This window comes from Brassica napus, chromosome C2 (genome assembly GCF_020379485.1).
Source record: "Brassica napus cultivar Da-Ae chromosome C2, Da-Ae, whole genome shotgun sequence".
In the NCBI taxonomy this organism is placed as follows: domain Eukaryota; kingdom Viridiplantae; phylum Streptophyta; class Magnoliopsida; order Brassicales; family Brassicaceae; genus Brassica; species Brassica napus.
The window spans coordinates 24,263,573-24,407,034 of NC_063445.1; the positions used below are offsets into that span (position 1 = coordinate 24,263,573).

At 35.4% G+C, this 143,462-nt stretch overlaps 12 protein-coding genes, 5 long non-coding RNA genes and 1 other non-coding gene across 28 annotated transcripts; 11 read left to right on the forward strand and 7 right to left on the reverse strand.

Annotated features, from left to right (window-relative positions):
* Positions 1-3,497: 3,497 nt before the first annotated feature.
* LOC125582097 lies at positions 3,498-7,029 on the forward strand. Its single transcript, XM_048748608.1, has 2 exons — positions 3,498-6,747; positions 6,977-7,029. The coding sequence occupies exon 1, from the start codon at positions 3,634-3,636 to the stop codon at positions 4,633-4,635; it is 1,002 nt and encodes a 333-aa protein (XP_048604565.1). The 5' UTR covers positions 3,498-3,633; the 3' UTR covers positions 4,636-6,747; positions 6,977-7,029.
* A 117-nt stretch (positions 7,030-7,146) lies between these two features.
* LOC125582098 lies at positions 7,147-7,549 on the forward strand. The gene is made up of 2 exons (XR_007319956.1): positions 7,147-7,238; positions 7,303-7,549. It is a non-coding gene; the product is annotated as an uncharacterized LOC125582098 (long non-coding RNA).
* A 19,865-nt stretch (positions 7,550-27,414) lies between these two features.
* On the reverse strand, positions 27,415-29,317 carry LOC106381215 (F-box/kelch-repeat protein SKIP6-like). 2 transcript variants are annotated; one of them, XM_048746868.1, is made up of 2 exons: positions 28,070-29,317; positions 27,415-27,795 (listed from the first exon to the last, which is right to left on the reverse strand). In XM_048746868.1, exons 1-2 carry the CDS (start codon positions 29,195-29,197, stop codon positions 27,766-27,768), a joined length of 1,158 nt encoding a protein of 385 aa, XP_048602825.1. In that variant the 5' UTR covers positions 29,198-29,317; the 3' UTR covers positions 27,415-27,765. The 2 variants fall into 2 exon arrangements, with proteins under 2 accessions (XP_048602825.1, XP_022551892.2); XM_022696171.2 differs by having other exon boundaries at positions 28,076-29,316.
* Positions 29,318-30,329: 1,012 nt separating this feature from the next.
* On the forward strand, positions 30,330-32,655 carry LOC106381217 (F-box/kelch-repeat protein At4g39560-like). Its single transcript, XM_048746869.1, has 2 exons — positions 30,330-31,627; positions 32,423-32,655. Exon 1 carries the CDS (start codon positions 30,477-30,479, stop codon positions 31,620-31,622), a length of 1,146 nt encoding a protein of 381 aa, XP_048602826.1. The 5' UTR covers positions 30,330-30,476; the 3' UTR covers positions 31,623-31,627; positions 32,423-32,655.
* A 19,398-nt stretch (positions 32,656-52,053) lies between these two features.
* LOC106378057 lies at positions 52,054-53,488 on the forward strand. The gene is made up of 4 exons (XR_002655847.2): positions 52,054-52,802; positions 52,887-53,007; positions 53,120-53,184; positions 53,273-53,488. It is a non-coding gene; the product is annotated as an uncharacterized LOC106378057 (long non-coding RNA).
* Positions 53,489-54,747: 1,259 nt separating this feature from the next.
* On the reverse strand, positions 54,748-56,211 carry LOC106381218. Of its 4 annotated transcripts, none has more exons than XM_013821105.3 (4): positions 56,094-56,211; positions 55,756-55,824; positions 55,568-55,669; positions 54,748-55,484 (listed from the first exon to the last, which is right to left on the reverse strand). In XM_013821105.3, exons 1-4 carry the CDS (start codon positions 56,104-56,106, stop codon positions 54,991-54,993), a joined length of 678 nt encoding a protein of 225 aa, XP_013676559.1. In that variant the 5' UTR covers positions 56,107-56,211; the 3' UTR covers positions 54,748-54,990. The 4 variants fall into 4 exon arrangements, with proteins under 4 accessions (XP_013676559.1, XP_013676558.1, XP_048602828.1 ...); XM_013821104.3 differs by having other exon boundaries at positions 55,568-55,684; positions 56,094-56,208; XM_048746871.1 differs by having other exon boundaries at positions 56,034-56,125.
* Positions 56,212-61,417: 5,206 nt separating this feature from the next.
* On the forward strand, positions 61,418-62,521 carry LOC106379400 (dentin sialophosphoprotein). The gene is made up of 3 exons (XM_048746872.1): positions 61,418-61,676; positions 61,782-62,201; positions 62,304-62,521. Exons 1-2 carry the CDS (start codon positions 61,475-61,477, stop codon positions 62,195-62,197), a joined length of 618 nt encoding a protein of 205 aa, XP_048602829.1. The 5' UTR covers positions 61,418-61,474; the 3' UTR covers positions 62,198-62,201; positions 62,304-62,521.
* Positions 62,522-62,610: 89 nt separating this feature from the next.
* Positions 62,611-68,957, forward strand: LOC106379535 (non-specific lipid-transfer protein 2). The gene is made up of 7 exons (XM_048746873.1): positions 62,611-66,232; positions 66,606-67,111; positions 67,257-67,504; positions 67,590-68,095; positions 68,191-68,307; positions 68,377-68,440; positions 68,550-68,957. Exon 1 carries the CDS (start codon positions 62,821-62,823, stop codon positions 63,115-63,117), a length of 297 nt encoding a protein of 98 aa, XP_048602830.1. The 5' UTR covers positions 62,611-62,820; the 3' UTR covers positions 63,118-66,232; positions 66,606-67,111; positions 67,257-67,504; positions 67,590-68,095; positions 68,191-68,307; positions 68,377-68,440; positions 68,550-68,957.
* Positions 68,958-72,492: 3,535 nt separating this feature from the next.
* On the reverse strand, positions 72,493-77,774 carry LOC106379408. Its single transcript, XR_001276027.3, has 3 exons — positions 74,179-77,774; positions 74,032-74,087; positions 72,493-73,535 (listed from the first exon to the last, which is right to left on the reverse strand). It is a non-coding gene; the product is annotated as an uncharacterized LOC106379408 (long non-coding RNA).
* A 708-nt stretch (positions 77,775-78,482) lies between these two features.
* Positions 78,483-80,393, forward strand: LOC106379409 (transcription factor BEE 3). 2 transcript variants are annotated; one of them, XM_013819368.3, is made up of 6 exons: positions 78,493-79,267; positions 79,354-79,470; positions 79,582-79,647; positions 79,729-79,797; positions 79,892-79,969; positions 80,104-80,381. In XM_013819368.3, exons 1-6 carry the CDS (start codon positions 78,884-78,886, stop codon positions 80,185-80,187), a joined length of 798 nt encoding a protein of 265 aa, XP_013674822.1. In that variant the 5' UTR covers positions 78,493-78,883; the 3' UTR covers positions 80,188-80,381. The 2 variants fall into 2 exon arrangements, with proteins under 2 accessions (XP_048604146.1, XP_013674822.1); XM_048748189.1 differs by having other exon boundaries at positions 78,483-79,267; positions 79,354-79,647; positions 80,104-80,393.
* Positions 80,394-94,662: 14,269 nt separating this feature from the next.
* On the forward strand, positions 94,663-94,769 carry LOC125582766. The gene has a single exon (XR_007320220.1). It is a non-coding gene; the product is annotated as a small nucleolar RNA R71 (small nucleolar RNA).
* Positions 94,770-98,073: 3,304 nt separating this feature from the next.
* Positions 98,074-100,631, forward strand: LOC106371821. The gene is made up of 2 exons (XR_007319441.1): positions 98,074-100,365; positions 100,412-100,631. It is a non-coding gene; the product is annotated as an uncharacterized LOC106371821 (long non-coding RNA).
* A 1,236-nt stretch (positions 100,632-101,867) lies between these two features.
* Positions 101,868-103,444, reverse strand: LOC125581724. Its single transcript, XR_007319442.1, has 2 exons — positions 102,415-103,444; positions 101,868-102,218 (listed from the first exon to the last, which is right to left on the reverse strand). It is a non-coding gene; the product is annotated as an uncharacterized LOC125581724 (long non-coding RNA).
* A 545-nt stretch (positions 103,445-103,989) lies between these two features.
* On the forward strand, positions 103,990-105,247 carry LOC106381220. Its single transcript, XM_013821106.3, has 2 exons — positions 103,990-104,659; positions 104,962-105,247. The coding sequence occupies exons 1-2, from the start codon at positions 104,210-104,212 to the stop codon at positions 105,136-105,138; spliced, it is 627 nt and encodes a 208-aa protein (XP_013676560.1). The 5' UTR covers positions 103,990-104,209; the 3' UTR covers positions 105,139-105,247.
* Positions 105,248-106,764: 1,517 nt separating this feature from the next.
* LOC106381222 (protein DENND6A) lies at positions 106,765-109,497 on the reverse strand. The gene is made up of 3 exons (XM_013821107.3): positions 107,488-109,497; positions 107,214-107,406; positions 106,765-107,102 (listed from the first exon to the last, which is right to left on the reverse strand). The coding sequence occupies exons 1-3, from the start codon at positions 109,002-109,004 to the stop codon at positions 106,935-106,937; spliced, it is 1,878 nt and encodes a 625-aa protein (XP_013676561.1). The 5' UTR covers positions 109,005-109,497; the 3' UTR covers positions 106,765-106,934.
* A 389-nt stretch (positions 109,498-109,886) lies between these two features.
* LOC106381223 (inorganic pyrophosphatase TTM1) lies at positions 109,887-113,598 on the reverse strand. Of its 6 annotated transcripts, none has more exons than XM_013821108.3 (12): positions 113,433-113,598; positions 112,749-113,113; positions 112,543-112,657; positions 112,115-112,310; positions 111,916-112,029; positions 111,641-111,814; positions 111,315-111,509; positions 111,113-111,235; positions 110,927-111,039; positions 110,681-110,804; positions 110,375-110,596; positions 109,887-110,244 (listed from the first exon to the last, which is right to left on the reverse strand). In XM_013821108.3, the coding sequence occupies exons 2-12, from the start codon at positions 113,083-113,085 to the stop codon at positions 110,026-110,028; spliced, it is 1,932 nt and encodes a 643-aa protein (XP_013676562.1). In that variant the 5' UTR covers positions 113,086-113,113; positions 113,433-113,598; the 3' UTR covers positions 109,887-110,025. The 6 variants fall into 6 exon arrangements, with proteins under 6 accessions (XP_013676562.1, XP_022551894.1, XP_048603612.1 ...); XM_022696173.2 differs by having other exon boundaries at positions 110,681-110,843; XM_048747655.1 differs by having other exon boundaries at positions 113,429-113,596.
* Positions 113,599-119,099: 5,501 nt separating this feature from the next.
* On the forward strand, positions 119,100-120,674 carry LOC106378058. Its single transcript, XM_013818247.1, has 2 exons — positions 119,100-119,990; positions 120,045-120,674. Exons 1-2 carry the CDS (start codon positions 119,100-119,102, stop codon positions 120,672-120,674), a joined length of 1,521 nt encoding a protein of 506 aa, XP_013673701.1.
* Positions 120,675-130,525: 9,851 nt separating this feature from the next.
* LOC106378060 (zinc finger BED domain-containing protein RICESLEEPER 2-like) lies at positions 130,526-131,470 on the reverse strand. Its single transcript, XM_013818249.1, has one exon. The coding sequence runs from the start codon at positions 131,468-131,470 to the stop codon at positions 130,526-130,528; it is 945 nt and encodes a 314-aa protein (XP_013673703.1).
* Between the last annotated feature and the right edge of the window lie 11,992 nt (positions 131,471-143,462).

The window sequence follows — 143,462 nt, forward strand, 5'->3', positions numbered from 1 at the left end:
ACTTCGTCGCAACTGTTTTTGACCCCAACAAAGAGTGCAATCGACATATCAAAGAATCCGGTGCAACACTCAAGGACCATACACATTGACATTCGACATCACTTCATCAAGGAACTAGTCGATGAACAACATGTAGTGATTGAACAAGTTGTCACAGAATTACAACTAGCCGATCTTTTCACTAAACCTTTAGATCTTAACCGTTTTGTTACTCTTCGAAACTCCATTGGGGTTTGTGAGATGTAACAAGTTTGTGTAAGTGTACAGGTGATGACGGAAGGACTGATGTAGAGGCACCCAAAGTTCAAATTTTGTCTTACATCAGAAGCAAGTAGTGGAAAAGAGCTGCCAAATATTCCGTCATGATCTCAAAAAGTACAGGTTTCGCATTGAGATAGCAATCAAGCAACAAGGGGAAGAAGATGTTCTGTGTTTCCCATCATCAAAAGGGGAGCACAAGAAAACTCTTAGAAAATAAATAAAAATGAAAAGACAAGAAAAAGAAAAAAAAGAAAAAAAGTAACAACCCCCAGCTATCTCATGAAGAATAAATGTTGAAAACTGAGTCAGGACATGATAAAGACATATTTGTGTGAAAGATAGACATGAAATAAGGCTGATGATCAGATGATGATCTAGTAAAGCAGAAGGGTGCATCTGTAGTAGAAGCTATGTCAGCCTCTGGATCACTCGATGAACAGTTGTCAACGGGAAAGGTAAAACAAATTTTTTTTTGTACTCAAAAATTGAAAATTAACCTGTGTGACACGTGTTCTCTCGTTGCTTGCATGTTTAATGTACTAAGTGTTCTTTTGTCTTAGTGGTTGTGTCAGCAAAAGTCATTGAGTTAATGTTACCAGTCTATGTCATCGAGTGTCACAGTGGAACAAAGAAGATTCGGTCCGATCAAGTCTTGAGTGGATACTACGTGTAGACATCAGAGAAAAGGGAAGAAAGATCGTGTGAGCCTAAATGGAAGATTTCGAATTTTTGAAATTTGAAAAACTTCCATTTTAGAGAGAATGGGAGATATGGCGAATATCTGGGAGATCATGGGGTGATGTACCAAAAAAGAAATGTTTCCCCTTGATAAACCCTAGACGCCAAGTTATCTCTCTCAGAACTCTCTTTGCTCTCAAAGCTCAAAACCTTCAAAAGAAAGTAAAACTCTCTCTCTCTCTCTCTCTCTCTCTCTCAAGAAATCATGTTGATGACCAAAAGCACCTCTGCCGCCGGTAAAGCTTCAAACCCACCGCTGTTGAGTCTCGTGGTTTACTCTGATGATGAAGAGCAGAAGACTCCGCAGGGAAGTCAAACATTTCAGTCCAGATCGGATGTGTTCGGCACTGCGACTGAAAATCTCAACACTGAATCTGACGCAGCCTCACATCGAGGATGAACAATGATGCGCCTCAGTACATGGATCAGTACATGGAACCATGCCAGGATGGAGATCATGACGATCAGATCATTCCAACCGAGTTTCAAGCAGCCGATCGTTCCAGACAGACCCGCGAGCCGTGTACCCGATCAACCCGCGAGCAGCCAGAAAAGAGATAAGGCTGGAACCACGTCCAGATGACCGAACCGACCGTACCGGAGCTCGTCTTCTCGGACCAACTTGCCAAGCCAAGACTGATGGTCAAGCCAGAATTCACTTTGATCGAGTGGAAACTGAGACAGACCATAGTCTTTCCCTTTTGGTCCGTCTGATCCGAGCCGAGTGTTCTGAGGAACGTACTGATGGATCAGCCGGCCAGCATGATCAGTTCTTGAACTTTAATGACCAAAATTTCTCTAAGGCACGGATTCTTAAACTGTCCAAAAGACTTGGGTCGTGCTGGAACCAAGTTGGCGCATGAGCCTTACCCAACGGACTGTCTTGGTCGCGCCAAGACCGTCCTTTTCCTTACCGTGAAGGAACCACTTGGTTCAGACGAACCTGGACGTTAGCCGAAGAGTCTCCTTGATCAGATCTGAGATCCAAATACATTGTCTTTAATTTTCTGATCCAGATCTGATTTCTAGATCTATCATTAATACATTTTTATGTCTTTTTTTTATTTTAAATATGCAAACACTTCTCATAATAAAAACATTCCATTTTTCTTTTCAACTTTTGAGTTTTTACTCTTTGTTCTTCGACAAGAACTTTTCTTGTTTCCTTGGTGTGGTTAGCTCCAAGCAAACTCTTCTTGTCCGTTGGTCTTGTGAGTCATATCAGGCAACGGTTCAAGATCGCCTCTTTGTTGGACCGGTGCGTCACATCCAGCAACAATCTGGTTCAGGAATATCAAAGGCCAATCCGCAACCTTTGTGAGACCCATCGATCCATTAGATCTCCTTCGGAGTTCATATCTTTTCCAATCCGGTTGAGTGATCCTTTCTAAGGCGTATCAAGGTGGTATTAGAGCCGATCTCTTCCGGTATTGTCTATTTTGTTCATCTTCTCATCTCCCATTTCATAAACATTTCTTCTTCTTCTTTCTATCTTAAATCCGGGGCCCTCATTGCCATTTACTAGACAAAAAAGGGAGATCTACGACTTAAAAAATAATAATTCAAAGAGTTGATTTGTGGATTGGTGGTGGAAGAGAAAACCTGCTGGCTGAGGAGAAACCTAGCCTTTGAGGTGGCCGAATATCTATCTTACAAAAAAAAAAAAAATTCCCTTGTTTGCTTGAAGTTTGTCCCTTGGGATTCCTTGATTAGAACTCTTAGAACCTTGAGTATAAGGCTTTTTGAGTGATCACCAAAAATCTGAGAGAAACACATGTGTGGGTGAGATCAAACACTTGAGAGAGTGAGGATTTTATCTAAAGTTTTGTGTTTAAGAATTTTCAGGAAACCATGAGTAGCGGAGACGAAAGGAGCCGACCCGGAAACTCTGTGGCCGATTTATCTAACTTGCAGATGCGAGCCTTGAATGATTATTTTACTAATCTTATGAACGCAGGTCTTGAGCAGATCCGTCTAAGGCTAGATGAGATCCTGAACAGTCAACAGCCGCGTCCTAGAACCAGAACCAGGAGAGATCGCCCAAGGAGGCCGAACCGGTCTGATGATGAGGTCCGAGAGGAGGACTCTCATGAGGACGACGTCCGATCCACCAATCTACCTAGGAGAGGTCACAGAAACCAGGAACCAGGTGATACCAATCCTTTTGCTAGAAATGGACGTACTGATGATGGCTTAGGAGGATTGAAACTGAAAATCCCACCTTTTGAGGGAAAAAACGATCCTGATGTTTTTCTTGAATGGGAAAGAAAAATTGAACATCTCTTTGATTGTAAAATTTTTTCTGAACTTAAGAAAGTTAGACTAGCTGTTACTGAATTCTCCGGCTATGCTATTAATTGGTATGATCAAGTTGTGACCCACATGAGGAGAACAGGTGAAAGACCGATTGAGACATGGGACGAGCTTTCCGTGCTGATGAGGAGACGTTTTGTTCCTGCCCATTATCACCGAGACCTCCACCAGAAACTCAGACGTTTGGTTCAAGGCACCAAGACCGTGGAAGACTACCACTAGAAGATGGAAACTTTGATGATCAAGGCCGATGTGGACGAGCCCATGGACGCTACTATGGCTAGGTTCTTATTCGGCCTCAACCGAGACATCTAAGACCAAATGGAGCTTCAAGAGTATGGAACCGTGGAGCAGATGTTGCAAAAGGCCATCTTGATCAAACAACAGGTCAAAAGAAAGAGCGACTCAAAGCCGACCTTTACTCTTAAGCCGTCCTTTGCTCCTAAGCCAAGTTATCAAGACAAAGGTAAGTCTTCTTCCACAACAATTACAGCTTTAAAAACTGATGTTCCTGCTCGTGTTGACAAAGGAAAAGCTATTAAGAATCCTAGCCGTGCAAGAGACATCAGATGCTTCAAGTGTCAAGATCTAGGACACTATGCCAACAAATGTCCGAACCAAAGAGTAATGATTCTCATGGAGAATGGAGAGGTTGAGTCCGAGGATGAACAGGGGGACAAGGAGGATCTTGGTCCTATCTTTGATGAGGAAGAGGAGTCCTTCGACTACCCACATCACGGACCATTGCTCGTTGCTAGGAAGGCTTGGAACGATCCCATCTTTGATGAGACGGACGGCCACACGGACGACGATCTTGGCCCGGCCTTTGACACTGATTCTGAGCCAATCTTTGATGAGGAGGACAGCTTTGACCACCCAGCTTATGGACCACTATTGGTCACTAGACGTTCCTTGAGTGTTCAGCCCAAAACCAATGAAAAAGAACAAAGGGAGAATCTCTTTCATTCTCGTTGTTTAATCTCTGAAAAATTTTGTTCTTTGATCATTGATGGTGGGAGTTGTACTAATGTTGCTAGTGATACTCTTGTCAGGAAGCTAGGGCTAGGTACTCGACCTTTTTCTCGTCCTTTCAGGTTGGAATGGCTCAATGAAACCGGTGAGCAGTATGTAAAGGAACAAGTCATGATCCCTCTTACCATTGGACGATATGAGGATGAGGTTGTTTACAACGTTCTTCCTATGGACGCTTGTCACATCCTTCTGGGCCGTCCATGGCAGTTTGATAAGAGAGCCATCCATGATGGCTTCACAAACCGACACTCCTTCGACCATAAAGGAAAGAAGTTCACGCTGGTGCCTTAGTCTCCATTAGAGGTTCACCAAGATCAGGTCCAACTCAAGAAGAACCGCGACCAGGAACCTAAGCCGGACGAGCCTGAGTCATCTCAACGGAACTCCAACTTCTTCATAAAAAAAAGTCAGGTCAAGAGGTCTCTCTACTCTCAAAAGCCATTTCTTTTACTTGTGTATAAAGAATCTCTTATGGCTTCACCTTCTTCTGACCTTGCACCGGAGATTCCGAGTGAGTTTCTAGATGTTTTGCAGGATTTTCTGATGTTTTTCCAGATGAGAATCCTAAGGGATTGCCACCAGTGCGAGGCATAGAACATCAGATTGATTTTGTTCCGGAGCATCTCTACCGAGCCGGCCAGCCTATAGAACCAATCCAGTGGAGACCAAGGAACTTCAGAAGCAGATTGGTGATCTTCTGGAGAAAGGCTACATCCGGGAGAGCCTTAGCCCTTGTTTTGTGCCAGTCCTCCTAGTGCCCAAAAAGGATGGATCTTGGCGCATGTGTGTGGACTGTCGTGCCATCAGCAACATTACGGAAAGTATAGGCATCCCATTCCTAGGCTTGATGACATGCTAGATGAGGTGGATGGTTCGTCAGTATTCTCTAAGATTGATTTAAAAAGTGGCTATCACCAAATTAGAATGAAAGCATGTGATGAGTGGAAAACTGCATTTAAGACGGAACTAGGATTGTATGAGTGGCTTGTCATGCCATTTGGTCTTACTAATTCACCTAGCACTTTTATGCGTTTGATGAATCATATCTTAAGGTCTTTCATTGGTCATTTCGTGGCTGTTTACTTTGATGATATTCTTATCTACAGCAAGAACCTTGATGACCATAAGATGCACTTGAAATCTGTTCTTGATGTTCTACGGAAAGAAAAACGTTTTGCAAATCTTGGAAAATGCTCTTTTGGAACAGATCACGTGGTGTTCTTAGGCTTTGTTTTAGGTGATAATGGACTTAGAGTGGACGAGGAAAAGATCAAAGCCATCCGAGATTGGCCGAGTCCAACGACCGTGGGCGAAGTAAGGAGTTTACATGGTCTGGCCGGCTTCTACAGACGATTCGTCCAGAAGCCCATTGAAGTGATCAAGAAGAACATTGGGTTCCGCTTACTGAAGTGATCAAGAAGAACATTGGGTTCAAGTGGGAACAAGCCCAAAAAGAGGCATTCCAGATTCTAAAAGGAAAGTTAACTCAAGCTCTTTTGCTTACTCTTCCTGATTTCTCTAAAACTTTTGAGATTGAATGTGATGCTTCGAGTGTTGGTATTGGTGCTATTCTGATGCACGATAGGAAACCCATTGCTTATTTCAGTGAGAAACTTGGAGGAGCCACGCTCAACTACCCCACTTATGACCAGGAGTTGTATGCTTTGGTGAGGGCTCTTCAAACATGGCATCATTATCTTTGGCCAAAAGAGTTTATGATCCACACGGATCATCAGTCCTTGAAACATCTTAACCACATGGTTTCATTGTATTTTTCTTTCTCCAATCAAGATTCTGAACCATATATACTCTTTTTGCGTTGTCAATTTGAACTGAAATTGGTATCATATACGTTTAAATATTGTCTGACTGGAATATTTTGAAAACCACGTTAAGCCTTGTTTCTAGATAATTTAATATCCGCGTGTTAGTGTAGTCCAATTTATTAGAATACAATATTGATAGGCTTGGATCACTGAAACTTAAGCTCACATCCTTTTCTTCAGCTTGCGAGGTTTTGAGATGCATCGCTTCGTGTTAAGAGAAGATCTACACATCAGATCCAGACTCTCTGATTCATCATCTGCAATGGCTCTTGGGTTACTTCAGATCCTAGTTATCAAGAAGAAGTAAGTATACATTTCTTAAACTTATAGACTATGAAATGAATGTATTATCCATTCTTAATTCATAAGCTTAGACAGCTGAACCTTTTTTATTGTTTTTTTAATAGTATTCATGATTTTTCTATCATTTTATCCGTGGTGTACATGTACTGCTCATTGGACACCAAACTCCGGAGACATGAGTGTACTTCAATACGAAGAAGTAAAAATGCAGAAACGGTCGGAATCATGTTCCTCTAGCACAAGCGCAGTGACTGGTGAAATGGCTTTACATTGGGTAAATGGCACAGACTTATGTGATTTGTATTTCAGAATCCTGATCCGGTTTATGTTTCTTCACTCCTACAATATTGATCATCTATTTTGGTTTATGTTAAAAAAGGATCATACTTTATGAACATAGGCAATTTGTTGGCATGTGTGATTATATAGTGGTCTTGTGAGAACATAATTGCTAATAATGTTCCTTTCATCGTTGCTTATTGATTCCTTCTGGTCAATTACAGATGCTTCTTGGTCCCAATGGCTGTGTGGATAATAGTACCCTTTCTAAAGGCATGTGTCCTCTCTCTCTCTCATTAAAATTCTATTAAAGCAATTTAGCTGATCTTGGTCAGGGAAATGTATGATCTTTCGATACTGCTTGTGTGAGTGACACCTCATTAAATCTGCTTGCAGATTTTAGTCAGTGTACTAAATCCAAACCAGCGGAACTGTCTTTGTGTAAAAACCTTAAGAATTTTTGTATTTCAGAATCCTGATCAACAGGTTTTTCTTTCTTCCTCTCATCTATTTTGGTTTTATGTTAAAAAAGGATCCACTGCTAAGACAGATCAGTTAATGGGAGTCTGGTTATTAAAGTGCATCCACTACGCTTTCTCTGAGAGATACATGCTAAGGCCAAGAAGGAAAATGGGAGCTCAAGGTTTTGATTTAGTTCCCCATAGTTTCTTGTCTTTTTTATATTTAGTTCTGATATTATAATGATGTTTGTGTAAGATTTGATGAAAATGTTTACATGTTTGTGGTACTGATATAAGTATATTTTGGTTTATTAATGAAATATAAATTGAATATTATTTTTTATGTCAATCTAATTTACAACAAAACATGTTTCTATGAACAGGTTCTAATAACACATAACCAATTACAAATATAGCATTGATACATTACAAAGATAGAACATACGATAACGTTCAAAATAATACCATAAGATTTCACTAACCATAGCAAGTTAAAAACAAAGCTATCATATGCTCTTTATATAATAGCGTTTAAAAAAATGCTATTATATATGAGAGACCTAAGATAGCTGGGGCAGATATAACGGTTTCAATAACGCTAACAAAAGCATATTATAGTTGTTTTCTTATGCTAAGAAAGAATATTTTTCTTGTAGTGTTGTTTGAGCGGATCTGTGCAGGTACTTGAGAGACATCCAAAGCTAAAAGGGGGAGATTGTAGATGCAAAGATCAAATGGACGTTCTGATACAGACGCAAGTACAACAGCGAATGGAACAGAGTCTGCAACAGAGAAGTGTAAGTGCGGATGAGCAAGTCAAGATGAAGATTGCGACTTGAAAATTGGATTGCGGACCAAGGCGAAGTTAATACGAAGACATCTTGGGGAGCAAGATTGAAGAGATTCACCTTGGAGAAGGGAGATCTCACGATGGGAAGTTTCTAAAAGACCTTGCAGAGGTTTTATTAGGGAACTTGTCTTATTTTGGTAGATAGTGAATATTAGGTACATAGGCGTGGATAGCCGACTTGGTTGTATTGTATATATAGTCATACTCGACCTGTGGATTAGGGTAGTCAAGAGAATTGTATTCTTAGCATAAGAGTGGAGTTCGCTAAACTTGTAAGCGAGTGAATAACATTAAGGGCTAAGGGATAGAAGTTCTAGAGATCTTGTATTCGATCTTATGACGTGTGAGGCTAGGGGAGCAAGTCAAGAATGATATTGATATTGTTCGAGTTCTGTTTAAAGAGAAACTTGTAAGTTCGCTTTTAAAATAATACTATCTAGTAATAACACGTATCTTTGTAGAGAGATTATATGGTGTACTACGTCCTTTACTCTCAGAGTTAGTTCTTGCATTTACAATGATGATGACAGTGTTATCGACCGGTGTACTGATGTCTGTGATCATGTCAGTGTGAGCAAGCATCGTGCTCTTCAATACCAGACATTCCGCCATTGTCGATGCTTAGATTAGTTTCTTTAAACTAAAAGGCTTCCCCTCTTTTTCCGGGACAATGGGGTTTCCAACGAAAGGAAAATGTGGAAAATATTTATATGGTGAGATAGTCTGACTGTCTAAGGAAAACGAGTAGAGATGGCACTAATGGCCTTTGGATGGGTTTAAGTTTTAAACATGCGTTAAATAATTATTTCGGTAGACGAGGGCTCGGTCCTTGTCTCTTTACAAAATTAAACAAAACAAGTCAATTACAATGGTATTTTATTTTTTCACTTAGCCGTGTTCAATATGTATTTCGGTCCGGTTTTTGTTAATTTTTTGGTTTTATAACAAAAGCTATAATTATATTTATCTTTTATAACAAACTTTAGTTTATATGACTAGAAATTAAATTTAGTAAAACATAATATTATTTCTTATCTAACTTTTAAATATAATATTTACGTTTTTGTATGAAAATAAAAATAAGAAAATAGTAATATTATAATATTATTAAATAATTATATTTTAACACAACAATTTACCAATAAAAATTATGGTTTATTTAATTTGATGAAAATAAGAAAAATAAAATAACTCTTTCAACTTAAAACAAAATAAAAATGTGTTGAAATCAATGTTTTAGTTATGAATATCATATTAATAAAATAAATAAATTATACATATAAGTATACTAATATATTTTAAATATTTGATTTATTTGGTTTATTTGGTTAGATCGGTTTATATACTGAACCATATGCATATATTGCGGTTTTTAAAATATTACATCCATTCGGTTTATTATGTATTATCAAATCCAAAACGCTTTCTATATTTCAGTTCAGTTTAATTTTATTTGGTTTAGTTTTACCGAATTAAACACCCTACGGATGGACATTTTACCTGATATCCGAAGCCGCATCCGAACCCGATCCGAAAAACCAAAACCGAAATCCGAACCGAAGTAGCAAAATATCCGAACGGATATTGAATTAGGAAAGATTGGATATCCGAACCCGAACGGATAATATCTGAACCTTAATGGATATCCGAAGATAACCGAACATATGTATAATTAACCTTATATTTCTAGCTACATCTCTCATTTTATATAAAATATTTATATTGATAAGTTGATATGATATACATATATTTACGGAGAAAATGATTTGCTACTCACTTAAAATGCATGTCAAACTTTTTATTTCAAGAATTAACAAAAGGTTACATCCAAAATTTTAAAACCCTAACCAAATTAATGTTTTTTTAGTTTCAAAATGTTATGTCAAAATCTATTAACTATTCAATGTATTAAAAATAAAAAATTAGTTAAGTGAAAGTTATATTTTTAAATACAAGAAATTTGAGAAATGAAAAAAATTAATTTTTTTTTTACAAAATCTAAAAATCCGAACCCTATCCGAAATAACCAAATCCGAACTAAAAATATCAGAACCCAACCCGAAGTTCAGAAATATCCGAACGGATTTTACACCTCTATACCTCTATACCCAAAAATCCAATCCGAACCCGAACGAATACCCGAACGCCCACCCCTGAAACACCCTACTTCCCTTGATAATAGAAGAAATGACATTTTACAAACTAAAAAGGTACAAATTCGACCAGGGCTGCACTCGACGTGTTTGAATCACCAAAATATGTATATATATATTTTTCCTTTTGGTACTTACTTTTAAGTATTGCTTCTCTTCTACAACTATTATATTTTTCATAAAAAAGTTATACATATTAAAAACACACATTAAATATGTATCATAAATGCATCATATTTATTAATTTCAATAAATTTAAATCAATAATTACAGAAAATTTAATTAACTTTTTGAAATTTACAATTTATTATTATTATATAGTAAAAAATTTATAAAATACCTAAATTTTATCTTTATGAAACTTTTATTCAAAATTTTATCATTGAAGAATGGAGAGAGCATGAATTAATGTATGATAAAACGTACAAAGTCGATTTTCAATAATCTCTCATTTTGGTGTTATTGACCGACTAGTAACAAATGCATTTTTTGTTTTTGATTGATATTCTCAGCATCCTATAAATTTTATGTGTTTGACATTTTATGTTTGATATATAAACACTAAGTGATTCTGATTTTTGCCATTAGGTGTTATCTGCATTGCACAAAAGATAACGGTGTGTTTTATACTGTTTTACGTTGCCTAGTGGGACGGAATTGACTCGAGTGTCAGTCAGATTTTGGGTATAGGCGTAGAGCCAGGCTAAAAATGATCAATTGTGCCGTTGCAGCTTGCATTGTATGTTTTAAAAGTTAATTAACACGTCGACCTTATCATGTATTAAATCATTTGTTTTATTGAGGCTAACCGTAATTACTGAACGACTGGAGAAATAAGCAAACAGAAAGTTACAGTTTAGTCATTACCCTTTTGAGCAATGATAAAAAACTGCTATATATATTCTCTCTGAAACAAGTGATCATACATATATGCACTGTACTATAAATTTTTAAATGTATGTCAATCAGCATAATATTCTACTCTACACAATTGTAGCCTTCAATCTTTAATAAGTTATCAATTTGGATTTCGCATAAAGAGCCACTATTCAGTGAACTCCTATTCCTCAAGTTACAATTGTTCAAATTAATTAAATTATTTATCCTTCAATGCTTTTACTTTTCTTAATTAATTATCATAATACAAATGGATTATCTGAAATCTTATCGGATGATTGACACGGAAAGAGTTTATGCAGATAGCAATAGTTTGAACTTTGAACACTGAGAGGAAGTTATTTGTCGATGTATTTTAATAGTTTCGAAAATTCAAACTAAATTTAGTGTTAAAATATATTAAAATCATATGTTATTGGTTTAATGATTAATAAATTCTAATTTAAATCAAGTGTTATTCAGTCATATGAATTTACTAATAAATTTGATTTCATAATAGATCTGAATAGATTTTTTTAGTTAAAAATACAAAAATTCAAATCTGAAAAAAAACCTCCGGATTTTTAAATACTAATCTGAAAAAATTTAAAAATTTGTATATTTTACTTAGATTTATAAATACTATACGAAATCTAAATCAATCAAAATATATAAACCAGTAAAAACTCTTCGGATTGACCGGGAAAGATATAAACATAAAAAATAAAAATAAAAAATAAAAGCATTGCTTTTGATAATAAAGAACCAAAACATTTAGAAAGTTACAAATAAATATGGATCGTCGCATATACTGAAGCATTTCATTTACCCCAATTACTTGCACATCGCTCAAGAATCAAAACAATCACCATAAAAGAACAGCATCTGCAAAATTAACTAGCACCGTCCTTTCGAGGGATGCTTGTCAATACAGAAATTTAAAAATCAACACTAAATTCATTCATTACTGTAGATAAATAAATCTAGATAAATTGAAAGATGTAGAGCTCCCTTCAATCCAAAGAAGAGTAAAAGCCATTAAAGGGCAAGTTAAAGCTCCTGAGATATGCAAGCCATATAACCAAATCCTTTTTCTATGTTTAAGGTTAGGGCTTATGGGATCCATAGCTTAGCAGCTTTTCTTTACCCTGCTAAACTCTCGTTTGAACTTGAAGGAGCTCTACTTCTGTATTTTTGTTGTTCTCATGAAAATCATATTGGAAGGCCAAAATCTGACAGAACACAAAGATGCTTGTCAAATCAAGATCCATTTATGATATGCATCAGATCTGAGAAACTATGTAAGCTCAAGATATCTGAACTCATATGATATGTATCAGATCTAAAAAAACTATGTAGGCTCAAGATATCTTAACTCATATGATCTAAGCTAAAGAAAATTTCTATCAGATATAAACATAATCCTATAAGTTTACGCCACAAAATAAAGTGGAAGAGAGTAGAAAACTAACGATTACGATCATAAAACCATATAGCTCTTTAATAACGAGATATATGTGTATATATATAATGATTTTAGGAAAAAAAGAAAACGATATATGTTTAAACAATAGAACCAAGTAAAAATGAAATAAACTTAGATTAAAGAACATGTCAAAAAAAAACTTAGATTAAAGAACTTTTAAGAGGCTATAGGAAGAAAGAGATAAGAACCCTAATTAACTCGAAGCAGCTTTAAAGAGAAGGAGAGAAAGAGAAGACACGTCAAGTTTTCGGGAGGAGTGATTGATTGAGAGTTATTATTATAGTAGTTTAGATTATTCGACTATTCGTTATGGAAGACAATATAAAAATATTGAAGAAAAACGAAAATAGGAAAAATAAACAGGTGGGTGCATCTGAAAAGAAATGGGCAGTGTCTGACATTGTTTAGTGTTAGATTCCCTACGCGTCACATGCGTCCTTGTTGGCTTTTGTGTTTCTTTTTCCCGAGATTTACTACTAGTATTATTTATAATAATAATTGTACTTAATTATTTCTACCAACCAGTCCATTACATCATTAAGGTGGTCTAACTTTAAAATTAGAGTTGGCCTACCAAATTATTCTATACTGAACAATGTGTTTTTGGATTGTGTAAGAGTAATCGAAGGTATATTAACCAACTCTAATGCTCCCAAATAAGAAAACACTAGATATTGAAGTAGTTGGATGTGCGGTCACGATTAAGTCAGATGATGTGGGCACAAAAGCAGGGAATTATTATGAGAATCTATGGCTAGATTTATTACGACGAACTTGTCGTATAAACCTCGCAACAAGTTTGGTCTCTATCATCAATTCATAGTCCTGGGCATTTAAGATCCCAATCGGATTTCGGTTTTGTCCAATCAGATCTCGTTTTTTCGAATTTATCAAAATCAGTTTCATTCGGATTATATGAAAATTCGGTTCGGAACCGGTTCGAGTTCGGATCAGGGTTAGTAAATCTTCAAAGAACCATTACAATCCGATGTACTTTCAGTTTCGGGTCCCAATCACTTCAAAACACTTGATTTATACCTATTTTGTAACCAAAACATAAGTAAAACCAGTTCTTCGGTTTTAAAGTATTTGATTTGTATCTATTTTGTAACCAAAATATAAGTAAAACCGATTCAAAAATATGAAAAAAAAAAACATCAAACGTGATCATTCAAAATCAAACGAAAGATGAACATAGTTATTGATCAAATAAATGAAAGTATAAAACAAAAAACTTAGTTTTCATGAAATGAAAAAAAATTATTCAATTAAGAAAAAATTAAAATCTAAAAATTTAAAGCCTCAACCACCACTTTCATTTAAAACCTTCCAGACAAAACTCCTTATATTCAATTAAGAGTAGTGTGAGCTTCTCATCATAGGCGTTAGATAGAGTAACGGTCTAGGTATGAAACAAGCATTTTTGTGTTTAAGTGGAGCTAATCAGTGTTTAGGGGTTACCAAATTTCGTAGAGGATGCAAGATATCGCGCAAAATTGCAAGAGAGGATAGATCCATTGATGTCCACAGCCTCTACTCGTTTTTGCATATTCTTCTTTAGGAACAGTCGCTCTGATTTGAATGGTTCTCATATCTTTTCTTTATACTCCTTCTAATTTATCAGTGGCGTCTGTCTTTTCTTTTATAATCTTCTCCTTTTTCATCACCTTATTCTGAAGTAAATAAAACTAATTTTTTTTTATTTTATTATTATTAGAAATCAGGATAATACATAGGTGATGGTGACGAAGCAGGAGGTAACAACTGTGATAGCGACATGCCACTGGAGTTCTTGACCTCCCATTCATTCTTGTCTCTTTTCTTTTCTTAGTTAGATCATCGGCGGCGAAGCGGCTGCTCCGTGTGCTTCGACCTATTCTTCAGCAAAAACTTATGTTGCATCATTGAGTAAGAGACTGTGTCGATCCTTTCCTCTCCGGCCCTTTTGTACATATCTGCACATAAGATACTGAATAACAAATGCATGAGGGCGGAACAAAGGCTTTAGGGTTTTAAGGTGGGTACTAGCTAAAGATGAGCTAGCCACTCAGGATCAGCAAGATGGATAAAAAGAATAAGAAGTCCTGAGTGTTGATCACGTTAAACCATATTCTAACACCCATAACAAGAAGAATTGCAGTCAAGATTAAGTTCAAGTTAGATGGAGTTAATTCTTTCCCGAGTAACCTCGACAAGCTGAAAGCTTTTGGAGAACAAGATGATGTAATGTCAGGGTGTTCTGGATCCACATGTGCGTCTGTCGCTTCTGCTAAGGTCACCGAATAAGATGAATTAGAGCACGAGGGTGGTTAATACACATCATAGAATAAGGTCCTGATTCCCACAAAGTTTGGACTGACTCGATCTTAACAAACTGACTCGATAAAGACATCAAAGCGGACTGACTCTAAACATAAAACCAAAAGTAAATGATTAGTAGCAGATAATCGCCTCCCCCAGACTTACTTCTCACCATCCCTGGTGAGAAAATAATTAGAGGAAATACCAAAATAATAAACAAGTGCAGGAAACAGAAACAAATATAGAAAGAGTTCAAACGGATATAACACTGGAGATATAAATAGGAGACTGCCTAGTCAGTATCATCGCTCTCGGACTGGCCCGCGGAACGCATGTTCCTTTTGCGTGGAGTAGCCCATGGAGTCTCTTCGTCACCCTTTGCAGTTCCTGCTAGCTCCTTCCCTCGACGATGACTGCGTGGTGTAGACTGGTCTTGACAGGTTCAGCTGTGCTCGGAGCTCCCATGCATCTTCCAGTGATTGCCTTCAGTATCCTCTTCATGAGAATGTTGTTCTTGCGCTGAGAATCTACCATCAAGCGTCGGTAGGTAGCGGCATCTGCGTTGTCATCAAGGGGACCCAGGTCATATGCATTGTTGCCTCCATCTGTGCAGACAAACTCAACATCATCCATAGTATCGTCACGGTAAGATAACTTTGGTCGGTGCAGAGATACTGAGCATCAGGAACGAAACAGATGTTGGTCACATCACTTAGCGAGGTGATGTTCGGTTGAGGCAGCTTGCAGTAGAGGTTTCTCCCGTCCTGACTGAGGAAGCTGCAGGTGTTCTCGTCGCGGAGAATCTGGCAGTTGATCAGGTAAGGGATATCAATGAACGACGTTGTCTCATTACACTGACAGACGCTGAGATCAAGCTCTAAGTGGCGGAAGAGAGGAGTAAGTGTTGTGGTCACGAAATCCATGGTTCGACCAGAGTCTCACCAAACCGTCCAAATCGGCCATGTAGGAGGTACCAGCGACCGAGGTTCAGTCCAAGGCGTATATCTCTACAAAAAGAAGAACTTTCAACATGAAACCATTTTTATTGGATTTTACACTCAAGAAGGAGTCCATCCCAATTGGAATCGAGCCAAAATATTCACGGAGCAAGAAGTTATGAATTTTACAAATCAGAAGTTTCCCAGCCCGTCCATCTGCGAGTACCCGACTTTAGAAGAAGATTAAAGCTCAGTTAAAGAGCGGCCTGAGGCAAAGCCCATTATAGGAGTCAAGAGGAGTTTATCAGCTTTCCATAAAGTCCAAGATCAGGAGAAATGACCACGGAAATTAGGAGTTATGATCAATTCCCCAGAACTGGCCAAACCGACGTCATCTATGGAAAGTCTCCAACCAATTCAACTTGGTTCGACCCAGAGCTATTTATGGGAACCAGGAGATCATCTTAACCAATCAGGAGGTATTCCAGAAGTATTTTGCTGCACCAGAACCCAGGAGATCAGTTGGTTCAATGGAGAATCACTTAAACCCAACCGGAGCTATTTATGGAAAGATTGGACAATCTTTCGGTTTGATCCATTCCAAGCAATTCCAATCCAACCAGGAGAACCAGACGACGTCCAGGCAAAACCAAGACATCCAGGAGACAATATACACGAGCCAGAAGAGTTCTACAACTTCATCCCATGCACCAGCCCACATAGGAATAAGAAGATCCCCATTATCACCAAACTGCCTTATTTGGAGCTTCAAGCATTAAAACTCCAACAGCTCTTTTTCCTTCAGTCTATGCACGACATCAGCACCTTCCAGACTATTAAGAAGATTCTCAGGAAGCTCACTTACCCCCTCAAACCGTCCAGATACAAGGAGGACACCATCTACATTCATCTGGCCAAGATTCTCATCATTAAGCCTCCAACGGATAGTTTTCAAGGAGCCATCAATTCCTTTGCTTCCAAGTTTATTATTTCGATTTTATTTCTTTCCTTATGTCATTTTATGACTGTTAGAGAGTCCTTGGTCGAGCCTATAAAGCTCTAGTCTTTGTTTCATTGTAAATCACCCATTTTGAAAGTAATAAGAATTATTCAGTTTTTCTAGTTTTCTTAAAACTATTGTTCTAAGTCTTTTGAGTTTGTGTGAAGCAACTCCAAAGCACCTTGACTTATCAAGGCTCCTTTCCATAGAGTCTTGTGGCGTCCTCAACCCCCCCCCCCCCCCCATCCTTCCATTCCAATTCGTTTGCCAAGCTTGAGAGTGATACACATCCAGCAAGCAAAGCACCATCTCAATCCACTTCAATCATCAACTGATTAGGCTGAGAGTGTCACACGAACATCAGCCTAATTCCATGCTATCTATCTTTATTTATCTTGTTTTATCATATTAGAAATCATATCTCATTTGTTTTTACATTTGTTTTCAGGATCATAACTTGCATTCCATCATATCGCCCATCCGATCATATCTTTGGTCGATCCATCAAGCTTCCATCAACCATTTTGCCATCCCTGATTTCCAGCCTGCAACATTTGGTATCAGAGCTCAAGCTCCTGAATCAGGTCACTCTATCCCTGCATCATTCGTATTTGTATGCATTTGTTTTCATTTAAAAAAAAAACAGTTTTTGCATTGTTATTGTTGTTCTTAAGAAAAGAAAACTAAAGAAGAAGAAGTTGTCTAGTTTGATCCACGAAATTCTTTTGAAATACTTGTCTAGTTGTTTGCATTCATTCCCCAGCTCCACTTGCCATATTTAGATTTTGTGCATTCATTTAAAAAAAAAAAAAATCTGCATTTCCATATTTGTTTCTTGCATTGAAAAGTTAAAAAAAAAAGAGCATAGCATTTTATTAATTTCGTGCATACCATATTTGTTTCATAATTTTTTTTTTATTTGCATTAAAAAAAATCATTCAGATTAATTTATATCATTTTGGGTTCAAGTATACATATTTGTTTCCATTTTCGGTTACTTGCATAAGAAAATTCAAAAAAATAAGTGTTAGTTTTCTTTCCATATTTTATTTTCACTTGTGTTAATTGTCATTCCATATTGATTCATTTCGTTTATGCATTGAGAAAACCAAAAGGAAAATTATTTTAGCATAGTTTATTTCATTTCGGTTCATAATTGCAATTTTTCGGTTTAATTTTAATTAGCTTGCATTTTTGGTTCTTATTTTGATTCGACCAGGATTTTCCATACCTTCACTTGATCTTTGAGAGTGTTTTCAGGAAGCCATGGTAGGAAAAACAAACGGCCAAAGTCAGATGGCCAAACAGAACCAACAGTTGACAGCTTTGCAAGAGATCAATGATCGGATTGCTCAGTTGAGGAAAAGAAACAAGGCACGAGTCCAACGTCCACAGCAAGGAGAAAGGAGATTTGGAGACTCACCAGAGGCTGTCTATGTCGAGCCCAAGCCACCAGATCCTTCAAGGATCAATCAACATCCAACTTCTCAAACCCATACTCATCATGTTGCTAATTCTCGGTTTGATCATAAATCTTTTGCTGATAAAATTGAACTCTTTACATTTTCAGGAGGAAGAAGTTACCTATTTTGGGAGAGGAACCTTGATGAATGGTTTCACTACAACAACATTCGGAAAGAAGAGAGACTATCTTATGCCATTGATCAGCTAAGAGGTAATGCCTTTAAATGGTGGGTACAAGAAGAAGAAGATAGATGGTTTTACAAGGAGCCAGCTATCAAAATGTGGAGAGATCTTAAGAAAGTCATGAGGGATGAATTTGCACCAGAACTCACAAGATCTAAGATCCAAAAGATATACCCAAGGAGGTATCTAACTCATGGTTCCAAAGAAAAATCAGACAAACCGATTTTTCAAGAGAAGGCCAAGGTAAGTCCTATACTTGATAAATTTGTTTATAAATCATCTCCCACTGGTATGAGTCACTTGTCTTTGTCCAAGGATGTTAAGACAGGTCCTGAGATTGAGAAAGACACGACCTCCACATCTTTGTTGGAATCAAAAGTTGTCCATGATTTAAGTCTAAGAGACAAAGAGATTTTAAACCCAAAGAAAGAGGAGTCATCAAGCCAATGTAAGTCTTCTAACTCTGAGGATTTAAGATATCAGACATGTTATAGATGTCATAAGAAAGGACACTATGCTGTATTTTGTCCTACTAAACAAGCATTGATAGAAACATCACTAGAAAAGAAAACTGATTTATCTATGAAGAGTGATAGTTTTATTCAATCTGATTTATTAGCTCAAAATTCTTGTATGATGCACTTGTCTTTGTCAAAGGGTGATGTAACAGGAACTAAGGAGCATGAATTCAAAGGAGAGGAGCCACCAGGCGCCACACCTGTGATGGACCAGAAGATGGTTCAAGACACAATGCAGTCCACGTTGCTTAAAGAAGTAAAACCGGTCATAAAAGTATCCCACCAAGGTAAGTTTCAAACACCACCTTTGGATACTAGTACTGACGTGTGTGTTCTTGGTACAGGTAGAACAAATGAAAGCTATAAGCTTATTGTAGTTCCAAAGAAAGAACCAGACCCTAAGCTCAGCCATGAACCCACTTCTAAGTGGAAACCGAAATCTGAACAATCCATTGTTCAAGTTCCAAAACCTATGGTAAGATTCCTTTTAGATAAGCATGTTCTTAATATTTTCATGACAGATATAATGCACTTGCTTTTTGTCCAGAATGTTGAGAATTTTTCAGGTTGCAAAGAAGAAAGCTTCAAAGAAATCCCACCGGATAATCTTTTGTTGCTAGGAGAATCAACTCCAAAGATGATCAGAAACGTGACCACCAAAAATTTGAAGGACCATCCACTCCAGAAGATAAGAAATGACCATGTCCAGAGCAGAAGCGTGATCCATTCCTATTTTCTCAAAGGAGAACCACCTGATACAAATTCGATTCCCAAACCGAAACAGTTCCAAGGTAAGGTTTTAGAATCTCAAAAGAGGATGAAAGCTGACTTGCTCTATCTTGGTGCAGGTTACATAGTTTTGAGGTCGAAACCTTGTCAAGAGGGAGAGGATGTTGTGGTCACGAAATCCATGGTTCGACCAGAGTCTCACCAAACCGTCCAAACCAGCCATGTAGGAGGTACCAGCGACCGAGGTTCAGTCCAAGGTGTATATCTCAACAAAAAGAAGGAATTTCAACATGAAACCAATTTTATTGGATTTTACACTCAAGACGGAGTCCATCCCAATTGGAATCGAGCCAAAATATTCACGGAGCAAGAAGTTATGAATTTTACAAATCAGAAGTTTCCCAGCCCGTCCATCTGCGAGTACCCGATTTTAGAAGAAGATTCAAGCTCAGTTAAGGAGCGGCCTGAAGAAAATCCCATTATAGGAGTCAAGAGGAGTTTATCAGCTTTCCAGAAAGTCCAAGATCAGGAGAAATGGCCACGGAAATTAGGAGTTATGATCAATTCCCCAGAACCGGCCAAACCGACGTCATCTATGGAAAGTCTCCAACCAATTCAACTTGGTTCGACCCAGAGCTATTTATAGGAACCAGGAGATCATCTTAACCAATCAGGAGGTATTCCAGAAGTTCTTTGCTGCACCAGAACCCAGGAGATCAGTTGGTTCAATGGAGAATCACTTAAACCCAACCGGAGCTATTTATGGAAAGATTGGACAATCTTTCGGTTTGATCCATTCCAAGCAATTCCAATCCAACCAGGAGAACCAGACGACGTCCAGACAAAACCAAGACATCCAGGAGACAATATACACGAGCCAGAAGAGTTCTACAACTTCATCCCATGCACCAGCCCACATAGGATAAGAAGATCCCCATTATCACCAAACTGCCTTATTTGGAGTCTCAAGCATTAAAACTCCAACAGCTCTTTTTTCTTCAGTCTATGCACGACATCAGCACCTTCCAGACAATTAAGAAGATTCCCAGGAAGCTCACTTACCCCCTCAAACCGTCCAGATACAAGGAGGACACCATCTACATTCATTTGGCCAAGATTCTCATCATTAAGCCTCCGACGGCTAGTTTTCAAGGAGCCATCAATTCCTTTGCTTCCAGGTTTATTATTTCGATTTTATTTCTTTCCTTATGTCATTTTATGACTGTTAGAGAGTCCTTGGTCGAGCCTATAAAGCTCTAGTCTTTGTTTCATTGTAAATCACCCATTTTGAAAGTAATAAGAATTATTCAGTTTTTCTAGTTTTCTTAAAACTATTGTTCTAAGTCTTTTGAGTTTGTGTGAAGCAACTCCAAAGCACCTTGACTTATCAAGTCTCCTTTCCATAGAGTCTTGTGGTGTCCTCAACCCCCCCCCCCCCCCATCCCCCCCCCCATCCTTCCATTCCAATTCGTTTGCCAAGCTTGAGAGTGATACACATCCAACAAGCAAAGCACCATCTCAATCCACTTCAATCATCAACTGATTAGGCTGAGAGTGTCACACGACCAGCAGCCTAATTCCATCCTATCTATCTTTGTTTATCTTGTTTTATCATATTAGAAATCATATCTCATTTGTTTTTGCATTTGTTTTCAGGATCATAACTTGCATTCCATCGTATCGCCCATCCGATCATATCTTTGGTCGATCCATCAAGCTTCCATCAACCATTTTACCATCCCTGATTTCCAGCCTGCAACAGTAAGCAAACTCCCATAACGGTCTTTCTTCAAAGAACCTTTGACCACTCTGGCTTTCTTGTCCACAAACATCTGAGCAAGCACACAACCAGGACTAGTTGTCATCGGCGCGGTCGGAATCCCAATGTCGGAGGATTTGAGCTCGTCCTCAACACTGGCACATAGCATTTGCAACTCTCCACGTGTCACCTTTGACGTATGGTCCTTTGTGAAGAGCAGATTTCTCATGACCTTAGCAGCAATGCGCAGAACAGGGTTACAAATGTGAGACTGACTGGCTGATCGGGATTTTAAATCCCCTGAAGCGATGAATTTCCAGAATGCTTGCTCTGGAACAAACTTCCTTGGAAAGGACGTCTGAGTGTATTCCTCGGACATCTCATAGACCTCTCTCAGCGCTTCCAAGTAACGGAGTGCTTAATACCGCTCGCAAAGAAAGTGAAGTAGGCATCCTCAAAGATCGGGAAACCGAGCCTTTTGAAAGTGAACTTCGCAGTGGCTAGGACTTGCCTCACCAGATCAGGGTACAACGGGTGAGTTCTGTGACAGAGATCAGCTATTCCCAGCACATGGATAACCGCATGTAAATCCTCATGGAGGCATAGGTTGCTCAAAGCCCCGGCATCGACGAAACGGGTGGGGAAGATGTTGGTTTTGAGCAAAGTGTTGTAGCGGCGTGAGGCTTCCTTATCCCATCTTGTCTCCGAGGACTTTGGGATGTTCGGATTTGTGATGGAGATCTCGGTTCCCTCTTCTCGTGGCCATGGGTAGGTTGGGGGAACAGTGTAATCCTCCCGTTCACCCCGAGCGTATGGTGGCTTGATCCTGGATACTGCCTTGGTTTGCTTGGGAGCCATCTTCGCGGAGCGGCTGCTCCGAAAAATTGGAGACTGTTTCGTTTTTAGTAACTCGGGGTTTTTGATTTTTATCCTGCAAAAAGTAAAAAGAAACACAAAAACGAAATCTAGAATAAATATTTACACTTACCAGTGGGTTGTCTCCCACCAAGCGCTTGGTTTAAGTCACTAGCTTGACTTGGTTTACCTATTAAGCTAAGGGAGGATCGCTTAGAGGAATTTCTTCACCCTATGCGATTGTTGTCTCTGCAAGGTATGGGTTTATGCGTTGGCCATTGACAACAAATTCTTCCACTTTCGTGTTCAGCAACACAACAGCTCCGTTGGGGCGGACCTCTTTAATGGTGAATGGTCCGGACCACCTAGATCGCAGATTTTCAGCGAACAATCGTAGCCTTGAGTTGAACAAGAGCACCTGATCCTTAGGTTGAAAGTTGCGGTTGATGATCCTCTTGTCATGGTAAGCCTTAGTTCACTCCTTGTAGATTTTAGAGCTTTCATAGGCGAGATGCCTAATTTCCTCGAGTTCGTGAATCTGCATGGATCGTCTCTCTGTTGCTGGTTTGATGTCAAAGTTGAGTAGTTTCACAGCCCAAGCACCTTATACTCCAACTCAACCGGTAGGTGACAAGCTTTACCGTACACCAGATTGTAAGGAGTGGTCCCGATTGGTGTTTTCTAAGCTGTTTTGTAAGCCCAGAGAGTGTTGTCTAGCTTGAACGACCAATCCTTGCGACTTGTGTTAACTCTTTTCTGCAGGATGCTCTTGATCTCTCTGTTTGAAACTTCTACTTGCCCACTAGTTTGAGGGTGATATAGCATGGCTACCTTATGTTGCACGCCGTTCTTCTTCAATAGATCTGCAAAGATCTTGTTGATGAAATGACTACCCCCATCGCTGATGACCACGCGTGGTACCCCTAATCTTGGGAAGATTATGGTTTTGAACATCTTAGTGACCACCCTTGCGTCGTTTATGGTACTGGCAATCGCTTCCACCCACTTAGAAACATAGTCAACTGCTACCAAAATGTACTCACTCTTGAAGGATGGTGGGAATGGTCCCATGAAGTCGATTCCCCAACAATCGAATACTTCAACCTCCAAGATGAAATTCTGAGGCATCTCATTCCGTTTACTGATATTCCCTTGTCGCTGGCATGAGTCGCATCTAGAGATGCAGGAATGGGCGTCTTGGAACATTGTTGGCCACCAAAAACCGGCTTGAAGGATCTTAGACACGGTTTTAAAGGTCGCAAAGTGCGCTGCATAAGAGGAACCATGACAGTGATAGAGGATTCCTGTAATCTCAGATTCAGTTACACATCGTCGGAATACTCCGTCCTTGCAGCTACAGTACAGATAGGGTTCATCCCAATAGTAATGTCTTGCTCCTCTCAGAAATTTCCGTTTATCATTGCCAGTGAATTTGACAGGTTCTTTCTAAGCAGTTAGATTGTTGGCGATCTTAGCAAACCATGAAAGATTGGGATGTTGCTTTTTGATCGTACAGACAAGGTGTTCCAGAACGCTGGAGCAAACTGGACGGAGCGGTTGTTCTGTGACGCTTCCATGACTGATCGAGTAGACATGCTCGACTGGAAGGGTGTCATCAAGGGTTGTATTTTCATCTATTTTCATTTTGGAGAGGTGATCTTCAACGCCATTCTCAATGCCCTTTTTATCTTTGATTTCTAGGTCAAATTCCTTGAGTAATAAGATCCATCGGAGTAGCCTTGGTTTCGCATCCTTCTTCGTCAGCAAATACCTCAATGCTGCATGATCTGTGTGCACTATCACCTTAGATCCCACTAAGTAGGATCTGAACTTTTCAAAGGCATAGACAATTGCTAGAAGTTCCTTTTCTGTAGTTGCATAGCGACACTGAGCTTCATCTAATGTCCTGCTCGCATAATAGATCACGTGAAGCTTCTTGTCTTTTCGTTGTCCTAGCACAGCTCCAACTGCGAAGTCGTTTGCGTCTGTCATGATCTCGAATGGGAGCTCCCAGTCTGGTGGTTGCACGATGGGTGCACTGATTAGAGCTCCTTTGATCGTGTGGAAGGCTGTCAAACAATCGCTGTCGAACTCAAATCTTGTCTCCCTGCAGAGCAGGCGAGTGAATGGTCTTGCGATTTTGGAAAAGTCCTTGATGAATCTTCTGTAAAAGCCAGCATGTCCTAGGAAACTCCTGATTCCTTTGACAAAGTTTGGAGGTTGTAAGCTCATCAGCACTTCTTATTATTATAAAAAATTACGATAATTATAACATCTTTTATTTTTTATTTTATATATCATATAAAATAAACATTTTAAAAAGTAAATTGTATCTAATTTTTTAAAGTATTTGTAATAAACAAAACGGATAAGAAATCCGTAAATATCTATATATTTTTTGGATATCTGTAAATTTCCAAAATAAAGTAAATAAAAAAATCAATATTCATAATATACGAAACAAATTATAAATACCAAAAATTATGTTAGTATTTGCTATGTGTCCGCCCCTACTTAGGCTTCGAATGGTAAGCAGATCAAACCCAAAACGCAGATCAAACAGAACAAATGCAGATCAAGCAGATCATGCAGAACAAATGCAGATCTAACTGATTAAGCTAGTTTATCAAATTAGCGTGTTTAACCAAATGTTAAAAATAATTTTGCAAATTAAATATCTAAAAAATACAAATTCTTATCTATTATTATTTTTTATTAATTTAATAAATACAAAAAAAAGTTTAAACATTATATAAAAAGTAAAAAAAATTACAACAAAAAAACGGTAAAAAATATCACTCTAATAAATATATTAAAACTTAAAAATTATATAAAATTCATTAAAATGACAAAGAGTATTACTTGTCCCTTTAATTAATTTTATAGTCCAAATTAAAATCCAATTAAGATCCAAAGACGTTAATTAGGGCTGGACATAAAATCATTTTCCTGAATTTTGAACCCAACCTGAACCAAAAAACTGACTCATACCAAGTTCAAAATGTAAAAAAATACCTGGATGTGTTTTGTAGGGTGTTATAAAAAATATCCAAAGCAAAAGTGTTATTAAACAGAACTCCAACGGGTGAAAAATATCTGAAAAATCGATCTGAATGTCCAAATTTATATAGAATATAAATATTTAAAAAATAAATACACTTAAAATATTAAATTTCCTATTTATTTTGCTATGATATATATCAATAAATATTTAAAATTTAAATAAGTATCTTAAATACTTCATTTTATGTAAGTAACTATATATTTTTTATGTTTTTCTTTTAAATTTTAGATTTTATTTTGGGTATATCTGAACCGATTTATTATAATCTGAATCCTAAATTTTTTTTTCATATCATTTTCCTCAACCATAAAAATAATATTATTTTATTTATGTTAAATATTATCAATTATAAAAAATAAACTATAACATATATGTTTCCTTAACTAAACATTATATAATTCTTTAGTATAAGCATATGTTCTGAGATTATATAAAAAATAATATGCGTGACTATTTATTATTAAAAATTATATAAAATTGTAAATATGTAATCTACATATACATAATTTTCTATTAAAATATTTATAGAATATATAAAATATGATTATAAAATTCGTTTAAAATAAACTACTAATAAAATGAAAAGATGGAACAATATATTAAATGTACTTTTGAAATGAAATATTATGTGATTTAAAAGTGAAAGAAATAAATTAAATGAATATATTTATTGGTAGGAAGAAAAGAAAAACAAAAACAAAAACAAAACAAAAGACAAATGATTCTCGTTGGTCTTCGGCATATTTTTGGTGTCTTTCCTTTCTCTCATGCAGATCAATGATCATTAAATCAATGACCAAATTTATTTTGCATGCAGATTTTATGATTTTCTTTTGTTCTGCATTTGAAAAATTGAATTGAAGAAAAAATTGCAGTTCAATCTGCATTGATAATGGTCAGCATATGTACTGTGATACATTTGTAGCGTTAGAGCAACTTTATTGAGAGTTTCTTACTCCTAGGTTCTTAAAATACATGTATGTGTATGTATATATTATATAGGCGTATGTAATTGTGGGGTTCTAAGCTTTACGGGAAGCCCAACCGAAAATTTCTTAAATAAAAAATTTTCGGTTAGATTTTCCGTAAAGCTTAAAACCCCGTAATTACATACACCTATATAATATATGCATATACATACATGAATTTTAAGAACAGCAGCAATAAACCTCCAATAAAATTGTTTGCGGAGGGGAAGATGAAACAACTCATCTCAACTACAAGCTACTCTACAACTCTCAACTGGTTAAACAGTTGTCACCATAACCATTTCGATGGTCAACAGCTTCATCACGCTCTTGCTCCACGTGGCTACATCTCAGCCATTAGTCTCTTTGACTCTCATATACGATTCTCACTTTTTCATAGTAAAATTTTCTTTTGAAAATTGAGTTGTAAGAAAAAAGAAGTACGGCAACTTGAATTTCAATCTTTTTGTGTGCTGTTAATTTTTTTTTTTTTGAATAAAAGTGTGCTGTTAGTTTCAATTTACATAGTATATCATTCATTTGTTCAGAAAGTTTTGTTAATTATTGTATATATGGCTATGTTTATGTTTATGTTTTTATTGTATATGTTTTTCGTATTAAAAATTTGCAGGGTGTTCTCCAAAAAAATAAAATAAATTGCAGGGTACAACCAGGGGAAGGCGCACGGTGTAATGTACGGGGGCGCGTATCCCCAACTAATTTTGAAATTTTTTTTTGTGCCCCCCATTAAATCTGATTCTACATCCGCCACTGGGTACAACGATGTCTCAACTGCATGGAAAATGAATATTATTGATTACCTCTGTATCTTCCTTCCTTAGGGTTATGACTGCTCTATTACAAATGTATCTTCATCTTTGTGATTCCAAAAGCTTAAAGTTGTAGCATTTGTAGCTAGTTAGTTTCACTGGTTGTGCTTTTCTTCTGGGTACCTTTGTCTGACTACATATTTGACGATACCGGTTAGCTTTTGACAAAAATATTGAAGTGCATGGAAATAAAGAATTTAACATTTTGTTAACTTTTGACCGTGTGGTTGAGAAGCAGTTACAAGTCACTAATTAATGTAAAACATATTTGTAAAGGGGACAGAATAATCATACATCTTAACATGTCTTATCTACAAATAATGCTTTTGAAACCAAATTAATGGATTGAACAACAATACCAACACTTCCATGGAGAAGGCTTTATGCTGAATATTTGAATAGAAAGTGATGAACATATGAGATTCCAAAAAGATCCAGATAACTGGAAGAAGATACTTATGGAAGAAGATACTCCATAAGCTTCTCACATCCATAATCAACAATCCGTCCGAGTTGTTCAAAGTCAACCACGAGCCTTCCCGTTTCCAAGTGTAAGCTCCAAAGAGTGTGTATCCAATTTAGTTGAATAAATAGAGGCATTCATCATTCTATAATACCACCCAGAAACAAAGTTGTAAGCATAGACTATAACAATTACACATGTATATCAATAGTATCTTGCAATCTATGTTATCTTTGAATCTAAAACACTTCGACAAACGGGACGAGCACAAGAGATATATGTATCTTGGTTCTGACTCAAATTGCAAATTAAAAATGCAGACGAAGATGCTTAAAACAACATAAGATGTCAACAAATATTAGTTTTGAACCAAGGAGGTGAGAACATCATCAGGCAAAGACACTAGCAGCAAACAAGACCTTAACTCTATTTGATTCTGAGAGAGGGTAGTCGAGTTTGTAGACAGAACCGGACCACTCGATCTTCCCCCGAATCTCTAGTCCCTGGCTTGCCTCGATTTGCGTTAGGGAAATCTCCGCAGACCAAAGCTCCAAACTCTCAGTAGCACCAGCGTTCCAGAAGATGACAATGTTGGACGCATAGTTTGTGGAGAGTTTGGTGATATCGTATTCAACCAACTGTTGTTGTTGCAGCTCTTCCAAACCCTTGACTTCCTTCCAATCGAACTCTTCTGGCAAACACCAAAGTATCGTCCCGCGGGCACCACGGGAAAATAAGAATCCTCCGATCAAACACCAGTCGTCTCTGTCTCCTGGTTTAGAATCTGTTTTTCCGCATGACACAAACATAGGAGGAAGTTTGCTTGGGGAGAAGGAGAAGATTTGACGATCCTCATCCACCACGTAAACCTTCTTCTTGCCTATCACCACGCTTTGTTTGATATTCTTTGGCCGAGTCGTAGTAGGCACACACAAAAAATCCCAAGTATAGGTGCGGGGATTGTAGACCTCTGCCCAGTTTGAGGAATCAACGTCATCCCCGCACCCTCCAAACACGTATAGCTTGCCGTCGATAACGTTTGCTGAGGCGAAAGCACGAGCCATCTTCATGGGCGGGATTTTGTACCACGCATGCTCGAAACAATCGAACATGGTGACATTCGATATGGGTTTGCCGTTTACGAGTCCACCGATGATAAATATACCCCAATCCACCACCATAAAAGAGGAACCTGATTCTGTACACCAAAGCGGGAGGAGCGGTTTCAGCTGACGTTGAACCGGGTGGAGGATGAACCACCGTGGGACGGAGTCTGGAAATATGTGCAAGCACACGTAGTAAGATGGCTCGATGCGCTTCATCCGCCATCTCAAGTCCCATAGAAAAGGGGAGGTTGCGAGAGACCGGTGTGCCTTGGAGGTCATAGCTAAGGCCGCCAGGTCGAATCTCGATACATGAACCAGACAGTTCGTAACCACATCAACTGGCAACGACGTTAACCCACACACCTTCGTCTTGTTCTCCTTTCTCAATCCTAATTGAGAACATCCCTGAATCGTCCCAGATCTTCTTTTCATTGATTTCATCGATCTTTTTCTTTTTGCGACAATTGAGAGAAGAAAGAGACCAGAAACTGTCTTATATAAAACTACTACCCATCAAAGAAAAAATAAATAAAAAGGAAAAATAAAAAGGAAACTGGAAAATGGTAACAAGACATCCCAACAAGAACACACTTTGGTTCAAAAGATATGATGGTGGCCCAAATTTGTGCAACCGAAGGTGGACTTAACGGAACCAAAGCCCAGTCAAGAAACCCTAAGGCGCAGATCGGTAAAAAACCGTTTAATTATGGAATAGTGGACAAAGTAATTAAACTGGGAAAAAAATTAAATAAATTATGGATTTTTTTTTTAAATTTAAAGAATAGCATAATACATATTAACTTGATTAAAATATTTTATATAGTATTTTTTATTATAAAAATAAATATTAATAATGAAATGAATTATTACAAAATATAAAAATAACTAAAATTTAAAAATATTTTAATTCTTATCTATAATAAATTAAAATTATCTCTGTCTCTTCCTACGTCCACGTCACCAATATGCATACGGATTTTTCACCACGTATCACTTTAAGAATCAAATAAAATAATAATAATTCTGATCTCATAATAGAATGTTCGTCTACTTTTAACCAATGTTCTTCTGTAGCTTTTTTCTGTATTGCAAAACTCCAACTCCAATGTAGTGTCTTCCATTCGACAACGACTTCTACTCAAATGAAACAATTTTTAAGTTCTACCTGGTAACTTTGCAGAATGTCTTTTTAAATGCGATTTCGCAAATATTTTGTCAATCAACAAAAGTAGTAGAATGAAACAAAATGCAATCAAACTAGGTTCGGAAACTTTGTCGAGAGTGTGTCGAGAAAGCCTCCGTGAAGAAAGATGATTTTAGACGATTATTTCGAGATAACCGTTTTGTACCCTAACAATAATATTTTTTAATTTTTAAATAAATATCAATAAACTTTTTAATGGTAAATAGTTATGTTGTAAAGAAAATCAATATAATATCTATTATGCTATTTTCTGCAAGTCAAACTTTTTTTCACATTGATAGTTTACCAATGGGTGCCTTAGTGTTTATTGACTGGGCACCGTCATATCATCCGAACCAAAGTGTGTTGTTGTTGGGATGTCTTGTTAAAAATTTCCAGTGTTTTTTTCTTTTTTCCTTTTTTTTCTTTTATTTCCTTATTCTTTGAGGGTAATAATCCCTTTTATATAAGACAGTTTCTGGTCTCTTGGTCTCCGTTCTTCTCTCAATTGTCGCAAAAAAAGAAAAAAAGAAATCCATGAAATCAATGAAAGGAAGATCTAGGGCGATTCGGGGATGTTCTCAATTGGGATTGAGGAAGGGGAAGGAGACGAAGGTGTGTGGGTTAACGTCGTTGCCAGATGAGGTGGTTTTGAACTGCCTGGCTTATGTATCGAGATTGGACCTGGCGGCCTTTGGTATGACCTCCAAGGCACACCGGTCTCTGGCAACCTCTCCTTGGCTCTGGGACTGTAGATGTCAGATGGATTGCATCGAGCCATCTTACTACGTGTGCTTGCACATATTTGCTGAACCCATCCCACGGTGGTTCATCCTCCACCCGGTTCAACGTCGGCTGAAACCGATCGACTCGTACGCGTATCAGTCTCCAGAATCAGGATCCTCTTTCGTGGTGTTGGCTTGGGGTATATATATCATCGGTGGACTCGTGAACGGCAAACCCACATCGGAAGTCGCGTTGTTCGATTGTTTCGAGCATAGGTGGTACCGCATCCCGCCCATGAAGATGGCTCGTACTTCCGCCTCAGCAAGCAGGATAGACAACAAGATATACGTGTTTGGAGGGTGCGGGGATGACGTTGATTCCTCAAACTGGGCAGAGGTATACGATATCGACACCTTAACTTGGGATTTCTTGTGTGTGCCTACTACTACTCGGCCGAAGAATATCAAACAAAGCGTGGTGATAGGCAAGAAGGAGGTTTACGCAGTGGATGAGGATGGTCAAAGCTTCTCCTTCTCCCCAAGCAAACTGTTTGTGTCATGCGGAAAAACAGATTCTAAGCCAGGAGATAGACACGACTGGTGTTTTATCGGACGATTCTTATTTTCCCGTGGTCCCCGCGGGACAATACTGTGGTGTTTGCCAGACGAGCTGGATTGGAAGGAAGTCAAGGGTTTGGAAGAGCTGCAACAACAACAGTTGGTTGAATACGGTATCAGCAAACTGTCCAAAAAGGCGTCCTACATTGTCATCTTCTGGAACGCCCAGCCTCAAGGTGCTGATAGTTTGGAGCTTTGGTCTGCGGAGATTTCCCTCAGGAAAGTCGGACCAGATATTCGGGGAAAGATTGAGTGGTCTGGTTCTGTCTACAAACTCGACTACCCTCTCACAGACTCAAATAGAGTTAAGGTTGTGTATGCTGGTACTGCCTTTACCTGATGATGTTATTAGGGCATCTCCAAAACCTACTCCAAACTCTAAAATCATCTCCAAACCCACTCCAAAACCCACTCCAAAATAGACTAATAGATATGATTACTCCAAATATGGAGTAAACCAACTCTTGAATTTTTTTATTTATAAAATGGTTTTCCATATTTAAATATTTTCGTTTTTAATAAAATATTATTATAAATAAATATATAAATATAATTTTACTATATATATTATAAAAATTACTGTTAATATTTCTTAATTATATAAATATCCATCTAATGAACTATTTTATGCAACAAAATATATATAATATAAAACATAAAAGAACATACATATAAAAAATAAAAGATAAGCACCATACAAAAGATATATGATATAAAACATAAAAGATCATACATATGAAAATGGACTATTTTGCAAATAGTATAAATGAAAGATGATATTACTAATTTTTTATTAACATAAAACATAATATATTAAAAATATTATATTTTGGAGTAGGAAATGGAGTAGGAAATGGAGTAATACATTAGAGCATCTCCAACCCCAATTTACTGCAAAATGGAGTGGGAAATGGAGGGATGAACAAACAAAAAACAAATCATTTCCCACTTATGGAGTGGGGTTGGAGATGCTCCATAGAATAATTTGTTTTTTGTTTGTTCATCCCTCCATTTTCCACTCCATTTTGCAGTAAATTATAGAGTGGGGTTGGAGATGCTCTAAGAGCAAAACTCAACTCCATTTTGGAGTTCTTCTATTTTGGAATAGAAAATATAGTAATACATTGGAAATGCACTTACTTCTTACTCCTTGTTTCAGACTATATATTTATTGATATCATCTCTGACTCATTGACGGGGATCTAAGTTGTTTTTTTTTTCTTTTAATTTATATATTTTGCAACTGAGTCAGAAGCAAGATACATATCTATTCTGCTCGTCCCGTTTGTTTGTCGAAGTGTTTTAGATTCAAAGATAACATAGATTGCAAGATATTACTGATATTTTCATTGACATGCGTGATTGTAAAAGTCTATGTTACAACTTTGTTTCCGGGTGGTATTACCCCTGTTCGTTTTAAAGACGCAGCTAGTGGTGGCCGCGGCCAACAATTACCCTACGAAAGAAGAAAATTCAGAGTTTTAAGGACGTTAGCAGTCGCAAGCTGATAATCTGGAGGAAGGAAACCGGAGTTGATGCTGTCGCTGATATTTTCGGCGTTCTCCTAACTGACTTTTATTTGCCGCAGCGTCTAAATAAACGAAACGGATTTGTCTGTGTTGTGCTCGCCCTAACTGTAGCGATAATTCAGAGCCGCATCCGCTTGCCGCCGCGTTTGGTAAAACGAACAGGAGTATTATAGAATGATGAATGCCTCTATTTTTTATTCAACCAAATTAGGATGCACACACTTTATGAGACAACTAAAATCTTCAGTTTGTGCTTTCTAATGTAACTGAGACACACCGAAGAGGTAATAATAACACTGAGAGGAGGAAAACTGTTGTCAACAGTTACAGTGACTATGATGGTGATGGGACAGAGGAGGCTTCAGGTCCAGTAACAGCCACCTCGCAGACAGTAAGAGATCAAGATAAATGAGAGAAACATCGGAGAAGGAAAAGACCAAGAATCAGATCAGGAGCTGTTAATAGACAAGAGGAAAAACAACCAGAAGAAGCTGAACAGAGAAATATATTACATGATATGAATCATGTTGATGCCCCCATATGGTAGAACATAAGATTAACGGTCCTCATCACCATGGGGAAGTTGTTTTGGAACAAAACATCGTCTTAGGACCAGAGCAGAACGTTATGGAAATGTTGGTTCCTGAGTTTGATAATAACTATAATTATCTTCAACCTGTCAATGGACAAGCTATGCTGCCTGTAGAACTAGAAATGCTTTACGGACCAAACCCTAACCAGGAGTTGCAATTTGGGTCAGGTTACAACTTCTATAACCCCTTTGCAGTGTTCGTGAATAATCAGGAACAAGATCTTATCCATATAGAAGTGAACTCACCTCACAACAACGAGTTTGAACCCCATGGTTTAATGGAAATGAAGAAAAAGATTTGTCTCCTCAGTTTCAGAGTGACAGTAACATTCTGTCTCCATTTATCAATGACTTGGCGTTTGATAGTAGCAGATTTTACAAAAGACAAAGCTTCACCTTCTTACCCAAGCAAAAACAAACAGACTTTTATAAATTTAGTGTTTTACAAAAGAATATATGGCTTTGAAAAAACTCTACTATTTAATTTATCATTCGCATTTTTGTAGAAGAAAGAATACGGGCTTAGCTGGGGAAAAGATCTGTTCTTTTTGTAAACTTATCAAACTGATATTAAAAAAATTATTCATTATCCTTTTTATTTACCATCATACTATGTGATTCTCCCGTGCTCATACACGGATATAAATATTATAATAATTGATTAATATTTTATTTTTAATTTAAATGGTTTTATAATTATTATGTATAATTTATATTAATTATATTATGTTGTTTTAATTAGATATATAGTTTTGTATATGTAACATCTAGTCGATTTAAACTAAAGTGATTACTATAAATATTTTATTATATAAAGCTTAGTTCTTCAAAGTTATTAATTAATATGACGATGACACATGACAATTAAAAATTTAAGATGATGACATGTGTTAAATTCTATCATAATTAATAATATAAATATAATAAAATAATAACACAGCAGAATTATTTAATGGTAATTTTTCTATTTTTTTAAATACTAAACAAAGATAATAATAGCAAAATATTATTTGATGGTTTTTAGTACACAATAATTTCCCTTTTCTAATTTTTTTTTTCCTTTTTACAATTCCTAAACAAACAATATGTATAATAATTTACTTAATACTAATTTTCGTTTTGTAAAATCGCTTATTAAAATACTAAATAAAGAAAATAGCAAAAGATTATTTAAGAGTATTTTTTAGTTGACAATAATTTCATTTTTCTAATTTTTTTTACAATTCCTAAAAAAAATATGTATAATAATTTATTTAATATTAATTTCGTTTTCTAAAACAAAAAAAAATATAATTGTGAAAATTTGTTTGATAGTAATTATCCGTTTATAAAATCTTCTACAAAAGAAAATTGTTAAAGAGTGTTTAATTGTAGTTTATTTTTTTCTTCAAATCTAAAAAAAGGTAAAATAATTATTTTAAATATTTTCATATAATAATAGACTCAATTATTTAAATAGTAAATTTTATGTTTAAGAAATCATAATCGAAAAAGGATTACAATATTTTTTTTGTAACTGAAAGGATTACAATTATTCACATTTATATATAAGATTAAACTCTCCTATATTTTGTCACCAAACATAATTGCTTAATATATCATAATTAATAATATAAGTATAATAAGATAATAACACAAGAATTATTTAATAGTAATTTTCCTTTTCTTTAAAATCCTAAACAAAGAGAATAGCAAAAGATTATTTGATAGTTTTTAGTTGACAATAATTTACTTTTTCTAATTTTTTTTTTCCTTTTTACAATTCTTAAACAAAAAAATATGTATAATAATTTACTTAATACTAATTTTCTTTTTCTAAAATCATAAAGAAAATATAATTGTAAAAATTTGTTTGATAGTAATTATCCTTTTATAAAATCTTCCACAAAATAAAATTGTTAAAGACTGTTTAATTGTAGTTTTCTTTTTTCTTCAAATCTAAACATAAAATGTAAAACAAGTATTTCAAATATTTTCATATAATAATAAACTTTCCTATTTAAATAGTAAATTTTATGTTTAAGAAATCATAATCCAAAAAGGATTACAATTATTCACATCTATATATAAGATTAAACTCTCCTATATTTTGTCACCAAACATAATTGATTAAAATCAGAAACTCTCTCATACAAGAAAAGCATTAGGTGCGTTTTTTTCTATAACTTTATAATTATCATAAAATATGATGTTGTTGTGCGTAAGTTATCGGCACAATTATGTGTGTTAGTTCCTATAGACGATATAAAATTCGTTATTCTGTCATAATAAGTCAATGTCAACATCAATTTATTATGTTACGTCAACAACAATAGATCGATGCAGCATAAACGGTTTATTATGGTTATGCAAGTTAGATAATAATTTTAAAATCAACAACAATTGTTATGATTTTGATTGTCATCAGGGTTTAGTCAAAAGGTTAACTAGACACTTCTTACAATAAGACTATGTTTGAAAAAAATATATTTACTATTTTCTAACTGAAATTGTTATTTAATTTGCTATCATGCATTATCAAGAAAACAATGAATTCAGAAGGTTATTTAACACTAAATCAGTTAAAAATATTAAAAGGTAAGAAATTTGAAAAAAGAATAATGAACTTATAGGAAGGAATATCTCATACTTAATAAAGGTAATTTTTAAAAAAAATCTTTTATAACTTTTTATTCAAATTGATTTTTTATTAAAATTGATTTTTTTATTATATAGGAAAATACAATCAAGGTTGTGTGCATCATTCTCTTCTTGAAAAGCTTGGAGATGAACTATGTGAATGAATTATTATCGACATCTTCTATTTATAATGTACAAGATTGCAGTAAGAACTATAAAGTCTCCGATCATAAATTTCAGATAAGAATGATTGAGAGAACAACAATTGCATATGTGTGAATTAACCATTACCCCAAATAATCGATTTCAACTACATAGATTTTGCTCAACTTAAAGATACAAGAAACTATTAATTAGATGATAATGTTCATGCATTTATATACATATATAAAAAAAAATTTGTTACAGATGTGTAATTGGTATATCAATAATATGAAAAAGCTGATGTTCATAGTTAGACTACAACCGTCCTCCGAAGAATTACTCTAACTTAATTGTTAAGGAGGTATTTTTCTATAAATAACTGTAGCACTTTTCTCTATGAATTATTAGTCCTATTCAATTAAGCAATTTCAGTTTTTTTTTCTTTCTTTTCTATAAAAACTCTATTCTATATAGTGAAATTGAAATACAAGCAACATTATGAGCTGGACAAGTAGAACTATTTGAAGATATATATCGCGGTGTGAAATGTGATAATATTGTTATTATCATGAAAGTTTTTTATCAAGAGATATCAAGGTGTAATTTTTTTTATCAGCATCTTCTGAACTAAATTCTAATAAACAAAAAATTTGATGTTTATTTTATTAGTTAACTCTTTAGTTGAAGACAATTTAATATACTAATTTTTATTATTTCTATTAGTTTCAGCTATGATGATGGTTGTTTGGTTAATCTTGGCCATATGATTGAAAATCCTTAAATGAATAATGAAGTTTATGAAGCTCGATATTAGTTAACATATATATATTTATGTTAACTTATATGAGTTAACTATATTTAGTTAATATAATTTTTTTTAAAAAAAATTAAGTATTTATTTATATATTTATTAGAATCCTAAATTCCATATTCCTAAAACCTACCCCACCCCTCAATTCTAAGCCCTTAGTCTAGATTAATTAACATTAGGATTATAAGTGTGTTTTTTTTTTCTTTTTAAAAGTGAGAATAAAAGTCGTATTAAGAATGTTGTATTTTTGATAATTTCCCGTATAATATTGTCACTAGCTAGATTGACCTTATCTAGCTTTCAATTTTTTTCATTTTAATTTTTACTTTGGTTGAGTTTGATTTAAATTTTTAGGTATGAATGTTTTCTCTAATCTTAAATACAAAGTTGATAACAATTTACCTATGCACCATGATTATAAATACAAATACTAATTGGAATTTATGTGTGTAAATGAGTTTGTAATTATAAAATAAATATCTCACAGCTTATGCAAAAAAAAAAAAAACTCAATCTATAATTAAATGATTTATTATTTTTATGTTTTTACTAAAACATCAAACAAAACCCGTTGCAACGCACATGCCTTATCTAGTATATTATAAACCATCATACTTTAATTATTCATTATACTTTTTTATTACCATCATACTAGTAGATTACTAATTAAGTTAAAGATCAAGTTGATCAGTAAACAAAACATGTTCTCAGAGGTCGTCTGCTTGATCGCAGGCAGGAAACAAACTCAGAGGCAAGGTCTACGGGGCCTGAAGAAGGTGAGCTCCAGATGTCATGAGCCTATCAATGAGCTTCCTTTGGAGATAGGGGAATCTACGGAGGCATCTAAAGAGGGTAAGGAGATTGAAAAGATAGAGAACGGTTTAGATTTGATGAACGAGGTCCTAGGAGAGGAGGATGATTTACTAGGAGAGAATGAGTTACTAGATGAGAATGAGATGGACATTGACGAGCAGGAAGCTTGAGCCATTTTGGATGATATTACTGAAGACGTTGCAAACGCTGAGGCTGAAAATGAAGACGTTGGGGAAGATTTCCAAGAGCTAACTGATGGAGAGTTGGAGAAGGAGGCAGGAGACAAGGAAGATGCAGGGGAACAGGTTGCTGTGGATGAGTCTGAGACACAGATTGGACGTGAGGAGGAGGGGAAAAATGATGGGAAGAGGAAGCAGGAGAAGAAAAGGGGGCAAAGAAGCAGTTATTCAAACAGGGAATTGCAGCAGGTGGTACCAAGAAAAGACTGGTTCAGTCACTCCTGTCTCCCCGCAAGAGAGGTGTGGCCAAGAATGCGTCCCGTCAAGGTGGAGAGGAAGTGAAGCAGGTGGAGGAGAGGGGCCCTTCAAACCCCAAACCAAGCAATGCCACACCTTAATGTTTTATGGATCAAGTTCAAGAGGAGAAGAGAATCTGGTGGTGTTTGTTTACTTATGGTTTTTTAATAAGCTCTATGAGCAGTGTTAGTTGTTTTTCTATGGGTTTTTATTTTGCTTTGGTTCAATCTCTTTATTTGTATGAGTCTCGATCTGCGTTTGTGTGGGTCGCTGTAATAAAAGGTTCTTTCATTACATGGTTTGCCTCCTTGTGGTTTGATGAGTTCTCAAGAAGGATAGAACGGCATCACGTGTTGACGTCGGGACAAACACAAGATCATCTATGGTTTATTGAGGATAATGGTTTATTTAAGAAATTATCTCAGGTTAGAAGGCAAGGCTGGTTTTTTTTGGTCGTCAGATTGGTGTTAATGGTTTCTTTAGACCAGATAAAAGAATATTTTTGGTTTGATCAACTAATACTGGTTGAGAGAAGAGGGTGAGGACCATATTCAATGAAATAGATATGAAACAATGTTTACAGGACACTGTTTTTGGTTCGGTGATATCGTTTCATGATAATCATACAAGGAATATGGTTCCAACACTTTGTGTCTTAGAACAGATTAATTTAACGGACGTGGGAAAACGTTATGCGTACGTCTCATTACAACATCAAAGTGTACATAAGGCATTTGTGGCTAGCGTTAGAGGTTTGTCCAAGGATATGGGAATCTCATATATCTTAATTTTAAGATGTAGTCACTTTGCTTTGGCGTGTAGCAGCGGGTTTGATTTGGGGTTTTTGGATTCAGTTTTCTCCTCGGAGTGAAAACCAGTACAGAGAGTTTTCTATTTATTCAGGGTCTCATTATACCCGCGAAAATCGCTTGTCTGAGCAAACTCAAAGTTATTTTTTACGAGGATCTTAAGTTGGAATTGTAGAGGTATGGACATTCATTGGACGATCAGTTATCTCAGAGAAATTTGGCATAAGCATAGGCCAAATTTTTTGTTTTTATCGGAAACAAAACAATAATTTAATTTTGTGCAAGGATTTCAAGCGCATTTCGGATTTGATAATTTGGTGACAGTGGACCCAATTGGCACAAGTGGAGGTCTAGCTTTATATTTTAACAATGATTATCAGGTTAAGGTTCTATATTCAAATAACCACATGATTGATATTGAGGCGATGATCTTGGGGAAACACGTTTTTCTAACTTTTGTTTATGGAGATCCGGTTCCAAAATTGCGAGAACAAGTATGGGAGAGACTAACAAGATATGGACTAGATCGGTCGGAACCGTGGTTCGTTATTGGGGATCTCAATGAGATTATTGGTAATCATGAGAAAGAAGGTGGCTCATTAAGACCTGCAGGATCTTTTGTGCCTTTTAATAACATGATCCGAAATTGTGGTCTTTTGGAATTCCCAGCCAAAGGGAATCAAATGTCATGCCGAGGGAAAAGACAAAACGGAGTAATTCGATGCCGACTAGACCGAGCATTAGCAAATGAAGACTGGCATACTTTATTCCCATGCTCCTTTACGGAATATTTAGGAATGGTAGGATCGGACCACATACCAGTAGTGGCTTTCCTTAAGGATAAAATGCCTAAGCGACGGGGTCAATTCCGTTTTGATTAACGATGGATTGGCCAAGATGGTTTATTGGAGTCCATTGATAGGGGTTGGAAAGATCCAGGAGAGAGAGGAACGAGAGACTTCATTGCAAAAGTTAGTAATTGTCGACATGAGATTTCTAGGTGGAGAAAGAATAACACCTTATGGAAAAGACAAAATTAGTGAACTTCAGCAAGCTTTAGAAGAAGTCCAATCGGATAACAATAGAACCCATGAGGAAATAGTGGAAGTATCCAGGAAGCTGCAAGAAGCTTACGAAGATGAAGAGGACTATTGGCAGCAGAAGAGCAGAAATTTATGGCACATAGGAGGGGATTGTAATACTAAATTCTATCATGCCTTGACGAAACAACGGCGTACTCGCAATAGGATTGTAGGTCTACACGATGAAGGGGGAAATTGGATTACTGAATATAAAGGTATTGAGAAGGTAGCAGTTGACTATTTCGATGATTTATTCTGTACTACTTCACCCACAGAATTTGAAGGTTTTTTGGAGGAGATTACACCATGCATAACACAGCATATGAATCAGAGGCTTATTAGACCAACAACAGAGGAGGAAATCTATCAAGCTTTATTTATGATGCATCCGGAGAAAGCTCCTGGACCGGATGGAATGACATCACTTTTCTACCAGCATTCGTGGCCTATCATCAAACATGATTTGCTGGATTTGGTAAATATTTTTTTAACTACTGGGACGTTGGATCCACGGTTAAATGTTACAAATATATGTTTGATTCCAAATACGGAGAGACCTAAAAGAATTACGGAGCTGAGACCGATAAGTCTTTGCAATGTAGGTTACAAAATTATATCTAAGGTTTTATGTCAAAGGTTGAAGACTTGTCTTCCAATCTTGATTTCGGAGACTCAGTCGGCTTTCGTGGCAGAGAGATTAATATCAGATTATATTCTTATCGCTCAGAAAATGTTTCATGGTTTAAAGACTAACAAGTCATGTCAGAATAAATTCATGGCTATAAAAACATATATGAGCAAGGCTTATGATAGAGTGGAATAGAGTTTTATTCAAGCTTTACTCCTTAAGATGGGATTTGACCCTATGTGGACCCAACTAATTATGAAATGCATATCTTCGGTTCAAAACCGGGTTCTTTTGAATGGTCACCCGCGAGGGCACATTACTCCACAGAATGGATTGGGCTAGGGGGATCCTCTTTCTCCATATTTATTTATCATGTGCACGGAAGCTTTAATAAAAAATATTAAAAAGGCTGAAAGGGAAAAACAACTCACAGGAATGAAGGTTGCAAGGCCTTGCCCGGCGGTATCTCACATGTTATTTGCGGATGATAATCTACTATTTTGTAAGGCCCAAAAGGAGGAATGCCAGACCATACTCAGAATTCTGAAAGAGTATGAGGCGGTGTCGGGGCAACTGATAAAGTTCTAGAAATCTTCGATCCAATTTGGGCATAGGATTGAGGAAACTAATCGACAAGAGCTCAGAGATATTTTAGGGATCCAAAATATAGGAGGTATGGGAACATATTTGGGGTTACCAGAGAGCTTGGGTGGCTCGAAAACACAAGTTTAATTTTTCGGTTTGTTCAGGATCGTTTGAGTAACAGAGTAAATGGATGGACTTTCAAATTCTTTACGAAAGGAGGCAAGGAGGTGATCATCAAGACAGTGGTCACAGCTCTACCTAATCATGTTATGTCATGCTACCGTCTCCCTAAGACAGTAACAAAGAAACTAACAAGTTCGACGGCACAATTCTTGTGGAGCTCGGGAGGAAACACAAGAGGGCTTCATTGGAAATCATGGGATAAGGTATGTCATTCTAAAGAAGAGGGAGGATTGGGTTTCAAGGATCTCACAGATTTTAACACAGCCATGTTGGGAAAACAATTGTGGCGTCTGACTGAGAAGCCTCATACTTTATTTTCACGAGTGTTCAAAGGTCGGTATTTCCGGAATGAATCACCTCTGGAACCGATCCGTTCGTATTCGCCGTCTTATGGATGGCACAGTATCGTATCTTCTAGATCTCTGGTTAGCAAAGGACTAATCAGAAGGGTGGGATCAGGACCATCTATCTCAGTATGGAACGATCTTTGGCTCCCAACCACACGCCCGAGACCAGCAAACAACAATCAACTTACTAGTAACCTTAACCCGGACCTTACTGTGGATTATTTTATCGATCTTACTTCACGGACGTGGAATACTCAAGCAATCCGATCCATGGTTTACACACAAGATGCGAAGATTATAGAGAGTATACCATTGAGTCAGACTCATATGGTTGACAGAGATGGATGGCATTTCACTAATAATGGCAGGTATACAATGAAATCTGGTTACCAGGTAGAGCGGGTTTACCCGGATGGTGAGGAATCACTACCGTTATATGGTCCAAATGTCACACCTCTAAAGGCTTTTTCCTGGAAAATCAGATGTCCACCGAAGATAAAACACCTTTTGTGGCAGATAGTTTCGGGTTGTATTTCGGTAATGAAAAATTTGAGGACTAGAGGGATACAAGAGGATACACAATGTGCAAGATGTGGAGCGGCCGAAGAATCAATAAATCATGTATTTTTTGAATGTCCACCGGCAGTCCAAGTGTGGGCTCTATAAAGGATTCCCTCAAATCCAGAAAACTTTCATACTCAGTCGCTCTACACAAACATGGATTATTTGTACTGGAGGGTAGTTCCGCAGATGGAAGACCACCATTTTGCTTGGATTCTATGGTATATTTGGAAGACCAGGAATCACAAGGTTTTTAGCAACATAGATATTGATCCAAGAGATTCTTTAAAATTGGCAGAAACTAAATCGTTGATTTGGAGAGAAGCCCAAGCATCGATAACTGAGAGGTTTATACAAACTAGGGAGGTGGAGTTTCAAGTCTTACCTAATATACCAGGGAGATGGTGTTTCACGAATGGGTCATGGAAGGAGAATGATATTCTTTCCAGACAAGGATGGTATAGTACTCTTGAAGGTTTTGCAGGATTAATGGGAGCAAGAAACACAAGGGCAAGTTTAACACCACTTCACTCGGAAGTCGAAGCCCTTATATGGGCAATGGAATGCATGAAGAACTTAAGGCAGTATCAGGTTACGTTTGCAACGGATTGTTATCAATTGGTGAAGATGGTTTCGGAACCAGAAGAATGGTCGGCATTTGCAAGTTATTTGGAAGACATCAAGATACTGAAGGGAAGTTTCAATCACTCAGAGCTCATTCATATACCCCGGACGCTTAATATAAGGGCGGACAGTCTTGCACGGAGTGCTAGGCAGCAATCGTCGTTTGTTGTTCATATGGATGTCGAGTTACCGGTGTGATTTGCAGAGTCTTAGTTGAGTCTGTGTATGCTGTTGACAAAAAAAAAAGATCAAGTTGATCGGTATCTGTGTAATTTAAAGTAAACAAAATTCACTTATAAAGTTATAACTAGATGTTTTGTTCATATATGCATGTATAATTCTTTTATGATAATTATTAATAATTGTACTATATAATTTAAATATATTTTTTTTAAAATCAAACATTAAATTTATATTGTATTATATAATTATTAATAATTGTACTATGAGGATCTAGACATTGAAACGCCATCCCCAACACTCTTGCTAGTGCTAAGGTGTTAGCTGGATATCAGTCTATCTTCTGGTCCAATACATATCGTATCTCCACTTGTAAACTTCTTGATCAGCTGATAATATTAGTCACAGCCGCAAAAAAAAAAAAATCAATAAGCTTAGATGATAAATATAAATATATTGAACTTACCCATCTTAAGGTGATGCATTTTTTTTTTCTGTGAAACTTAAGGGGAAGCCGGCCCTTGAAAAGCTCGATTGGTAGTACACAGGAGTAGAAGTCACTTTTCCTTGTTAGGTTGATAGGTACTTAAATATTATGGGTCTAGGTAATCCGCGGTTCCTTTGACTTGTTTGAGACGTGGCTCCAGATCCTGTATTTGGACTAATATGACAAAACCAAAAGAAGAATTATGTACAGTTAAACTTTCCAATACTATAAATAAACATTTTTGTAAATCAAATTTAATGCAGTTCTTATGTTAATTTTCTTAAAATTTAATATGGATATCCAATTGATTTCCTTTTTGATGATTTTTATTTATAAGTTTACTTTAATTTAAATTGGTTTATATTATTCTTTTCAAAGATTTAGAAGTTTTGACTTTTTAAATTTTGTAAGTTTCGACATTTTTATAAACAGAAAATTACGAAGGTGATTTGTCATATTCTGATTAGTCGTTTAACATTCTATGTGAACGTGTTCAATGGCTTATAGCCTCAACTTTTATATAGTATAGACTAGATTTTATACTCGCACTACGCGAAAGTCTGTTTTAATAATTTAGTTTAATTTTATAATAATTTTTAAATAAGTTATTTAATTGATTTATATAATTTTCTTATCTGTTATTTATATTTTTTTATAACTATACTCTCTTATTAGCTATTTAGTTATTTGTATTTTTAAATGTAATAATTATGTTTATAAACATATTCATAATTTTTGAAAAAAATATAATTAGTATTTTTTTAAAATATTATATAAATGGTCTGATGCATGTAAACTGTTCATACATTATAATATTTTATCATACATTTTACATATATTTTATTTGAATAATATATACGATTGAACTATCTACATAATATTTAATTTAGTTTTGTAGACAGAAAAACTTTACAATTAATGTGTGATTGTTAAATATATGTGATCGTATAATATTTAGATTTAAAATTTAATCACATTAAATATTTTGATGAATTTTAATTAATATTAAATAGCATTTGTAAATTAATATAAAAAGTAAAGTAAGTATAATGAATTTAACTAATGTTACAGGACATTTTATTTATTGAATTAATAATATTGAGAATCTAAAGTATTAGATTTATCTATTACTTAATCTAATTAATTATTTGTATTGTAGTTAAGCTTGTATGATCGTATAATGTATTACAATATATTATAAATTACTTTTTTGGTATAATATTTAAATATATATACTTTTTTGGATTTTACATTGAAGATTTTTAAGATCCTTTGAAAACTACATACTTTTGATAAAAAAAATTCTAGTTGCTAAATGCTGACGATAAGATAGCAAAAATCTTAGATAGCGTATTCATTGTAATCTTGAGATTTTTTTCTTTCTAAATGTTCAAGATTTTTATTTTTTTAGTTTATTGATTATAATACTTAGACAGTATATTTATATTGATAAATTCATATTGATTGTTCATTCTATCATTCTTTTATGTTATTTTTCATGTCAATTTATTGTTTGTCTTTGTTATAAATTTTATTTAAACTCTTAACTAACTTATTTGATATGTTTTCATAGGATCTTTATTTTTCATCCATCTTATAAACATTGTTCTCTAAATATTTTCTTCCGCCTAACTCAACAGAGAGCATTTTGTTAGAATTATTTTACTTAAAATTGTATATGTTATATGAGGTAAATCAGACTAATGATTATAAGAATTCATCATATAGTTTTCTTTAAGAACAATAATTTTTTAAATGTTGTAAATCACACCATGTTAAATTAATTTCAGTATAGCTTATTTGGTTAGTTTCTATGAAAATTTTGACTGTAATTGACTAAAATAATATTTGTCAAAACATAAGGTAATAGTGTTAATTAACATTAAAAAATTTAATGGATAAATAAATTTGTTAATTTCTTTTGATTGATTAAAAATAATTTAAAAGTCATAAATAATTTGGGGCTTGGGTTCTGACTTTGTTCTTTTACTTAACATCTTTCAGAGATAGCGAGTGTAAATTTTCAATCTTGTGTTTATATTGAAATAATTCAATAGTATATCCGGTTTTTTTGGTGTGATACATTTTTTGTTTATCGGATTTTGTCTTCGTCTTGTATGATTTACTTTACATCACGGATGTTTTTTCGTTTTCGCTCACTTTTATTCTTCATTCACTCTAAACTCTATATTTCTTAATGTGTTCCTTGTTCATGAGGATTATGCGATTCTTTGATTTGGATATTATTAAAGAAAATAAGTTTGATATTGATTTCTAATTTATTTTGTAAATACACTTTTTGAAATTTTATTTTGAAGAGTTTATTTTATTTTGTGTCCTTGCAAGTTAAAAATCATGTATTCTTTATATTTTACTTTATTTTAGTTACTTTTTGTTAAATTTCCAAATATTTAATATATATATATATATATATATATGAGTGAATTCCATTTTAATGGTTTATTTATTAGTCTGCCTTATTTGATGTTGAATTCTACTTTGTATTGAAATAATCAGTTTTGGAAATTTAAACATTTTTAAATTGGTAAACTTTAATTATGATTTTGCATATTTTGATTGGTTGTTTATAATCTTATGTGTATACTTTTAATGACTTATTACCACAACTTTTATACAGTAAATAAAATGATGATTTAGCATATTTTGGTGTTTTAAAATAATATGCAAATATTCTCAATGACTTATACCCTCAACTTCTATATTGTATATGATATTTAGGAATATATTAAATAGCATATAGCCTAAAATTTGAAAATCGTGAGTTAAATTTATTTACTTATAATTGTTTAAAAGCCTTGTATGTTTTTAAAGTAATTCTTATTTTGTATTTTATTTTAACTTTTAAATTTCAAAAATATTATATATATATATATATTAAGTGAATTTAATTATAATGTTTTTCTTTTGTTAACTTAATTTGTTTGATATTGGTTTCTATTTTATTTTTAAAAGAAAATTGTTTTTGAAATATTAATATTTTTGAAAATTAAAATTAAAATAATGATTTTTCATAATTTAATTGGTTGTTTTAAATCGTGTATAGACACCTTCTGTACTAGCCACAAAGTTTTTTAATAACATCGCCTAAACTTTTATATAATATAGATTTATGTTAAATTTTGAAATACTTAGTGTATATATATCAGTCACATCCATTTTAATTATCTATTTAGTAGTTTGCCTTTTTGATATTGAATTCTATTTTGTGTTCAAATAATCAATTTTGAAAATTTTAACATTTTAAAAAATAGTAAACTAAAATTCTGGTTTTTATTTTTTGATTGGTTTCTTATAATCATGTGTGTATATTCTCAATGGCTTTTTAGCTTAGTTTTTATAAAGTTAATAAAATGATGATTTAGCATATTTTTGGTGTTTTAAAAATATTATTTGAACATTCTCAATTATTTATACCTTCAACTTATACATAGTATATGTTATTTTTGAATATTTTCATTAGCATATAGTCTAAAATTTGAAAATCATGAGTTGAATTTATTTACTTATAATTTTTTGAAATTCTTGCATTTTCTAAATTAATTATTACTTTGTATTTAGATTTTTATGTTAAAAGTCAAAAAATATATTATCTATTAAGTTAACTTATTTATAATTTATAATGTTCCACTTTTGTTGACTTAACTAATGATATTGGTTTCTGTTTTATTTTGATATAAACAATTTTTGGGCATATTAACATTTTTAAAAATAATAAATGAAAACAAATGATTTGTCATATTACGAATGACCGTTTTAAATATTATGTAGACACCGTCAATGGTTTATAGCATCAAAATCAGTTGTCATGATAACAAATTGAATGACCTTAAATAAGAAAAATTGTGGTCACGATGTTTGATATTAATCTTTTTTAAAGATTATGAAAATTTACATATTCTTACTATACAAATTAGGATGTTTACTATTTTGATTACTGCACTATTATATTTTCTTTCAAAAAGAAAAAAATCATTATTTTGAAATAAATAATATTGAAAATAACACATAATTACATAATTATTTATGTTGAATTTCAAAAATGGTTATAGATATTATGTTAATAAATTTATAAAGTTTTTACTTTTATTAGTTTACATAATTTGATATTGATTTCCTTTTATTTTTAAATAATTTTTTTAGAATATTGACATATTTGTCATGTTTCGATTGGTGGTTTTAAATAATATGTGCACGCTCTTAATGGATTATAACCTCAACTTTTATGTAGTATAAAAAATAAAAAATAATTACATAATTATTTATATTGAATTTCGAAAATTTATTATAGATATTAATTTAATATATTTATAATTTTTTTAATTTTGTTAGTTTACATTATTTGATATTAGTTTATGTTTATTTATAATTAATTTTTTTACAATATTAACATTATTGAAAATATTAAATTAGAAATGTTGATTTGTCAAAATAAGATTGGTGGTTTTAAATCCTACGTGGACGCTCTCAACGGTTTATAGCCTCGACTTTTATAAGTATAAACTAGATTTTATACTCGCGCTACACGCGAGTCTGTATTAATAATTTAATTTAGTTTTATAATAACTTTTAAGCTAACAATTTAATTGATTTATATAATTTTCTTATTTGAAATATGATTTGTTGATTTTAATATTTATGTTTATTTATAATTATACCATGTTATGAGCTATTTAGTTATTTGTATTTATAGGTGCAATAATTATGTTTATAAACATATTCATAGTTTTTGAAAATATTAAATTATATTTTAAAATTTTATGTAGATTACTCAATGCATGTAAACTGTTAATACATTATAATATTTTTATCAAAAATTTAGATATATTTTATTTGAACTATCTGCATAATATCTAATTTTGCTTCATATTCAGAAAAAAAGTTATAAATAATGTGTGATTGTTATATATATATATATATATACACACATAATAGTATAATATTTAGATTTAAAATTTAATCGCTCAAATATTTTGATGAACTTTAAATAATATTAAATAATATTTGTAAGGTAATATAAATTTAAAGTAAATATAATGAATTAAAAAATGTTAAAGTAAAATTTTATTTATTAAATTAATAATATAGAGAACCTGAAGTATAATATTTATCTATTACTTGATCTAATTATTTAGTTGTATTGTAGTGAAACTTGTATGATTGTATAACGCATTACAATATATCATAATTTTCTTTTTTATATGTAAATATTATTTTGGTAGGATAGATAATATATGCTTGTTTCATAATTTCCATGAATAGTTTTAAGATCATTTGAAAACTATTATATAATTTGATAAAAAAATATTTCTAGTTGCTAAATGCTGGCGATAAGATAACGAACGTCTTAGGTAGCATACTCATTGTAATCTTGAGATTTTTTTTTTAAATGTTATCAAGTTTGTAAATTTGTATGTTTTTAGTTTGTTGATGATAAAGTCATATTGATTATTTTTTCAATCATTTTTTCAATCATTCTTTTATGTTATCTATCATGCTAATTTATTGTTGATCGTCCTTATAATTTTATTAAAAATCTTAACTAACTTATTTGACATGCTTTCTTAGACTCTTTATTTTTTATCTAACTTGTAAACATTGTTCTCTAAGTATTTTCTTCAACATAACTCAACAGGAAGCATCTTAAACTTTATATGTTATATGAGGTGAATCAAACTAATGATTATAAGAATTCATCATTTAGTTTGCTTTAATAACAATAATTTTTAAAAATCTTGTAGATCACATCATAAAAACTTTAAAATTAATGTGTGATTGTTATATATATATATATATATGAGATAGTATAATATTTAGATTTAAAATTTAATTATTATAAATATTTTGATGAACTAAAGTTAATATTTAACTGCATTTGTAAGATAATATAGAAAGTAAAGTAAATATAATGAATTTAACAAATGTTATCTAACATTTTATTTATTGAATTAATAATATTGAGAATCTAAAGTATTAAATTTATCTTCTGCTTTATTCAGTTGATTATTTGTATTGTAGTTAAGCTTGTATGATCGTATAATGTATTACAATATATTATAATTTACTTTCTGGTATAATAGTTAATATTTGTTTGTTTTAGAGTTTACATGAAGATTTTTAAGATTCTTTTAAAACTATTACATGCTTTTGATAATTGTTTTTCTTTCTAGTTGCTAAATGCTGATGATTATTACAATATATTATAATTTACTTTTTTTTTTAAATGTTCAAAATTTGTAAATTTGTATGTTTTTAATTTGTTGATTATAGTACTTAGATATTATAGTTATATTGATAAATTCATATTGATTGTTCTTTCTATAATTGTTTATGTTATCTTTCATGCTAATTTATTGTTGGTGTTAGTTATAAATTTTATTTAAAATATTAACTTGACATGATTTCTTAGGCTATTTATTTTTCATCTATCTTATGAACATTGTTCTCTAAATATTTTCTTCGACATAGCTCAATAGAGAGCTTCTCAATAAGAATTCATCATGTAGTTTGGAATTATTCTCTAATATATCTGGTATTGTTTGGTATGATGCATTTTTTGTCTTCGACTTGTATGGTTGCTTTCCATCACGGATGTTTTTCGTTTTCATTCAATGTTATTCTTCATTCATTTCAAACCCTATATTTTTTATGTGTTCCTTGTTAATTCTTTGATTTGAATATTATTAAAGAAAATACATTTGATATTGATTTCTAATTTATTTTGAAAATACACTTTTGAAATTTTATTTTGAATAGTATATTTTATTTTGTGTTCTTGCAAGTTAAAAACCGTGTATTCTTTATATTTTATTTTATTTTAGTTAATTTTTTTGTTAAATTTCCTAATATTTAGTATACATATAATTTATTTCCATTTTTATGATTTATTTATTAGTTTGCCTTATTTGATGTTGAATTCTATTTTGTATTGAAATACTTAGTTTTGGAAATTTTAACATTTTAAAAAATAGTAAACTATAATTATGATTTTTCATATTTTGATTGGTCTTTTATAATCATATGTGTATACTCTTAATGACTTATAGTCTCAACTTTTATATAGTAAATAAATGATATTTCACGTGTTTTTGGTGTTTTAAAAATATTATGTGAACATTTTCAATTATTTATATCTTCAACTTATACATAATACATGTTATATGTGAATATGTTCATTATCATATAGTCTAAAAGTTGAAAATCATGAGTTAAATTTATTTACTTATAAGTTTTTGAAAGTCTTGCATTTTTAAATTAATTATTATTTTGTATTTATATTTTTATGTTAAATTTTGAATAATATTTTATATATTAAGTTAACTTATTTATAATGTTCTACTTTTGTTAACTTAACTAATTTGATATTGGTTTATGTTCTATTTTGAAATGAACAATTTTTGGAAATATTAACATTTTTAAAAATAATAAATGAAAACAAATGATTTATATTTTATTATGAAATAAACGATTTTTGGTAACATTGACATTTTTAGAAATAGTAAACTAAAACGCTGATGTGTCAGAATAAGATTGGTGGTTTTAAATCCTACGTGGACGCTCTCAACGGTTTATAGCCTTAACTTTTATATAGCATAGATTAAGATACTAAAAACTTTATAATTTAGATTGAAAAAAAACTCATTTTATTAATTTGGTACGTAAATTTAAAAATATTCAACGTTTTTACGAAGTTTTGAAAATCATGCATTAAAAAAAGATAGTTCTTCCCTCACGTTTTAGGCATTTCTGGTATCTCAGAGCATGTCTATCGGCAAGTCCTTCACACAAATTCCTAGGACAGAAACAATTAAAATAATAAAAAGGTAAGAAAGAGAAGACAGAGAGGTTATGAATTAGCGAATTCAAGAAGCGATTTCACCACTTACACACATGTGTCATATATCTACCGGTTCTCTTTCATAAAGAAAAATGAAAAGTAACTTTATTAATATAATATTAATATTTTTTTTCTTTTAGAATCTTTAACAGGTTTTTACCGATGGACATGGTCTGAGTTTGCTAGTAGGTACTAGGTACTCTAGCAAATAGCTATGCTCAAAGTCAAAGTAAACAAGATAGAAACCAGACTCCAATGTTAGGATACAGAAGAAGACCGTGCTTGATCATATCTACACCTAGCTAAACAAAAGACTTTGGAATGGCTAAAACAATAGTGAACACAAAAGCAGGCAGACATAACTATTTCAGTACTCCATTAGTCGTTCGTTCTCACAATAGATTGGGTAATTAAGAAAGAAGACGAAGAAGAAGAAGAAAAGCAGCTGAAATAAATATAGACGTCGAGGTCTTAATTTTTAAGTTCTTCCCCCTAAGAAGTTGCCTAAATAATTTGTCTCATTCAAACAGTGATCCCACTTTTTCTATTTTGATATATATTCTGTTAAATTTAGAGGGCTCCACTTCATTACAAAAATCTATTTTCTTAATTTTTTTGTCAACCATTACAAAAATCCCCCATAATCTCATTTTCAATGGCCTACCTTTTGATTTATAACTGTCTTTTTATTTTATTTTTTACGGAATAAAATGGAAAACAAGTGTCTATATATATATAAACGGAATTACTCGATCCATAACAGCCACTCTCCAGTTTAAAAAATATTTTTTTAAACAAATAAAAAATCAATTATGGCGAATCTTTCTTCTGGTTTTCAGACATTCACAATGGATGATCCAATAACTCAACTTGCAGAACTAAACAACACTCTTCATCAGTTCCAGAAAATGTTCGCTCCCCCTTTCTCTTCTTCTCTCGAATCTCTTTTCTTTCATCATCATCAAAACCAACAATATTACCGAATCATGTTCCCGGGAAATCTCTCGACGATAATAGTTTTCATCAAGAGACTTTCCTCCCTTCTAATATTCACGACAACGACGAGTCTTTTTCAAGAAACGATACCAAGAAGAGAAAAGAATTATTGTCGTCCGTGTCTACGTCGGAAAACAGTATCTCTGATCAAACGTTATCTACCGTTTCTGCTCAAGTTTCCACTAATGGAACCAAAAATGTATTTATTGACCTTGAAACCCGATTTTCGATATAGCAACTATACTATCGGTTTCCATTTTTAACTCTTTTTTTTTCTTATCAGAATACAGAGTTATTCAAGGAGGGTAAGGTCGAAAAGTAGAGAAGAAGAGAAAGAGAGAGAAGTTGTTCATGTTAGAGTAAAAAGAGGTCAAACCACTGATAGCCAAAGCTTAGCAGAGCGGGTAAAATTTAATTATCAAATATATACTGATTCATTAATTCTATATATGGTTAATTTTGGATTGTATAATAGATGGAAGTTATGTATGAAAAGTATTTTCATATAAATTTCAGGTTCGACGAGGGAAAATAACAAGAGATTGAAATGCTTGCAAGATATAGTCCCCGGATGTTATAAGGTGGTTATGAGAAACTTAAATCAAACAATTTAAAAAAAAAAAAATTCTTATAGCTTCTTACTGATTGTTTTTGTTTGGTGACAAAAAGGCAATGGGAATGGCTACGATGCTGGACGAAATAATTAATTACGTTCAGTCATTACAAAATCAAGTCGAGGTATAACATCCCTAAGACTTAACTAAGACCATCAAATTACATATTTTCTAATGTAATTACTAATCCATTTTTAATGTGGAATCAGTTTTTATCTATGAAGCTTACGGCAGCAAGTTCGTATTATGAATTTAATACTGTTACACTAGGTTAAGATCCGCGCCTTGCGCGGGATCAACATTATATATATAAATTATTTTATGTACTAAATATTTTTACATATTATGAAATAATAAATATATATTAAATAATCAAAAGTTAATAACTATTAAATATATAATTAAATTGGTGTGAACATATAAATCAATTTTATTAATCCAAAAAATATTTTTTTTTTATATTTGATAGGATATGTAATTAAATTTAAATGATAATAACATAGATAATATATTTTAGTATATTTTTAATATTAATGTCTATTAAATGATGATTTCTACTCATATAGTTTTTTGATTATTTGTATCTTTTATAGGAAAAAAAATTAAATTACTGATAACAAAATTTTTATTGTAGGATTAATAGTTTTACTAATTTATAATTTTTTTAAAAATAAGTTGTCAATGATCGTTCAAAACAAATTTTGAAACTAAAATATTGTATTTTATATGGTTTATAGTTTAATTTAAAACGATATATATATATATATATATATATTAATCTAAATAATTAATTAAATTAGACTTTTTACTTATATAATTTTTGTAATCATTTGCATTTTGTCATAACAAAGATTTTAAACCATGGATCATAAAATTTGAATGTGAGAATTTTAACAGTTTTAGTAATTTATAGCCGTTTGTAAAAATTCAAAATATAACATATACATAAAAATCTAAATTTTTATTATATGGTTATTGTGGTTGTTTAATTTATTTAATAGTATAAAATTAAACAAATATGATAGAAAATACACTATTTTTTTATCAAATCTTTATTATTCAAAGTCATTAATTGCCATATATACTTTGGCTACATTAGACAATTCTGTAAATTTTATTTAAGGAAATAATAAAGTACATTAATGACGAATTTATTGTTAGTTTAATAAAAAACTTATTATATAATTAGATGGACCAACATATTTCTCTAATCATCGTAGTGATGACATGTGGCTACAAAAAAAGTTGTAATGCTTCTCGGATAATATATAGGGGATGCGTTTAGTGGTGTAACAGTTAATCTCGGGTGGAATTGCGGCGGGGACGTACAACGACTTCAAGGAGATGCCAGTGGCGATGGAGTCTCGTGACCTTCTTGATGAAGCAGAGGGTTCGAACTCTGAAGATGTGTTCGGATTTAATCCGACAGAAGTGGCGCCTAGTTTGGAATAGTTTTAAGTTATATCACGAGCTTCTTGTGTTCATAATGTTACAGAATCAAAGAAGCGATTATTAAACAAAGAGTGTTGCTTTTTCATTGTTGTGTTTCTTTATTTCATTTTAAGAACTGTAAATGTTATGAAACATACAGAATAAACTCTTCTAAAACAAAGGTAAAAGACTAAAAGTAATGCAGCTAAGTACAAGGAATATGTGTGGTGTTGCCAAAAAAAAAAAGTCAGATAAAAGTAGTATCAAAATGAAGAACGATTACAGTAGCTGTTAGTTATAAGCAAAAAGAATGTTTTGCAAAGAGTATCATCCTAAAACCGGTCAGTCTTGCTTCTTCTTCTTCTTCTTCTTCTCATCTTCACTCTTCTTGATCAAGGCTATCGCATGTTCCAAGCAAGTATTTTTTGGTAAAACGGTAGGTTCTAGGGGCCAGAGCCAGCGACATAGCCCATTTTGCTCAGCAACTTGGAGCCAATATGAAAAGCAGTGTATTTTCTTTCCTGCATCATCCTTTTGAGCAACTTCAAACGCCCTTTTCCAAAAGGCTCTTGCCCTCACAACTTTTCCAGAAACCGCAGTCACTGCCTCTCCGGCAAGTGCTTTTCCTTTCTTCTCAACTTTTGCAGAAACCGCAGCCACAGGTTCTAATCCCCAAGCAGATCTCTCTTGAGCTCGCCCACTGGTTTCAAATCCATCGTTGATGTCTACTGCCTCGGAGTGCTTCTGCAGATAAGGCGGAATTGGCCTTCCAAACGAGAACAGCTTCTTCTGGGGAAAAGTACCTTTGCGGCTTTTTGAAGTTGGAGACAGAGCATCCATAGATCAAAACGAAAAAATCAAATAATGTACACAAACAAACAGAGGCAAGAGTACTAAGAAGCAAAACCACTTTTTTTACCTTCGTTGTCTGAGATATCACTGTCATCATCAGCAGAAGCAGGTTTCCCTTCACACTTTATACCTTTGTTATCTGAGTCATCAGCACCAGAAGCAGGTTTCCCTTCACAAGCGGCACCTATAATTAATATATAGATAAAGATCAAACAAATAGAGGCAAGAGTACTAAGAAGCATAACGCTTTTTTACCTTTGTTATGAGAGATAACATTGTTATCATTAGCAGAAGCAGCAGCTTTCCCATCCTCACAAGCCGCACCTTTAATTAATATATAGATAAAGGAAGATCAATTCCACGAAATCAAACGATATCACAGAAACACAGAGACGAAGACTATGAAGTATAATCGATTTTTTCCCTTTGTTGGAAAGAATACCGACTAATCTTCGATTTTCGAATCGAAATCCTAATAAAAGCCCTAATTTTTTTGGAAAGAATCTATTAGACCGACTAATCTTTGATTTCACCCTTAATATTCGCCATTAATGTACAGATCCTCCATTTACGGATTCGATTTAGGAGTTTACCAGATTTCGCCATTCTTCCTTCTCTACGGATTTTGATTTTTTTTCTTTCTTTCTTTGAAAACAATGTGAACGTGTGCAATGAGTATCTCTCTCTATCTATTTGAAAACTATGTGAACGTTTGAAAACCATGTGAACGTGTGAAATGAGTAAATCCCATTTAAAAATTGTTTAGCTCCGCAAACCACTTTCTTAGTTTCCTTGGCCAATTTTTTTTCAAAATAAATTATTCTAATAAATTTATTAATTTTAATACATAATTATATATTAGCTATTTAAAGTATAGGAGAATTTTCTCATTTATTCCAAAAAAAATTGATCTCTTTATTTTTATCTTCATTTCACATATATAACTTTTTGTAAAAAAATATGAATTTTAGTAAAACTTAAATCTTAATAAAATAGTTTAGTCGATATTATATATGATTTTACAAAGTAAAATAAGATCAATAAATTTGATTCACAACAAATCTATATTATTAAAAGAGAAGTACCCATTTGAAAATGTTCTTACTTCATTAATTAAACTTCCTATTATTTTGCTTGTCTTTTTCAGTTGCATTTAAGAAATATCTTAAAACGAATAAAACTGCCTAATTTATTACTTGTCTTTTCAGTTACATTAATGAAATATGCTTAAATGAATTTAAAATTCCTATTTTATTGTTTGTCTTTTTCAGTTAACTTAATGAAATATTCTTAAATAAATTTGGACATAATGTCATTTAATCAACAAAAAAAACTCATGAGTTATCCTTACGTGCATAATTTTAATAAAGAAGATTTTAAAAAACGTGCATCATTAAAATGTTACCTAAAACATGCAACACTAATATATAAATGCATCAATAGAACAAGAATTTGACTCACACAATTGTATGGATATTATTTTCAGTTGATTAAATTTAAAAATAATTATTTATTCAAAAAATATTTAAGAATGACTATGTTTTAAAAAGTTATATGGTATTATTTGCTCATAACTCATTTGTCATTTGCTAAAATGTTAGAAAGAAAATTTTAGCATAATATAACTCAGTTATCATTTGCTAAATTTATGGTTTTTATTTATATTTTTTATTATTTAATTATAATATTTTCATTTTATATTTGAAAGATAACTGAATTTTCTTTCAAAAAATATTTTTGAAATTTGTATTTTTTTAAAAAATAATCAATTTAAATTGTTATTATCATTGAATATAATTATTTTTGACATAATTTAAGTTTTCGTTTACATCAAAACTTATTATATTTTAGGATAATTTTAATTTAAAATGTAATTTTCATATTTTTCAAACAAATTCTAAGAATATTTTTTAAATATTTTGTTATAATTTTTTAAAAAATATTGAGTTGCATTTCAAATACAAAGGTAAATATATTAAAAATATTATAATTAAAATATGTAAAATTTAATATAGTTTTAAAGAAATGGTCAAAATAAAAAAAACTAGACACTGATCCGCGCGCCAGTGCGGGTATGAATTTTCGGTTTTTGGTTATTTATTTAACTAAATGATGTATTTGTAATATTTGATGTATTATATTCACCAAGTAAATAATTTTTTTGGCGTCTTAAACCATCTATTTACGACGAATATTCCATATCATAAACAAAATTGAACAAATGCACGTAATTACAGAATTGCAGTAGATATATATAAAAATAGTGGTTATTAATGTAAAATATGAAGAAATGTTATATTATGACTTAGTATGGCATAAAAGATTATAAATTAGTTATACATGTTTAAAAAAAATACAATGATTTTTAAACTTCTAGAAAAAATTTAACATATAAAAAAGGGCGATGAATTGGTCATCAAATTGTAAATAATTTCATAATTTTATTAGTAATAAATTATTTATAGTCTTTGTTTTGCGTCAATATAATTATTAAATATCCATAACATTAATATGTTAAAAGACCATATTATGAAAGCCCATGTTGTAACCGTTTTTTTCCGGGAAGTGTAACAAAAAAAAATTGTCTTTAACTCTTCGCTTTGTTTAAGTTATGTGTCGGTAAAAGATAAAAAAATCTCTCTATTTTTTTCAATGTTCAATCTGAAGCTTGTTATACGAAAATCATACGCAAATATAGACAATTGGTTGAAATCTCTATATCTTTATATTCATACAAATTTTAAATTTATTGTTTCCTCTTCTGCAAGCAAATCAATTACCGAAGTAATAGATCAATTGGTTGGAATCAAATTTATTCTTATAATTAGTATAATTATGGTTACAGTTTCTATATTTAATATGTACATTAAAGATACGACATTGAAGATATTATGTTTTGATTAATAGAAGATATTGGATTTTGAGTTTGTATTTATTGATTTGTTTTTTTATAAAGCTTAGAAAATCAATGGGATGATTGGTTGGTTGATACATCCTATAAAGAAAACGAAAACTATAGGTGGTTTGAATATTGTACATCGATCAATGCATGATGTAAGTTGACTATATAAAACTTGAACATGATCATTTCAAACTAAAATATAGGTAGGTTATATGCATTTGTTATATTGTAGTTAATATATTTTAAATATTACATAAATCAAGTGATTCACGTTTTCGAAAAAATAAAATTCAAGTTCATTATTGGGTTGTACTCGTACGTAATAAGCTACGTTAAATATGATGTATTTTTAGGTTCATTTAATGATATTATGTTTAAATTTGATTAAGAAAAACTCATTAATTTAACTGGAAAAGACAAGCATTAAAATAGGTAGGTTTATTTAATGACATTAAGTTTAAATTTGATTAAGGAAAACTCATTAATTTAACTGGAAAAGACAAACATTAAAATATGTAGTTTAATTTAATTTTCAGTGGCATGGAAGTGTAAATAAATTAGAAAACTTAGGGGTATTTTTTAAAGGGTACTTCTCTTTTAATAATAGAGATTACAAATAAAAAAAAATCATGATTTTTGTTAACTGGGTGGATCATTATTTATATGATATCGCACACGAAAGAAAATTTCTGTTTTTACAATTATTTAATTAACTCTATATACTCATTTTTTATATTTTTTTATATGATATCACACATTCATAAAAAAATAGATAGTTTAAGATGCAAAATAAATATTTATTTAATTAATATAATATGAACGAATATTACAAATACATCATTTAATAAAATAAATAATTAAAAACTGAAAATTCATATCCAGGGTCTAGTCATTATTTATTTAGAAAGAGTATGATGTTTATGTCGCTGAGTATTAACTACAGTATAATAATATACGTTAGAAACGTGTTTCCATACAAAAATATATAGCAGAAGAGCGTACATGAAATGAAAATCATGGTACCAAAACCTGAGTTTTGGTGGGGTTATAATCTCTTAAGAAGACAAAACAAAATATTTAATCTCGAGTACAATTTTTATTCGGATTTCTTGATTCGAAGTAACAAAAATATACAAACAAGATATATATATTTATTTTTCAAAGTATACTTACTAAAAAGTTTAAAATCTACAAAGTCAAGGAATATTCAGCCGTGACACTTATTTTACATATAAATTCTGCTTTGAAAAAAATAAGTTCATGATATACAAAAAAGGTTAAAGAATATTCAGCCGTAAATCAAAATGAATCATTAAAAAAACGGTAATATTATCATCTTTTTTAAAAGAAAAAGAATGGTAATAATTCCATAAAGCGGAAATCCAAGTAATGTACTTAGAGGGAAAGACAAAACAACTCATCTCAACTACAAACTACTTTGCAACTCTCAACTGTTTAAACAGCTGTCACCGTAACCATTTCGAAGGTCAACAGCTTCATCAAGGTCTTCCTTCCACGTGGCTACATCTCAGCCCTTAGTGTCTTTGACTTTCATATACGATTCCCACTTTTTTCATAGTAAATTTTTCTTTTGAAAATTGAGTTGTCAGAAAAAAGTACGGTAACTTGAATTTCAATCTTTTGTGTGCTGTCAGTTGCGGTTGACATAGTATCATTATCATGTATTTATTGTTTTCCTAATGTTCTAATAATTCATCGTACTTTGAATTAGCATACCTCGTTCGTTCGTTCGTTGTACTTGTAATGTTTCTACCGTTATCATGTCTTAATGTTTCTTTTTTGGTGTAGTAGCATGTCTTAATGTTCTGACCAAAATATTAGAAGGCTTCATATGAATAATACGTGGTTTAGAGTAACTAACAGCTTTGTTGAAAAATCTATTCAACTTTTTTTTTTTTTTATCTTTCTTTCATACTTTTGATTTATTTTGATATTTAACTAGGAAAAAACTCAATGAAAAACTACTGATAAATCTATGCATCATTGTCTCTCAGATCAGTGCGATCAAATTATTTAGATACTCAATAAGGTTCTGTCATTCCATTTTCCCACACTTTGCTTTTAGGTATGGCTATGCAAAAAACACGTGTGTTAAACTAGTGATTGGCCAATTTTGTAATGATGTGTATGAATTCATACGATTATGATCCCCTATGTATTAATTAAGAAACATTCGAAAAGATGTAACCTCAATTTTGTAATAATTAAAAAAATCAATTGCTTATGTGTCAATCAATTAGGTAGTTAATTAGTCATACGTGTCAGCCTCACATTGAAATTGAAAAATATATTGGTCCAATTCGATTTTTATATCTCACTAGAAACATTTAATACCAAATATATGATATCATATGATATTAACTAAAGTAAAGTGGCTATTTATTATATATTATTTCCTTAAATAAAATCTACAGAATTACCTAATATGATTATGATATATATAGTAATTAATGATTTTAAATAATGAAAATTTGCTAATAATCTGTATGCTTTCTATCATTTTTGTTTAATTCTTTACTATTAAAATAAATTACACAATTACATTGATCATATATTAAAAATTTAGATTTTTTGTATATGTTGTATTTTGAATTTTTCAAAACAAATATAAATTACTAAAACTGTTAAAAGTCTCACATAAACTTTTGTGATTAATGTTTAAATTTTTTTCTATAATAAGATACAATGATAATAAAATTATATAAATAAATAATTTTATTTTAAAGAATAACGCTTCCTTCTGATCCTAGAAAACGTCCGAAAAAAACTGTTACGGAACTACCGAGCAGGGGTAAAAAATAGGTCTTTCCTGACCGAACTTTTAATTGTGTATGAATCGGGCCTTTTCAGCGAAAGAAAATGTCAAATTTGACTGGATTGGGCCGGAGTGGGCTAGTCCATCAGTTTTGAACCGGTCAATACCCGTCCCCATCCGGTCTGATCAGTTAAGCAATTGGATAAAACGAAGAGAAGACCGGTTTAATACGTAAACCCCAATACGCGCTGCTCTTATTCAATCCTCTGATAAACCCTAGCCTGGAGACGAATCCCATGAGACGATTCGTGCAGAGATTCCCCAGTTCATTGGCTCGAAATCTCATCCACCACCCTCCCACGATTCTCCGACATCCTAAGATCAACCCTCGCCTTATTGTTCCTTCACTCAACCGAGTTACTTCCCGGTTCGTCTTCTTCTCTTCCGAGTCCAACCCGGCGCGTGGCTTGGGAAGCGACGAGGTTGTTTCTAAAGAAGGTGACGTTTCTTGAAAACCATCTGTCTTTGCTCTGATCACGTGTGAGGTCGTACAATGTGTGTTTACAGTTTCTTAAACCCTTTTTGATACATTGGTTTTTACAGAGCTGAAGAAGAGAATACAAAGCTTCTTGGAAGATGGAGACGAGGATGCGTTGCCTGATTTGTTCGAGGCGATGATGACTAGGAAGTTGTCTGGGAAGCACGATGAAAGTGACGATGAGGTGATGGAGGAGGTGCGTAAGTACCCAATTAATGACCCCCATCAGGTCGATGACAATGTCGAGAGTGATCAACTGAGCGATGGTGACTCGTCTGATTCAGATGAGGAGAGTGATGACCTGAGCGATGGTGATTCGTCTGATTCCGATATAGAGTTTGATGGTCTGAAAGATGTTGACTTGTCTGGTCGTGGCATCAAGATCGATGGCCTGAAAGATTGTGACTTGTCTGGGCTTGGTATCAAGATTGGTGGTCTAAAGCCTGATCACTCGTCTTATTCTGACTCTGAAAGTGATTAACTTGGTGAGTTTCGATTTCCCATGATTAATGGTATCTTTATTTTATTTCTTGCATGATTAATAACTATCTTAAACCGTTAAGGCAAGCGTTTTTGTTTTGTTTCAGACTTACATTACATCCTAGTAATCGAAGATTTTTGAGAGGAAGCAACTGCATAGTGAATGGAACCAGAACATGTTTTGGTGCAAGTTGGCCTTAATTTCTAACTTTAGAACCATGTGTTTGTACTTCCTTAGTGGTAATACCTTATATCGTACTCTACTCTAATGAATTTATGTATACTTTTGAACGTGCTTTTTTATTTAATTTTAACTGTCCAACAAGTTTATTATAGCAGAAAGCTGATGAATATGTTGCGTGGGTGCACATGGTTTCATCACTTCTCCCAAATCATGTTGTCTGTATAAGCACTTTTTTCAATTTTTATAATCTCTTTCAGCTTAGACAGAGATTGAGTTATACATCTTGAGATCTCTATGTAATCATGAACCCTCGTTTGAGTAACGTGACTCGCACAAAGCTATCTCCTATATATATAACGAGAGAGAGAGACCCACTCAAAACTCCAAACCAGAATTCTTCTTCTTATTCTCTCTTATAGAACTCCAACTTAGAGGAGACAATGAAGTTTTCTTGCTCAAAACCAGCGTTGTTCACTTGTGCAATCCTTCTCTTGCTCATTGTTGCTCAAGAAAACAGAGTTGTTGCAGGACAGTCATGTGATCCTATGCAGCTTATCCCATGCGAGGAGGCCATACTGAAAGGCTCTAAGCCGTCGGATACATGTTGCACCAGGCTGAACCAGCAACAACACTGTGTCTGCCAGTACATGAAGAACCCCAATTTCAAATCTTTCCTCGACTCACCAAATGCTAAAAAAATCGCCACTGATTGTCATTGTCCTAAACCCAAGTGCTAGTCTATCTTCATCTTCAGTCTTGTGTTTTCCATGCTTTATTGGATTTGCTGTCGTTTTGTGTCAAGTTTGATACCCATCATGTTTTAATGGTTTTCTTCATGGTTCCTACTTTGATTAATGATTTTTCTGCAAGTGTTTGTCTTCAAAAGATCTCGCTTTCTGTGACATAAATCTCAGATTTACTAATAAATATTTGGCTGATAATTCTATTAAGATAAGATCTATCATCTATGTAACATCCAGTTTCAATGACTTTTTTTTTTTTGTCAACTGATTTATTAGAATATTACATATTGCTGAGACATTATCCTTGCTCTTTTTGCTAACTGATCAACATGTTGAACAAAGTTTCTAGGATCATGCTTAAAAGTAAAATTATTCAGCCTAGCTAAAACAAGGACATCTTGAACTATAGTAGATATTTCCTTCCAATTACTTCTTTTGTTCTCTCCTTGCGATAAGATGTCCAGGTTGTTAAATAGCTGCGTGCAGTCACCTAGAAACATCACATTCTTATAATATAGAGCATGTAACTGTTGAACAGCAAGCAAAATAGCCATTGCTTCGGCTTGTAAAGCCGCTTCTGTCGGTTCAATTGCTGAACTGCCTTGGATGAGTAGAGTGTCTTCTTTGCTATGCAAGGACCACCCTATTCCTGCTAGTTCATTAGAAGTTTTCCAAGATGCATCATTGATACAATAAATAGGGCCGGTGCTGAGAATCCGGGGGCTTGAAATATATCAGAAAATGAGGGCCGATATTTCATAACATAAGTTTACCTTTTATCAATTTTTTTATTTTTTCTTATTGGTTCTGCTGGTTCATGTATATTTTGGCCCACTTATTCTATTAAACTGAAGTAGAAAACGTCCCTTACGGATATGTGTTTTTTCCTTTTTTATATGTACATATATTTTAAAAAATTCTTTCTACAGGGCCTATAAAAAATGGGGACCAAGGCAAATGTTTCAGTGGGCTCGGTCCAAATCCGATCCAGACAATAAATCATTGTATCTTCTCCAATGATGTCGCTGATGGAATTAGGAGGAGTTGGCTGAGAGGGTAACTGCGGCTGTTCCTTGAGTTGGATAGCTTCATCCCATAGTTTCTTATCCATGATAGCTGCTTTAATAGTATGGGTGATATGCTCTCTCTTATTTTGGAACAGCCGTTTGTTTCTCATTTTCCATATGCGCCATCCAAGAAACAATGCTAGGTTGTTCTTTGATTCAACGCTTTTTGATCAAAGGGTATTAAAAATGGTATTTGCATCACATATAAATTAAAAATTTACATCTATGTGGTCATTTTAAATGATAATTGCAACACATATAAATATTTTAAAATATTAAAAATCTTTTTTCACATAGTTTTTAATTATAATTTAATTTCAGATATTAAAAATATATTGAATTATTTTTAGTTTGCAAAATAGATCAGAGGTAGTATATACTAGTGGTTTGTCCGCGCTTCGCGCGGAAATTTAGTTTCAAATTATATTTTATTTATCATTTATTTTCATGATTTGATTATGTTGTATAAAATACTATTTATTTTGATCCTTTTTTATTTTACTTTTATCGTTTTTTGGTTGATTTTTTTAAATAATATTCAGCTTCATTTTAGTTGAGGGTAACTAATTTTCATAATTAACAAATTTCAGTGAAGATATTCTCATTTAATGGTATATATTTTTATCGATTTGTTTTAATTTAGACCACAATTGAGATAATTTTATTTATATTCTTTTTATACTTTTCCGATCATTTATATTGTATCTCTTGTTTGCACTATATATATATTAATATCCATATTAGTATTTGATTTATGCTTGAAGAGTTTTTAGAACTGGAAAAATATGGGTTTTTATTTTACAAATTTATTTAAATACAATTGCTTTAAATCTTTTGTGTATATTGCATCTCACTTGTCCTTTCTGTCTGCAGTAGGGCTATGTATAATATCCATATCCAAAATATTTATCCGAACGGACCCGAAAAATAGGGTATCAGACCCGGTTGGATTATGCCTGAACATCTGAATGGGACCATTTTACAAAAATCCGAAAAATCAAAACCAAACCCGACCCGTACCGAAAACTGAATAAGTATCCAAACATATCCACACATAAATATATATATAATATTATTTTAAATCATATTTATAATAGTATTAATAATTAAAATTAAAATTGTAAATCAATTATATTAGTTATTTTAGGTATTCATAGATAAAAATAGATGTTTAGATAAAAAAAATACTCAAATAACATTATGTATATGGTTACTTTTAGACAAAATATCACCAATTCGAACTATATAAATTGAGTATTTTTAGGTTTTTGAGTTATTTTATATTAGTTTGAGTAATTTGGATATAAAATACCCGAGTCGAATCGAATAGTTTGGTTATTTCGGATAAAATTCGAACCCACACGGATCCGGGAGGATCCGACTTGAACGTGATTATCTATACTATATTAAAAGGTTATACGAGGAGTAGAGAGGATGTCCACGTTTGTAAAGAAAATCATCCAATCATTATGTGACATCTGTCCACCTTACCGCGTTTCATTTATGCTGTTTCCGTTTCTTTGTTATTGTTTTGGTTTATAAAGCCCAATCTTTGAAAGGCAGAGTAAGACGTATGCCTGAAACGCAGAGTTTTTAATTCTATGGTTTCATCCCATTCTCTTCTCCGCCGTTGCAATATCGTACCCTAGGGTTTTGATCGAGATGCTTCATCTTCTTCCTACGGATCCAGCAATCTACCTGTTACAGATTCTTACTCTTAAAGCCCTTTTTAAATCCATCCTCCACGATGAAGCTCAACGATTTCTCACTCAATACTCTCATCTCTCTTACAAGCGGTGAAGCTCCTCCTACAAAAAAGGTATGTGTTCTTCCCAGAAACATCATTCTCACAATCCTACTACATTCCCATAAACTGTTTTCTAAGAAATCAAAGTCGATAATGGCTAATTCCTCTGTCTTTCTCGCCGATTTGAAAGCTAGAAGCTGCACCTCCACCGCCCAAGTCAGTTTGCTTAGGTTCTGGGAAGATAGGAATGTTAAGCGCGACGGAGAGGGTCAACATTCTCCTCATGGACGCCAAGGTAAATCCGGCTTGACTATGTAGTTTTGTTTTGTTTTTTAATCCTTTCTCGCGTTGTTGTGTTTTGGTTATGAAACTTTCAAACCTAATAGTTCTTCACCGGATATCAATACATTCATGTCTTCGTTATTCTCCAGAAGTTTTTGTTATCTTCAAATATTTGGGATATGATCATTGTTGTTGTTGTGATTGTTGATTCTTTTTTACTTTTTTCGTATATTTTATTCATACCTAAAATTCAAATAGTCTGTGTAGGGACATCCATATGCTTATGTCTTTTGATTATCAAAAAGTTAACAAACGCTTTAGTTTATTTTTAATGATTGAATTATTTATTTCATTTGTTTATGTTTCCAATTTTTCATGCTTTGCAGGCCACTCTCACCTAAGCCACCGTGAACGTCTACCGCTTAAACACATTCAGGCATCTTTTCACTGTTGGTTAAGTGTACTCTGTTAGCGGCTTTGAGCTGTCCGGACTTCAAGCTGTCCGACTCTCCTGTGTCGATCCGGCTCAATATTGAGACAGGTTTGAAAGACTTAACCGACCCAGGTTCAAATTCCTCAAGAACGTTTCAGGTTCTGCAAAGATGAGTTGCTTGGTCTAGCAAACACCAACACCCATCTTCCAGGTAATCCTATTTTTTTTTTTTTGCAAATAAGTCATTGATAAATCGATCCACACCGGAATCTTGGATGAGAATCAAGGTATTTTGTAATTTATATGTAAAGGCTTATATAGTTTATTTCCTAATAACACCAGAAACTTCTTTTCTCATATATCCTTCTAGATATGAGTTGATTGATAAATTTGTGCAGGAGCATGGGCTAACTGAATCGTTCCTCCGTGCCTGTCCTATTGGAATGCCTGATGGATCAGGTAACAATCATTAAAACCATAAACTATATCTTAATGTATCACATTAGTATGAAACCATGTCAACTTGCAGGGTGAAAATTTTGATTCCAAGTCAATTGACCTATATTATCTTAATAATTATTTCTTCACCTTTATTTTCTTTCAGGCACCAAATTTTTTAGGTGAATCCTTAGGCGTTAACGACAATAACTAGTCGGTTTACTGGAGGAGAAGAAGGAGATAGTGAGAACAAGAATGATATGACAAAGGAGGTGAAGAGCAAGAACAAGCAAGACAAGCGAAGAAGTAGAAAACTAACGAATGAGACATATTGCGGTCGCTAGGAATAGGAAGCAAATGAACGAGCATCTTCGTAACCTCCAGTCTCTTTTGTCTGGATCCTACGTTCAATGGGTATCATGATAACGCATATACATCTTCATTTCGTGATTGTATTCATTATTTTAAAATATTTTTTTAATATGCATGTATATAACAGAGAGATCAAGTGTCGATCATAGGTGGAATAGAGTTTGTGAGAGAGCTTGAGCAACTTCTACAATGCCTAGAGTCACATGAGTCGTATAGGAGGAGGAGGAGGAGGGCTCCGGGAAGAAACAGCTGAGAATGAGTCGTGCTTGGCTGATGTGGAGGTGAAGCTGCTAGAGTTTGATGTCATGATCAAGAAACTTTCAAGAAGAAGACCAGGACAACTGATTAAGACTATTGCTTTTTTGGAGGATCTTCATCTCTATATTCTTCACACTTACATGACTACCGTGGAACAAACAGTCCTCTACTCCTTCAATGTCAAGGCAAGTTTCACCTTTGTACATTATACTCTTAGGCGTTCATATATATAGTACATCCTCATATAAAGTTTTTTACCCATATACTTGGATTGATTTAAATAAAATATGCATATATTAGTAACCTACAAGGAAAAGTGGACGTTGAAGGTTTCCTCTCAGCACAAGCTGCCATAGATGCAATTAAGGGCTCCATGTAAGTTTTTTTTCTCCAAAACACCAGAGTATTTTACACGTTTACTCTGTTACCTTAGTCACAGCAAACAATGTAATGTTTTGATGTAAACGCAGGGATCTTTACGCAGCTAACATCAAAGCTGGCTTGCAGCGTTAATGAACATACCGGTCGATCTGTTCCTCCAGGTTTGCGTTGATGCCTTCTCCGGCTCGCTGGAGAACAAACTCACAGTGAGTGGATCAGTCTCACCATTGGATAACATCCTATTTTTGAATTTGAATTTAAGCCACTACGTTCAGTGTCTTTTTCTGCAGAGCTAATGTGTCTGAAAATGAGAGGCGAACAGGTCTTTATGATTATCAGGTATGCTCTCTTTTGTACTTGAAACAACACCTCTAACAAACGACTGGTGAGTGTATATGGGAGTATTTTGGATGGGTTTTGTTAGATAGACTGAAAGATGTCTGTGCAGAGCCATGATCAATATTCTAAGGCAAGAAACATGGAAGGATAATATAGAAGCGGGAATATCCGAAGGATTCTTTTACATGCGTTTGGAGAAAATCTTTAGCTTAGTGGATGTCTGACTGATCAAACTTCAGAGTACGCACCAAGGGGCAAGCCTATGGAACATCCCAGATTCAATACATATCATACTTGGTGAGACAATAAGTTTAGAAGATCACAAACAAGTAACTGTTTTTAGGTGTGAGAGAGCTTCTTGAGTATGAATGTTATAATAACAAAAAGGGTTGTATTGCAGCGATACTAATGTGGTTGCTCCATTCATATGTTGAAATGAATTTTCAGATTGTTTTTAACTCAGTACGATAGCTTTGTTTTCATTTGAAAAAAATAAATATATTTTTGGTTTAATTCATTTTAACAGAATCTCTTTCACACATAGCCTTGAGATCAATACAACCTGGAACCAATTTGATTTTGGTTCAGACTCGATTATACCCAAATTTGATGGTACATTCAATCAAGTTTTTGCTTAAGCCGATTACGTGGAGATTCATTATATCAACAAAAATTAATAAAAAGTAAATAATTTACACATGTACTAGAAACTAAATAAATTAATATTTGATAAATAAATAAATACAACAATTAATAAAAAAAATTCAGTTCCAAGTTTAATATGTGCAGAATATAATTTTGGGTAAGTCCTAATCCCTTTTAGATCCGGTTTTAAATATTTCACTTATAAATAATTGAAAATTTTCATTTGTTATACAGTTTCAACTGAAACTAACGGAAAAATATAATTAAAGTTAAGCATTATTACATTTCAAAATGACATTTTAAATTAGCATTCTACATGAAAATTTCATATAATAATTTACATATTTTTGCAGAAGTTTTTTTTTCATGAAGGGACGTCATCAAATGAAACAACATAAATTGACAGATCCTAACAATCATTTAATATTTATAAAATTTCTCACATCTCTTACTCCTATTATTTGAACTGAATGTATTAAAAACATCAAATGGTCTATATATATTAAATAAACCATTGTACATAAAAATTGTAATTTAAAATTATAAATATTTATTTCAACATATTTTAACAAATAAAAATTAAAACATTTGATTATAATAATATGTTTATATTTTTAATATTGTCCAGACTTAAATTTAAATTTTATAGCAAAATATAATCTATATTATTATTATTATCAGCAAGGAGAAAGTGAAGTCGTTCACGCTCTTCGTGTGGTATCCATTCTCTTTTCTTCTGCAGCAAATAGCCCATTAGCAGATTGAAGTCATTCAATCTGATGTATTCAAATCATGCAGTAATGTGATCAAGAACTTACATTCACCTTCCTCTTTTTATATTTTTTTATGTATTTTCAAGAGTTGATCAAACTTCGCAACTTATTACTTATAACTTCATAAAACTCATCGAGCAATGTTTTAAAACTAATTCTAACTATCTATAGTCAAACTAAAACAAACATTAAAAAAACAAAATAATAATCTCCTATAAAAGTTTTAATGATTAATAAGTACGATTTTTAAAATGAATAGTCAAATAAATATATAAATTGTTTTAGTAAAAAATATAAATATTAATATTAATTTCAGTTAAGAATAAGTTAAACATATTAAGTAATTTGTATAATTTATTTCCCACCCGTAGTAAGAGAAAATGCGTTTATATATTTTTATTTACATAATAGTTTGTAAAGAAATATTGAGTGTAAATAATATCATAGTTTTATAAAATACTAAAATAAATTGGGCTGATTTTCAACTTTCACAAATAAAAAAATATTATTTGTAAACTTAGAAAAGATTATGTTAATTAACACAATGAAACTTATATGTATATTTTAAAACCAATCAACACAAGTATGAGAGTCAATCATGAAGGAAAAAAGTTCTTCGATTGGCTCCTTTAGGTTGGGGAAGATCATCCACAATTAGAATCGCGATATGAGCGCGAAGACTACCATGAACAAATGATAACTGTAGATAAATTATTGATTCGTGAGTTATGTTGACCCATTAAAAGAAGTTGTTGATACCGCATATGGAGAAGTCAACAAACTGACAAATTCCCAGACCTCCTACACTGATAAAGCTATACTCACATCCTGTAATGAAACCATCGATGAAATCAATGCTTATACAATCTCCCAAACCGACGGGGTGTCAAGAGATTACTTCAGCTCAGACAGCTTTGAGATATCGGACACTACATCAGATCAAAATGATACATTATACGCCGTTGAGTATCTCAATTCATTAGAATTCTCAGGGTTGTCTTCGCACAAACTAACTCTGAAAGTTGGTGCTTCTGCGAAACATAAATAAAAAAAAAGATTATGCAATGGTACCCGTATGATCCTAACCCACATTGGCGACCGCATGCTCAAGGCCGAAATTATCACTGGCTCACACATTGGAGAAGAAGTCTTGATCCCAAGGATTGTTCTTTTGTATGATGAAACAAAGCTACGTTCACATTACGTCGGCGGCAATTCCCTATCAGATTGTGTTATGCAATGCAATCAACAAAAGCCAAGGCCAAAGTCAAAAAGATGTCATCTTATATTTGCCTAAATCGGTCTTCGCTCATGGTCAACTTTATGTGGTCCTCTCACGTGTCACAAGCAAAACAGGATTAACAATCATCAAAAGCGAAGATTTCCACCAGCTGAAAGTGAAGAACATAGTCTACAAAGAAATATTCAAAGGCCTTCCCCTCCCCCCCCCACACACACACACACAAAGTATTTTTAATTAAAATTAGTAGTTTTCACTTCCACCATTTTTCAAAAGTCTTATGATAAAATATTCTATTCACAGATTTACAACGCCCAACATATCAACCATACGATGATACAATCAAATAAAGAAGCACTTACACGGAGTTTTTACCCAGCTATGCCAGGTATGAATCTTTTTATATAAATAACCATAGTTTGGTATTTACTTAAATTTAAGTTAACTAACTTATTCTTAACCAATTTCAGGTTATTTTTTCTTATGGTCCACAACGCAGCTTCTGATCTTCAAAAGACTTGATCTCTTTCTTACATTATTTATGATTACTTAGCTACTCTTATTGTTTTTAAACAATTGCATAAACTCGATACTCACCAATTTTCCAAATATTTTGAAAAATACAATGCTTCCATTCCAAACAAAAACATTCAAACTTATAATCAAAAATCGACTATCAACACACTTTTCCGCGCATCGCGCGGAGAAAGACTCTAGTTTTTGTAATATCCGAATGAGACCATTTTTTAAAATCCAAAAAAATCTATCCGAAGGAATACCCAAATGTCCAAGGCCTAGTCTGCAGTGTCATCATTGGTTTGTAAGGTTGGTTGGACAATGGTTGAACCCTCTCGAATGTTACCATCAATAATACATAAGACCCTGACTATCAACGGGGAGATTATATTCTACATATGGATTTTGTTTCAGTTCCTTGGAAATTAAACTTATTATTATAATTTAAATTCATAAGATGATGGGACATATGAAAACAAATGATGAAAAATAATGTGTTTTTGTTCTCTAGGTTTTTTTATAAGTGTTGGTTTTCAAAATTATTTTAATGTAATTTTTTGCTTGATGTGTATTTCGCGGTCTAGTTTCCTCTTATCAACACAAAACATAAATATTCATATGCTAATAATTTTTATGATAATTAGTTTAATTTATATTACAATCTTCAAATTTTAGAAGAGATTAATTATTTTCAAAAATTTATAGATTATTTTGTGTATAGCTAACTCATAAAAATTTGTTGTACATATATCAATATTTTAATGTTAAGTTTTAAGCTTATGGTTATCATAAATTGAGATTATATGTGTTGATGGTTCATTTTAAAGCATCAAAATTTCACTGAACAATATAACATTTGTTATAATAATTTGATCATATAAATCTGTTCCTTAAATGTTAAAATTTGCTAATCGTTCTATTAAATTTGGTAGTGTAAGACTACATATATATCACTTTAGGAAATAGATAGAATACATACATTAAAGGCGTTTTAGTGGTGAAATTCATTTTTATTATTATTTTTTTCAAATTTTTTCAGTAATACAAAATATGTGATATATTAGGACCTTTTATAAATTAATAAAATGCTTTTAAATGTATTTACCACTTTTTTTTCCCATAAACTTTTTTCAGACTTTGGTGGTGTTTCCTTTGAGATCATTTTTTATATTGGAATCCGCAGGTTATTACTCGCTTTGGATCCTTGCTTCCAACCATCTACACTGTTCCAATGTTGAGAACAATGCTTCCCTTTCACCTTATGATATGATGAGTTTACTATTTTGCTGTAGCTCTTTCTACGGTCAAGGTTTGGTGACTTGGGCCAAGTCAGAGAAACTGTGATGAAGCAATCCTAAGGATGTACAAAACAAAGTTGTCATACACAAACTAAGTGAAATAGTTTCATTTAACACCTTTTTAATGGAAGTTTCAGTGGAGAAGTGTGTTAGTAGAAATTTGGAAATGGAGTAGCTTTGTCATGTGTTAATATAATTAAGAGAAGATGTTAAAAACTAATCTGAGAAAACAAATGTCATGTGCCTAAAAACCTTATTAATAATGATCCTTTTCTTCTGAGATCACGTATGAGCTTTCATCTGCAACCTCCTGATGCTCTCTACAGTTTTAATTTCTGCTATATGGATTCTTGAAGAGAGAATTGGCTTCAAGTTCAGACGACATTTTCTCCATTAATTTATTCATTAGCATCTCCACCACTTCAGACATTGTTGGTCTCTTCTCCGGCTCCATCTGAGCATATTTTAGTCCCGCCAAGAAAAACTTATCAGTTTTTCTTCCACGTTCTCTACTCTCAGTCTCTGATCAACAATTTTCACAAAAATTTCTTATGAATCTCGACTTCAATAACGAAATCTATATCTTCTCTGTTTCTCCATGCCTTGAGTCTCCTGACTGCAACCTGCAAGAACACAAATGATCAGCAGAAGACCGAATAGGCGAGCAGAATGTTTCACCTCACAAGAAGAGGTTAAAAATAAAAAGCACGTTCTACATAACAGTTTAAGTTAAAGAGAAGAAACGTTTACGATGAAAATACTTGTGAACCATCGGAGAGCTGACATGAAACTTTACATGAAAACCATTAGAGAAGGAAATACATGAAGAATGAAGCACAAATAGACTCCAAAAGTGATATAAAAATCTTAAACACTAATCAGGAAAAACACCATAACATATTTAGCTGATAACACTTTTTGCAGTAACCAAACAAATGAAAGATTAGACAAATCGATAAACGAAAGAGGGACATTTTAAAAATCATCGGAGTCAATGAATTAAGAAGATAAACAGATACGTAACCATCAAATCCTTTTCCACAACAGCTAGTAAAAAGGATATTCGACTGTTACAATAATCAGAATTAGAGAAAGCGAAGGAAAAGTTACGACTATTACACGTTAATGATCGCTGAGTTTTGGTTGGCATTGATGGTCCCTTGGATAAGCGGAGACTGCTTGACAAGAATAAACAATAACTTTACACAATCGGTTTTGTGATTAACGTTTGTATTAATAAGAAAGGGATGAGGTCGTTGGAGTTACCTTCTTGCCAAGGATGAGGTTGAAGCTGTTGCGTTACAGAGTTTAATCTTTCAGAAATCTGACGGAGATGTTCATCGCATCAAACAGACTCATTTATTGGTGGAGCTTCAAGCCGGTACCTGCGCCGATGATGAGACTGAATAAATGAGACGGAGTGTGAGGGAAAGTGGAGTGTAGTTTTAATGATTGAATTAATGGTGGAGTTACAGAGAAGGGAAAACGTTACAATTATTTTTAATGGGAACCATGAAAATCTGAATGTTTACGGCGCCGAACAGTAGCTTGAGCATGAGATAATTCGGGCCGAGATTTTCGTATAATCATGGGCCCAAATAAAATCAAACGAAACAAAGAGGACAAAAAAATCAAACATAAAGAAAGAGCGATGGAACAGCGACACGTGTTGAGTTTTGGAGCATGGAAGGATGACGTGGACGCGAGTTTTGGAGCATGGAGGGATGACGTGGACGCATGGAGAGTCTTTCTGAGCAATTTTATTATTATAGATATATATATTATATATATGTAGCTTCTAATTGTAATGATCTTATTTGTATATAGTTTCGTAAATAGTTCGACTGCCATAACTAAATCACCAAACCTAAGAAAATAATTATTAGTGTGTTACGTAGAGTTTTGGGGTAGTGTTCATCTTGCATTTGCTTATTTTTGCATCACTTGTGCTGCCTTAAACCAAAGAAGACTTCTACTTTGGCTTTGCTTTTGTTTAATTAGTCCAGCCTTTTAAGAATTAAGATACTAAGATTCGCTGAAGGTCTTTAAAATTTAGATTGAAAAACTATTAATTTGGTACGTAAATTTTAAAATATTCAACGACTTTACGAAGTTTTGGAAATCATGCATTCAAAAAAGTTAGTTATTCCCTCACGTTTTCGGCATTTCTGGTATCTTAGTTTACGAGTAGGTAGTAGTTACTAGGTACACTAGCATACAGCAATGCTCTCAAAGTCAAAGTAACAAGATAGAAACCAAACTCCAAAGTTAGAATCCAAAAGAAAAACGTGTTTGATCAGACTACATGTTGCTAAACAAAAGACTATGGAAAATTGACTAAAACAATAGTGAACACAAAAGCAGACAGACATAACTATATAAGTACACTCCATTAGTCATTTGTTCTCACAGTAGATTAGGTATTTAAGAAAGAAGAAGAAAAGGGTGCTAAGTGATTTTATGGTTGATTGTTTGCAGATTCTAGAGTAGATTTTGGTTTTTGATTTTCTAAAATCTACTTTTTATCCAATCAAGATTTTGAAAAAATAGGAAATCTATTTTTTCAGGGAAACCAGTTTTTCAACCCTTTTACCATTTCACACATAGAAACCAAAATCCATAATTCGTGGGTTTCTACTATTGATTACGTGCACTTTGTTTTTTCTATTAACAAGTTAATTATTTTCATATATAAATTTACTTCAACCATTTTATAAAACAGACAAAAACTCACAAAAAGTTTCTCTGCCAATCAAGTTACTGAGTTTTGTTTATGTAAGTTAATTCCATAATACCTTAATCTATATTTTGTATCATAAATATAATAGCAGAGTTTATTAAATTTGTTAGTTATAAGTATTATATATTTACTACACTGGAATTTAATTTTGTATATCCAGCTATTAAGTTTTATTTTATAACCATTGAATAACATAAATTTTATACAGTTTGCAAACATATAAAATATATTAAATTTTATTTAACATGTTTAAATAGTAAACTAACTACCAGTTATGTACTATTTAATGTGTGTAGTAATATTTTGTTATTAATTATCATTTCAACTTCAAGCAAAAATAATTAGTTAAATATTGAAAAATTAAAATTAAAAAATCTTTAGTCAACTTTTTCTTAAAAAATAAAACTACAAGCAAAATCAAAATCAAAACCAAATTTTTTTTTTTTTATTATTTTTTAAACAAAAACCAAAATCTTAAAACCAAAATCTTAAAACCAAAATCACTATTCATGTTTTTCTAAATACTAAAATCTACTGCAAAATCAAAAACAATAAACTAAAATCCAAAATCTAAAAACTAAAATCTAAAAACCAAAAACCAAAATCTAAAAACTAAAAACCATCCAAACAATCATCACCTTTGTTTTTAAAGACTCCAAGGTCTTCCCCCAAGTTGCCTAAATAGAGCCCATGGTCCCATTCAAACAATAACCTACTTCTCTATTTGGATATATCTGTTAAATTTAGAGGGACCCACTTCATTACAAAAATCCCTATAACTCTCACTCTCAGTCACTACAACACGATACATTCTGACGGACATTCCGACGGACAATATTTTCGTCGGTTTTCTTTGACGACATTCCTACGAGACACCGACGAAACATATAATTTCATGTTCGTCGGTATTTTGTCGGAAATATCAGACAAAATTCTGACAGAATATTATAATTTTGGGGTTTCGATAGGGATTTGAAGTTCGTCGGAATTCCATCGAAATATTCTGACGGAAATCCGACTGGTTTTTGACTTTCGTCGGAATGTCGTCGGAATTTTCCACGACGAAACAGATTTTAAATTTGCAAAGTTATTATAAATGTATAATCTGATACTTAAAATATCCAAATAACACATATATAAATTTATAATATGAAATTAGTTCACACCGTTAAAGTTTTTCATATAAAAAAATTATTTACGTATACATATCAACGTATTCGTAACATTCTCCAATAACACTTATATACTTATACAAACATATTACGGTAATATAAGAGTAGATTTTGATTTTGTATAATATCGAGTGAAACAAGTAATTATTTTAGTTAAACCTCTTATAAATCATTTACATACTATCAAAGATTTCTATGTGATCATTAGACTGTTGTTTTGAAACCCCAAATTCTTATTTCTCTAAATTCCGTCGGAAATCCGTCGAAAATTTTGACCAAATTCCGACAGAAAATACCGACGAAATTCCGACAGACTCTAACCCCGACCAATCAAAAGACATGCAGAAACTCATAGTTTCTCGAGGCTTCCTTTGGCGATATTCTCGAAACATTCCGACGGAATTCCGACGAAATAAATGTGACGAACAGGTTTCGTCGGAATTTCGTCGGACTTTTTCACTTTACCCGGGAAGAAAATTTGCGAAATTTATTTGATTAAGCATTTAAAATAGAACCGACCAAATTCCGACGGAAACTGTCCGTCGGTTTATTTTTAATACATAAGCCGATCCTTCTTCTTCTTCCTCATTTTTTCTCTTCTCCTCCGCAATCTTTGCGGTCTTACTCCCCTCTCTCTCTCTCTCTAACAAATCTGTGACTGTGACTCCAAATCCTCCAAATCTCCTCCCCAATCATGTAAGTCATCTAAACCCTTCTTTAGATTACATTTTTTTAGGTTGGAATGTTAGAATTGTGGATTTTAGGTTTTGAATCTGAAGATTTAGGATAGAATTGATAGTTTTAGGAGTTATATGTTGTTAGATTTTGTTTTAGGTTGTTGTTTTGTATGTAGATTGAAACTTTTAGATGTTAAGATTTTAGAAATTATATGTTAAATATTTTTATAAGAACATTTTTTGTGTATTTATAATTATTGAAAAGTTTTATTTAAAATATATATATATATAATGCTTTCAAGTTTTTATTATCTTTTATTGTTTCAAAACGTTTTTATAATTTTATATAACGTTTTAAGCTTTTTATACAACATTTTAAGTTTCTATAAAAAAAAATTTAAGTTTGTTATAATTTATAAAACGTTTTCTGGTTTCTAAAATTTATCAAAACCTTTTTCACCCTTTTAAAAACCTTTTCAATCAATAAAATGTTTTTGTGTTTTTTTTAAGATTTAATTAAAACGTTTTTCAGTTAGTAGAAAAATGTTTCAATTACAAAAAGTTTTAAAAAAATTTTAAAAACGTTTTCTCTTTGTTTTAAAATATTTTCAATTTATAAACCGTTTTATATTTTTAAAAATTTATAAAAACATTTATTATAAAGGATTTTACAAAAACATTTTTCTAATTTTAATTATATATATACAAAGAATTAAAATATTTATTATAAATGATTTTTAAAAAATAATTATCTTAAAAAACGTTTTTCTAATTTTAAAATTTTATATATATTTAATGAATTAAAAATATTTATCAAAAATATTTAAATAAAATCTGTTTTATTTTTTTAAAAAATAATTTATAAAATCTGTCGGAATTTCGTCGGAAATCTGTCCGTCGGAATTTCGTCGGAAATCTGTCCGTCGGAATTTCGTCGGAATTCTGTCCGTCGGAATTTCGTCGGAATTCTGTCCGTCGGAGTTTGGTCAGAATTTTTTCCGTCGGAATTTTGTCAGAAATATGTCCGTCGGATTTCGTCGGAAATTCGTCAGAAATTTCGACGAAATTCTGACGAAATTTTTATTTCCGACGAGTGATAACCGACAACTGTTTTTGTCAGAAATTTGTCGGAAATAGCTTATTCCGACGGATTTCTGACGGATTTCCGACGAAATCGTCCGTAGGAAACTAGCTGTTTTTTTGTAGTGAGTGGCCCACCTTTTGATTTTCTTATTGTCTTTTCTTTTTTGTCTTTGCAGTTAAAAAACAAAAATGGGAAACCAGTACTGTCTATATATAAACAGAATTTACTCGATCGAAAACAGCCACTCTCCATCTTCAATAAATAATATATGTATATTTTAAAAATATAGAAATCAATTATGGCGAATCTCTCTTCTGATTTTCAGACATTCGCAATGGATGATCCCATAACTCAACTTGCAGAACTCAACAACACGCTTAACCACTTTCAGACAATGTTCGCTTCACCTTTCTCTTCTTCTCTCGACTCTCTTTTCTTTCATTACCAACAACACCAACAATTTCCGGAACATTTCCCCGGAAAATCTCCCGAAAACAATGGTTTTCATCAAGGGATTTTACTCCCTAATTATAATACTCACAACAACGACGATTCTTCTTCAGGAATGGATACCAAGAAGAGAAAAACATTAATGGAGTCCGTATCTACGTCGGAGAACAGTGTCTCTGATCAAACTTTATCTACCTCTTCTGCTCAAGTTTCGACTAATGGAACTAAAAATGTATTTAATTGACTTCGAAGCCCTAATTCCACATATAACTTTAATAACAATCTGTTCTAACTATTTTTACTCTTGTCAAAATACAGAGTTCTTTAAGAAGAGGGAAAAGGTCGAAGAACAGAGAAGAAGAGAAAGAGAGAGTAGTTGTTCATGTTAGCGCCAAAAGGGGTCAAGCCACTGATAGCCACAGCTTAGCAGAGCGGGTAAAAATTGATTATCTAATCAAGTATATTTATGAATTCAATATGTTGTTAATGTTAAATTGTATGATTAATGAAAAATATGAATACAAAGATTTTCATATTGAATTTCAGGTTAGACGAGGGAAAATCAACGAGAGATTGAAATGCCTGAAAGATATAGTGCCCGGATGTTATAAGGTGATTAAGATCGATTTAAATCAAATTATAATTTTGTTTAGACTTTAACAAAAATTTTTTTACTGATTTATTTTGGTACAGGCAATGGGAATGGCTACGATGCTGGACGAGATAATTAATTATGTCCAGTCGTTACAAAATCAAATTGAGGTATAACAATTATAAGGTTCTACTATTACATATTTCTATTTATGTACATTCGTTTCAATAATTACTAATTTGTTTTTTTTTTATGTGGAATCAGTTTTTATCTATGAAGCTTACGGCAGCAAGTTCGTATTATGACTTTAACTCGGAGGCTGATGCTGTTGATTCCATGCAGGTACAGAATCTTGAAATTTCCCCTAATGAAATAACTTCTTAATGTTTAATACAGGATGAATCATCTCTTAATTCTGTTTTGATATGAAAAATTATTAGTTAAACTAAACTTATATGAATAATTAATTTTTGCAGAAGGCAAAGGCACGTGAGGCAGTGGAAATGGGGCAAGGGAGGGATGGGAGCAGTGTCTTCCATTCATCATCATGGACCCTTTGACTTTTGTTTTTTCCTCTCTTTCTAATATGCTCCTATTTAAATAAAAATACTTAAAAGATTGATTTCAATAATTTGGATACCAAAGGATGATATACTGTGTAATGTCGACATTACAAATTTATTAATGCCTAGAGATTGCAATTCAAATAATGATATGTGTATACTATTAGTTTTCAAATAATGATATGTGTATACTGTTAGTTTTTGAGTTGTTTGGTTTAATATCTAATGTGACATCAGTGATATGATGGGATATTTTTGAATTGTTATTTAGTATAACTTCAGTTCAATATTATACCTATATTTTTTTGCATTTTTACGTTTCATGCAAATTTATCCTTTTCTGTCTTTTTTAGCTGTTTCATGAAAATTAAGGAATTTTAGTTTTCATGCATTATATATTAATGTTTGATAAAATAGAATTGAGTATACACTAATATATATATATATATATATATATATATATATATATATATATATATATATATATATATATCATTTATATATTAATTGAGAAGCATTAAGTAGTCACCTATCATCATTAGGAAGATTATCAGAATCCTTAGAAAAATAGATTGATTCATCTAAATTTATATTATATTTTTATTAAATTAACTATCAAACTGATTAGAAGTGCATAAACGAATATTCTTCATTCTCTCTTTAATTAAAAGTTACGGAATTACCTAATATGATTAACATATATACGATAATTAATGATTTTGAATAATACAAATTTTATAATAACTTATCCTCCATCATTTATGTTTAATTTCTTATTAAAAAATTAAACAATCGCATTAACCGTATAATAAAAAATTAAAATTTTTCTTATATGTTATATTTTAAATTTCTTAAAACGGCTATAAAATACTAAAACTGTTAAAAGTCTTACAATGAAAATTTTGTGAATAATGGTTATAGTTTTTTTTTGTTATAAAAAGATACAAATGATCATAAAATCATATGAATAAGAAGTATCAATTAATATATATTCAGACGATATATATATAGTACTTAAATTAAACTACATACCGTATAAAATACATAAATATGTTAATTTCAAAATTTTCATTGAAAAAAATTATTGAGTCCTGATTATTTTAATTTTGAAATTTGCATTGAATTTTTAAAAACGATTATAAATTATTAAAATTATTAAAAATCTCACATTGTAAATTTTGTGATTAACGGTTTAAATTTTTTTGGTTACATCAAATATACAAATTTTAATAAAATCATATGGGTAGAAACTAGGAAACTTCAATTAAAAATTCATATTAAATTATACTAAATATTTGGTGGTAAATATTTTTGACTGGATTTTGGAAATGTTTTAAAAAGGATTTAGGATATATAATATTAGAGATTAAGTAAATCTAGTTAGTTATTTGAGAATCTTTAGTTGTAAAATATGGACGTTCGTATTATTTTAAAAAAATTGCAGATATTTGTAGCTATAGTTAGGCTATATAAAGTAGGGGGATTTGCCAAAAGTAATTCAAAACTTGATTTTGAATACAAAAGTGTATCCCAAATTCAATCAAATACAAAAGTAACCCAAAAGCCTAGTGAAACTACAACAGCCCCCTTATGAACAAACAAAAAACACGTATTCAGTTTTACAATTATAACCCTCCGTTAGAGAAGACTTACAAAGAAGTCTTCTTTATGATGACTTCTTTGTAAGTCTTCTCGTTCAGTAGATCTTAAAAATAATTTTATAATTTTATAAAAAATATTTTGATGGATAAAAAATTGAAATCATGTAATAATAAACATTTCTCATTGATGTAAATTTAGTTCATCTGAAATTGAATTATTTTCAACATAGATGAGTGAATGTATATTGGTTCATGAGTTATTGGTTTAGGGTTTGGTACCATATGTTATAGTATTGTATGTATCTTTAGGGTTAGATTCTGAAATCTTACCTTCATTTTTTTCTTTTCAAATTGACTCATATATGTTTAGTAACTATCTAATAACTTGATTTAAACAGTTTCTAAGTTTCTTTTAAGTTTAAGAAAGTGTTTTTTGCATAGTTAATTAATTTTAGGGTCTGGAAGACTCACAGAAGACTTAAAAAGAAGTCATCCGACACATTCCGCCTAAATTTTAGTAGAATTAAGGGTTCCCACCTAAATTTTGGAAAAATTTAGGTTTCCCGCCTAAATCAAAAGTCTTCCATAAGTCATCCAGGAGTCTTTCAGGTGAAGTTTTTTCATGGATTAGACCTTGAAAATAATTAATAAATTTATAAAAAATATTTTCAATGGGAAAAATTCAAAATCATGTATTAATAAACATTTCTAAAAGATGAAAATTTAGTTTTACTGAAATTGAATTATTTTTAACATAGATGAGTGAATGTAGATTGAGTCATGATAATCTTTGGTTTAGGGTATGGTAACATATGTTGTAGTATTGTTACTATTTTTAGGGTTAGATTTTGAAATCTCATCTTCTTCTTTTTGAAAAACAATTTGACCTATATGTGATTAGTGACTATCTAATAACTTGAATTAAATACTTTCTAAATATCTTAAAAGTTAAGAAAGTGTTTTTTGCTTATTTATTTGATTATAGTGTCTGGAAGACTCATAGAAAAGTCTTCTGATATATCCCGCCTAAATTTTAATAGAATTTAGGGTTCCCGCCTAAATTTAGAAAAATTTAGGTTTTATGCCTAAATCGAAGTCTTCCCGAAGTCTTCTAGGGAAAGTCTTCTAGGGAAAGTCTTTTCATGTATTAGCTGTTAAAAATATTTAATAAATTTAATAAAAAATATTTTGAAAGAGAAAATTAGAAATCATGTATTAACAAACATTTAAAAACGATGTAAATTTAGTTTTACTAAATTTGAATTATTTTTAACATAGATGAGTGAATGTAGGATCTAGAAGACTTCTTCTCTTAGAAGATTTTCCAAAGACTTCCTAAGAAGTCTTCTATATCGAAAATATTTAATCTAATTGGAATTTTTTTCTCCATATATAAAAAAATTTACACATTCTCTTTCTTCCTCTCAAATGGCTGCAACAATTCACTCTAAAACTCTCCAACCTCTCTTTAATCTCTTTGAACATCAAAACACCAAATTTAAATCCATTTCTCGTTTTTTTCTTATGTCTTCTCACAAATGTATCTTCTTTTTGCAGGTTTTTCATTACATGGTTCTCATCTTTCACTCATTCAAAGGTAGATCTATAAATTTTGGATATGTATTATTGTGTGTTTTATATATAATATTCTAAAAAGCTATAGATTCAACATATTGTGACTGTTTTGTTTATTATTTATGCATTAAAATTATATTTTTGAAGTTTTTATCTGGTTTGAAGCCATTTGAATGTTTTTGAATTTGCAGGTTTTTCAGATCTGAGACTGACGTTGAAAGACTTCTCAGAAGACTCTCAGAAGACTTCTAGACAAGTCTTCTAATGCATTTTATCGTAGAAGACTTCCCACGAAGTCTTCAGGAAGTCTTCTGTCCAAAGTGGTACAAATTTTGGATATGTATTTTTTGTGTGTTTATATATTGAATTCTAAAAAGTTATAAATTCAACCTAATGTGACAGTATTTTGTTTATTATTAAGCATAAAAAATATTTTTGAAATTTTCTCTGTTTTGAAGCTATTTGAATGCTTTTGAATATGAAAAATTTCCAGATCTAAATCAGACGTTGGGGGACTTCTCAAAAGACTCTTGAAAGACACTCGAAAGACTTCTTGGGAAGTCTTCTAAATCATTTTATGCTAGAAGACGTCCCACGAAGTCTTCAGGAAGTCTTCCAAAGTTTTCTGCTCAAATTTATACAAATTTTGGATATGTATTGTGTGTTTTATATATTAGATTCTAAAAAATTATAGATTCAACCTAATTTGATTGTTTTATTTATTATTTAAGCATAAAAAATTATTTTTGAAGATTTTTCTGTTTGAAGCCATTTGAATGCTTTTGAATATGCAGATTTTTCAGATATGAGTTAGACTTTGGAAGATTTCTCAGAAGACTCTTGGAAGACTCTCAGAAACTCTCGGAAGACTATTGGCAGCCTTCTTGAGAAGTCTTCTAATGTATTTTATGCTAGAAGACTTCCCACGAAGTCTTCGGGAAGTCTTCCAAAGTCTTCTGCCCAAAGTTGTACAAAGGAATGATGTCAAGTGGAGACCAAACTTATCTATGTTGAGGAATGATATCTAGTTCCATGTGTAATAATTTTGTTTATGGTCTGTTTTATGATTTGTATGTGCACTATTTAGTTGTGAATTCTTTTGTAAACTTAAAGAAATGTGAATCAAAAGAATTTTTTTAACCATTCTACCCACTCATAACAAAACACAACAACACTAAAACTTAGTCAAATTTACTAAAACTAAGAGAGAAGACTTCACAAAAAAAACTTAGTCAAATTCACAAAAGATCAAACTTAAAATTTAAAAGTTAACACTTATGAGGAAGACTTACAGATTGCTTCTCCATTTAACTAGAAACATTATTAAACATCAATGTTTGTAAATTCATAATTATCACCAATTAAGTTATGAATTCGACTCAGTAGTCCCAATATTGATTAATAAACATGAATAAGCAAGAAAATATTAAAATTTCATTTTAATTTTGGATAAATTTGAAGTTTAATAAAGATTTACGTAGAAGACTTCTTTTGGAACCATCCATGGAAGACTTCAAAAGAAGTCTACCCTGTGTAGTGTAGACTTCAAAAGAAGTCTTCTCTTTAGGTCATTTTTGCAATTGCAAATTTACGAAGGAAGACTTCTTAAGAAGTCTACTCTACAAAAGACATCTTCGGAAGTCTTCATTTGTAAATATTGGCTTACTTTTGAAATTGAAATTTCTTCGAAATTCCCAGAGAAGACTACTTTACTTTAGAAGTCTTCTCGGATAAACAGGTTACTTTTGAATTTGACTGAAGTTGGTCAGAATTTTGACTTTTTGTAGAAGACTTCTAGGAAAGTTTACCTGGAGAATACTTCAAAAGAAATCTTCTCTAAGTCTTCCGGAAGTCTTCTCAATGTTGCAAGAAGTCTGCTTGGTTACTTTTATAATTGACTATATTTGACTTTTCGAGAGAAGACTTCTTTAGAAGTTTTCCGTCGGATGACTTCTCTAGAAGTCTTCTTTCGCGGGCAAAGGTTTGACCAAAACCCAGAATTAAACTCTAGAAGTCTTTTAGAAGTCTTTTAGAAGTCTTCTCATTGATATTAAATGTTTTACTATTATTTTTCAATTGCAAAAGAAACCCACGCATATATCTTCCGGCATTGAGAAGATTTACGGAAGACTTTCAGAAGAATTCTGTAGAAGACTTCTGTAGAAGTTTTCTCTAGGAAGACTTCCTTAGAAGTTTTATCCAGGAAGACTTCCTTAGAAGTCTTCTACAAAAAGTCAAATTTCTGACGAACTTTGGTCAAATTTAAAACTAACATGTTTATCCGAGAAGACTTCTAAGGTAGTCTTCTCTTAGAATTTCGACTTGTTTTGTTTACAAAGGAAAGTTAGAAGACTTCTAGGGAAGTCTTCTATTAAAAACACACAAAAGGTCAATTGCAAAACTAACCTATGCATTGACCAGAAGACTTCTAAATAAGTCTTCTCGATGAAGAAGACTTCTTCGTCGAACAGATCTGAAAAATAAAATGTGGTTCGCGATTTCATACCTTGAACTCGTGAGATGACTTGTGTGGTTTCTCCAATCACCCAGAACTTCACCACAACAGCTATCTACTCGTTAATCACCAAGAATCGTGAGCTTATGAACCTTACATAATTTGTAATAAAAATTTTCAATTATTTTGATGAATTTTGAAAGAAAGTGTAAGATATGTGGTTTGTGTGGATAGGAAATGAGAAAGGATGAGAAAAATTCAAAACTTTAGGGCATTAACACTCTCAATTTGGTAGTTCATGGTGGTTGAGGTATTGATGTCAATGACAAAGTTGTAAATATTTGGTGAAGATGGGGATGAGGTAAAAGCATTGTTTTCGGAAAAAAAGAAAAAAAAATAATAACATTTTCGTGAATAACTAGAACTTCTAGGGTGAATAGGACAAAACAAATTTTCAAAAAAAACATAGGTTATTTTTGTGTTTGACTTGAAATTTTGAGTCATTTTTGAAAGAGTCCCTATAAAATATAGTTTTTTAAGAAAATATTCTACCTGAAATTAAGTTGGATTCATCTTTGTGATTTTGTTTTAATAGATTGTACATATTAACATATATGTGATGTAAATAAGATAAACAAAACCATTTTAAACAGATAAAATGTAAATAATTTATTTTGAAAGATCACTGAACACACTTTCTCCTTCTATATCACATTAAAAAAAATCACATTATTATTAGTCTGAGTATATTTATGTAATTAAAAAAAACAAACAATAAAAGAAAAAATAGAATATACATAATCTGCCATGCAAGATATATACATGCTTTAAACAAGAAAAAAAAATTTACACAAGCAATCTTCATGCTTAATTTGAAAAGAATAACTATTGTAATTGTAAAAATTTAAGTTTTACTCCGGACAGGATGCGGATTATCACCTAGTATATATATATTAAACTGTTTCATGTAATCTAGTCAATTGTGTTAATACATTCCTTATACTATTAATCCAATATAAATTCACGTTATCTATGCTGTGAACCTTGGCCTCACAAATTAAGATACTTTATACCGTGATTTTTAGCTATATGTTCATTTATAAACCGAACATGGAATTTCTCCAATAAATACAAAAAATGAAATCAGAATTTTCAAATTGATCAGCCACCTCGTGAAAATCCTGTAGATCAGAAAAAACAATAGTCATCAAAACTGTAGGTTTAGGAATAATTATAAGAAACATAAATTTATGGACACTGTAGATTAAGGGGGAACCCCATAAAAAATGGGATCTGTTATAAACCAAGTGGTGATCGACCCATATCAGGCCCAAACCGTCCGGCCCATCAGCTATCCATCCGGTTCATTCGCTAATGACTTAGGCGAATGAGAGTTTACATTTATCTATACTTGATGTTTATCATTTTTCATATGTATTTAGGATAAGTACTATTTTCTTCCCTTTCTCTTATGACGGTCTAAATAAGACGGTCTAATACTTATATAAATATAGATCTCTGGTCAAGAGTAATAATAAGCTTTCACAGAATCTCTTTTATAACACGTTATCAGCACGATATCCTCTAACCCTAAGCCCCCACGAAATTCCTTAAACACAGCCGAATATCACAAAACCCTAATTCCGGCGGAACTTTAAAGAGATCGTTCTCCCAAACTGTGAGGACCCAGACGACGAGCAATATATCAAATTGAAGCTCTCGCCGAGACGAATCAGACGCTGCAAACCGCTTTGTCGATACGATCACTGACGCGCCGTCACGCTCTGCTACATTAGCTCTTTCTAGACGTGATCAAGTAAACCAGACGTTCTCCTTCTTCCCTGTTCGTGATCCGACCAAGCAAGCAGCCCGTCCGCGACCCGACTCGAAGAACGATCAGAGCGCGGCCTCCTTCTCTCTTTGGTGGTCCAAATCTACACTCCATAAGTTTCTAAAGGTAAAACTCGAAACTTAAAAGAACCTATACTGAATTTGGTTGATAGATAAAGATCTGAACCATTAAAATTTGAAGAACCCTAATCTAGGATAATCGAAACCCTAACATATGGAACTAAGTTTTGGTTAGATTGCTTTCCTGTTAAGTTAATAGATCAATGGCTGTTAGGGTTGCTAGAACATTGATTGATCAGTAAGGGCATTGAAACCCTAAATCTAAATTATATGATCCGTTTCCTTTATGATGTTTTGAAAATCTGAAATATCAAAAACCTAAATTGATCCGACTGTTTTGATTGATTGATTTTGATGTATCTGAGGCTTAGGTTGCTAGATTAAAACCTTGAATTATCTTTGATGATTGTTTGAGTAAATAGAACTGTTTAGAATCAAATTTGATCTTAAAATTGTTAAATTGCTGAAAACCCTAATTTTCCTTTTTGCATAAATCGATTGATAAACAAGTTTCCATATAGTGATTAATTGTTTGAATATCGAATGAACTGATTAGGAAAATTGCTAGTAGAAAATTTCCTTTTTGCTAAAAGTAGAAAATTTCTTTTTTCCTAAAATTTCATTTTCTACTTGTTGGAAAATTTCCTTTTACTGTTAGGATTGCTAGAGAATTGCTAAAATTGACTGATTGATCTGATTTAATTCTTTTGTAAAGCTTGATATTGATAAAATCAAACCGAAAAATGGGCCTTGAAACCCTAATATGATCTGATGATACTTGCATTATTATTCTGATTGCTTGATCATACTAAATGTTTTAAGAAAAGTAAAACATAAGAATTATTGACATTGTCTCACATTGATTAAAAATCGGCCTGAATATGATTGTTGTTATGATTGATGCTTTGATTGCATTCAGATATAAAATCCGACCTCTAGGGTTGTTGCATCACAATTTTATAAGGCCGTGTGGCCTAAAGCATCATATAGACCTCGCATACTTGTTTTTTTTTCGCACCATGGTCGAGTAGTTAATTGTTTTGGTCGAGAGACTTGTGAAACCGTATGCATTGATTTTATTGACTCGGTTGCATCTTGAACTGATTAATAATATGTTTCAGATGTCAAAATTTGAGCATTCGGATTATGCTGCCCTAAATCTCTCTGGAGATAATTATCTAGAATGGGTAATGAACACTTCAGTTGCCCTGAAGTCTAGATGACTCGGGAAATGTATCATTGATGGCAATAATGCAATTGAAAGTGAAAAGCATAGAGCCATAACAATTATGCGCTATCATCTCACTGAGGATCTGAGAGATCAGTACTTAAATATTGAGGATCCTTGTGACCTTTGGACAAAACTAAATTTCAGATACGCAATGGCATTATGGCGAAAAGCCATGAATGAATGGAAGATTCTCAGGTTCCAGGATTTTGAATCCGTGGACGAATATAATTCTGCTCTGATGAAAATCGCCTATAGTCTTGAACTACGTGGTGAAGTGGTAACAAATTAGGATTTACTATATAAAACCTATTCCACATTTCATTCAAAGGATATATTGTTATCACAGAAGGCTAAGGGTTTCACCACCTATAATGACCTATTGTCATGCCTATTGGCAACTGAGCAAAGAGAGCAGAAAGTTATAGATACCATTAACAGATTTAAAAAACTTCAGAAAAGATACATTGAGCAACGAAACAGTGAGATGAGACCTCCGGAAGCCAATGAGGCTAAAAATGATAAGTAGGAATCCAAGGAAGCCGTGTGGAAATATATGGATTGTGAGGCAGACTTATACATTGACTAAAGAAACGAGATTTCGACCCATATCAGGCCCAAACCGTCCGGCCCATCAGCTATCCATCCGGCACATTCGCTAATGACTTAGGCGAATGAAAGTTTACATTTATCTATACTTGATGTTTATCCTTTTCCATATGTATTTAGGATAAGTACTATTTCCTATTCCTATTAGGAATAGGATTTCCTTTTCTCTTATGACGGTTTAAATAAGACGGTCTAATACTTGTATAAATATAGACCTCTGGTCATGAGTAATAATAAACTTTCACAGCATCTCTTTTATAACAGGATCAACAGTTTTTTAATGTCAAATAAAGACAAGCAAAGATGATAAACTGAAACACCAAGTGGATTTGGACCTGAGGGAGTAGTGGACGGATTTACAAACCCACCCTTGAGTTGTTGCTATCAACAGCTTTGGAAAGTGAACTACAAGGTATACTTATGGTGTTACAACATTGCTGGATAAGAGGCTTGATACACTAAATATGAATCTTTGCTACTGTCAAGTTAACAGTTGTGATTATAGTACTTTAGATTCAATCCAGAGGACCAGTCTACACTTTACTCTTATAAATTTCAATGACAAGCTAAGAAGAAAATGATTTTCAATTCAATTGGTGACGCGGAAAACAAGTAAACTAGAGTTTGATTCAATTTAACTAGAAGCTAGCTTAGGGTATTTCATTGGGTGTTGAGCGAGAGCCAAACAATTATTCAAGTGCGATGCAGTGCTTTCCAGAACTCGGATCACTCAGCTGGAACACCCCACTGTCGTGGTGGTGATCTCTTTTCTGGTCGATCCCATCATCTAACTGTCGTTGAGATGAGAAACGACTGCAAGCCTTAGAGATCAGGTCCGATCAGTTCACTTACTACCCTAATATCTACTTTCGCTGATTAGGGATACTAAGCTCATTCAATACATGTCAAGCTATCTCCTAAGCGGTTAGCTAGGCGATAAACTTAGGATCTAACATCAAGTGATCAGATTAATGGAAGCCTTAAGAATAGTATGGATGAAGAATAATCAAGAATAGCTTATCTATGTTTAGCTCATATTTCAACACCCTAAAAACCCTAGGCGAGCTAGATCACTACTCAATCATGATGCAAGCAATCAAAGACATAGATCCTGAATGAAACTGCATAATAAAAGAGATAGAAATAGGGTTCAGGATAATCTTCTCTATGGTGAGAGAGATGGAGCCTTCTCCCTTTACAATCCAAAAGCACAAAAGTCTCCAATGGTTTTCTTCTATCTAGAATAGCGTAGAATGGTAAAGAGAAACAGAAAATATGATATATCAAAGCCACAAGCGGCTGGGAGAGAAAATAGGGATAATTAGGGCAAATCCCGTAATGATTGTAGTTTCCTTAAATATCTCTGCCGCTGGAACACTCACTCGGAACAGTCATCAAGACTGTTCTGCGTGAAAACCACCAAATTGCATTGTTTTCTTCCTCTTTTGTTCCAGCTGGTCCATCTCCCATCCAATGCAACTCCAGATCTGTAATGACTCCAAAATGACTAGAAAGACTCGATAAAGACTTGAAAACCAATTTAAAAGCATATATACAAGATGTATAAAACACCATATATCAATTCCCCCAGACTTAGATCCTTGTTTGTCCTCAAACAATGTAAAGTATCAAGAACAGGGAGAAAGGTTTGAAAGTGTGGGAACTCTCCTATTCTCAGCAACCATACTTTAACCACGAATCTCTGAACCATACAAGCTGTAAAACTAGGACAACACACCTTTACCGGAACCCCACTGACTGCTGTTCAAAAATCGGCTCCATACTCTTCATCTCAAACCTGAAAAAGCAACACTATCGAGGCAGAACTCCCTACATTCATTTAAGAGTAGCGTGAGCTTTTCATCACAGGCATCATTCAGGGTAGACGGTCTAGGTGTGGAACAGGCTATTTAATGGTGGAGTTAAGAGTGTTTAGGGGCTACCATTTCATTAAAGAGGATGCAAGATATCACACAAAATGGCAAGAGAGGATAGATCCATTGATGTCCACAGCCTCTACTCGTTTTTGCTATATCTGGTGCGACTGTTCTGATGACGGAACATGCAACTGATTGTTCTGCTTTCCACTTTCCTCTACACACTCTTCAATACTTGGTACCAACTTCTTCCTCGACCTTTCCAGTGGCTCCATGTTTCTTTTCTTTCTTCCCCTTCTCCATCACATTAATCTCGTTTTTTTTTTTTTTTTTTTTGAATGTTGATATGGTGATGTGACGAAAAAGGAGGTAATACATGATCGTTCTGAGTGCCACTGGTGGTTCTAATTTCGCGACCATTCTGGTTCTCCACCCCTGGTCTTGCACAGTTCATTGGTTATAGAGCGGTTGCTCCCTTAATCTGCTTGTTCTCTTTTCTGACATAATTTCTGCAGCAGTAACGAGTAGGAGGCTGCGTTAATCCTTTCCTCTCCGACCTTTTTGCACATATCTGCACATATGACACTGAAAAACAAATGCATGAAGGTGGAATAAAGGCTAAGGTGCAGGGTGGGAACTAGCTAAAGATGAGCTAGCCACTCAGGATCAACAAGATGGATAAAAAGGATAAGAAGTCCTGAGTGTGTTCTCGTTTCCCTGATCTAATGCCCATAACAAGAAGAATTTCAGTCAATATTAGGTTCAAGTAAGGTGGAGTTAAGTCTACCCAGTGTAACCTGATCGGCTGAGAACTTCTGGAGAATCAAGTGAGATATGTCAGGGTGTTCCAGGTCCACATGTGTGTCTTTCGCCACTGCTAAGGTCACTGAATAAGATAACTAAAGCACGAGGTGGTCAGTGATCAACACAGAATAAGGTCCTAATTCCCTCAAATTTTGACTGACTCAATAAAAACTGACTCAAATTGACCCAAAAGAAAAACAAAAGAAAGAAACGAGTTAGTAAACGACGAAAACCCTCCCCCAGACTTACTTCACAACGTCCCTGGTGTGAAAATAAATCAGAGAGAAGGTGAAAACAAGAATAAACATTTTTGTTTTTTGGGTCGAGATACTTACCTGAGTGGAGCAGGCGCTCTATGAAAATTCTGGGTGTTCTGTCGTCAGATGGTCGCCTGGAACAACCGCTCTTTTCAGGGGGTAGGTAGTTCCGTTTCTGCAACCCATAATTTTTGAAGTATCTCGAATTTTTATGCTTTTTGACCTGAAACTCAATAAACTAAAACGAAAATAAGCAACCAAAAACAAAAGCAAGTTATATTTACACTTACCAGTGGGTTGCCTCCCACCAAGCGCTTGGTTTAAGTCACTAGCTTGACTTGGTGATAGGGATCAGTCGGGTTGATCATGAGGACTTGTTCCAAAACAAGCTCCACAATCAGACATGTTCAACTTCAGAACTCTGCTCAGCAACCCTTTCACAGCTGCTTTTCCTTTCTCCTTCAGCTCATGTGTGAGAATAGCTCTGACTTTAGAGAAAGGTTTAAAGGTACCCTTGCACTTTACCTCATACTCAATGGAGTTCCCATCACACTTGAGAGGTATCAAAGTCATTGTAGGATCTCCCTTGACCCTTTTCTTCTGGACTTTCTGTTTCACCCTTGAATTCCCTCTGAATTTAGTAGGATCAGTGCTAGGATCTTCATCAAAGAACAGTCTGCTCTCACCCTTATCACCATGCTCCTTCTCTAGAACAACCTTCATCTTTTCTACATCAAACACTGAGATGCAAGAGGCGTGTGATGAGGAAGATCTGGTGGGTACAGCCTTGTAGAAAATTTTCTTGTTGATGTTTGAGAAGCAGACTCTCTTGTTGGGCATATCGATGGTTGCTCCAACAGTAGCCATGAATGTCCTTCCAAATATCAAAGGCATCTCATGATCCTTGTTCATCTCAACAACTTGAAACTCAGCAGGAACAATGCATTCCCCTACTTGAACATGAAGGCTGCGGATGGTTCCATATGGGACTGCTCTGGAAGAGTTTGCAAAGGTCAGGGTCAGCTGAGAACGCTCAACATCAACAATACCCAAATCGTCTACAATAGCCTTTGAGATGAGATTCACACAAGAACCAGAGTCACAAAGAGCGTCCTTGAAGGTTGTTCCTGCGATGGAACATGGGAAAACAAACTTTCCAGGATCATCAACCTTAGGCAATACCTTCAGTGCTGGCGTAGACAGTGCTCTGGTATAGAGGACCTTGATCTCTTCTTGAGTCTCTCTACAGTTTTTAAAGAACTGGAGCAATGGACGAATCTGCAGAGCATCTTCGAATGCAAGTTCTTTAGGAAGCCTTCTCACCATCTTGTTAAAACCTATCAGCTGCTCTTCACCAATGGGATCCATCAGATGTCTAGGTGGAATTGGATAGGGAACCTTAGGAACATAGACTCGGACTGGTGGAGTTTCAGCAGGTTCGCTAGAAGCAATCACTTCAGAGCTAGCAGACTGCTCTGTGTTCTCTTCTGCGACTAGAATAGTCTCAGCAAACGGCTGCTCTACTGCATTACAGTGCTCAGTCCTTGGATTTTTATCAGTTCTTCCAGGGAGCGTCTCTTGTTGCCTCTTGACACTCTCAGCTGTTTGAGCAAGCTGAACATCGATCTTTCTCATATGGATCGCAAGATTGTCATACTTGTTATTCAGCTCAGTGAACATGTTGCCCATCCTGGTGTCAATTTCTGTGGTTACCTGATTCAACACCTTGGCCTGAACCTGCTGACCCTGCAACAGCTGTTGCATCATCATACCCAGACTTTGCAGCTCATCTGGTTGACTGTTCTCGTTAGCTGGAACAGCTTGCTGATTGCTCTGCGGTTGTCGCTTGTTCTGGTTCTGAATATGTCCGGCCGTAGCTTGCTCCATGCTGAAGACGTGCCCTTGGTTGTTTTTCAGTAGCTGATCAACCTTGGCAGTCAGCTCATCTATTTTCTGGGTGTCAGAACTGTTCCCTTTCATGGAGCAATCACTCTCCTCTTTCTTATTAGCTGAGCTAGCAGCCATGTTCTCAATCAGCTTAAACGCTCCATCAGTGGTTTGAGTCATGAAGTCTCCATTGCTCGCAGAGTTCAGAGCACCTTGGTATTTCCAGTCCACTCCATCATAGAAAATGTCCAGGAGGTAATCATCATCAAATCCATGGTGAGGACATTCTCTGCGATAGTCATTGAAGCGCTCCCATGTGTCGCAGAAAGGCTCATCAGTGAGCTGTCTGAAGGAGGTGATCTTGTTCCTCAATGCAGTTGTTCTCGCCTTAGAGTAGAAATGGCTGAGGAACGCTGATCGGACCTGTTCCCATGAAGTGAGAGAGCCGGTAGGGAGAGAGTTCAACCACCGTGCAGCTTTTCCATCAAGAGAGAATGGGAATAACATGCACGTGATGTAGTCTGGTGGAACACCATTCACGCGAGTGAAACTACAGACTTTTTCGAAGCTCTCAATATGCTCCATTGGAATTTCTGTAGAGAGACCAGAGAACACCTTTCTCTGTACTAGACCAATCAAAGCACGCTTGATCTCGAAGTCCTGCCTGGTGCAGAGTGGAGGAACAATGGCAGAGCGCGTAGTAGGGATGTTACGCGGAAGGTTTCTCTGCCCGATTGGAACAGTCTGCGCCTGTTGTTCCTGCTGCGCGAGAGCAGCCTGTTCAGCAGCATCCTGCTGAGCTTGGATGGTCTGCTGCATTTGTTGCATCTGCTGCTGCATGAGTGCCATAGCCGCAGCGAGATCATCCTGATTGGCGTGATCACCCATAGTGGTGTCAGTTTGCCTTGGTTGTTGACGGTTCTGACGTTCTAATCTCGTTAGTTCTTCGTTGGTGAGCTGATGCAATGGTCCTTGTGCGTTGCTCCGAGTATGTCTACTGGTCATGCACCTGGATCATTAGCTGTGACAAAGAAACAGAGGCGAGTTAGATATCTTAGACTTAAAATGAAACTGAAAAGTAGAGGTAAAAAAAAATCTGTCCCCGTCGCAACGGCGCCAAAACTTGATACACTAAATATGAATCTTTGCTACAGCCAAGTTAACAATTGTGATTATAGTACTTTAGATTCAATCCAGAGGACCAGTCTACACTTTACTCTTATAAATTTCAATGACAAGCTAAGAAGAAAATGGTTTTCAATTCAATTGGTGACGCGGAAAACAAGTAAACTAGAGTTTGATTCAATTTAACAAGAAGCTAGCCTAGGGTATTTCATTGGGTGTTGAGCGAGAGCCAAACAATTATTCAAGCGCGATGCAGTGCTTTCTAGAACTCGGATCACTCAGCTGGAACACCCCACTGTCGTGGTGGTGATCTCTTTGCTGGTCGATCCCATCATCTAACTGTCGTTGAGATGAGAAACGACTGCAAGCCTTAGAGATCAGGTCCGATCAGTTCACTTACTACCCTAATATCTACTTTCGCTGATTAGGGATACTAAGCTCATTCAATACATGTCAAGCTATCTCCTAAGCGGTTAGCTAGGCGATAAACTTAGGATCTAACATCAAGTGATCAGATTAATGGAAGCCTTAAGAATAGTATGGATGAAGAATAATCAAGAATAGCTTATCTATGTTTAGCTCATATTTCAACACCCTAAAAACCCTAGGCGAGTTAGATCACTACTCAATCATGATGCAAGCAATCAAAGACATAGATCCTGAATGAAACTGCATAATAAAAGAGATAGAAAGAGGGTTCAGGATAATCTTCTCTATGGTGAGAGAGATGGAGTCTTCTTCCTTTACAATCCAAAAGCACAAAAGTCTCCAATGGTTTTCTTCTGTCTAGAATAGCGTAGAATGGTAAAGAGAAACAGAAAATATTATATATAAAAGCCACAGGCGGCTGGGAGAGAAAATAGGGATAATTAGGACAAATCCCGTAATGATTGTAGTTTCCTTAAAAATCTCTGCCGCTGGAACACTCACTCGGAACAGTCATCAAGACTGTTCTGCGTGAAAACCACCAAATTGCATTGTTTTCTTCCTCTTTTGTTCCAGCTGGTCCATCTCCCATCCAATGCAACTCCAGACCTGTAATGATTCCAAAATGACTAGAAAGACTCGATAAAGACTTGAAAACCAATTTAAAAGCATATATACAAGATGTATAAAACACCATATATCAAGGCTATAAGAAGATTATAATGGAGACGGATTGTAAAAAGGCCGTTGACATACTCATCAACAAGAAACTACACTTTGGAGTGTATAATTGGATTCGAGAGATAAGGTGGTGGATAAGGAAGTTTGAAATCTGTACATTAACTTAGGTGGCAAGAAATGCAAATCGAGTGGTTGATATTTTGGCAAAGGCTGAGATATCAAGTAATAGGCTCTTTGTATCTCATTATTTTGTACCAACAGTGATTAATAATTCTCTTCATGAGGATTATAAACATTCATTTTAGGGCAAATCTCCAAAATAGCATATTTCCAAGTTTATATCACAAAAATAACCTTCAAAAACTAAAATGACCAAAATAGCATTTTATTTTTTGAAAAATTTAAATTTTTTTATTTTTCAAATTTTGAAATCTTATCCCAAAACTCCACTCCCCAACTCTAAACCCTAAAACCTAAACTCTAAACCCTAAAACCTAAATCCGAAACCTTAAACCCTAAATCCTAAACCCTAAACCCTAAACCCTAAACCCCACCCCTTAACTCTAAACCCTAAATCCCACCCCTAAACTCTAAACCCTAAACCCTAAACTCTAAACCCTAAACCCTAAATCCTAAACCCCACCCCTTAACTCTAAACCCTAATATCTAAATTAATTTACCATTGGGGTATAAATGTATATTTATCTCTTTTGATAAAACATTAAGTGCTATTTTGGTCATTTTTATTTTTAGAGGCTATATTTGTGATAAAAACTTTTTTAGTGATATCCTAATCATTTTTTCTTCGTTTTAAAATCAATAAAATAGTCGTTATAAAAAAAAAAAAAGACATAGTGGCGTGTGTCTCCGAAACGATACACAAAGACAAAGAGAAGTTTTATTCAGCTTGTGGAAGATTGTGGATTGTGGACAGTGGACTTCGGAAGGACGTCGTTTAGTCGTGGAGGAAACAAATATATTTTCTTCCTTTTTAATTTGTGGAATCTGTAATTATACAAACGTAGCTTTTAATTTCCTATTATTGAAATGAATCATTGCATGAGTGACGGTTCATACTTTCATAAAATCTAATTGATGTTCCTTATTCATCATTTATATGATTGGGAAGAACAGAAATTCTAGATTTTTATACCCTTTTAAGCATAATGGTTTTTATAGTAGATATCACCCTTACCATAGTTTTAAGTTAACTGAAGATATATAATTCTAAAAAGTGAGACGTTGGTGACATTAATAAAACTGAGTAGCATATAAATTTTAATTGGAATATAGTTATTTATATTATACATATTAATTAAACCTACTTCGTAATCTATTACATGCATTGTACCCAAAAAAAAAAATTCTATAACAGGCATTTCTTCATAATCCAATACATATTTTGTTTATTATATTTAAAAACTTAAGTTGAATTGTATTTGTTAAACCATCATGTGAGCTTGTGTTGATTTTTGTCTTTAGTTTGATTTTATATTGATAATTACTTTGTACCCCGTTTTTTTCATTCATAATCAGTTTTTCTATTGATTTATTTCGGAATTTAAAAGCTCTCCATTCATACCACCGTGCAAGATCTTCGAACTTACCATAAATACTATCAGCAGCCTCTTTTTGTTCTCATTCCCTGTCGGGGAAGGTGGATAAAAAAAAGTAGATTGCTTCTCTCCTTGACTGATGGCTGCAGCGAAACTGAAAAAAATGTACCAACCGAACATGGAATTCGTTCAAAAGAATCGAAGGTAAAAGAGTTCGAAGTTATTATTATCAAAATGATTTGAACTCTTTCAAAGACCCAACATGTATTTCTTTTTGCACTGGACTCTTTCATTAACTGATAGAAAGATCAGTTAGTCTACCATGTTTGGTCTGTGATAAAAGCAGTCTCTCTCTCCGGTTGGTTTAACTGGTAATGAAAATATGAATATATCTTCAGGAAGAGGAAGAGAATCATGCTCTTTTGCTCTTAGAATCAGTTGTTATAGAAGGAGTGGAAAACGGTGAATAAGACCTGCAAATCCCCTTCTAAATGGTTACCGACTGAATTATTTTGGAGGTTAACAGTCACCTTTCAGTCGCTAAATTTGAGACTGAATTTATCAGTTGCAAAATCAGTCGGAAATTAGTAGGAAAACAGTAGGTAAGTATTATCCTAAACTTAAATCTGATACCCTAAATGTTTTAAAACCTTAAACGTTAAATATAAACCTTAAAACTTTAACCTTTTCACACAATAAACATTAATCTAAACCCTACCCTAAATACCATTTCTTAAAACCCTATATCGTAAATACAAACTCCAATTATAATATAAAATATCATAAATACATACTCCAGTTATAATATTTTGAAATTTAAAATATAAAATTTTAATATCAAATCTTAAATTCAAACTTGAAGTTAATCTTTTTGATAATTAATCTCGAATCTTAAAACTATAACTCAAATACTATACACCAAACCCTATAGTCCAAAGCACAAATCTAAATATCAAATCTAAAAATTCAAATTTCAATAAATATAAACTCTAGGTTTATAAAGTTTACAAACCAACTTATTTCAAATCACATATTTAATTTCAACTCTCCCAAATTCCAAAACAACATACTTCAACTATAAACTTAATCTCTAAACTTTCATTTCCCAAACCGTCTTACATATCAATACAATTGGTCACATCTCTTATTTCTCACCTTACAACCACAACCACAACCACATATCACATATAGTTTAAAAAAATATATCTCATTTTTGATTTTTCCTTTCAGCTAACACACCACTACATGGATTACAATCTTGGCCTTTGGTTAGATTAATCTAAGGGCTCTTATCCATTCGTGTTTTCTCCTTTCTCAACCACATGTCTCTTATCTCTCTTTCCAATCTCTCTCCCACGTCCATCCTCTTCTGTGTTTCATCCTCTTTCTTTTTGTGAAGAAGCTACTGACGTTCATCCTCTGCTCCTTTTTCATTGTTCTTAGTTTTCTCTCTTTCTCTTCACTTCTTAAAGCTATGCCTACATCTAATTAAATTTTTTTTTGTTTAAAGATTTGAGAAGTTATGAAACGGAAAGGTCTCTGGTGTGGAGAGGGAGCTTCGGTGTGGCTCCTCAACTCGCGGCGTGGAAGGAGGAGGAGAGGAAGCTTCGATGTGGCTCTACCTCATCTCGTCGTCACCTCTCTCCACTTCGTCTCCGGTCATCAAGTTCTTCTCAGCCTCTCTTTGCCATGAACCTCGCCGGTCAAGCTCTCTGTCTCTCTCTCTGATTTTGTATTGTTTTTGGTAAAGTAAGGTGGTGGCAAGGAGAGGTAGTGGTCGTGAGCTTGAAGACAGAGGAGGTACGACGTCGTGGTGTGGCGGTGGTGGTGCAAGCCGTCTCTGGTCAATGGACAGTGAAGACGAAGCTTTATGGTCGTCCCGTCTGAGTTATCAGCCAGGAACGGGGAAAGCTGAGAAAGAGCAAAGACAAGGACAGGAGTTAAGGGGCACCGGAGAGCACGGCGGCGGCGGTTTGGAAAAATAGATTCTACGTCGTATTTCATCTTCTTCTCAGAAAAATCGGAGGGGAAGAGATAGATTATATAGTGATTGCACTAAATGATGGAGCTTTATGGGTCACGATTTAACGTTACAGAGGAGAAGCTAAAGAGGTGAAATCGGCTGGGTTTCTCCAAGGAAAAGGATCAAAAAGAAATTGATCAGTCGGCGACGAAAGCGATAGGTTTCACTGTAGTAGATGATTGATCAGTCGGCTACGAAAGCGATAGGTTTCACTGTAGTAGATGACATGGCATAATACAGGACTGTGATTGGTCTGAATTAATTTGTCGACGTTGCATAGCTAAACATTGAGCTTATTCTCCTTTTAGTATCGTAAGATATCTAATTTTTTTGTATAGTTCTAGGTGATTAGTGGTTGATTGTTTCTAGTTCAACCGGGCTTTTGAAAATTATTAATATATAAAAACAAAACGAACTTCTTAGTTATATATAATACACTTTATAGCTTAAGAGGCCATCTTTCATAAATTCAAGTATTAAAACAAAGGTTCACTACATTAAGCAAGTACTCCACCGAACAAAAATATTTGGGGGCCAAAAATATATTCTATAAATAGAATTGGAGAGCACATCACTTGGTCGCAGAGAACAAAGATGGGCAAGTTCAAAGATCCAAAACATTGTGGGAACCACCGTCCACCAACCACCAAAATTTTGGAAATGGCTCTACTTGGAATGTGGGAGAGTTGTTAGCTCCTCAAATCTCTGAAGTCTCTTTATAATCTTAACTCTTAAACCCACAAAATCTTTAATTCCCACTTTAAAGTACTCTTAATTCATTTCTAATAATATTTTAACATATCTACTAACGGTATCAACATAACATCAAAGACATGCTTCCATACCACACTTTATTTTAACAAAAAAAGTTAAGTACAACTAGCACCATAAATACTTCTTTGTACTCTATGATCAATAGATACGTCAGGACCGGCTCAACACTGTTAAAGGTCTTAGGACGAAAAATATTTTTTTATCTTCTAAAATTATGTAGATAATGTTTAAAATGTTTTAAAATTTAATCAGTAATATTTTGTAATGAAAATAAAACTAAATACATATCAAATAATTTGAGTCCTTTTCAATTTTATTTATTATATTTATAGTTTTTTATATATAAAATATAGATTTATAAAAAAATTGGGCCCCTTAATTAGTTTTATTCGGGAGGACACGGAGTTTGGGTCCGGGGCGGTCGCACTGCTGGTCCCCCCAAGAGCATGATTAATGAGAGTGCTTAGAAAGGGGTGCTTAGCAAAAAATTAATATAATAGTGGGTGGGATCCACACAAAAACTAAGCACATGTGCTTCTTCTGCTTAATTAAGCACCGGTGTTAGCCCTGTATCGCGGGCTCCACTGACACGTGGCGGTCCACGATTGGTTTGTTTTTAATATTTTTTTTAAATCAGAGAAACAATTTTTTTAAAAAAATTAATAATGGTGCTCTAATAAGCCGGCCCTGCATACGTCCATACACATTTTCTAATTAATAATATTTTTATGTTAATTATTACACATGATGTGAAATAAGAGTTTTTTTTTTGTTTTTTGTTATCTCACAACCTGAGGCGAGAATATTAAAACTTGAAAGCCTGAAAATCTGTAAACAAGACTGGGAAACTTTAAGAGCCAGAAGAAATTTGTCACAGAACAAAAAAAAAATCAAGTGAAAGAAAACACTTTTTCTCCAGGGAATATGACCAAAGTATCATGTGTCAGTGATTCGCTGAACTTAAAAATATATATAATTACTTCTTTTTGTACAAATTATGTCAAACTTGACACATACCATACATTCAAACCCAAAACCTTCTAAGTTATAACATGGAGAGTTGGAGACCAGCGATTGTATCAACGAGCTTCACTGTCGGAGAATCTCTTGGAGCTGAAGGACTTTTTTTGGTAAGATGAGCTGAAGGACTTGATTTCTCTGTTCTGGTGGCAGATCTGCTCTGGGGTCAGACTTATCACATGTTGAAGCAATCAGTGCCTTCTCCATCTCTGCAGATATCTACCCAAATAATAAATACGCCATCATCAACAAAAAGAACACAAGTATCTTTGCTCTGTGATCATAAAAGGTCATTTAGAATTTGGGACAAGGACGCAACTACAGCGTCTACTAGAAAAGGAACGTTAAAACAGATTTGATTTCAGGGGCTCAGAATGGCTGCGTCATTTAGTAGCAATATGGGAAGGTATATTACCGGTTGAGGGCGAGGTGGAAGGCCACTTCCAGGTCCAACCTGGCTTGGTGAAGGGACAGGTCCTAAGCTTGGGAGATGAGTAATGTTTGAGCTCTCTGATTGGCCAGCCATCCAAGAAGGACCTCTGTAGCCATCGGACCTCCTAATGGGTTATTATTGTATTCTCCACGAAACTGACTTCCAACCTGAAACAGAAGACCAGATCATAAGCAGTGAGATTCAAAAAAGCATTACTAAAACCTGCACAATTTCCATTTAGGTTGCCTATTGTTTTAAGCAAAAAAACTGATTTCAACGTAAATTAGATGACAATGAACACAATGAGAAGATTATTGCTGGAATTTCCATATAGGAGAAAGCACAAGAGACAAATCAACATAATTGCATAGCCAATCAGCAAAAACCACAGAACATATCGCCTAAAATGTAAGATATGGTAGTTGACTAGGCAGATGTAGCTGTCCCTGCGGGAACCTGACTATAGATTGGTTCAATTAACGAGCTGTAGCTAGTCAAAAACATAAATCACAATGATGGAAACCAAAGAATACCAATAAAAAAAATGTGTTGAGAATGATGCTGAGGAGGTTGCGTCTTGTAGCTACTGGCTCTTGTAATCCGAAACCAGATGACATATGAGATTAAATGGCTGGCTTTGGCGGGATAGATTGATGAGACTGCTGAGGTTGTGGAGCCACTTGCGGATCAACTTTTGGAGCCTAGATGAACAGAGTTGCAAAAGAAAGATGCATGAAATGTCCAATAGTATATGGTTTCAATCTGACCCGACCCGGCCTATGAAACATTCTTGGCTCAAAAACATTAATTAAACATGATTTGTATAGTTTTCTTTAATAACATAAAGTTAAATTCCATAAAGATACAATTAATTTTTTATTTCCTATAGTTTACACATAATAGGTGTTCTCAAAAATTTTTGTGATAAATCAAAAGTATATATATACCTTTGTTATATATTTTTTTGAAGTATATGAAACTATAATTAACTTCAAACTAATATTTATATCCGTTCTTTTTTATTATTTACATGTGTTTGATCTTTAGACTATGCGAGTCTACATATATTTTCAATTCTAACTTAACTGATAGTAAAAAAAGAGTCGTCCATGAAACTTTTATACTAGATCAAGTGTCTTTCACTTTCAATTACTTAAACTTCCTCACCATTTTTGTAGGTCTCCTGAATAATTTTAGCATAAATCTAAGATATAGTCATGCATTAGATATGTAAATTAAATTTACTCAAATATTCTTTAAGTTACCATGTTAACTGAAAACGTAACATGCATTAATCTATAGACCTATATATATATATTAGAGATATATCTTTTTGAAAAGCAATTCTTGAAACACAAGTTTAAGATTACAAAGCGTGTGACACGGTTTTGGCATTATCACTTTCTCGTTGCTATTTTCTTTTAAATTTTGTTTTCATATAGTTTCCCATTCAGTTCGTTACAAACCAATAAATGGAGCCAGGAAGAAATGCTAATATAGTTTCCCATTCAGTTATGTTATATATCCTTGCTAATATAAAATCTGCATGTCTGCATCTATTATATACCAAGCTGTTGTAGTATAATTCTCTTCTGTGTGATCTGAATTTGATGTTTAGTTTTGCGGTATATGGAATTTGTGAATACAATTTCGATAATTTATTAATAGGGCAAGAAGCGGGTCAAACTGAATCGGGTTGGGTCGGGTCGGGTCAAGTCAAATAAAAAGCCTTATCTTCTTCGCTTCACTCTCTCACATATCCACACAACAAAAAGAAATGGCTCTCACGGTGAGCACCGGTGGCGGAGGAGCTAGCTTCCGCTCCATAGACCTCACAGACTCTTCTCGTAATCCCTTCTCCACCTCCAGACTCCATTACCCGTCGAGAGCCCGTCTTCACATAGTCTCCGCCGCCAAAAAGCCCTCCACCCAAACCGGTCGGTTCGACAGCAAGAAGCGTCGGACCCTCGTCCCGACAACAACCAAAGAACAGCCGGAAGAAAGCAACGGTCTTTACGACGAGAACCCGCCGTCTCAGATAGACATCTCCGACGATGACGAAGATAGGTTTGCCGTGAACACTCGTTTCAGAGGCGATCCAAAAGACGCGCCCAAGATTTCGGTTAAGGATCTTCCTGGGCTTGAACCGGATCCATTCGAAGGTCCTCAATGGGATGGTCTAGGCTTCTTCGTTCAATACCTATGGGCTTTCGGGATCCTCTTTGCGGTTAGTTTCACTCGATCAACTTCTGTTTATTAGAGTTTGATCAAATTGCATGATCGGTTTAGTGTAAACCGTGTATTTAACCGGTTCTTCATCTTCCTTTGTTGTTTCTTAGTTTTTTTACTCCCTAAATGAGTTAAATTGTTTCTTAGTTCTGTTGTTCGGTTACGGAGTCTGTTACTCTGTTTATATATACGGAGGGTTTACAAGAACCGGTTCAATACACGGTTTACACTAAACCAATCAGACAACTTTGATCTCTCTAATACTGTTACATGTGTTTGATGGTTTTGATCGTGTAACAGTTAATCTCCGGGGGAATTGCGGCGGGGACGTACAACGAAGGTGCGACGGATTTCAAGGAGACGCCAGTGTATAAGGAGGCGATGGAGTCTCGTGACCTTCTCGATGAAGCAGAGGGTTCGAACTCTGAAGATGTGTTTGAGTCTAATCCCACAGAAGTGGCGCCTAGTTTGGAATAGTTTTAAGTTCTGTGTGTTTAGATGTGTTTGAAGTATCATGAACTTCTTCTGTTTATAATGTTACAGAATCAAAGAAAAATGATAATTAAACAAAGATTGTTGTTTTTCATTGTTCTGTTTCTTGATTTTCATTTCAAGAACTGTAAACATAAAGAAATACATGTGAATGTAGCTAAACCGAGATGGTAGTTAATATTCAGACAGATTCAGATGAGGAGAGTTCCGGGTAGGGTTGCTGCGAAGGATAATTAGCTGAATCTCAGACTTGGAGCCAGAGGATCTTAGACCATAACCTAGCCCCAGAAAGCTAGTGGGTCTTGGTGCCACTGGGGTTGCTGATGAAGTTGAATGAAATAGTAACAAATTAACAATTCTTGTTGAGATGTTAACTTTTTTTATGTTTTGGTTTAGATGAATTTTTTTAGGGAAAGTGGCTTACCCTTGCTTCTAGAGTTGTTCTTTGCACCTGTGGAAACTTGAGAACCGGTTGAGCTTGAAGGTGGTGGAGCAACTGAGGAGGAATTACTAGGCGTCTCTACTCCTATTATCAATAATGTTATTTCAAGAAATTAATCTAATTTTTATTAACTTTGTAAATAAATTCACATACTAGGGGAGGAGCAAGAGGATGAATTTGCTGGAATGTTGCAAAGTGGAGCCAGTTGTAGAGCGAGAGTTTGATTAATTGGAAAAGCAGGGGAAACAGTAGAGGTATTGTTGAGTAAGAGACAGAGACAGGTTGGTTGTTGGCTATAGATTTGGTTTAAGCCGTTACAACAGGGCTGAGCAGGAAGCTGGACAAAGCCTTGGACGAATGGACCACACGGAGCCAAGGAAAGAAGCATGGAGGCACATGTAGCTGGAACTTGAGCGAGAACCAGTTGTCGAAAGATTGGAGACATGAAGATTAAGAGAGTAATACATAGAATATAAGAAGACCTTTCCTCTGATTATTCGGATGTGATTGCCTTACTGAGCTCTTAAATATATATATATATATATATAAGAAGAAGACATTTTTTTCCTTGGAGAGTAAGTTTCTTTCTTCTTTGTTTGAAAGAAAGTGGTGGTTTCTTTAGTATTAAAGGTCGGAATCAATTGGTCTGTGTGACTGTGGATATGTGTTGTTATTGCACACATGATGTGTGTTTATTTGGTTGCAACACTTGACTTCGTTCATAAATTATGCTTCTTGCTCACCAAAGGAGTCTGAGGAATCATTAATAAACAAATTTGATAAACTAAGAATAACAATTACAATCAACAAAGTCGTTGTAGTATAGTGGTAAGTATTCCGCCTGTCACGCGGGTGACCCGGGTTCGATCCCCGGCAACGGCGAAAACTTTTTTATTTAAATTTTAGGGTCCCTCAGTTTTTAGGTTTTTAGTTCCTCTTTTGATGAAATCAACTTCTTGTGACAGATCCCTTTTTCAGCAATATGATATATGCTTCCATAGAGGTTTCCATGAGGAATATGTTGCATTCACTAATAGCTGATGTTGTGAACTCTAAAGAGAAACAACACAATCATGTTTGATTTACACTGACAATGACATATCTAAAGGACCTATAAGATATTTGGTGTCTTTGACCTAGAAGAACTTCTCTTAGAGAAAATAATGCAATGATCTGTGAATCCAGTGTTACTTGATTCTCAAGTTTCATGAGTTACGTGAAAAAGAAACTAAGTAACAATTGGAGAAGATGAAGAATTTTCTTTTCACATAGTTAAAAAGAATGAAACAGAACATACGAGAACCAGAATTCTTCTAGTGATAAAAAAAAAAAAGATGAATCATTGGAGCTCTGATGGATCTTGAAGAAGTGATGCTCTTTGCGGATTTGAAAGCAAAAGTTCTTGCATGTCCCTTGGTAGTACACTGAACACCGCCTGTAAATCCTTCTTCAGCTTCTCAAAACTTGCTTCTGAATCTGCACTGCCTCCTCCTCCTGATTCCCTCAACTGCATAAGATTGTTTTCAATATGTTAACACAAGTGTTGGGTTCAGCTCCAGAGGGGACAGACAGGTTCATGTCTATCATCACAGATATATAGCATAGAAGATAAACATACCTTGACTTCCTCAGTAATGTACTTCTCAATGGCATCAAAGGAATCCACAGCTTCCAATTCATTCATCTGAGATGTAATCAGCCGCATATCAGTCCTCATTCTAGCCACCTTCCACAATCTACGTTGTTCTTGCTCAGCAACAGCCCGCCGTCTTTGGAACCATGGGACAAAATTAGGCCCTTGTAGAAACCGCCTGAAACAATATCTGACCAGAATAAGACAACAACTCCAAAGATTGGTCAAACTCAAATGATGTTTTCAAGACTGTATATACCTATACAAGTCAGGCCAGTTTGATTTCATGCGTTTAGACAAAAACTTCCCCACACCTCTCGCGGATAAGTTAGAAAGAAACTCATCAGCACTGAACGACGGAAGCGGAGGAGGGGTAACATAAGGGGAAGAACCATCAGAAGGAGCGTTAACCTGGAAGTACGGACCAAAAGGAGCCAAGAAGTTTGTAGTCAACTCCAAGAAATGCCGTCGCAGAATCTCATTATTCACAACAGACATCGATTCCTCAACCCTAGGAGACATCCCAGCATCAACAAGCCTATTCAAAACCGAAGTATCTGGCTTCGTTATCGCAGGGTAACTCGTCCAGACAGCTTCCTTGTGCTCCGTCATAAGACACAACGGTCCATCTCTTCTAAGCTTCACCGCATTTAGCAAGTTTGTAGGAGAGAATCTTCTCAAGGAAAGCTGCTGAACACCTAACCCTTCAGAAGACTTACCACCGGGTAATCTCCCAGCAGAAGACCTACTTGAAAACGGGACACGGTTTGAGTTCAGAGAAGGTGTTCCAACAGAGACAACATGCGGCATGTTCCGAAGCGCTTTGAGGAAAAAGAGATTAGTAACACCCAAAACCATAGGAGGGAAAGCATCTCCTTCCCGGAGCGAGTTTAGTCTAGCAAAGCCAGGATCATGTATAGTGAAATAAGGTCTGAAGTCAACGCTGCAAAACAACGGCGCAACAAGACTCACAAGACAAGCAACCGCCTCCGAACACTGCGGAGGAGTCGGCGCTATGATGAGTATAGGCTCCCCGATCAATAACAACTCCCACAGAGTCCAAAGCTGCAACAACAGACCCCTGTAAACCCCAAACAGATCCGCGTCATGGAACAGACCCTGAGGAACAGACTGATTGGTAGGAAGCAAAGGAGCCATGGAGGAAGCAGACTCTTCATACAACACGCCGTTATTCTCCAAAGGAAGGCTATGAGGAGGAGGCAAGTTGACCCTGAGCGTGGCGTTACCAATGGGAAGCTCCATGAGCATCCCAGGCACAGGGGGAGGCCATAAAGAGACGAAACCAGCGACGTGTTCAATAGCTTTGTTCCCCACGTCGAAATACAAAGGACCGATGATTTGAAGCAAGGGTCGAAAGACGCTAGAGTAAGGCGCGTGGGAGAGTATCACAACGGACTTCTGCTCGCCTCCTCGTTTCAGCCTCTCGTCGTGTCTCTGCCTGTTGAACACGTAACCGTACAAGTACCTGTTGTTATTATCACCGTTTGGCCTGCGGAAGCGGAAGAAGAAGATGCAGTCGTGGATGCTGGAGCGGTTGTGTTGTTTCTGGGAGACGGAGTCGGGGAAGGAGTTGAATGAGACTTCGATCTCTTCTTCTTGGGAGAGGCGGTTTGGCGGGTAGGATTCTTCTAGGATCTGGCCTTGTTCGAGATCGAATCTCATTATGCAGAAGGAGTGCACCCATCGTGATAAAGAGGCGAGATCGGGTTTGATGGTTAGCTCGGGCTTCACGGAGAAGGATGGAGAGCGACTCATCTCAAAGTTAATCAAGAGTTTATGTGATCTTCATCGTTATCACCGCTCATACTTGCGCAATGAAGGGGATTCAGATTCGGGTTGGGTTTGCTTCACTAAACACTATCCCTGTGTGGAATTGATTCCCAATTTTCAGCTTGAGATGTTAGATCAGATCAATACCAGACGTTTTAGCAGCTTCGAAGGCTTTTCTTTGATTGAATACAAGAACAGGGAAGGTTCTGAGGGGCGTGCGAAACTGTGGAAGAGATTAAGGTTTTCTGAGAGGAGGAAGAGGAGATGATGGCTTGCAATGTGATGAATTGAAATTAAGTTTGAGTTTTGGCGTTTCGATCTGAAGAATGAGAATCATCGGAACGGAGATAAACGATGATGATTTGATGGACGATGTTTGGAGTTGTTCTATCTTTCTTTAAATTGCACAATAGGTCCTCTTTATTTCTTACTTCTTAAAAATGTTACCCTATACTTTACGCCTAGATACAAGACATACTATGATCATGTTGCTGAAGATGTTTTTCATGTCTGATCTGGTCGGTTCTGGCTGCGAGTAGACTGGATACCATATTCTCTAATCTGAATTTAGAATAATACAGAGATAGCCAAAACCTTTGTTGCTGGATTTACCATGTAAACTGCATGAGCCGAAAGTCAGATTCAGATTAGTCAAATCGTAACAATTTTGTTCTCAAATGAGTTTACACAATGCCTTAATATTTTACCATTAAGCTGCCATTATTTGGTTGTTGTTTAAGATGTTAATAAGCTTGCTTTTACTGTGTATTATTTCATAATGATACCAAGTTGTTCTTTACTCTCATGTCTCATCGTAGACTCTATTTTGTTCCATGTATTGAGATTTTTTTTATCTGAACAGGAATATATACGAATCAGTCACTTATTCGAGGCAATTGTCAGGACTGATTTATCCAGTTTGTATCCCAAACTGTGTTATTTACATCATTGCCACTAGTTTTCACAGGCCCTGGGTTTTTATAACAGTGAAGTAACCAACGAGCAACTACTTGAGACGACTGTAGGCAAAAACTCCGAGACAGCCAACGGCCAAAGCAAGAAGAACAGGTAAAGTGGATGCTTCGAGGTTCTGTGTTGTGCTGTTTGTTCTGTTGCTGTCTAGTCTCTCTATGCGAGACCTTTCTCCAACATACTCCCTAAGGAGATTGCTCAGTGTGTCCATTTGATGCATTATCTGACGTTGCCCACGAGCAACCAGTATAACCTGTCCACAATAATAATAGTAAAAAAAAAAAAATTAATTACTTTTAGGTTCTTTTGAGTCTAAAGCTATCTCTAAGCTTCTGAGGATGCAATTCAAGAATAAATTCAAGAATGTGAGTTTCAAAACATACCTCTTCCATCAGAGGAGATTCCCTTACAAGCTGAGATTGGGATGAGGACAGTGATAAGAGGGACCCATTACCATTTTCCATTGGTAAAGCCAAGTTGTGTTGACTACCTGATGCAGCTATCCTGTTCGGAATCTTGGAGTTCAACTCTTCTATGCGGGATGTGAAGTCATCCATCCTCTCGTTCAGTGTTGATATTTGATCTGACAGCTGAGTTATAACACCCTACAGAACATCATATGTTCGGTTATACTAATTGTAAGCTAAACTTATGATCTCACGGCAAAAACAGAGAGGCCACTACTTTACCTGATTTGGAAGAGTGGCTGGTGAAGCAGGGGCTCTGGCATCTAACATTCTGTTGTTAACAGCAAGCCTTGTCAAGTTAGGCAAGACTTTGTGTCTTTGATTTGTGTATGACTTTGACACACCGCTGTTAAAACGTGCATCAATACACAAGTCAGATGATTCCCTGATGTAACATATATTGTCTTTATTCTTAGATCCCGTCACTTTCTCAAAATAAGCCAATCAAGGAGAAGGAATAGAGGATACCCGTGAAGGTATTTCATTCTACTATCAGCAGACGCTCTTGAGAGGGCTTCTTTAGGGCTAGAAACTGTATCATCATCTAAGCTGAGTTTTGTCTTCAAGTCATCTGGCAAAGCCTGAAACATGACCAAAACGCCCGAGCGTATCAAACTACCATCATGACACAATCAAATAAATCACAACTCATACCATAACATCATTCACAAGCCTCTCCAGCTGTATCTGTTCAATATATGTATGTGGACAATATGAACCTTCCAATCCGAGTTCGTTGGCCACATTTTCGACGAAGGAACGGTCTCTACCTTGTACCTTCATAACAGAAATGGACAAAAAGACCACCTTAAAGTCAGTATAAACTTTTAAAGAGAAAAAGAGAAGCAGATAGTACCTGAACGTATGTCCGGTTCAGTTGTTCCAACCAATCAGTCTTCACAATAACCTTCTCATCATCAAAGATATGACTTTTTCTTTTCAAGATTGTTGCAATAGTATAACCCAATGCCATTAATCCTCCAAGAAGGCGAACACTGACTTCAAAAGTTATTCTGGGTGATATAATAAATGGACGATCTGTAACCCACTCCTGAAAGCAATACATTGAACGGTAAGCATTCATTCTATCGATATGAGATTAGAATGTATCTGCCTATCTGTTCTTAATCTAATATGGCCTTTGTACATAAGAACACTAGTCTGAACAAGTATTAAACAAACCTCAAACATGAGATTGTATTTTCCATCCCGGTTCCTCATTCTGAGGTATGATTGGCACGCTTCAGGATCCTCGCCTGGCGGTAGCAGATAGATGTCGTAAGTTTCCTCTGTGCGTTCCTTGAAATCCTCAGACAGAACTTCCTTCATTTGTTCTGGTGTTACAGCCTTTGTTGACTACAATAAGATAACAAAAATCACTCCAACCAGGAAAAAATTTGCTGCTATAATATAAGAGCGCCACAATATACACGTTTTAACAATATAAATGTTGTAACCTTTAGAATATAAGTTGGGTTCTGAAAGCCACTGAAGGGGTTAAACTTGTTTTGGATCTTGATATGAGCTGTCTTCAGGTCTGGTTCAATAAACGCCTTGTACATAGGATAAACCTGGCATAAGCATCATTTCATGTTTTATTCATATCTGAAGTGACTCCAGACAGCAAAGACGAGAGCAAAGGATTAGTATGAAAACCGTCTCAGATATTTGATGAATGATTTCTTCAGGTTCCTGGCCAGCACGTTGAATGTCCCGCAAAACACGCTTGACAAGATCAAAATGCACTCCACCAGTGACAGAGACACGAAGATCTAGAAAAGGCCGTAGCTTCTCGCTCAAAGCGTATATGCCTTCAAGGATAACAATGCGAGAGCTAGGCACCTCAAGCGTTCTACACAAAAGAACAAAACAAGTAGATAAGTCATGGCAGATGTGTAGCTCTTATCAACTAACAGTTGTTCAGAAACCACTAATATATCAATCATTTTGTGTATATCACTAAAAGATGTAATGAGGAGTAATAATAAGAGGGAGGAATGAAAACGTTAGTATAATACACTTTCTCAACTATAATGCAGTCTATCAAGAACTTTTTCAACTGTGTCAAATGAGAAAACCAATACCTATAACCAATTCTTGAGCTCGATTTGAAGTCATATATAGGAACCTGAACAGATTTTCCATCCTTTAAGCCATGTAGATTATCAAGAAGAGTATCATAGTCAGTCAAACGCGGGTCTACAACAAAAAAAAGAAAAGCAAAGATTTCACAAAACCCTAACAAAGAAACAACTAAACCAAGCCACAACAAGTTAGTTTGTTAGCATACCATCAAAGTTCCCATCGATCACACGAGTACCATCATTGTAATTATCCATATTTATTATAGCAATACTAGGCATAAAGTTAAGAATCTTCTCCGTAAACACAGTCTTCCCAGCTCCAGAAGGACCAGCTAACCCAACCAAGATGAGCCCATCGTTCTTCTGAGCCAACAGCTGGCAAGCGCGAATCACAGCGTAGAAGCCCTTCTCAAAAGACAACGGATCCTCAATAGGAACGATCTCGTATCTTCCAGAGTCTTTTCTCTTGATAAGCTGAACCTGATCACGCAACAACCCGAGCCTCCGTCGTGGTGACAGAGCAACGGAGCTCTCAAGCACCATTGCAAGTAGCCCCAATGAAGAAGATAATCTGCAAGGCACAAATTACAGAAAATATCATCAACGGTACTCAGTTTCACATTCACTATATATTTGCAGTTACCAAAAGTCTACTCGGATCAAGAGATCGATCACGATTCATCAATGATTCACATGCGAATCTACTTATTCAGAGATCTGAGCTTCAATCTTATGATCGATAACACTTTGCCCGTGCGATCAAGAAGAATAATTTAAATAAATACTCAGAGGATAACGTTTTGAATCTGATCGTAACCGAAATAATCAAAACAACAATAGAGACGATATAAAACGAGAATCACTAGATAATCGTTTCAGTCTTTACCTACCGGAAGGAGAATCGAATCGGAGAACGCTTCACCGGAGCTCGAAAGAGATGGGAAGAATAAGGGTTGAAGATATTTTCGTGGCAGTCAATGAGAGTCAGATGGAAGACGAGAAATCACTAGAGTAGAGAGATCAAACAGTAAACCAATCATACCTGCTGTTTCAAATTGAATTTTATCCGGTTTTATTTAGTTCAGGTGGTTTATGAAAATTAGACCGAACCGAAAATTCATTACATACTAGTATACTACTGATTTAAATCGTTATTAACCGGAAACTGAATTTAAAAATAAACCAAACATCGGTTTCTATTTCGGCTCTAATTCAAATGAACCGGGATAAGAACATGCTTGTATTGAGCTTTTATGTTGCTTGTTCTGTCGAACCACGTCGGTACTGTCTAAGATATTTCCGATGAACTCCATTCACACCGGTGGAGATAGTCACACATATAGAAAGAGGTTTCTCTTCCGATCTTTGCTTTCTGTGTGAGTGTGTGATTTGTTACTTGGCTGATGTGAAATGTAGCATAAATCATTGTAAAGTTTTCCATTTTCAGAACTGTTCATTTCGGAGTTGGTGTCTTGTGTTCTGACACTGAGGTTCTCGTGATGTTTCTTTCATACGGAATGAGAGCAGGCTTGTTATACACTTATACGATTATGAAACAACTTTCACTTCACCAAAAACTATTAGGTAAATAAAAATATCTTCATTAAAACTAAAAGCATACTTAACCTAGCCTCTTGCCTAGGGTTTTGGCGACGACTCTGGCGATTTTCGGATCTGTGAAGACGTGATGTACAAGCAGAAGGCGACGAGAGGGAGACTAATAGACACTCCTCTCTCTTCTACGGTGTCCTGTATTGCATACAGCGTATCCAGTTTGGTTTTATACTAGTTTTCCACCCCCTTGGTGTGTTTTCTGTTGCTTGACTATCAAGGCTCTTTGGCTATTTCGACAGCATGAACCACCAGTTTGGATCCCGTGCAAGAGAGGATAACGATGGGCAAACCAGACGCCGACTAAAAGAAAATGAGGAAAAGATCATTAGGGTTCCTGCGTTTGATAACTCTGATCTGATTGCAAAGTTCAAACAAACCCTAAGTGGTAGGATGTTTCATGCTGATGGAAGAAGTGTGGAGGCTCTGCTCAAACACATACCCAAGCGCCGGATCTGGGATGTTGAGGGTCGGGTTAGAGGAACGAATCTTGGGAACAATAAGTTTCACTTCGATTTTGATAGAGAGGAGGACCTGATCAAAGTTTTGGAAAAACGACCTTGCCACTTCAATAAGTGGAGCTTCTCCCTAGAGAGATCGACCCCGACAATCAAGGAGGACTTCCCGAGCTCTCTGCCATTCTGGGCAGTGGTTTCAGGAGTTCCGATCCATTACAAAAAACAGGAAACCTATGAAAGCGTGGGTAAGGCACTGGGTGTCTTCGACAAAGCGGATGTGGAAGGAAGTCGGGTGAGAGTCTTTGTGAATGGAGATCTTCCTCTGAAATTTGATTGTAAGATAGGATTTGCAGGCGATGTAGTGAAAGTAACAATCCAATACGAAGATCTATACCGGCACTGCTATTCCTGTAAGCGACTATCTCATGAGGAGGGCACTTGTCCGGAGCTTAATGAAGATCAAAGAGCGAGGAACCGCCTGGCGAGAATTGACCAAAAAGAGAAGGAAGAAAGAGCGACGAAAGAAGCCTTCTCCATTCCCCAACGCCAAACCTCAGGAGCATACATTGACTCCTACAGACACGAGAGTAGGGGAGGAGAAACAAGACCGACATATCAAGGGTTCCCAAAATTCCGTAGGGAAGGCCGCAGAGAAGAGGAGAACGACCATGACCTTCGCAAACAACTTAAGGAGAGACGTGAGGTTCACTCAAAGAACGTATGGAACAGGCTTGATTCTGGTCAATACTCTGAGCTTCCCCGGAATCGGGATAAATACATCCATATCAACACAGCTCAGGAGCTATATCAAAAGAGAGAACTAGAGATACTGCTTCCTCGTCCGAGTGGAGACCAAAAAGACCACAGGGGGACAAATACGATAAACAACCTGCGAGGCCCTGGAATCAAACAAATACGAGCTCTAGGAGCAGGAGATCCCCCGATTCTCAGAGAACCATCTCGGATAATCCCCGAAGACAAAGCTCCTATGCTCACGCTAGGGTACGGAACTCACGTTCCCCACCATCGGGGACTCTAGCATGGAGACCAGTTAATAGGCATAGGGAAACAGGGGCACCCCGTGGCCTTTTGAAAAAGGATGATAACCCTGTGAACTTAACACAGCTCTCAGAAAGTGATGACGCTGAAAAAACAGCCAGCAGAAGGAGTAACACTGAAGTTTATGATCCTGTAAGAGATAAACAGACTAATATCAGTCTAGATGACACTGGCAAAGAGAGAGAGAATGAGGTCGATACGAACATGAGCGTTGATAAGGAACCGCCGATAGATACCCGAGACAATGGTTTGAAGCACGGATTAACACATGGATTTGATCAAGAAACAGAGAAGGAAAAAGAAACAGAGAGGGAGAAAGAGGATAGAGAGCTGGAAAACGAGATCGATGAATACGCTAAGCTCGCTGACCTTGCTGACCTGGATATGACAGAAGACATGGTCAATCAAGACGATCTCTTAGATGAGATGGAGTTACTGAAGGAGCATACCAGAGACGATGAGATGGAGGATGGCCGGATAGAAGCTATCTCACAACTCTCTCCAGAGCGACAGTGTACTAAAACACAAATGGCTATAGGAAAGAAGACAGCCAACCACGAAGTGGAGAAAGGAGAGATTATGGAGGAACGAGAGACTGTGGAACAAGTTAAACAGGATCCGAAGAACAAGGCAAGTGCTCAACAGACCTCAACTCTAGGAAAGAAAAGGGGAGCTCGTAGCCCAGATCTCAAAGGTGCTTCAGCTTCTAGGAAGCTAGCCAGTCGTGGACGTTTTTCTCCAAAATCAAAGGTGATGAAGCCTGCTCGGGAGACGGCATCTACTGCTCAAAAGGTCCCTCGTCATGAGGTGTATCCATCTGCGATGAGAGGCAGAAAAACAGTGGCTACTCTAGGTTCGGTGGTGTCCCAGAAACCACCCAGTTCTCGATGAATGCAATTGCATGGAACTGTCAGGGGGCTGGTGCATACCTGACGAAGCAACACCTTCGAGAGTTGCACCGCTGTTTTCATCCTCGTTTTCTTTTTCTTTCTGAAACAAAAAACAATTTTAATTTTCTGCAAGATTTTAAGTTTAAATTTGGTTATGATAATTTGTTCACCGTGGAGCCATTGGGGCTAAGCGGTGGACTTGCTTTGTTTTATATGAATGATTCTGAGGTGAAGGTTGAATTCTCTAATGAACGAATGATTGACATAGAAGCCAAGATAGAAGGACACAAAGTGTTTATTACCTTTGTGTATGGTGATCCGGTAGTTGAATACCGTGAAGCCGTATGGGAGAGACTCATGAGAATCAGCCTTCAAAGATCGGGGCCTTGTCTTATGGTAGGAGATTTCAATGAGATCACGAGTAACTCAGAGAAAAAAGGAGGCAGGAAGCGGCCGGAGTCGTCCTTTTTACCCTTTAAAAATATGATCTCAGCATGTGGTATGATTGATTTCCCATTCTTGGGGAATTTTTTCTCTTGGGCTGGGAGGAGGAGATCAGGGAGGGTGCAATGTCGCTTGGATCGAGCTCTTGGAAATGAAGATTGGCACCAATCTTTTTCCCACACTGATGTGGAGTACCTACTGCGATGGGGATCCGACCATCGTCATGTTCTAGTGAGAATAAAATCGAGAGAATCTACAGGGCGAAAAGGGTTTAAATTTGATAAGAGGTGGCAGGGGAAAGAGGGCTTCACAGATACGGTGAAACAAGGCTGGGGGGCATGAAGAGCACCTGGAATCGGGAAGCTTTCATGAAAGGATCGGCCGATGCAGGAGAGCCATTTCGAGATGGAAAAAAAGAAACCCTACGCACAACCAGAAACTGATCGAAAAGCTCAAACTGGAGCTAGACAGAGCTCAAAATAGCAACAGCATGTCCACTGAAGAAGAGCTCGAGTTAAAATGGAAGCTCTGCGAAGCATATAGAGAAGAAGAACTTTTTTGGAAGCAGAAAAGCCGTACAATCTGGCTACGAGAAGGAGATAGAAATACTAAGTTTTTTCATGCTAGGACAAAGCAACGGAGAGCTCGCAACCGGATCAGAAAACTCCTGGATTCATTTGGAAACTGGGTCGAGACAGAGGAAGGCATAGAGAGCCTGGCCACGGAGTACTTCACTAACTTGTTCACAGCCTCCGCGCCGAACGACAGGGAAGAGGCCCTACGGTTTACTACCGCGAGGGTCACTTCGGATATGAACATAGCTCTTATGAGGGAACCAACAGAAGCGGAGATAAAGGAAGCCGTCTTCGCAATCAACCCGGACAAAGCCCCTGGACCTGATGGAATGACGAGCCTCTTCTATCAACGATTTTGGAACTTTGTCGAAAAGGATATCGTCCATATGGTGAAAGCCTTCTTTGCTTCGGGGGAACTTGATGAGAGGATCAATCAGACTAATATTTGTCTGATACCAAAGACGGAGAGGCCAAGATCAATGTCTGAATTCCGGCCTATAAGCTTGTGCAACGTAAGCTATAAGATCATCTCAAAAGTTCTATCTACTCGACTGAAGAAAATTCTCCCCAAGTTAATTTCGGAAACACAATCGGCCTTTGTGGCTCGTAGACTCATTACAGATAATATCTTGATCGTGCAAGAGATGTTCCACGCACTACGTACGAACCCGAGCTGCCAAAGCAAATATGTGGCGATAAAGACAGATATGAGTAAAGCTTATGATCGTGTGGAATGGAGTTTCCTGGAAGAACTAATGGAAAGGATGGGATTCGACGGGAGATGGATCAATAGGATCATGCGCTGTATCTCGTCGGTCTCCTATCAAGTCCTCATCAACGGGGAAGCAAAAGGAAACATCACACCATCTCGCGGACTGCGACAGGGTGACCCTCTGTCACCATTTCTATTTATACTTTGCACAGAAGTGCTCATCTCTCAGCTAACGAATGCGGAACACGAAAAGAAGCTCACTGGCCTAAAGATTGCACGAGCCAGCCCGCCAGTTTCGCACCTACTCTTTGCCGATGACAGTCTGTTTTTTTGCAAGGCGGACCAGGGAGAATGTAGTGAGCTGATAAAAATAATTGACGTCTACAGCAACGCCTCAGGACAACAACTGAACAAATCAAAATCTTCAGTTATGTTCGGTTCTAAGGTAGTAGCGTCCTCAAAAAATGACCTGAAAAGGTCACTAGCCATAAATCAAGAAGGTGGAATGGGTATGTATCTCGGACTACCTAAAAAGATATGTGGCTCTAAGAAACAAGTTTTTAGCTACGTCCAGGAGCGATTGAATGATCGCACAAACTCTTGGTCGACGAAATTGCTATCAAAAGGTGGTAAAGAGATCCAGATCAAAGCGGTCGCTTAAGCGGTACCATCTTTCACCATGTCCTGCTACCTCTTACCAGAGGGAATTACAAAGAAATTAACGAGTGCAGTCTCGCGTTTCTGGTGGAGCACCAAGATCAATAATAAGGGACTTCATTGGGTAGCTTGGGATAAAATCTGTGTACCTATGGACGAGGGCGGACTTGGTTTCCGTGACTTTCACGCGTTCAACCTTGCCTTACTAGCAAAACAGTTGTGGAGATTACTTCAGTACCCTCACTCTCTCTTAGCTCGAGTTCTAAAAGGTACATATTACAGACACACAAACCCGATGAAAGTGCAGAAAGCAAACAACCCATCCTATGGATGGCGAAGCTTATTAGCCTCAAAAGAAGTTCTTCATAAGGGTCTCCGGAAGAAGATAGGGAATGGACATACAACGAAAGTATGGGAGGAGCCCTGGCTCCCAACGCAACCATCGAGAGCACCACTTTGTATTGACAATGTCCGAGATGAAGACTTCCGCGTTCATCATCTCATTGATGCTCAGAATCAGTCTTGGAATCTAGAGATACTAAACGCAGTCATCACCGCGGAGGATATCCCCAGGGTTACATCACTCCGGGTGAGCCGTACAGGACGATATGATAGTTACTCCTGGGATTTTACGAAGTCCGGAGTATACTCGGTGCGATCAGGCTACAAAATAGCCCACGAGCTCCATTCTGCGGCCAGCCCGAACGTGGTAACGGAGCCTAGTACAACAGAACTGAAGAAAGCAATATGGAAGCTCAAAGCCCCACGAAAACTTAAACACTTTCTATGGCAAGTTATAACAGGATACCTAGCGATGGCAAAGCAACTTAAAGAGAGACATTGTGCCAATGAAAGTATATGTGTTCGATGCGGTGATGAAAACGAATCCATCAATCACACAATGTTTGAGTGCCCACCGGCCCTACAATGTTGGGCTCTATCTGATATACCGTCTTCTCCGGGGCTGTTCCCGAGTAACTCTCTATACTCAAACATAGACTTCTTATTATTTCGTGCTAAAGAAACTGGAGTGAGGTCAGAGGTACTGGCCGCATTCCCATGGATCGCTTGGTATATCTGGAAAGCGAGTAACTAGAAGATCTTCAAAGACAAGGATATTACGCCGTTGGACTCACTGCATCTCGCGGTTAAAGAAGCAGAGAGCTGGACACTAGCGCATAGAATATCCGAAGACACGGAGGGTGAGAGGGATGAACAACGAAGAGCAAGACACAGTACTAGTATACAAGAGCTTCCCGCAGCTAGATGGAGATGTCAAACTGATGCATCTTGGATAAACGAAAGAGACAGAGACGGGATGGGCTTCGTACTACTGGAGGACGACATACCGATTCTATTTGGAACACATGGACTAAGTGTCGCCGTATCCCCACTCCACGCCGAAGCCGAAGGGCTACTGTGGGCGATGCAGGAAGTGATGAGGCATGGAACTAGAGCGGTACGTTTTGAATCTGATTGTGAACAACTAATCAAGCTGATAAGGGATGACGAAGATTGGCCGTCAATGGCATCTGAATTAGACGAGATCAAAGCTTTATCGGCTGAGTTTATTGAGTTCTCTATAGCATACATTCCAAGATCTGCGAACATCCGTGCAGGCTCTCTAGCCAAAGGGGGAAGATCACGCGTTTTCGGTTCACCGTTTGTTAACTGCTTTGCACCAAGTTGGCTAGCTCTAGACGCTGGCCAAGAGGCTGCTAACTAATTTCGTATAAGTTTTATTTCCGATGTCAAAAAAAAAAAAAAAATAAAAATAAAAAAAATAAAAGCATAATATACATCCCATTCTTCTTCTAGTTAAAAGCACAAACACATAAACACCACCTTAATATTTTTCTGTTTTTTTACCAACATGGATAAAGACATCTTCTTAACCTAGTATTTACAAGGCAACTTAAAAACATAAGAAAAAAAACCTTAATCTTCTTCATCTTTTTCTTCTTTCGTTTTTCCTCTTGATTCACTTCCATTGCCACCTTGTTCTTGCTTTTCTCCCTCTGCTCCCTCTTCTTGGAAGGTTCTTTCTCCTTCTTCTTCTTTTTAAATTTTTCATATTGCACTTCACCGTAGTAAACCTTCTGTTTGGTCACTTTGATTGTGGGAGAGGAGGGGCTCATCTTTTCAAGAAGAGAGAAGCGAGAAATAAGAGAGAGAGAAAGAGAGAGAGGAGAAACAAGACGAGACCGACCGGAGGAGAAAGATAGAGAGAGCTAAACCGATTTTGACTTGTGAGGATGATTAACCCGGGGTTCTTAGGATGGAGTTCTTAGCGGAAGTTAAGAAACTGTTTCTTAACTTCCGCTAAGAATCCCACTCTAAGAACTCCGGGTTAATCATGGTCTACGCTTATGATGGTTTTCACTTTTCAGAAGTAGGACTTGCAGTTTTAAATGCTACTGATGTGTATTATTCTTTTATAGACTTTTTATTATTTTATGAGTTGATTACGCTAACAGACACTTTTTGACATTCTATTACATCTAGAGACACTTCTTACATATGACACACTTTGTTGTGGGCCAGCAACAGATTGTAGATAATTTTTCCTTTAATGGAAATGACACTTGTGGATGAGTGATTTGTGGACGAGTGATGCGTGGTTGGATGATTTATGGACGGGTGATGTGTGGATGAGTGATGAGTAATGTGTGAATTTGTGATGTTAATGTGTTTATAGTAGATAACGTGGACAAACTCTCTCTTCTGATTCCATAAAACTATACAACAATATGTGGACATGGACTCATGCTGCTAAAATTATACCATAAAACGTGGACACAGACTCTGTTATCTCCAATACAAACATTTGACTTCTTCAGCTCAATTGATAAATTATCTGCAATTAAACTTCAATCAAGATGAGAAAGAAATGATATTGTAAGTATGAGCGGAGAGAAAAATCGAAGAAGCGTTACCTTTTGTCGGAGAGTAATAGATCTTGCATGTCAGAGATTTCTAATCTAAGCATTTGCGCTTTGTCATGATGTGGATGAATGTAATTTTGATTAGAGTTAAATTTAGATTCCAAGATGATGAATGGAATCGAAGGAATATTGTCCATATCCACAACTAGTTTATAATTCTGTTAAGATATTCATGTCCACAACTAATTTATAATTTTGTTATCCACGTTTTGGTGTCCACGTCCACATTTTGTTTACACATTAATATATAATATATATATATATGAACATGGATCTTAAAAGATAGAAAATTTTATATTTAGTTTATTATGACACTTATTTTTGTTTAATATATTTTAGAACTTGAGATAAAAGTAAATAAATACATAAAGTAGAATAAGAAAAATAATAAAATGAAATAAGAAGAGGAGAGAGATTCTCTTTAGTTTAGGGTCATAAGAGCATCTTTATTGCGGTTAATTAAAACCGTTTCTTCCTTTTTTTGATTAAACGAAAATTAAAAAGGAAGAAAGCGCAAGAGACGTGTGTTTTGTCGTCTCGTGAAGGAATGCCTCCTGGTGGACGCGTGTCAACAAACGAGAGGGTGGAGGTTCGGTTACACGTTAAACGCGCCTCAAACTTGTCTTTCTCTCTCTCTCTCTCTCTCTCTCTCTCTCTCTCTCTCTCTCTCTCTCTCTCTCTCTCTCTCTCTCTCTCTCTCTCTCTCTCTCTCTCTCTCTCTCTCTCTCTCAAGCTCTCGACGAAGGCGATATGTTTGGCGATTTGATCGATTATGCATGTGATTGAGCCTCTTGTTGTTATGATCGGTTGTTACATGTTGATTCTCGTCGAATCTGTCTCTCGGTGGTTCTCCTCGACGGCGTCGGAGCTTTCACGCGGTGGCTCGTCTCTAATCGAAAGGTAATCCGGTTCTTTGTCTCATGCATGTGATTGATCTCTGTTCAACTTGTTCTAACTGCAATTTCTTCTTTTTTTTTGGTTTGTTCGGTTCGATTTGGTGTATCGGTGGCGAGGGAGGTCTCCTCTACGGCGACGGTGCTCTCCTCGATGGCGATGAAGCTCTCCTCGATGGCGATGAAGCTGACTCTCGGTGGCGACAGAGCTCTCTCACAGTGGCTCTCCTCGAATCGAAGGTAAAGCTTTTGTTGTCTCATGTTCTTAAAATTTTTAAAAATTTCATGGATCAAAATCGATTTGTTGTATGGATGGATCAAATTTGATATGTTTAAAAGTCACTGATAAAATCGTTTTGTATAAGTTCTGACTTGTTGTTTGTGTGTGTGGGTTTCTCAAATACATTGTTGATCAAGTTAGTAGTCTCTGACTTCCTGTTTCTCTGTTTGTGTGTTTTCAATCTCAAGGATCCACGGTGCAAGAGAAAGGAACCTCAAAGCAGAGGAGTGCAAAGCAGGGCAATACAGGTAAATGTCTACGTCTGTCCAATTTATTGAGCGCCTTGATGTCAAGTTAGGTAGTTAATGTTCTGCTTAGTGATATATTATGGTTGTGTTAGTAATAAATAGGTGTAATGGCTAGGTTGATGGTTAGATAGAAAGCGTGGTTGAAGTGTGATAAATGTGTTAGGTTGATGTCAACTACATATAGTGTTTGATCTATTTAAGATAGTGTTCTTCTCTTTCTCTCTTCTGTCTCAGCTTCTTCTTCTCTTCCTTCTATCTTTCTGTCCGTTTTATATTCCTTCTTATTTTCTTTCTATCTTTCTGTGACATTCTCGGGGATGGATTCCAATCCATACCGGCAGAGTACTAACTATGTTGATCTCCTTACGAGTCAACATGGTGTCTTTAGTTTTGTAGAAGATAGTGTCCAACTATTCTCTTCATCGCAAGTCCCTGTCTTTGGGAGTCAAGGAGCTGAAGCTTCAAGTTGCCCTCAAGATACTACTGCAGAGCATAGGGAACACAGGATGTGGACGCCTGTAGAAGATATGGTGCTCATCAGCTCCTGGCTTAACACAAGCAAGGATCCAGTAGTGGGAAATGAGCAACGGTCTGGGGCATTCTGGAATAGGATCGCCGCTTACTTTGCGGCAAGTCCCAAGGTTGCAGCCACTGAACACCGAGAATCAACTCAGTGCAAGCAGCGTTGGCACAAGATCAATGATCAAGTCAACAAGTTCTGTGGGGCTTTTGAAGCAGCAACCAGAGAGAAGACAAGTGGGCAAAATGAGAATGATGTTCTCAACAGAGCTCATGAAATCTTCTTCAACAACCACCGAAAAAAATTTATTCTTGAGCATGCTTGGAAAAAGCTTCGGAATGATCAAAAATGGTGTGCCATTGCTACATCTAAAAATGAAGGAAGCGCTAAAAGGAGGAAGTTAGACGAGGGTTCACAGTCTGAGACTTCACACGCACATGAAACAATGACTGAGGAGGAGTGTCCCCCGAATGTTAAGGCAGCAAAAGGGAAGAAGAAGAAGAATGTCGAGGGGAAGGAAACACTGTCACAGTTTCAGACTATGTGGGAAATTAAACAGAAAGACTTGGTCTCGAAGGACAGGCTATCAAGAATGCGGATACTTGACCGCTTACTTGCAAAGCAACTTAGATGAGTTCGAAAATGCTCTAAGGAAAAAGCTCATAGATGAGTTATTGTCTAACTAGTTGAAGTATGGGTTTAAGAGTTTGTGTTAGTTGAACTTGTTGTTGTTTCGCGTGTTTTAAGCGTTCGTTTAAGAGTTTGTTTTAGTTGATCTTGTTCTTGTTGTTGTTCCTCTGTTGTATGTTGGTAACTTCTTAATATATGATCTTGTTCTGTTGTGTTTATTGCTCTTGCTATATGAACTTATTAATATATGAACTTCTTAATATATGAGCTTGTGTTGGGTTTGAGTCAATCTTCTTGTTGTTTTTGTTCCGCGTGTTTATATTGTTCTTTCTTTCTTGGCAGACTGGAGAATTGGAGCGTGAGTGATTCCAACATTGGAGCGTAGCATAGCACATGTGAAGGAAAAGACAAGAGAGACAGTGAGTCACAGACACACATGTGAAGGAAAAGACAATAGAAACTTTGGAGCGTAGCATAGCTCATGTCACGGACACACACTTTATTGTGTATTATTGTATCACATGTCTCTCTGCCAAGTCTTGTATTATTTTGTATATCACGGACAAAAGTCTTCAAATGTTGTATAAATGAAACTTCTTCTATCTCTCTCAATATCAAACTGCCATCTCAAGTCCTTCTATCTCTCTCAAGTTATCTCAAGTGTAATTACTTTCTCAAACTTCTCTTTAATCACAAACTTTCTCAAACTTCTCTTTTATAAACACTTAATCACTTTCTTCCTTCACAAGTTCTTCTTAATCTCTCACTTTATAAACACTTAATCACTTTCTTCCTTCACGTTAAACTCTTAATCACTCTTTATTTAAACTCTTTTTAATCATGTTAATGGCTTCTTCTTCTTCTCAAAACACTTTCGATGAAGCTTTTGATGATACATTTGATGAGCTTTTTGATGAACATTTTGATCAAGCATTTGAGAATTTTACCATTCAAGCTAATCAAGAAGAACGAAGAAAAAAAAAGAAAAAAATGAGTTTACATTGAAAGCCATCGTGAAGAAGGGCATAATCGTTTATGGAACGATTATTTCAGTCAAACTCCAACGTATCCTCATAATTTCTTCCGACGACGTTTTAGAATGAACAAGCCATTGTTCTTGCACATTGTGGATCGACTCTCCAACGAAGTTCAATATTTTCGGGAAACAAAGGATGGTCTCGGAAGGAATAGTCTCTCTCCACTTCAAAAGTGTACCGCCGCCATTCGTGTCTTGTCGTATGGTTCTGCAGCTGATACCGTCGATGAATACCTCCGGCTCGGTGAAACAACAACTCGGTTATGTGTTGAAAACTTTGTGGAAGGAATAATATATTTGTTCGGCGAAGAGTACCTAAGAAGACCAACACCAGCTGATCTTTAACGTCTACTTGATGTTGGAGAGTATCATGGCTTTCCCGGGATGATAGGAAGCATCGGTTGTATGCATTGGGAGTGGAAGAATTGTCCCACCGCTTGGAAAGGGCAATATGCTCGTGGTTCGGGTAAACCAACAATCGTTTTAGAGGCGGTTGCTTCATACGATCTCTGGATATGACATGCGTTTTTTGGAGCTCCAGGTACATTAAATGATATCAATGTTCTTGATCGTTCACCAGTTTTTGATGACATAATAAATGGTCAAGCTCTGAATGTCATTTTCTCTGTCAATGGACATCAGTATAATATGGCTTACTATCTCACCGATGGTATTTATTTGAAATGGTCAATTTTTATCCAATCTACTCGTATACCACAAGGGCCGCAAGCAGTTTTATTTGCTCAGCGTCAAGAAGCTGTCCGAAAAGATGTAGAACGGGCTTTTGGAGTCTTGCAAGCTCGCTTTGGCATTGTTAAAAATCCAGCGAGGAGTTGGGATAAAGTCAAAATTGGGAAGATTATGAAATCATGTATCATACTCCATAATATGATAGTAGAAAACGAACGAGATAGATACACTAAATTTGATGTTCAAGAGTTCCAACAAGGAGAAGACCATGGAAGTTCACATGTTGATCTCACGTAGTCTACAGATATCCCTTCAAATATCGCAAATATGATGGGTGTTCGAACAAGAATTCGTGATACACAAAGGCATCAACAACTGAAAGATGATTTGGTTGAACACATATGGCGTAGATTTGGAGGTGATGAAGACAACAAATGATCTCTGATGATTATTTCAAATAATTTTCGTTTATGTTAATAATCTTTGTTTTCATGTTTTTAATTTAAAATCTATGTTTAAGATGTTGTCTTTTATTTATTAAAAAAATATAAGTTTTTTAAAAAATATTAAATATTATTTTATTTTCAAGAACCCAAAGCAAGAGACTTGCGACATCAAAATCTCAAGGTTCTTGACAAAGTCTCTTTAATACTTTTATGCCTTAAATATTATTAAAATTTAACCAAGAGACCCTTAATGGAGTTTTGGGATAATGATGCTCTAAGAGTTGACAAAAGAAAGTGTGTCTTAAGTGATAAGTGTCTTGTAGTGTAATTTGAATGTTTGAAAGTGTCTAAAAAATTCTTATTTTATATCACTCCTAATTCAAACAAATACTTCTTTGTTAAACACATAATAATTTTGGAAAAGTTAGTTTAACAAGATTAATTTGCATGTGAATCGTGCTGTGTTTACTTTACCTAGTCATGTGATAGATGTATGTAACATAAGATTAATTTGCATGTGAATCGTGCTGTGTTTTTAGTTTACGTAGTCATGTGATAGATAATGTAAGATTAAGAAATAAACACATTATTAAAGTATTTGAGTAGCGACCTAACGAAAAACAAAAATAACCTGCATAAAACACAACAGTGCTTGTATCATACATATGTTTGGGAGAATGATATGGTGGGCCTTTTTTGGTTCAACATTCTTTTTGGAAACTAAAATCTATCTTTTGGGCATTTCCTTTGCAAAAGACGACACCGTATCAGGTCCCCCTAAATCACTTTTCAAAGAAAAGCAGTTGCTCTCGTAAAGCCATACAGATAATTTGTTCTGTAATCTCATTTATCAGTTGTTTTTTTTCTAATTTTACTATTTAACAAAAAGTTGCATCTTAACATGTATTCACTTAGCTAGTCATGTAACATAGTATTGTTTTAGTATTTGACCTTATATATGAGAGAATTTTTTTTTTAAAATCACCTTAAAGCATTTGTTTTGTTCTTTGTTATGCAGCGTAACAATATGATCAACGTTTCTTCCTCAAATGTTGAACTTTGTTGGATTAGGCCTATATTAATGTTCTTTTTAAAACGTTGAGCAAATTTTGTATCTTACTACAGAATTTTCCTTACATTTTAGTCTTATTATAATTTATTATTTCTTTTTATATATAATTTATTATTTCAAACATATCATTTTGTAAGTTTAAACTAACGAAATAAAACTACTTACTATTAATCGATTTCCTGATATCTAAATTATTAATATATGAACGTCTAGCAACTAGCAAATGCACATTTTCCAAAGTATTACAATTCACAAAGATCATATATTGCTTAAATTCCGATAATGATGTTCATTTAACTTTGTAATTTTAGTTTCAACGACAAAGCATGCACTATCTCACAGTAAAAAAAAAACTGAACTCATGTGCATTGCATGTGAACATTGATGAGTATTAATTAATTAATTACAAATTAAAATATTTAATATATGAATCCAATTGATGAGTAAGTCTATATCCACTACTTTTCTCCAAAAAAAGTATATATCACTACGTACACTCACAATAATGTGGACTATAGCCTCGTTAAATAATAACTAGATCTCGATCCGCGCGGTTGCGCGAGTTTTTGTTTTCATTTATTTTTATATAAATATTTTGTTTTCAATTCGAAATTGGTATATATTATAATATATATATGTCTATCAATTTTTAAAACATAATAGTTTACGGTATGTTTTTTTCATTGAATAGATTGTTTCAAACTTTCACATGTATTTGTATTTTTTCTATATATATATTTTTGGATTATTATTTCATTATTAAAATTGTAGTTATATATATAAAGATTAGTAAAATATTTTTTTTTTTCATATTCAAAAATATTGTAACATTTCACAAATTTAGAAAGTTTTTAAAAAATTAAACTTTTTGCTTCATAGATTTATATTATCGAATAAATAATTAAACATTTAGTTTTTGTTTAATTTTTAAAATAAGCTATATAGTTTAAAATTTGTTTTCATTGGTTTAAAGTAATAAAGATTAATCATTGTTAGATAATATGATTTTTGTTATTTTAAAAAAATATTTATAATTTTAAAAGTTAATATCGACAAATATTTAAATAATTAACATATGGAGTTATAATATTACAACATTAAATTATATCTATTTAATTTATACTATTTATAAATCCAATGAATCATCTATAGTTTAAATCCAATTATTGATATCCCAATACAAATTTCTGGTAGGCCCAAAATTTAAATGATAAAATTAGAGATTAAATGTAACATGACTTTCTAAGAATATGTCCATTAAATCTATTTTAAAAAAAAATCACACATGAATCAAGGTTGCGACTTCTGTTTTGATATATAAGATAAATCATTTGACAGCTATCTGAGCTGTGAACCTTTTCAGAAATAAGATTCCTAATAAAAATATACTAACCGGCAATTCTGGTAGTTTAACATTGATTAATTACTTAGCTTGTGAAACATCCTTGAAACAGAAACAACATCCTAAACTCGAAAGAAAAGAAGAGTACTGAAATCGAAATAATGTAGCCTAAAACAAACTGAAACATAATAAATTGAGATAGAATGTTCTTCTTTCCAATTTCAAGCATTCAATTCCAAGATAAAGAAGATAACCTGCAAAAAAAAACAAAGACTTAAGATTTGGAATCGTCAAGAAGCAATGAAAACATGATCAGATTCTAAGCTTTATAAATAAGAACATGTAATCTATTCTCAGGTTTATAAATAAGAACATGTACTCTGGTATCAAATCAGCAATTGATTGCTGAAGCAATGAAAACATGATCAGATTCATCAGATTCTCAGGCTAATAAATAAGAACATGTACCTTGTTTAGAATATGATTCGTATGACACATTCTCAGCCTAAGACTCCTATGTTTGGAAGTGCAGTTGTGGCTCAAACTCTACACAAAATGAAAAGAGAAGATTTAAAGCTGAACTGGAGTGCTTAAATGGAATATACAGAGTAAGAAAAAACATTTATACCTTTTTGAAGTTCATCTTGTAATTCAATTTCAGTGATTAGTTGCTGATTTGATACCACGATTTTTTCATTGATCCGAATCTCACACTTAAGTCATTGTTTTGTGCACTGTAGGGATGTCAAATGGGCGAGCTGTCCATGGGTATATCATGCCCAAATCAATTTGGACTAATATGGACACGCCCAAATCTGTCCAGAAAATATTTTGTCCAAATGGGCGACGCCCAAATACACCCGTAGCCCAAATGGGCAAAACCACATGGACACTGGACGGCCCAAATCTTAAAAATATCTAGGGTTAATATTTTGGAGAAAAATCAAAATCAAAATCATAATAGAGAGAAATCGATTTTGAGCTTCTTCACTCTCGTAACTCAAGCTTCTTAACTTCATCCTTTTCCGTTTTTTCACTTCATCGTCTTCTCTATCTAGCCGGCTTGTTTCAGGTTTGTTGCAGTCTCTCTCTCGATTTAGGGATGGGTTTGCGATTCTGGGTTTGATTGTTTTGCGATTCTAGGTTTGATGGGGTTTGCGATTCTGGGTTTTCGATTCTGGGTTTGATGGGTTTGCGATTCTAGGTTTTATCGCTCAACTAAATGCTAAGTTTGTTATCATCTTGTTTAAGTATTTTTACATCTTTTAAATTTAAAATTAGACTTTTTAGAATCTGTACATCTTTTAAATGACATTTAGAATCTGTACATCTTTTAAATTGAAAATTAGACTTTTTACATTAAGTGGATGTCTGGACCCCATGGACAGCTCATCTGGTCATGGTCCTATTTGGACATGGTCTTATTTGGGCTTCTACCAAAAACGTCCAAAAAAAATAAGCCCATCTGGGCACGCTCAAATCCACCCAGTCCGTCCAATTGACATCCTTGTGCACATGAGGAGCTCAATCATGTAGTGAGTTAAGCAATTTCTGGACGGATCAAGGATTCGATTACTTGTACTAAAAGCATACTCTGATGCAACAGAAGAGACTTGCATAGCTAGAACATCCTTAGCCATGGCAGCTAAGATCATATACTTTGTACTGTTGATCCTCCACCAAACTAAAACATCAAACAGAATTCCGAGGGGATTGGGTTTAGGATTTTCTACTTTCTCCTTCAAGTATAGCTCTAACTCAGTGCTTGGATCCTGAAATCCCAACTTGTTCACCATTTCCTTGTACACAGAATCCATCCTTTCATATCCATACTCATTTTCAAAGGAATCAGCCACAACCCCATCTTGTGACTCTTGACCACTTTGACTCTGACTCTGAGACTGAAACGATGAACCAAATATTGGAGCAGTATTTGATGCTCCAAAGCCATTGTACTCATCAAAAAGTCTTTCCATAACATCAATGACAGAGTCGTTGAGCACCTTACTCTGTGAACTATCTTTCCCATAAAGTTTTTCAAAGCAAAGACCAGCAAACTTCTTCTTGTTCCTCAGGTCAAAGACACTTGAAAAAATCAACAGCATGTTAATGTCTTTGAGACCATCCCAATACTTATTAAACTTTACTCTCATAACCAAAGTCTTTGTCCTGAGCTTCTCATATGTACTAGTACCCAATGTAATCAGATTCCTTTCTATGGTAACAATCTCAGTGTAACACTTGTAGGAACTAGGCGAGTTAGAGGCAGAGACAACTAAAGTGGAGTTATAGAATATTACCAGGATCTTAACCAGGCTCTCCACTTTATCCCAATCCTCTGAATTCGGTGGTCCAACTCTCTTCATGCCCTCCACAGTCTCTTGAAAGTGATTATTGTAAAGCTTGTCCTCAACTTCCATTCTATCAAACGCTGCCCTAAACTTCAAAGCTCTTGATAACATAAGGTAGGTTGAATTCAGTCCAAAGACAAGCTACCTCTTGTCATCCTTGTTGACTCAACCTTCTGATCAAATTCATCAACTCTCTTCGAAGAAGCTCTGATATATTGTATGGCATTCCTAATTGCACACACACTCACATCCACTTCTAGCAAACCATCTCGCACAACCAAGTTGATGATGTGAGTACAACATCGTAAATGCATACACTCACCTCCCAATACTAAGAACTCATGTCCTAAAGCATTGAATGCATCCCTAAACAGCTTCAGAGCATTAGTGTTTGCAGTGGCATTGTCTACTGTTATAGTAAACACCTTGGTTATTCCCCATTCAGCCATACACTCAAGCAAGACATAACATATTGTCGCCCCTTTATGATCCGCTACATGCTTGAAACCAATGATGAATTTCCTAAGTTTCCAGCTCGCATCAATGAAATGTGTTGTGATGACCATGTAGCTAGCTGCTGTACTCGGTGCAACCCAAATGTCTGTTGTTAGCGAAATCCTTTGCTTGTTGTCACTGATCAGCTGCATCAAAGTTGATTTCCTCGTTGCATACAACTCTACAATGTCCCTTGTTGTTGTTCTGCATGAATGTGGCTTAGGTAGGTAAACCTTGTTGAAGAAGTGCCTCCATCCTAAACCATCAACAAATGATAGTGGCAATTCAGCTATAGCGAGCATCTCATTAGTAGCTTCCCTTACGACTTCATTAGAAACCCTTGCAAGCTTCAACTGACCACCATCATCATCACTTTCGGCATTCAGTGTATGTTGAGTCTGAGACTGGGTTTGTAACCATTCCTGGTGTTCCTTGCAGATTCCAAGATGTTTCTTCAGACATGGGCCATTTAACGTTGCACAACACATAACTCTACCACAGTAGTTGCAGCTGCATTTGTTCATATTCTTCTTCAGTCTTGTGTAATGATCCCAAACTTTTGACCTTGTACTTGTATTCTTCTTCTTCTTTTTCTTAAGAGCTGGAGTTGACTTGTTATTCCTTTTGTTTCTACTTGAAGTAGTAGGACTAGATGTTAGAACCTCCTCTTCGTTTCCCTGACTTTCATCATCTTCATCTCTGGTAACTTCCTTTTCAGGTTATGAATAATCCATTTGCAAAACAAAACCGAGATTAATACAAAGACACAATCATAATCACAACTACTCAACTCTTTCAGATTCATTACAGAACACAATCTCAACACATCACAATCACAAAACAAAAACTGAAAAGTCATTTACTATATTATATAACACAATCTGAAGTTCTCAAGTTGATAAAGAACACAATCTCAACTCTCAAGTCTCAAAACATCACAATCACATACATCATTATAGATTTATCTAAGATTCTAAGTGTTAGACCGATTACATAAAACAAATTAGAGAAGCTAGAACTTCAATCATATGATTCATTTCACACCTTTGATTGATTCCTTGAAGAAGCTGAGAGAGGATATGTCGGAGACAGAGAGGGAGATGAATTTCGTCGATGAATTAGTGAAAGAGAAGCGACAACATCTTTGAAGGAATCCATTTTTTTATTTAATCCTTCACTAATCGAGAAGCATTCGAAAACGCAATCGCCATCTAGGAGAACTCTGGGGTTTCTATTGGTTCAGAGTCGATAAAAATTCGAGTACCGAGAGGCATGCAGGCTAAGAATAATAATGATGCTTTGTTATATGGGTTTTCGGGTAAACCGAACGGGTCCGGGTTTTTACCCGATCCGAACCGTATTCCAAATCTCACAAGAATATAAACCGATCGGGTTATTACATAAAACCGAAGCCGATCTGAATCGGGTTTTTCCGGTCGGGCCGGGTCAGGTTTTCTGGATCCAGTTTATATGCCCAGGACTAATCCAACCATGGCAGTCAAGAGAAAATCTTGTGATGGCGTCACCAAACCCCACCAATGCATGGCTCATGGACTCTGGTGCTACACACCACTTAACCAGTGACCTCAACAACATGACGCATCAACCCTACAATGGAAACGACTCGGTTCTCATCGGAGATGGGTCAGGTTTATTCATCACACACTGTGGTTCCATCTCTCTGCCCTCTCTTACTCGCAACATTTAAATAATGTCCTATGTGTTCCTAATATCAAGAAGAATCTTGTCTCGGTGTATCTTTTATGCAATGCTAGTCAGGTTTCGGTTGACTTTTTCCCTGCTCATTTTCAGGTGATGGATCTCAGCTCGGGAGTCCCGTTAATCCAAGGAAAGACCAAGGATGAGCTGTATGGGTGGCCAACCCAAACACGTACCCTTCAATCTTTTTTTGCTTCAGCTTCACCTAAAATAACCATGTCTGATTGGCACTTCCGCCTAGGACACCCTTCAGCATCTATTCTTAAATCTATTGTTTCAAGTTTTTCTTTGCCTTGTGCCCAATCTATAACACAAAATTCTTTATGCTCAGATTGTGCAATCAATAAGACTCACAAATTACCTTTTTCTCAAACATATATCTCTTCCCAACGACCACTCCAATACATATATACAGACCTTTGAAGCTCTCCCATATTCTCTATCAACAACTACAAGTACTATCTAGTACTAGTTGATCATTATACCCGTTACACCTGAATTTACCCATTAAAACTCAAGTCCCAAATTCGAGAAACATTCAAAGTCGTCAAGAATCTTGTCGAGAACTACTTCAACTCCAAGATAGGAACATTATACTCAGACAATGGAGGAGAATTCATAGCCCTACGATCCTATCTTGCTGAAGCTGAAATATCACATCTCACATCTCCACCACACACACCAGAACACAATGGTATATCAGAGAGAAAGCATTGCCAAATTGTGGAAACAGGTCTCACGCTTCTCACACACTCGGGAATGCCCAAAACCTAATGGACCTATGCTTTTGCAACCGCAAGATACCTTATAAATCGCCTCCCAACGCCTGTCCTCAACCATGATCTCCATATCACAAACTCTTCAACACCAAGCCTAACTACAAAAAAAATACAAGTGTATGGCTGCCTCTGTTTTCCCTTGATCCAACCATACACATCACACAAACTCGAAGACAGATGAACTCTATGTGTCTTCATAGGCTACTCCAACTCTCATAGCGCCTATTTATGTCTCCAACCACACACTGGTCAGATTTATGTTTCCAGACATGACCGATTTGACGAAAGAAGCTTTCCTTTCAAAACCATCACCACCACTCCTAAACCACAAACCAAAACTTCGCCTCCTCTACCTATACTATCATCTCCACCTGTAACCCATATCCCTACCACATACAACAACACAAATCCTCAACCGCCACTTGTGCAGCAAACAGGACCACCAGGATCAGATTCTCACCAGGAAGTACATGAGAGTTCAACTGCGACCTCTACGGCTGCAAGCAATGAAACGTCAACTTCAACAACAGAGACATCATCACAAAACACAACTCACCCGGGAAACACCGCTACTTCACCTTCTAAACAAGCAAACAACACTGCTCTCACACCTCAGCCCTCACCAACGACAAGTTCGGCGCCATCATCATCATCTTCAACACCAACGTCTCCGCCTGAAAATCAACACCCAATGAAAATGCGTCGAAAAAAATCAGATAAGAAAACTGAATCCCAAATACAACTAATCGGCGAAATTGTCACTCTTGGCACCGGCTGAGCACAAATACAATCACCCAAGCATTAAGAGACAAGAAATGGAGAGACGCAGTGTGGACTGAAATAGATGTGTTTGTGAGGAATGACACATATGAATTGGTTCCTCGACAACTACACTTCAATGTGTTAGGTAACCAATGGCTACACAAGAACAAGTTTTACTCTAATGGAACAGATAAATGTTGCAGATCACGCTTGGTGGTAAAGGGATACAATCAAAGCTTGGGTCGAGATTACCAAGAAACCTTCAGTCCGGTTATTAAGTCGACGACACTAAGACTGGTCATTGATATAGCAGTCAACAATTCATGGCCAATCCAACAACTCGACGTCAATAACGCTTTCCTTCAAGGGACCCTAACTGATGAAGTGCATATGGGACAGCCACCGGGCTTCGTAGATACGTACAAACCAGATCATGTATGTCGGCTAAAGAAAGCAGTTTATAACGCTTTCCTTCAAGCAGTTTGATCTCTTGGTTCACTTTTGAACTACGTTCGGTTTGATCCTCGAAAGGGGTACGTAGGCAGCCTTTCATAAGGTTCAGTCTGAAATCAATCAAAAACCTTTTCTGTATTTTCTTCGTCTTTTGTTATCGAGCTGCTAGTCAACTAGGTTTGAGCTTTTAGGCCGCTAGAACTAGGTAACTCGCTGACAGCCTTTGCGGCTAAAGCTTTTATGATCTCTTGTAATGATCGCAACTCTCTCACGCGGACTCGAAATAAGATCTACTATTTTCTCTAAACTCGTTTGTTATCTTTTCATGATTTCCGCATATATTTGGTCACTTGCCGTTGGCTCTCGCAGAGATCCGGGACCTCTGGGAAATTAGTGTTTTCCTAGTTTCCTAATTTAAACGTAAATCGACAGTGCGAATTTCGGTTCCCACAGTTTGGCGCTAGAAGGAGGGGGGGGGGGTACGGATTACTCTAACTCATAGCCGCAAAAAGCTTGATCAAAAAAATGTCTGGAAATACGAAAGAGAAAATCGCAGTTCGCAACAACGCTGGTAAGAAAACTCCAGCCGCAACTGCGCCTATGGCCAACGCCTATGCAAACGCCACAGTTCTTGAGAAAATCGAAAACCTTGCTGCGACTTTTCGCCACATGAAGTGCAATGAAACGAGCTCGCGATTTCTATTTTTAAACATAAAGGGAAACGATAAATCTTATCAAACACCGTAAGTTTGGCTCATTACCGAACAAAAGAAATCTCAATGCGTAAGGGTTTTACCAAAACACGTTTTCCGAAAATATTTCGGAAGGGTAAAACTTGTTCTCCCAAAAACCACAGAAACCCCCTAGGTTAATTGCGGAAAAAGGAAGTGCAACAAATCGATTACACAGCTCGGTCGCTACGTAGCGACCGAGCAAGCACACGGCTCGGTTGCTACGTAGCGACCGAGCTCAAGCCAACTCTCCACTCGCTACGTAGCAATCTGCCAGGCCTAAAAAGGGTCCTCCTTTGCGTTCTCTTTTGAATCCTCATCGTAACGCTTTTCGTTTCGTCTCAATCGGAATTTCCGTTGAGATTTTACGACGAAAACAAGTAGGACTCTTCTTGGCTTGCTTCCACTCGCTACGTAGCGACCTGTCAGACCTCCACTCGCTACATAGCGACCTGTCAGGCCTCAGAAAATGCCTCCTTTGCGTTCTATTTTGAATCCTCATCGAAACGCTTTTCGTTTCGTCTCAATCAGATTTCTGTTGAGATTTTACGTCGAAAACAAGTAGGACTCTTCTTGGCTTACTTCTACTCGCTACATAGCGACCTGTCAGACCTCCAGCTCGCTACATAGCGACCTGTCAGGCCTCAAAAAGCTCCTCCTTTGTGTTTTCTTTTGAATCCCGATCGAAACGCTTTTCATTTCGTCTCAATCGGAGTTTCCGTTGAGATTTTACGACGAAAAAAAGTAAGACTCGTATAAACTCCTTCGCTTGCTCCTACTTGCCCTTACCTCCATCTTTGTGTTCTACTTCAAATCTCGATCGAAACGTCTTTTGTCTCGTCACGATTGGAGTTACCATTGAAACTTTACGATAAAAAAAACCCGCAAAGACTGGTTTTTTCGCGTGGATTCAGATTAATCGTATAATACGGCAACGGTTAACTTAACACCTTAGCCGCCTCAACTATACGATTACGTTGAACCTTTTTATTGACTTCGTATCAGTCAAGTTCAGAAGATAAATGTCAAGTTTCAAAGGATAAACACCAATATCGAAAAAGGCGAACATACACAAGAAGAGGAAGGGGAAATAAGCAAGCAAAACTGAGAAGAGACAAAACTGCATCTTCGAGAGAACTAAGGTATTTGCGACTTGAAATTTTTGAAATCAGACTTGGAGTTTTCGTAGGAAATTACTAAGAAAGAAAAACGCCTTTGAGACTGCCAAAAAACTTTAGGGAACGTAAAACCTAGGTGGATAGTCTAGCGAACTAAGTCTTAGGTGATTTTTCATGTCTCGATATATTGTCCCATAACTGTTCGTCCAGATCTTGCAAACCGATCTAAACTCTCCGAAAATTGAGAAACGATTGCCACGCATATCAAGCTCGCTTCCTAAGGAGAGAAAAAACTAGAGACATGAACGTCGTCTTAAAACCGATTCATTTCTGGCAATTCTTTCGGAACCGACATATTCCAAGTCTTCAACCTGGAAAAAACCAAATCACAGTCCAAGTGTCGTCTCCAAACCGACTCGGACTATCGATCATTCTATTCCTCGAGAAAAAAAGGACGGAGTAGGTGCGTATACTATACTCGTATACTCCCATACTTCAAAAACATATTCAAACAATGCGATGTCTCGTCAAGATCAAGAAAACGCTTTCGACAAGAAAACGCTTTCGACAAAGCAAACTCTCGTAGAAATATGCGGAGAAATATTCATACAATGCGATGTCTCGTCAAGATCATCCTAAAAGCAAACGACAATCTGAGATTCGTCTAAACGCTAGGAACTGATCCAAACCATGTTGGAAAAATTCTCAAAGACTATACAGCATCTATCATCGCAATCATTCGTTTAGAAAACCTCTGCCAAAATTCAAAATGAAAGTCGATGATTTGCTGAAGTCATAAAGATCTTTTCCGATTTGATAAAACGAGTTTCGTATAAGAATCATTATACGAGAAATCTTCAGGCATCAAAGCATCACTCTCATTTTCCGTTAAACCAACCGAATCACGGAAAAACATCAAAAACATTTGCGACAAAGCAAAATCAAGAACAAAAGTAACAGAAAATACGACAAAGAGAACACGTCCTCCCCGCTCGTCGACTAAGTCTATCGCTGTTTAACTGATTCATTCAAGAAACCTGCAAAAATGTTTCGCGACTAGATCTCGTTGAAATAACCTTTGGTAAAACTCCATGAGTGACTCAGAGAAACTTTCACCGAAGAATAAAAACAAAAGCGAAAACGTTTCTCAAAAATCTCGGAAACATCGTTATTTTGACATCTCCATATGTCGCGTCAATTTAATAAATTCGTAAAAACCGGTCGCCCGTTACTTACGCAAAAAATCCTTCGTATAATCAGATCATGTCATACGAAGTAACTTTCGAAAGTAAACGTAACAGGTTTTACGAAAAAGTACTTTCCTTATAGCAAAAACCAAGCTGTATGATCCGACATTGGACGACCAATATAAACTTTACTTCCTCGCACCACGATCTGAAAGGTCTCATTCTTTAGCCCCGCGACTCACTGGCATCCGCTCTCATTCCGCTTGGTCACGTCCGAGCATGAAATCACCCCGCAACTGACTCCGCACGGGCTCTGTATCGAGCTTCTTAGGCTTTATCTCCCTCGGAAACAAAGGAAACAACTTCCATACGAATAAAGGAAACATTATACGAAACTTTCATCGTATAAATTAACCCTAAAGTGGAAAAACGTTTTCTACCACCATGGGCATACTCGGCCTATCAATCTCGATAACCGCCATTCGTCACTCGCCCAATTACGCCTTTCCTTCGAAGCCGAACTAGGTTTCAGCATCCCCTTTAAGGACGATTCTAACCGACTTGACCTTATTGACAGCACGAAAATGTCATGGTCTAATCCTTTGGCAACAACGTCCTTGGCTATAAAGCTGAGCACAACCTTCATGCAAAGCCAAAACAATTGAGCAACCACCGCTCCAATAACTTGACGGCTAAACGGTAATCCAGAATTTGTCTTGAAATGCCAAGTAACGATTACACAAACAATTATCGTACCACCCAAAAACGGGAATCATACGGTAAATTCGTCATAACAAAACTCAGTCCTAACAACCAAACAGTTAACGGAAAAATTCCACTTGTCAAAAATCGACCAAGTTCCATATACTACGATTCACTTTAAGCCCGCTGTGTTTTACTCGTAAAATGCGGCATGTAAGGAAAACTCGTAACAGAGCTCCTATAGCTATACGGAACATCCTCAAATAGACACGAAAGAAATCTCAGAAGGCCAACACCACACAAAGCACGGTATAGGAGGATGCCTCTTTCCGGGGACAAATTTATGCGACCCCTTGGTCCTAACTCCTCGATCGCAAATCAAATCCAAACAGGAACAACAATTCTGGCTGCGAACATCCGTAGTCAAACCAGAATGTTTCCCAAACGCAGGACTAAGACTAATCCCTTGCAACATCGCGAAACATCTTCAAGCCCGCGAACATTTAAGCACGAAACGCGGCATACGAAATAATAACAAATCTTCAGCATCGCGAGACATTGCAGACGCCTGAAGATTCGTTCTTCGACGAAATTTCCTTCCTCGATAAAAACACTTTCTTGGAAGACCAGACAGTCATACGCACTAACATCTTCTCAAAACATATCCTTCGCGAAGACTCGAAACGGTAATTTTAACCATTAAGTTTGTTGCTGATCACAACAAACTCTTAGCGTCCTAAACAGACTTAGCCATCTCGTAGAGATGACTCTCGTACATCCGACACAAGGATAATAGCGCTATAAAAGAAACCCAAAATTTTTGGTCAGCACTTCCAAGAGGCTTACAAATTGTCCTTGGAGAGATGCTCGGTTCCAACCATACAAGTCGTATAAGCCGAGAACCTATCGCGGACTTTAAATCGGTATGGAATCAGGATGAAACTGAAACGGGATACGTAAGTCGAATTAGTCATCGCACCCTCTAAAACCAAGAGTAAACCTAGGTCTTGCCTTAAACCCAGCGCACTGGTCTCTAACATCTCTAGGCATAGTATCAAAAACCTTGATACGAGATCCCAAAATTTGTCTCTTTGTCAATATTCGAGCGTCTTCAGAAATCCCTGAAGTTTACACACTGCGGAAAACTCTCGAAACAGATCACGGATATAGTAGTTCACACAGAGTTAGATTACGAGATGACAACTCGTAGTCTTCCTTCTACACCCATATAAAATGCCATCGGCAGCAACACGCCTGATAACCTCTACATAAAAACCAAACCGTAAAGGTCTCGCTGGAAAACTAGTCATACGAACCTTAACTCCAAGACGAACTACGAAAGGCTTGATCCCTTCGACAAGGGAACGTAGGCAGCCGTCATAAGGCGCAGCCCCAATCTTATCGCGTTCTACTTTTAGAAGAGCGAGAAGACCACTTACCACGGACCTTTTCGACCATTAATTCTGCCTAACTCACCTAACTTGCCAAGCCACTCGCTAAAACCTCACGCTAGAAGCTCATTGTTCTAACGAGCTAGGGGCTAACTGTTGGGGTCAAAATCGGTCACGACGGAATCAATGTCAAAAGTCCATAAAAATCGGCATGAACGTTTTTACGAAAAATAAATCTTAGAAAACGATTTATTTTTACGAAGAATCTTGCAGAGAAAACACATTCACGAAAAATCAGAGAAAGACGCGAACAAAGTTGCCTCGTAGCAACCAGCGCAAAAGCTGGTTGCTACGTAGCGACCAAGCTCTCACTGAAGCTCGGTCGCTACGTAGCGACCGAGCTCTCACCGAAGCTCGGTCGCTACGTAGCGACCGAGCTCTCACCAAAGCTCGGTCGCTACGTAGTGACCGAGCTCTCACCGAAGCTCGGTCGCAACGTAGCGACCGAGCTCTCACCGAAGCTCGGTCGCAACGTAGCGACCGAGCACATACATGGCTCGGTCGCTACGTTGTGACCGAGCTCTCACCAAAGCTCGGTCGCTACGTAGCGACCGAGCTCTCACTGAAGCTCGGTCGCTACGTAGCGACCGTGCTGCTCTCCCCGAAGCTCGGTCGCTACGTAGCGACGGAGCACGTACACGGCTCGGTCGCTACGTAGCGACCGTGCACGCACACGACTCGGTCGCTACATAGCGACTGTGCTTTCTTAAAAATCGATACGACACGAATTCATGCATTCTCGTCTACTCTTTAATGCTATCTCCCGAAGACCGTAGCCAATCCATTTCATGTTTCTCGTCATTTGAAGTCATCAATCGAACTTTACGACAAAAACCGCTGGAAGTTCGTTTTTATCGAAAGAAGCCGTAATAAACGTTTCGAGTCAAACAACGGCCCAAAGAGGCCTAATACGTGACTCGAAACCCACTTACGATTTCTTAACCAAAAGCCCATAAGCCGTAGGACGGTTTATGCTTGGTTCGCAAGGAAAGATAAATGTCAAGTTTCCGCGGATAAATACGAAGTATTCGAAGATAATTAGAAAGATCGGGAAAAACGGAATATCTCCATTTTTAAGTTATGACGGCTTAAGGACAGAAGAGGAAAAAGCGTAAACCGACCTAGGAGCTAGTATATAAGGAGTCCTAGGCGAGAGGCACAGGGGACAACTTTTTAGACTCAGAACTCTCGGCACTTAGAAACTCTGAGGCATTATTCTCGACATGCTCTGTTTCCATGACTGGCACCTGATTACCAGACCAACGTGCACAAGTAGTTCGATCTCTTGGTTCACTCTTGAACTACGTTCGGCTTGATCCTCGAAAGGGGTATGTAGGCAGCCTTTCATAAGGTTCAGTCCGAAATCAATCAAAAACCTTTTCTGTATTTTCTTCGTCTTTTGTTATCGAGCTGCTAGTCAACTAGGTTTGAGCTTTTAGGCCGCTAGAACTAGGTAAATCGCTGACAGCCTTTGCGGCCAAGGCTTTTATGATCTCTTGTAATGATCGCAACTCTTTCACGCGGACTCGAAATAAGATCTACTGTTTTCTCTAAACACGTTTGTTATCTTTTCATGATTTCCGCATATATTTAGTCACTTGCCGTTGGCTCTCGCAGAGATCCGGGACCTTTGGGAAATTAGAGTTTTCCTAGTTTCCTAATTTAAACATAAATCGACAGTGTGAATTTCGGTTCCCACAGCAAGCAGCTAAGAGAATTCTTCGCTATCTCGCTGGAACTCCGACTCAGGGCATCTTCTTCTCTGCGTCCAACAAGCTCAAGCTTCACGCCTATTCAGACGCTGATTGGGCCGGCGATACAGATGACTATGTCTCGACGAACTCTTACATCGTTTACCTTGGCAGTCATTCTATCTCCTGGAGCTCGAAGAAACAAAATGGGGTAGCACGCTCCTCGGCGGAAGCAGAGTATCGCGCAGTCGCGAACACAGCTGCTGAGTTAAGCTGGATCTGCAGTATACTAACAGAACTCGGAGTCCAGGTTCCATCAGCTCCAATTGTTTTCTGCGACAATGTTTGTGCAACGTTCTTGTGTTCAAACCCTGTCTTTCATTCGTGTATGAAGCATATTGCTCTAGACTTTCATTATGTCAGAAGACAAGTCAAGAAAAGAGCTCTCAAGGTGTCACACGTGAATACCAGAGACCAACTGGCCGATGCTCTAACGAAACCTCTACTGCGGGCAAGATTTCTGGAACTACGAAACAAGATTGGAGTTACTACAGACACTCCATCTTGAGGGGGCGTGTTATAGATACGATTATGATTTATATATATTTCACAATCCCTTTTTTAGGAAGTATAGTTATTGTGAATACCTAGAGTCTCCATGTATATAAACCATCTCTTGTGTAATATAATAATCCTAGGATAAGACATGCGTCTTAAGCATGGTGAATTTATATGAAAATTACTTAAGAAATATCGTATGGAAAAAATATTTATATTCTTAATCGAATTAATATTTTTGGCCCTTTAAAAAAATTGTTAATTACAGAATTTGTTGACTCATGAGCTGATCCCATTTTTAAAAATATTTTAGGTCAAAAAATCACTTATCGCATAAGAACCTAACGTTTAGGGTGAAGAATCTCAGGCCTACTATTTGGTTACAATGAAACTATGTAAACTCAATTTTATATCA

Excerpts from the sequence above, each read along its gene's own strand:
- LOC125582097 (XM_048748608.1), top strand. The coding sequence starts at position 3,634 with ATGGAGCTTCAAGAGTATGGAACCGTGGAGCAGATGTTGCAAAAGGCC.
- LOC106381215 (XM_048746868.1), bottom strand. The coding sequence starts at position 29,197 with ATGAAATCAATGAAAAGAAGATCTGGGACGATTCAGGGATGTTCTCAA. Across the intron at positions 27,796-28,069 it reads CAGAATCAAATAGAGTTAAG|AATGATGAATGCCTCTATTT; the intron begins GTCTTGTTTGCT and ends GTGGTATTATAG.
- LOC106381217 (XM_048746869.1), top strand. The coding sequence starts at position 30,477 with ATGAAATCAATGAAAGGAAGATCTAGGGCGATTCGGGGATGTTCTCAA.
- LOC106381218 (XM_048746870.1), bottom strand. The coding sequence starts at position 56,106 with ATGGCGAAATCTGGTAAACTCCTAAATCGAATCCGTAAATGGAGGATC. Across the intron at positions 55,685-55,755 it reads TGTTATCTCTCATAACAAAG|GTGCCGCTTGTGAAGGGAAA; the intron begins GTAAAAAAGCGT and ends TATTAATTATAG. Across the intron at positions 55,485-55,567 it reads TGATATCTCAGACAACGAAG|ATGCTCTGTCTCCAACTTCA; the intron begins GTAAAAAAAGTG and ends TTTGATCTATGG.
- LOC106379400 (XM_048746872.1), top strand. The coding sequence starts at position 61,475 with ATGAGACGATTCGTGCAGAGATTCCCCAGTTCATTGGCTCGAAATCTC. Across the intron at positions 61,677-61,781 it reads CGAGGTTGTTTCTAAAGAAG|AGCTGAAGAAGAGAATACAA; the intron begins GTGACGTTTCTT and ends TGGTTTTTACAG.
- LOC106379535 (XM_048746873.1), top strand. The coding sequence starts at position 62,821 with ATGAAGTTTTCTTGCTCAAAACCAGCGTTGTTCACTTGTGCAATCCTT.
- LOC106379409 (XM_048748189.1), top strand. The coding sequence starts at position 78,884 with ATGGCGAATCTCTCTTCTGATTTTCAGACATTCGCAATGGATGATCCC. Across the intron at positions 79,268-79,353 it reads CGACTAATGGAACTAAAAAT|AGTTCTTTAAGAAGAGGGAA; the intron begins GTATTTAATTGA and ends GTCAAAATACAG. Across the intron at positions 79,648-79,728 it reads TAGTGCCCGGATGTTATAAG|GCAATGGGAATGGCTACGAT; the intron begins GTGATTAAGATC and ends ATTTTGGTACAG.
- LOC106381220 (XM_013821106.3), top strand. The coding sequence starts at position 104,210 with ATGGCTCTCACGGTGAGCACCGGTGGCGGAGGAGCTAGCTTCCGCTCC. Across the intron at positions 104,660-104,961 it reads CTTTCGGGATCCTCTTTGCG|TTAATCTCCGGGGGAATTGC; the intron begins GTTAGTTTCACT and ends ATCGTGTAACAG.
- LOC106381222 (XM_013821107.3), bottom strand. The coding sequence starts at position 109,004 with ATGAGTCGCTCTCCATCCTTCTCCGTGAAGCCCGAGCTAACCATCAAA. Across the intron at positions 107,407-107,487 it reads AACTGGCCTGACTTGTATAG|GCGGTTTCTACAAGGGCCTA; the intron begins GTATATACAGTC and ends ATATTGTTTCAG. Across the intron at positions 107,103-107,213 it reads ACATTACTGAGGAAGTCAAG|TTGAGGGAATCAGGAGGAGG; the intron begins GTATGTTTATCT and ends AATCTTATGCAG.
- LOC106381223 (XM_022696173.2), bottom strand. The coding sequence starts at position 113,085 with ATGGTGCTTGAGAGCTCCGTTGCTCTGTCACCACGACGGAGGCTCGGG. Across the intron at positions 110,844-110,926 it reads AGAATGAAATACCTTCACGG|GGAATCATCTGACTTGTGTA; the intron begins GTATCCTCTATT and ends ATGTTACATCAG. Across the intron at positions 110,245-110,374 it reads AATCTCCTCTGATGGAAGAG|GTTATACTGGTTGCTCGTGG; the intron begins GTATGTTTTGAA and ends TATTGTGGACAG.
- LOC106378058 (XM_013818247.1), top strand. The coding sequence starts at position 119,100 with ATGGACGAGGGCGGACTTGGTTTCCGTGACTTTCACGCGTTCAACCTT. Across the intron at positions 119,991-120,044 it reads AAACTGGAGTGAGGTCAGAG|AAGATCTTCAAAGACAAGGA; the intron begins GTACTGGCCGCA and ends GCGAGTAACTAG.
- LOC106378060 (XM_013818249.1), bottom strand. The coding sequence starts at position 131,470 with ATGGAAGTTGAGGACAAGCTTTACAATAATCACTTTCAAGAGACTGTG.